Source organism: Moschus berezovskii, chromosome X (genome assembly GCF_049115385.1).
Source record: "Moschus berezovskii isolate FMDL1 chromosome X, NW_MosBer_1.0, whole genome shotgun sequence".
Classification (NCBI taxonomy): domain Eukaryota; kingdom Metazoa; phylum Chordata; class Mammalia; order Artiodactyla; family Moschidae; genus Moschus; species Moschus berezovskii.
In genome coordinates, this window is record NC_142488.1 from 126,276,003 (window position 1) to 126,397,898 (window position 121,896).

A 121,896-nucleotide genomic window follows, 5' to 3' on the forward strand; every position below is an offset into this window, starting at 1 on the left:
CAGCTAAGCATGCTCTCCTTTCCCTAGATTGCTGGCTTCCCTTGCTCTATGCTTATTTAGTGAACGACTTCATTAAAACATCTAGCATATTGGACAGAACTCAAGCACACAGCGAATATTAATGTATCTCACTTGAAACAATATGATCTTAAAAAGGGCCTCTGTGCTAATTAGGGATTTTCGATGTTTACCCAGATTTTGTGTCAACTTTGGAAAAGAAATTTCATAAACTGGAGGCATTTGAGAAGTTGGAAAGAAACTTAGAAAGCCAGGGCAGGGGTCCGTGAGCCAAGTTCAGCCTGTAGACATGTTTTACTTGGCCCTTGTGAATATTTTAAAACTATGTAGATTAGTTGCCAACATTGACAAATTAGACAATTTCACATAAAAATCTGGATTTCTGGTTTTTCTTGAAAGAACGGGTAAAGCTGGCCATGTCAGGCCCACCTGCAGCATATGGGGGCAAGCATGCTCCTGGATGTCAAGGTCTTCCCTACCTGACCTGTCTGACTCCAGGTGGCCTTTGAATCTGTGACTCCTGAGCTAATTCAACCCCCTCCTGAGGTTTGGAGACAGGCTTGGAGAAATCATTACTGCTCAAAACTAGTCATTAGCTAATTATCAATTCCTCAATTTATTTTGACTTAAAATGCCAAGAGTATTATTTATACTGCTACTGCTAAGTCACTTCAGTCATGTCTGACTCTTAGCGACCCCATGGACTGCAGCCCACCAGGCTCCTCCATCCATGGGATTTTCCAGCCAAGAGTACTGGAGTGGGGTGCCATTGCCTTCTCCGTATTATTTATAAACAGATACAATTAGGGAAGGGCTCGTTCTTCTAAGTGTTCAAAGGATTTTTTTTTTTTTGCTTGAATGGCATCTCCGTTGATGTGTTTAGGCTTTTGAAATGTAATTAACTGACAGAGGAGCCTAAAGAAGCCACAGCTAAACAAAGATCGGTCATATCTAAAAACAATAAAATGTGCTTGGAATCATTTATTTTTAATTTTATACTATAAATTTTTTATTTTAATTGGAGGCTAATTACTTTACAATGTTGTATTGGTTTTGTCATATACTGACATGAATCTGCCCTGGGTGTACATGTGTTCCCCATCCTGAACTCTCCTCCCCATACCATTCCTCTGGGTCATCCCAGTGCACCAGTCCCGAGCATCCTGTATCATGTATTGAACCTGGACTGGGGATTCGCTTCACATATGATAATATACATATTTCAATGCCATTCTCCCAAATCATCCCACCCTCTCCCTCTCCCACAGAGTCCAAAAGACTGTTCTATACATCTGTGTCTCTTTTGCTGTCTCGCATACAGGGTTATCATTACCATCTTTCTAAATTCCATATATATGTGTTAGTATACTGTATTGGTATCTTCCTTTCTGGCTTCCTTCATTCTGTATAATAGGCTCCAGTTTCATCCACATCATTAGAACTGATTCAAATGTATTCCTTTTTATGGCTGAGTAATACTCCATTGTGTATATGTACCACAGCTTTCTTATTCATTCATCTGCTGATGGCCATCTAGGTTGTTTCCATGTCCTGGCTATTATAAACAATGCTGCAATGAATATTGGGGGACATGTGTCTCTTTCAATTCTGGTGTGTATGCCTAGAAGTGGGATTGTTGGGTCATATGGCAGTTCTATTTCCAGTTTTTAAAGAAATCTCCACACTGTTCTCCATAGTGACTGTACTAGTTTGCATTCCCACCAACAGTGTAAGAGGGTTCCCTTTTCTCCACATCCTCTCCAGCATTTATTGCTTGTAGACTTTTGGATAGCAGCCATTCTGACTGGCATGAAATGGTACCTTGGAATTATTATTTTTTAAAGCTATCCCACCATTTAACTCTGACCTCCTCTTTACAATTTTCTTTCTTTCCTCCCCTTTTCCTCTGAACCCCTAGGCTTTACTTATAGACCTGCATAACAAGTAACTTAGTACTTAAGCATTCCTTCATTTAATAAATGTTTATTTGAACACTTGTGAGGTGCCAGGGGCTGTTCTAGATACTTAGGATGGAACAGAGGAAAAGAGGCAAAAGTTCCCTGTGCAGCTTACACTCTAGTAGGAGAAAGAGACGATAAGAAAATAACAAGACCAGTTCTGAGAGTTATAGCACTGTGAGGATAGAAAAACAGTGACAACACTACAGTGGGACAGTGATTGGAGGTGATTAAATTTACATATTTACATACAGTGGTTAAAGAAGACTTGATAACAAGGAACCAGCCATGTGAGGAGGTAGGGGAAGATTGTTCTAAGTGGAGAGAAAAGCAAGTACAAAGGCCCTGAAGTGGAGATAAGTTTTGTGCAGTCAATGAAGGGAAAGGCCAGTGGTACTGGAGCACAGAGAAAAAGGGGGAAAGTGAGGGGAACTGAAATGGGGGAAGGAGCCAAGGGCCAGGCATATGGGGCCCTGCAGGTGGTCATGGCAAGAGGTTTAGTCTTCTGCATTAGAAGCCATTGGAAGGGTTTCCATTGTGGACTTAAAATGTATTCATAACCTAAAACTTGATAGGTATGTTTTATTTGGTGGGAATTTTTTAGGACTTAAGCCTGGGAGGCAGCAGCTTAAGTAACCCTGAGAGAACTGCTCCGAGGAAGCAGGGTTGGGGGCGGGCGGGAACCAGATTATATAGAAGTTTTGCAACAAAGGACAGGTAGTCTGGACATCAGAAGATGATTGTTACAGAAAACCAGATATCCCAAGTTAAGGAATCTAGCGCTTTTCTACATGTGGGAAGATGGCAGAGTCTGGGCTCACTGAAAGCATTCCTTTGATATGCACCTCAGCTGTGTGGGGCCGGTATCCTGTGTTTTTCACACCTGGAGCTTCCTTGGGGCTCACTGTGGGGTGTGGCTGCAGTTTGATGGCTGCTGGATGGCAGGTATTCGTTCCTTCCTGAGTTTCCTCAGGCTCACATTGGAGGGCTGCAATCTCTTGCTGACTGTGACATCATTGTTTACTGATATGACAGGAAATATTCCACTTCTCATCCTCACGATGGCCATGCCTGATATCTCTTGGGAGTCTTCCACAGCAGACTGCACAGTGCTAGGCTTCCCATGTGCCGCTAGTGGTAAAAAATCCATCTGCCAATGCAGGAGAAGTAGGAGAAGCAGGTTCGATCCCTGGGTTAGAAGATCCCCTGGAGGAGGGTGTGGCAACCCACTCTAGTATTCTTACCTGGAAAATTCCATGGACAGAGGAGCCTGGCGGGCTACAGTCCATAAGGTCGCAACTGAGCACACTCACACAAGCACTTAGTAATATGTGAAGAAATACTAATCAGTTCATTAGTATTTGACTCAACCAGTTGAGTCAGGGACCTTGTACAGTCATCTAGAAGCAGGCTGTCAGTAGGAGAACCTGAGGTGGCAGGGCTGAAGAACACCCTATTCATAAGAGACAATGTTCCTGGGAGAAAACAAGGGAAATAAAGCAAACATGAGGAGTTCTTTACTCTTTACATCTCACATGGGTCATGAGACCTCTGTAATACTTCTATAGAGAAGTGAGCAAACCTGCACCTTGGCCCCTCAAATGAAGAAGAAGTTGTAATTGAATGTCATCAGTGTCCTTCATCTTGGGTATAAAAGATAGAAATAGGCCTCTTCCAAGAGGAGAAGCAGTGACCACGTGGGGCTGCAGTGTTTGGCTGCGGACAAGCCTCTTGTTGTCTGGCCCTTGGGGGACTGTGGGTGGCATTTGGTGTGTGTATTGGTAGGGGGAGGTTGACTTCTTGAATCTGCTCAGATCTATGACATAGTTCAGAAATTAAGACAGAAAATTCCTGGACTTCCCTGGTGATCCAATGGTTAAGAATCTGCCTTTAAATGCATGGGACACAAAATCGATTCCTGGTCTGAGAAGATCCCACATGCCACAGGGCAACTACGACCCCGAGCTGCAACTACTGAACCCCATGCACCTAGAGCCCATGCTCTGTAACAAAAGAAGCCATGGTAATGAGAAGCCCATGCACCACAACCAGAGAGTAGCCCCCAATCATCACAACTAGAGAAAGCTGCATGAAGCAATGAAGACCCACCGCAGCCAAAAATAAATAAACTTTTTAAAAAAGACAGAAAACTCCCAATAGAGATCAGTGGAACCAGAACTGGTCCTATCTGTTGAGTACTAAATTATATCTTGAGTTAAAAACTGAAAGGGTTCCACTGAGGACTCCTTCTGGCTGCAGTCTCAGAGTTCTGAATTCTTGCATTCATTGGTTTATTAAAAAAGACAGGGAAAAGAGAATCTTGCTGATCTATGACCAAAAATTCCCCCCAAACAATTATCTAAGTCGATGGTAAATCATGATCCAATATCTCTTTTAAAAATTATATGCAATGGTGAGGAGCACATATATGAAAAGAAGTCAGTGTATGCAAGCATGGTGGAGTCAGAGTGCCTGGGGTTGAATACCGGACACCCTCTCGACTATGCAACACTTGATGAGTTTCTTAACCTCTTTGAAGCTTCAGGTTTCTCATCTATTAAATAGGATAATATAGTACCTCTTTTGTATGGTTTCTAGGTTGGTATATAAGCCCCAATAGCCCAACTAGCCTTTGAGTCTCATATTTTTATGGGGTTCCTGGATGTCAGTAATTAAATTTGTTTTTCTCCTCTTGTGGAAAAAAGATCCAATGAGACTGTACAAGTAAAGCTCTTTTTTAAATGTCAGGCACAGAATAGTCAACAAGTATGAACTATTTTTCTTTCTTTATTCCTGCCTTGTTTTAAAAAAATCACATAGAACTAAGGGAGTTTACATTTGTATTGAATTGGCAGCAACTAACAATGTGGTATCCAAGCTAAGAAATTGGGGGATGGAACAGATAAGAAAAAGTAACTCCTTAAAATGATGGTAATTTCAGCCACTGTCTTCTACTTCATGGCTGACTTCATTGTGAGCTTTGTAGAGAAGTACCTCTTACCAAATTCCCAAATATAGACCTAACTCCACTGAGAATGGCTCTCACTCCTAAATCATTCCAGTCTAGAAAACAAGTCAAGAATTCACTTGCTTCCATTTTTGTTCAATTTTGCCAAACCCATTAATCAATAAACAACATAAATCATGTATCTCTTCAGAATTCAACTGCCGTTAAGTTAGCCAACTCTAAGCTCAATTTAAACCCAGGCTAAGAAAGCGATGTGTATTTGTACCATAAGCATATATGGTAGAAGTCTGCATGTGGTGATCCGGACTAATAAAATAATTATGCTGACATGATTTAACCCCAAATAGAACAAATCTCCCAAGCCTAAGCTGACTCTTCCTCACCGGTTCTCTCTAGCCTTCCTCAGCTCATAATGCTAAAAAGAGAATGCTAGGCTGTGATGTGTGTGACCATATTTTGGGGGAAAAAAAAAGGTGTTACAGTTATCAGTGGCTTTCAGTTCTCAAGTAACAGAAAAATGGTTGACAATTACATGTAAATATTCTGAATATGTATGTGCTTTTGTTTTGAATTATTTTTTCTCCAGTGATACTGTTTGCTCTTAAACAGTGAACAACTGAAAAATTAATGGATGAAAGTAATGTTTAATTAACTTGTTCTATCAGATACCAACCATGTCCACTGCTATATTTAGCAACTGAACTAATAGAGAAAGCTGCTGCAGAATTAGTCAGCACATCAGCCTGTTAAATATCAAAGAGCAGAGGAGGCTTTTTGTCTCAGCATTGAACCAGAGACTGAAAATGCATCTAATTTTAGCATTTCCAGGGGAGGATAGAAAGATGTGAAACACAGTAATCAGGAAAAATGTCATGCACAGGTTAAGTACACATTCATCAGAAGAGAAATGCTGGAGAGTGGCAGCATAAATAAGAGCTCTGCCTGGAAGCCAGAATTCCTCATCACAAGTAAATTCTTTAAAATAATTTACCATTAAGCTAAGACTCCCATCTATACAAAAAGTCCTGGGATATAGGCTGCCCCAGGAAGCGTGTGCATATAGCTGAAGTGGTTTTGCAGCTGAGGCAGACTATGAAGGAGCCAACAGCAGGAAGTGGCCCAATGATGGCAGTTCCCACAGCAGGGCATTAAGTCCTTTCTTATAGGGTGATCTGGATGGTACATCTCCATGTCTACCATGCCGTTCACCACTAAAAGGAACTAGATCTCCTTGGAGAAGGGGCTCATTCCACATCCAGGGCAAAGAAAGAACAAAGTGCACCTGGAACATCTTGTTATGTGAGAAGCTGAGGGAATGCACCAAATCTGATAGACTTTTGTAAAAATAAATAAATAAATAAAGACACAAGTGCCAGCTAGAAGAGGCTCCCATTAACCAAATTTGCGATAATGTGAGCAGCAAAATGAATAAAAGCAGGAGTGAATTATCACACACTGAATAATAATAAATAAAGAGCCTAAGAGTCCATTTGTTCAATGGTTGTTCAGTTGCTAAGTTGTGTCCGACTCTCTGTGACCCCATGGACTGCAGAACACCAGGCTTCCCTGTCCTTCACTATCTCCCAGAGTTTGCTCAGACTCATGTTCATTGACTTGGTGATGCCATCCAACCATCTCATCCTCTGTCACCACCTTCACCTCCTGCCTTCAATCTTTCGAAACCAGTCTTTTTCAAAGAGTTGGCTCTTTTCATGAGGTGGCCAAAGTATTGGAACTGCCGCTTCAGCATCAGTCCTTCCAGTGAATACTTAGGGTTGATTTCCTTTAGGATTGACTGATTTGATCTCTTTGCTGTCCAAGGGACTCTCAAGAGTCTTCTCCAGCACAATTCAAAAGCATCAATTCTTCACCACTCAGCCTTCTTTATGGTCCAACTCTCACATCTGTACATGACTACTGGAAAAACCATAGCTTTGACTAGATGAACATTTTTTGGCAAAGTAATACCTCTGTTTTGTAATATGTTGCCTAAGTTTGTCATAGCTTTTCTTCCAAGGAGCAAGTTTTTTATTTCATGGCTGCAGTCACCATCCACAGTGATTTTGGAGTTCAAGAAAATAAAGTCTGTCACTGTTCCCATTTTTTCCTCATCTATTTGCCATGAAGTGATGGGACCAGATGCCATGATCTTAGTTTTTTGAATGTTGAGTTTTAAGCCAGCTTTTTCACTCTCCTCTTTCACCTTCACCAAGAAGCTCTTTAGTTCCTCTTTGCAATGGATGCTAAAATTATCATCCAGATTGAAAAGAAAGAAAAAAGGCCATCACTACTCACAGATAACACAATGTTATATTGATATATAAAAGAATGAGCCTACAGAGCCCACAAACAGACCTATCAGAACTAATAAATGAGTTCAAGAAAGTTGCAAGTTAGTCTATCAATATGTAAAAATCATGTGTGCCTGAATCAGTTGTTAGTGTGGTGGTTATATAAATGACTTTCTGTCATTTCTTCTACATTTATTGGTTGGAATTCTCATATAAATAAAAAGTTTCCCTTATCCTCCCACTTTTTTGGAACTTTTTTCAGTATCAATGAACTGGTTTAAAATTGGGAAAGGAGTATGTCAAGGCTGTATTTTGTCACCCTGCTTATTTAACTTATATGCAGAGTACAGCATGCAAAATGCCAGGCTGGCTGAAGCACAAGCTGGCATCAAGATTGCCAGGAGAAATATCAACAACCTCAGATATGCAGATGACACCACTTTAATGGCAGAAAGCAAAGCAGGGAAGGGAAAGGAAATCCAAAATATCACTTTACAGATTTCTTACTAATTACAAAGGGGGAAAAGGAACCTTTACAATGGGAAAGTCTGGTAGAAACCACTGGAACCTAGTGTAAAAATTGTACTGTGGTTATGTAGGAGGATGAGTGTGTGTGCTCATTGATGTCTGACTCTTTGAGATTCCATGGACTATAGTCCATCAGGTTCCTCCGTCCACAGGATGTGCCAGGCAAGAATAATGGAGTGGGTTGCCATTTTCTTCTCCAGGGGCTCTTCCTGGCCCAGGGATCAAACCTGCATCTCCTCCATCTCTTGCATTGGTAGGCAGATTCTTTACCACTGAGCCACGTAGGAAGCCCATATGGTTATGTAGGCACACGCTCTAATTTTTAGAAAATGCATGTTGAAGTATTTATGAGTGAAATGTCATGTCACATGTAGTCACAGCTACCAAATAATACAAATAAATACATACCTACCTATCTACACACACACAAACAGAGATAGACACATAGTTAGGTGGATATAGATGTCCACACACACATAAAGCAAATGCGGAAAATTATTAACAGTTGGTGAATCTAGGTGAAGTATACATGGATTTTCATTATAGTTTTCTTGCAATTTTTCTAAAGGTTTGAAATATTTTAAAATAAAAAGATGAGAAAAAATAGTACAAACAAAAACCGCACAAACTCTCCAGTGATAAAAAGAGAAATTAGCATACATAAAATTGTAATAATAGATTTTGAAATCAGACTATATAATAAATCAGTTAAAAAAAGAAGAAATCAATTGAATAGAGAATAGAAAAACAATAGAACAAAACAAAGATATTTCTTTTAAAGTATCAACAAAATTGAAACCCTTTAGGACTTTCCTGCTGATGCAGTGGATTAGAATCTGCCTCCCAATGCAGGGGACACGGGTTCTATCCCTGGTTTGGGAAGATTCCACATACCCCAGGGCAACTAAGCCCCTGTGCCACAACTACTGAGCCTACCCTCTAGAGTCCATAAGCCACAACTACTGAGCACTCGTGCTGCAACTGCTGAAGCCTGGGTGCCTAGACCCTGTGCTCGGCAACAAGAGAAGCACCACAATGCAATGAAAGGTCCACACACTGTAACGAAGAGTAGCCCCTGCTTGCCACAACTAGAGAAAGCCCATGCACAGCAATGAAGACCTAGTGCAACCAAAAATAAATAAATTTTTTAAAGTCAAAGCTATTTTTTTAAAAAATTGAAAGCCTTTAACTAGAATGTCCAAGGGAAAAAATACTCAAATTATGAAAATGAGAAATGAAAGAAGTTACATTACTACTGACCTTACAGAAATTAAAAGGATTGTAAGTGAACACCATGAACAAATATTTGCCAACAAATTAACCTAGATGAAAGAAAAATTCCTAGAAAGACACAAACCACTGAAATTGACTTAAAAAATTGGAAATCTGAATAGAGCTTTAATAAGTAAAGAGACTGAATTAGTAATTTCAAAATTTCACACAAAGAAAAGCCCAGGACCAGATGTATTCACTGGTGAATTTTAGCAAATATTCAAAAAAGAATTAATACCAATTCTTCACAAACTCTTCTAAAAAGTAGAAGAGGAGGAAACCCTCCCTGATTTATTTCATGAGGCGAGTATCATCCAGATACCAAAGCCAAATGAAGACAACATAAGAAGGAAAACTATACACCAATATCTCTGATGAATATAGATGCAAAAATCCTCAACAAAATATTAGCAAACTAAAGTCAGAAGCACATGAATGTATTATACACCTGACCAAGTGGGATTTATCCTAGGAACGCAAGGTTGATTTAACATCAGAAAGACAATCCAAAAAGACATGTGATAATCTCAGTACACTCAGAAAAAGCACTTGGCAAAATCCAACATCCCTTCACAATAAAAACACTCAACAAACTAGCAAGACAGAGGAAGTTCCTCTACAAAAAAATCCACCACTAATGTAATATTTAATGGTGAAAACCTGAAAGCTTTCTCTCTAAGATCATGTACAGGACAAGAATGTCTTTTTTTTTTAAGTGTTTTTCTTTCTTTGAAAAAAAATATTTACTTATTTGGTGGTGCCAGGCGTTAGTTGCAGCATGTGGGATCTAGTTCCCATGGGAAGTCTTAGTTCCCACCAGGGATGGAACCCAGGGTCCCTGCATTGGGAGCATGGAGTCTTATCCACAGGATCACCCGGGAAGTCCCAAGAATGTCCATTCTTATCAATTCAACTCTATGTTGTACCAGAGATTCTAGTCAGTGTGATCATGCTTAGAAAAAGAAAAAGATATCCAAATTGGAAAGAAAGAAAAAAATCTATCACTACTCACAGATAGCATGATCTTATATTAATATATGAAAGAGCGAGCCTACAGAGCCCACAAACAGACTTCTTAGAACTAATAAACCAGTTCATCAATAGGTAAAAATCAATCGCAATTTGATACAGTAGCAATTTAACAGCCCAATAGTGAATTTAAGAAAACAATTCTGTATATAACATCAAAAGGATTAAATACTCAGTGATAAATTTAATGAAAAAGTATGTAAAATCTGTATTCTGAAAACTATAAAATGCTATTTAAAGTAGGCCTAAATAAATGGAAAGACATCCCATGTTGATGGATTAGAAGACAATTTGTGAAGGCGACAATACTTATCAAAATGATCTACAAATGCAATACAATCTCTATGAAAATCCCACCTGTCTTTTTTTTGCAGAGATTGACAAACATCCTTAGTCATCAGAGAAAGCAAATCAAAACAACAATGAGATACCACATCACACACACCAGCATGGCTATACTAAAAAAAAGACAGGAAACAAGAAGTGCTGGTGAGAATGTGGAAGAATTCGAACCTTCACATATTACTGGTGGAACTGTAAAATGGTGCAGCCACTTTGAAAACCAGTTTGACAGTTCCCCAAGAATTTAAATATAGTCACCACTTGACCCAGTAATTCCACTCCTAGGTCTATATGCAAGAGAATTGAAAACATACCTGATACAAAAACTTGTACACAAATATTTGTAGCAGTTTTATTCGTAATAGCTAAAAAGTGGAAACAACTCAAATGTCCTTCAGTTGAATGGATAAACAAAATGGAATGGACAAACAAAATACCAATGCAATAGCCTGTTATTCAACCCTACAAAGGCTGAACCTTGAAAACACTGTGCTAAGTGAAAGAGGCCAGACAGAAAAGACCACATGTTGTATAATTTTCTCTATAATGCAACATCCAGAATAGGCAAATGCATGGAGTTTCAAGGAAATGGGAGGGGGGATGGGAAATGACTAGGGGAGTGACTGCTAATGAAGTTTATTTTGGGGTCATGAAAATGTGCTGGCATTAGATAGTGGTGATGGTTGCAACTGTGAATGTGCTAAAAACCTATGAATTATGCACTTTAAAGGGGTGAGTTTTATGGTAGGTGTACCACAATTAAAAACACAAACAGGTGTTAGTTAAGGCTATACTGGCAGTCATATTATATAAATGTATCAAATTAACATACTACAATATATAAATGTATGAAGTCAAGATGTTCTACAAAAACATAACAAAACAAAGCTTGGAACTAAAACCATAAACAACAAAAACACAAGAGTTGGGGATGGGGTGGGAGAACTTGTTTGGGAGAAGAATCAGTTCAGTTCAGTCGCTCAGTCGTGTCCGACTCTTTGCGACCCCATGAACCGCAGCACGCCAGGCTTCCCTGTCCATCACCAACTCCCGGAGTACACCCAAACCCATGTCCATCGAGTTGGTGACGCCATCCAACCATCTCATCCTCTGTCGTCCCCTTCTCCTCCTGCCTTCAATCTTTCCCAGCATCAGGGTCTTTTCAAATGAGTCAGCTCTTCGCATCAGGTGGCCAAAGTATTGGAGTTTCAGCTTTAGCATCAGTCCTTCCAATGTACACCCAGGACTGATCTCCTTTAGAATGGACTGGTTGGATCTCCTTGCAGTCCAAGGAACTCTCAAGAGTCTTCTCCAACACCACAGTTCAAAAGCATCAATTCGTCAGCGTTCAGCCTTCTTCACAGTCCAACTCTCACATCCATACATGACCATGGGAAAAACCATAGCCTTGACTAGCCAGACCTTTGTTGGCAAAGTAATGTCTCTGTTTTTTAATAAGCTGTCTAGGTTGGTCATAACTTTCCTTCCAAGGAGTAAGAGTCTTTTAATTTCATGGCTGCAATCACCATCTGCAGTGATTTTGGAGCCCAGAATAGGCATACTCATTCCATTGGGTTAAATCATCTAAATAGAACATACAACTTCTTTTTTTATTTTTACTTTTATTTTTAAATTTTATTTATTTATTTTTTTACTTTACAATATTGTATTGGTTTTGCCATACATTGACATGAATCCACCATGGGTGTACATGTGTTCCCCATCCTGAACCCCCCTCCCACCTCCCTCCCCATCCCATCCCTCTGGGTCATCCCAGTGCACCAGCCCTTAGCACCCTGTATCATGCATCGAACCTGGACTGGCTATTCGTTTCACATGTGATAATTTACATATTTCAATGCTATTCTCCCATATCATCCCACCCTCACTCTCTCCCACAGAGTCCAAAAAACTGTTCTATAGTTCTGTGTCTCTTTTGCTGTCTTGCGTACAAGGTTATCATTATCATCTTTCTAAATTCCATATATATGCATTAGTATACTGTATTGGTGTTTCTCTTTCTGGCTTACTTCTCTCTGTATAATAGGCTCCAGTTTCATCCATCTCATTAGAACTGATTCAAATGTATTCTTTTTAATGGCTGAGTAATATTCCATTGTGTATATGTACCACAGCTTTCTTATCCATTCGTCTGCAGATGGACATCTAGGTTGCTTCCATGTCCTGGCTATTGTAAACCGTGCTGTGATGAACATTGGGGTACACGTGTCTCTTTCAATTCTGGCTTCCTCAGTGTGTATGTCCAGAAGTGGGATTGTTGGGTCATATGGCAGTTCTATTTCCAGTTTTGAAAGGAATCTCCACACTGTTCTCCATAGTGGCTGTACTAGTTTGCATTCCCACCAACAGTATAAGAGGGTTCCCTTTTCTCCACACCCTCTCCAGCATTTATTGCTCGTAGACTTTTGGATAGCAGCCATTCTGACTGGCATGAAATGGTACCTCATTGTGGTTTTGATTTGCATTTCTCTGATTATGAGTGATGTTGAGCATCTTTTCATGTGTTTGTTAGCCATCTGTATGTCTTCTTTGGAGAAATGTCTGTTCAGTTCTTTGGCCCATTTTTTGATTGGGTCATTTATTTTTCTGGAATTGAGCTGCAGGAGTTTCTTGTATATTTTTGAGATTAATTCTTGGTCCGTTGCTTTGTTTGCTATTATTTTCTCCCATTCTGAAACCATTCTGAAGGCTGTCTTTTTGCCTTGCTTATAGTTTCCTTTGTTGTGCAGAAGCTTTTAATTTTATTTAGGTCCCATTTGTTTATTTTTGCTTTTATTTCCAATATTCTGGGAGGTGGGTCATAGAGGATCCTGTTGTGGTATATGTTGGAGAGTGTTTTGCCTATGTTCTCCTCTAGGAATTTTATAGTTTTTGGTCTTACATTTAGATCTTTAATCCATTTTGAGTTTATTTTTGTGTATGGTGTTAGGGAGTGATCTAGTTTCATTCTTTAACAAGTGGTTGACCAGTTTTCCCAGTACCACTTGTTAAAGAGAGTATCTTTTCTCCATTGTATATTCTTGCCTCCTTTATCAAAGATAAGGTGTTCATAGGTGCATGGATTTATCTCTGGGAAAAACAATAGGACAAAGGAGTATGTCAAGGCTGTATTTTGTCACCCTGCTTATTTAACTTATATGCAGAGTACATCATGCAAAATGCCATGCTGGATGAAGCACAAGCTTGCATCAAGATTGCCAGGAGAAATATCAACAACCTCAGATATGCAGATGACACCACTTTAATGGCAGAAAGCAAAGCATGGAAGGGAAAGTCTTGATGACATGGCTTTGAAGTAGATATTGAAGTCCAGCAGATTGATTCCCCTAGTTCCATTTTTCTTTCTCAAGATTGCTTTGGCTATTCGAGGTTTTTTGTATTTCCATTCAAATTGTGAAATTATTTGTTCTAGCTCTGTGAAAAATACTGTTGGTAGCTTGATAGGGATTGCATTGAATCTGTAGATTGCTTTGGGTAGTATACTCATTTTCACCATATTGATTCTCCCGATCCATGAACATGGTATATTTCTCCATCTTTTTGAGTCCTCTTTGATTTCTTTCACCAGTGTTTTATAGTCTTATATATATAGGTCTTTTGTTTCTTTAGGTAGATATATTCCTAAGTATCTTATTCTTTTTGTTGCAATGGTGAAAGGAATTGTTTCCTTAATTTCTTTTTCTGTTTTCTCATTGTTAGTATATAAGAATGCAAGGGATTTCTGTGTGTTGATTTTATATCCTGCAACTTTACTACATTCATTGATTAGCTCTAGTAATTTTCTGGTGGAATCTTTAGGGTTTTCTATGTAGAGGATCGTGTCCTCTGCAAACAGTGAGAGTTTTGCTTCTTCTTTTCCAATCTGGATTCCTTTTATTTCTTTTTCTGCTCTGATTGCTGTGCCCCAAACTTCCAAAACTATGTTGAATAGTAGTGGTGAGAGTAGGTACCCTTGTCTTATTCCTGACTTTAGGGGAAATGCTTTCAGCTTTTCACCATTGAGGAAAATGTTTGCTGTGGGTTTGCCATATAAAGCTTTTATTAGAACACATGACTTCTAAAATGATGGTGGCAGGGAGAGACAGAGAGGATGAGTCAAACAGATAAACAAAAATAAGCTGTAAAATGATATACACTGTTGAGTCAAACAGATAAACAAAAATAAGTAGTAAAATGATATATACTAATGGTACCAGTTCTGTACATCAAACTTAAAATCATAAAACAAAACCAACTCATAAGTGTGGTTGACTTGGGAGAGAGAAGAGGATAGAACTGAAGGCACTGGCCAATATTAAATATTAATCTGCACCATTTAATTATCCTTTTTCCCAAAAGAGAGACTTAAAGTAAATATAAAGTGTTAACAGCTGTTAATTCTGAGTGGCAGGATCATTGTTTAGTCCTTTGTACTTTTCTTATATAAAATGTCTGAAAGTTTAACAAAAATACACAGGGAAATGTCCTGAATTAAATTTTCAGCTCACTTTTATTGATTTCATGTGTGATCTTGAGCAAGTCTATAACTTTTTCCTAACATGATTTTTAGACTGTAAAGAAAGAGAGATTTATCAATTGTACTTGTAAAAATGGGCATGTCAAAGTGGAAAGGTGGAGAAGGAATCTAATATTTTCTGAATATTTGCCATCTGTATATCTGACTTTATGCTCTACTTTACATGTGGTATGTAATTTAATTTTATCCTCATAATAAGCCTGTGTTTTAGATAATGTCAGTCCAATTTTGCATATGTGGAAACCAGAAGGAAAGTAAGTGAGATTAGGTTATGAATGTCATTGGGGATATGTGAAGAGATGTCAGGAGTTATCATGAGATGTCAGAGATGTCATGATTGGCATGCTAAGGGAAGGGAACCCACCTGCAGGAGATTCAGAGTTCTCCAGGGAATCATTTTAGGAAGTTGAAAATGGGAAGGGGAGGGGAGAGAGGAGAGCAAGAGGAGAGGGGAGAGAGGAGAGAGGGGAGAGGGGAGACAGAAGAGAGGAGTTCTCCAGAGATTCATGTTAGAAGGTTGAAAATGGGAAGGGAAGGGAGAGAGGAGAGGGGAGAAAGGAGAGAGGATTGGGGTGAAAGGAGAGTGAGAGGAGAGAGGAGAGAGTGGAGCAGAGAAGGGGGAGAGGGGAAATGGGCAGAGGGGAGTGGGGAGAGAGGAGAGAGGCATTCTCCAGAGATTCAAAAGGGAAGGGAAGAGAAGGAAAGGGATGAGAAGGATAGGGGAAGATGGGAAGGGCTGGGAAGGATAGGGAAAGGTAGGGAAGGATAGGGAATGGTAGGGAAGGGCCGGGAAGGATAGGGAACAGTAGGGAAGGGTCAGGAAGGATGGGGAACAGTAGGGAAGGGTCAGGAAGGCTACGAAACAATAGGGAAGGGCCGGGAAGGATAGGGAATGGTAGGGAAGGATAGGGAAAGGTAAGGAAGGATAGGGAACAGTAGGGAAGGAAGGATAGGGAATGGTAGGGAAGGGCCGGGAAGAATAGGAAATAGTAGGGAAGGACCAGGAAGGATAGAGAAAGGTAAGAAAGGAAGAGGTTATTTTAGCTGGGATGTTCAGAGGAGCTTGAACAGATTCTTGCATCAGACAGATGAGTCTTTGTAAAATGGATGCAATCTGGACTAGGGGAGACATGGGTGAGAGAAGGTATGAAGGATCCATCCATTCATCCAAGAACCATTAACTAGAAACATATTACCCAAATATAATAAAGGAGACTTGAAAATATCCTGATTGGAATAAACTGTGAAAAACATTTGGGAAACATCTGGGGGAATTCTGAAAGCTGACTGAGTACTTGTTGATATTAAGGGATTTTAGTTAATTGCTTTGAGGTGTAACAGTGATACTGCATTTATGTTTTTCCCCCTTATGTATTTATGTTTTAAAAAGGAAAATCTTTATCTTTTAACAATATATACTGAAACATTTCTAGGTGGAATATGATATGTTGCATGTACTTTAAAAAAGGCCAGTGTGTGTGTGTGCATGTTGGAGGAAATGGATAGGACAATGTAAATGAAATAAAATTGGTGTTGTTCATTGATGAAGGTGGATGTTGGGTATATGTAAATTCATTATACTGTCTTCTCTATTTTGTATGTTTATTTTTATAATGAAATATTTAAGAAATTAGCCTCCAATTAAAATAAATAAATTAAAAAAATTTTAAAAAGAAATGTTCATTGAACGCCTACCATGTTCCAAGTAATTAGAGGTATAATCAGGAAAGACACATTGCCTGCCTTCAAGAAGCCTATGATCTGGTGGGGGAGAAAAAGATCCCTGAAATCAGCAAGTGTGTAATCAATTACCTGCTGTACTTACAGTATAAACCAATTGCCATAGGAAAAACTAATTCTGACTGACTTGGTCAGGGCTTAATTGCAAGAGGAGGTAATTTGACTATTTCACTAGTAGAATTTATAGGACTTGGTGACCTAGTGTATGTGAAAAAAGGAGTAGAAGGATATGGAAGTTTACCTTGGGCACCTGGGCAGTGGTGGCAGTCCATTAACAAAGACAAGGGATACAGGAAGAGAAATAGGTCAGGGTGGGGGCAGGCATCAGTGGGATACCTGTGAAATGTAGAGATGTGCAGGAAGTTACCAAAACTGTGTTCTAGGCAGAAATAACAAAGGTTTCCAAAAGGGATGAACAAGGTATGTTTCAAAACCTCCTAGGCCCCAGGTTGATGGCCCCTAGGGTCTGAGAGGAGAGAAATTGGAGGTAAGGCTGGCTGGAGAGGTAGCTGTGCTCAGTGGGAGTTAGGCTGGGCTCTGTCATTGCCACTACATGTGATGAGCAACAGTCAGTAGGTTTGAGTCCCCTTGTGGAAGGAGACACTTGAACTATGTGGGTTCCATTGCTAAGAGAAGTCATGAAGATGAAGGACTCAGCATCACTTTGTAAAAAGAATCATTTACCAGAAAGAAGCAGCCACTTCGGATGACCATAGTAAAAAGTGATTAACTTTCTTCTTTCATCGTTTTGGAAGTACAGTATACTAGTTTGGATTGTGGGCTCTGGAGCCATGCTGCTGCTGCTAAGTCACATCAGTCGTGTCCAATTCTGTGCAACCCCATAGACAGCAGCCCACCAGGCTCTCACCCCTGGGATTCTCCAGGCAAGAACACTGGAGTGGGTTGTCATTTCCTTCTCCAGTGCATGAAAGTGAAAAGTGAAAGTGAAGTCGCTCAGTTGTGTCCGACTCTTCATGACCCCAAGGACTGCAGCCCACCAGGCTCCTCTGTCCATGGCATTTCCCAGGCAAGAGTACCGGAGTGGGTTGCCATTGCCTTCTCCACTGGAACCATGCTACTTGGTTTTAAATCCTGGCTACAAAGTTGCTTGACCTCTGTGAGACTCCATTTTCTCACCTGTACAGTGGAGATAATATCTAACATGAAGAGCGGGGTTACTGCTCCTTTCTCTGGGTCCTGGTGCACACAAAGTTTTGTTTGTGCCCTCCAAGAGTCTGTTTCCCCAGTCCTGTGGAAGCTCTGTAATCAAATTACACTGGCCTCCAAAGTCAAATTCTCTGGGGATTCTCAGTCCCTTTGCTACATCCCCAGGTTGGAAACTCTGTTGTGGGTCCTAGAAGTTTCTTAAGAGTCCAAGAATTTCTTTGGTATAATTGTTCTGCACTCTGTGGATTGTCTGCTTGGTGGCTCTATGGTGGGGTTAATGGCAACCTCCTCCAAGAGGGTTTAAGCCAGAGGGTGTGTGACCTAGATAGCTTCACCCAGAACCCCTGCCCCTGCGACAGGCCACTGCTGACCCATACCTCTGCAGGAGACTCAAACACAGGTCTAGCTCAGTCTTGCCTGTGAGCGTCCAGGAGTCTCCAGTGGAGGTGTGGGTCGGCAGTGGCCTGCTACAGGGTTGTGTGCATTGAGTGTGGCAGTGTGGGCACAGGACCTTTTGAGGAGGTCGTCATTATCTTCATTACTTCCACAGTTTGGTCTCAGGGCTTCCCTGGTGGCTCAGAGGTTAAAGCGTCTGCCTGCAATGGGGGAGACCTGTGTTCGACCCCTGGGTCAGGAATATCCTCTGGAGAAGGAAATGGCAACCCACTCCAGTATTCTTGCCTGGGAAATCCCATGGACGGAGGAGCCTGGTGGGCTACAGTCCATGGGGTCACAAAGAATCGGACATGACTGAGTGACTTTCACTTTTTTTAAACACAGGAAGGGAACACAGTCCTGCCCTTCAACAGAAAATTGGATTAAAGATTTACAGAGCATGGCTCCACCCATCAGAACAAGATCCAGTTTCCTCCCTCAGTCAGTCTCGCCCAACAGGAAGCTTCCATAAGCCTTTTATCCTTCTCCATCAGAGGGCAGACAGAATAAAAACCACAATCACAGAAAACTGATCAAACTGATCACATGGATCACAGCCTAGTCTAACTCAATGAAACTATTAGCCATGCCATGTAGGGCCACCCAAGACGGACGGGTCATTGTAGAGAGTTCTGATGAAACATGGTCTGCTGGAGAAGGGAATGGCAAGCCACTTCAGTATTCTTGCCTTAAGAACCCCATGAACAGTATGAAAAAGCAAAAAGATAAGATACTGAAAGATGAAGTCCCCAGGTCGGTAGGTGCCCAATATGCTACTGGAGAAAAGTGGAGAAATAAATCCAGAAAGAATGAAGAGGCTGAGTCAAAGTGAAAACAACACCCAGTTGTGGATATGACTGGTGACAGAAGTAAAGTCCAATGCTGTAATGAGCAATATTGCATAGGAACCTGGAATGTTAGGTCCATGAATTAAGGTAAATTAGAAGTGGTCACCAGAGATCAAATTGCCAACATCTGCTGGATCATGGAGAAAGCAAGAGAGTTTCAGAAAAACATCTATTTCTGCTTCATTGACTATGCCAAAGCCTTTGACTGTGTCAATCACAATAAACTGTGGAACATTCTGAAAGAGATGGGAATCCCAGATCACCTGACCTGCCTCTTGAGAAACCTGTATGCAGGTCAGGAAGCAACAGTCAGAACTGGACATGGAACAACAGACTGGTTCCAAATAGGAAAAGGAGTATGTCAAGGTTGTATATTGTCACCCTGCTTATTTAACTTTTATGCAGAGTACATCATGAGGAACGCTGGGCTGGAAGAAGCGCAAGCTGGAATCAAGATTGCTGGGAGAAATATCAATAACCTCAGATATGCAGATGACACTACCCTTATGGCAGAAAGTGAAGAGGAACTCAAAAGCCTCTTGATGAAAGTGAAAGAGGAGAGTGAAAAGGTTGGCTTGAAGCTCAACATTCAGAAAACAAAGATCATGGCATCTGGTCCCATCACTTCATGGGAAATAGATGGAAAAACAGTGGAAACAGTGTCAGACTTTATTTTTTTGAGCTCCAAAATCACTGCAGATGCTGATTGCAGCCATGAAATTAAAAGACGCTTGCTCCTTGGAAGGAAAGTTATGACCAACCTTGATAGTATATTGAAAAGCAGAGACATTACTTTGTCAACCAAGGTCCGTCTAGTCAAGGCAATGGTTTTTCCCGTGGTCATGTATGGATGTGAGAGTTGGACTGTGAAGAAAGCTGATCGCCGAAGAATCGATGCTTTTGAACTGTGGTGTTGGAGAAGACTCTTGAGAGTCCCTTGGACTGCAAGGAGATCCAACCAGTCCATTCTAAAGGAGATCAATCCTGGATGTTCATTGGAGGGACTGATGCTAAAGCTGAAACTGCAATACTTTGGCCACCTCATGCGACGAGTTGACTCACTGGAAAAGACTCTGATGCTAGGAAAGGTTGGGGGCAGGAGGAGAAGGGGACGACGGAGAATGAGATGGCTGGATGGCATCACCGACTCTGTGGACATGAGTTTGAGTCTACTCTGGGAGTTGGTGATGGCCAAGGAGGCCTGGCGTGCTGTGATTCATGGGGTCGCAGAGAGTCGGACACGACTGAGCGACTGAACTAAACTGAACTGAGAAGTGCTCAAACAGGAGATGGCAAGAGTGAACATCGACATTTTAGGAATCAGTGAACCAAAATGGACTGGAATGGGTGCATTTAATCCAGATGACCATTATATCTACTACTGTGGGCAAGAATCCCTTAGAAAAAATGGAGTAGCTCTCATAGTCAACAAAAGAGTCCAAAATGCAGTACTTGGTGCAGTCTCAAAACGGACAGAATGATCTCCGTTCATTTCCAAGGCAAACCATTCAATATCACAGTAATCCAAGTTATACCCCAACCAGTAATGCTGAAGAAGCTGAAATTGAATGGTTCTATGAAGACCTATAAGACCTTCTAGAACTAATGCCCCAAAATATGTCCTTTTCATCATAGGGGACTGGAATGTAAAAGTAGGAAGTCAAGAGATACCTGGAATAATAGGCAAATTTGGCTTTGGAGTACAAAATGAACCAGGGCAAAGGCTAACAGAGTTTTGCCAAGAGAATGCACCGGTCATAGCAAACACACTCTTCCAACAACACAAGAGAAGACTCTACACATGGACACCACCAGATGGTCCATACTGAAATCAGATTTTGGAGAAGCTCTATACAGTCAGCAAAAACAAGACTGACAACTGACTGTGGCTCAGATCATGAATTCCTCATTGCCAAATCAGACTTAAAATGAAGAAAGTAGAGAAAACCACTAGACATTCAGGTATGATCTAGATCAAACCCCTTATGATTATACAGTGGAAGTGACAGATATATTCAAGGCATTAGATCTGATAGACTGAGTGCCTGATGAACTATAGATGGAGGTTCGTGATATTGTACAGGAGACAGGAAGCAAGACCATCCCTGAGAAAAAGAAGTGCAAAAAGGCGAAATGGTTGTCTGAGAAGGCCTTACTAATAACTGAAAAAAGAAGAGAACAGAAAGGCAAAAGAGAAAGGAAAAGATATACCTATCTGAATGCAGAGTTCCAAAGAAAGGAAGGAGAGAAAAGAAAGCCTTCCTCAGTGATCAGTGCAAAGAAATAGAGGCAAACAATAGAATGGGAAAGACTAGAGATCTCTTCAGGAAAATTAGAGACACCAAGGGGAAATTTCATGCAAAGATGGGTACAATAAAGGACAGAAATGGTGTGGACCTAACAGAAGCAGAAGATATTAAGAAGAGGTGGCAAGAATACATAAGAAGAACTATACAAAAAAGATCTTCATGATGCAGATAACCACAATGATCACTCACCTAGAACCAGACATCCTGAAATGCGAAGTCAAGTGGGCCTTTGGAAGCATCACTACCAACAAAGCCAGTGGAGGTGATGGAATTCCAGTTGAGCTATTTCAAATCCTAAAAGATGACGCTGTGAAAGTGCTGCACTCAATATGCCAGCAAATTTGGAAAACACAGCAGTGGCCACAGGACTGAAAAGGTCAGTTTTCATTCCAATCCCAAAGAAGGGCAATGCCAAAGAATGTTCAAACTACTGCACGATTGCACTCATCTCACATGCTAGCAAAGTCATGCTCAAAATTTTCCAAGTCAGGCTTCAACAGAACATGAACCATGAACTTCCAGATGTTCAAGCTGAATGTAGAAAAGGCAAAGGACCCAGAGATCAAATTGCCAGCATCCACTGGATCAAAGCAAGAGAATTCCACAAAAACATCTACTTCTGCTTTATTGACCAAACCAAAGCCTTTGTGTAGATCACAACAAACTGTGGAAAATTCTTCAAGGATAGGAATACCATACCACCTTACCTGCCTCCTGAGAAATCTGTATGCAGGTCAAGAAGCAACAGTTAGAACTGGACATGGAACAGACTGGTTCCAAATTGGGAAAGGAGTACGTCAAGGCTGTATATTGCCACCCTGCTTATTTAACTTATTTTCAGAGTATATCAGGCAAAAATTACTGGGCTGAATGAAGCACAAGCTGGAATCAAGATTCCCGGGAGAAATATCAATAGCCTCAGATATGGAGATGATACCACCCTTATGGCAGAAGGTGAAGAGGAACTAAAGAACCTCTTGATGAAAGTGAAAAAAGAGAGTGAAAAAGTTGGCTTAAAACTCAACATTGAGAAAACTAAGATTATGGCATCTGGTTCCATCAATTCATGGCAAATAGATGGGAAAACAATGGAAACAGTGATAGACTTTATTTTTTTTGGGCTCCAAAATCACTGCACATGGTGACTGCAGCCATGAAATTAAAAGACACTTGCTCCTTGGAAAAGTTATGCCCAACCTAGACAACATATTAAAAAGCAGAGACATTACTTTGCCAACAAGGTCCATCTAGTCAAAGCTATGGTGTTTCCAGTAGTCATGTATGGATGTGAGAGTTGGACTATAAAGAAAGCTGAGTGCTAAAGAATTGATGCTTTTGAACTGTGGTGTTGGAGAACTCTTGAGAATCCCTTGGACCGCAGGAGATCAAACCAGTCAATCCTAAACAAAATCAGTCCTGAATGTTCATTGGAAGGACTGATGTTGAAGCTGAAGCTCCAATACTTGATGCGAAGAACTGACTCATTTGAAAAGACCCTGATGCTGGGTAAGATTGAAGGCAGGAGGAGAAGGGGATGACAGAGGATGAGATGATTGGATGGCATCAGCAACTCAATGGACATGAGTTTGAGTGAACTCCGGGAGTTGGTGATGGACAGGGAAGGCTGGTGTGCTGAAGTCCAGGGGGTTTCAAAGAGTTGGACATGACTGAGCAACTGAACTGAACTGAAGAGTAAATAAAATGAGGAATAAATAAAATGATGCATATAAACTTTCTGGTAGGTAATACACTTTCAATAACAGAATCATTGGTCAGACCGTACTTTTTGAAGACGAGGCAAAGGAGTTGATAACTTCATATGCTAATAAATGCTTCATATTTCCTTCCCAGGCTGCTTTAAATTCTGTCGAAATCTAAGACCCTTGTCCTCGGGCCTATTTCATTACTCAAACAGAAATGAAAAAGATCAGATCTGAGATCATACCATCTGATTTTAGTCTGCTTAATTTCTTTTTTGCTTCTTGATGCTGAAAACAGTACCAGAATGTAGCACACAAGTTCACAATTTGGGCAGCCTCTTTCCTTTTATCTGTTTTGCTTATTCTGCAACACAGTCTCCCACATATTTTAAGTGGAACAATGTGTTTCCATGACCCACAAAAGTTGAGTTCAAATCCAAGGAGACGATGTGTTAAGAGGCAGATAGGACTGGTCTAGGGTGTAGACCAAGTATGGGCAATGTGGGAGATTTGGACCTTGCACCTAGTAGGAGCAGAACACAAACATCTGCAGAAGGGAGGAAGGGAGGAAAGAGTGTGGGCAGCAGAAGGAAGGGGGGAAGGAAAGATGGAGAAAGGAAGTGGGGAAGATAAAAAGGATCTTGTGAGAAATGAACCACAAGTAATGCTTATTGAATGCCAAATGGCTAGACAGCCAGAAGCTTCTCTGGGAGAGGGCCCTTCTTAGAGCCCTCCCTCTTGGATGTCTCTGGGCTGTTTAGGAGCTGGGTTCAGTTCAGTTCAATTCAGTTGCTCAGTCATGTCTGACTCTTCGTGATCCCATGGACTACAGCATGCCAGGCTTCCCTGTCCATCAACAACTCCCGGAGCTTGCTCAAATTTATGTCCTTCGAGTTGGTGATGCCATCCAACCATCTCTTCCTCTGTCATCCCCTTCTCCTCCTGTCTTCAATCTTCCCCAGCATCAGGTTCTTTTCCAGTGAGTCAGTTCTTCGCATCTGGTCGCCAAAGTATTGGAGCTTCAACTTCAATATCAGTCTTTCGAATGAATATTCAGGACTGATTTTCTTTAGGATGGACTGGTTGGATCTCCTTGCAGTCCAAGGGACTCTCAGGAGTCTTCTCCAACACCACAGTTCAAAAGCACCAGTTCTTTGGTGCTCAGCTTTCTTTATGGTCCAACTCTCACATCCATACATGACTACTGGAAAAACCATAACTTTGATTAGATGGACTTTTGTTGGCAAAGTAATGTCTCTGCTTTTTAATATGCTGTCTAGGTCTGTCATAGCTTTTCTTCCAAGGAGCAAGCGTCTTTTAATTTCATGGCTTCATTTACCATCTGCAGTGGTTTTGGAGCCCCCAAAATAAAGCTGGGAGCTGGTACTCTATTCCCAGAGTTACCTGCAACAGAGTTCATTGTTCAGAAGTTTCTTGGGATAAGGGTGGGACAGATTGACTTCTTCTTCTAGCAAATGTGAAGCCAGTCCCTCCAACCATCCAGAAAGACCAAACTTTAGGGCTTAGAATGGGAAAGGGGAAGAGCTACACACCAGAGGGAGAAAAGGGAACCTTGCAAGGATGTATGCTCCTTGCTATGGGAGGCCAGTGCCCAGTTTGTGCACTAGGGGGGAAATAGGAGTTATAACTGCCCTTCCCCCACTCCCCCCCCTCCCCGGGCCCCTAATCAGCATATACCTCCGCTGTCTTTACAGTGGAGAACTTCTTTCAGCAGGTGGAGGGCCCCAGCTCTCTTTTCCTCTGGGCTAGGCAGGGACTGACTCCACTAGTAAGCCATCAGCAATCCCTCCATACTGATTATCCCTCCACATGCTCTCATCTCTCAAATGAAAAAGAGAGAAAGGAATCTTCTCTTGTCCCTATTTGTCCCTCCCATTCCACTCCACTTCTGTTCCCCTCTACAGTGAAACATCTCAAAACAACTGTCTCTACTATGCTGTCTCTACTTTAACTCCATTTTCCTCATCTAACCTGTTTCATCAAATCCTTCCACTTCCCTCTACAGGCACCAGCCTAATAGAAACCACCATCCGCTTTGATAGGGATTATTAGGAAGCATCCTAACTAGTTTTCCTGTTTTGAGACTGTCTCCTCTGAACCTTTCTCCACATGATAGTCAAGGTGATCTTTTAAAAATACAATGGACCTGGAATACCACTCAACAATAAAAGAGAGCAAACTTCAGACATGCACAACTTGGATGACTTGTAAGCGAATTAAGCTGGGTGAAAAAACCCATCCCCAAAGGTTACACACTGTATGACTCATTTACACAACATTCTTAACATGACCGAATTATAGAAATGGAGTACAGATGAATGGTTGCCAATGGCAAGGAACTGGTGGGGGTAGGGGGGTACTGGGGAGGTGGCTGAGGCTACAGGAGCAACAGGATGGATTCTTGCAATGATGGAAGTATTTTGTATGCCAACTGTGGTGGTGGATACATGAGTCTACAGGTGAAAAATCATGATAAAATTGGATAGAATTAAGTACGAATAAGGTTTCCCTGGTGGCTCGGTGGTAAAGAATCTGCCTGCCAATGCAGAAGATGTGGGTTTGATCCCTGGGTCAGGAAGATCCCCTGAAGGAACTGTAAACCCACTCCAGTATTCTGCCTGGAAAAATCCCACGGACAGAGGAGCCTGGTGGTCTGCAGTCTATGGGGTTGCAAAAGAGCTGGACACGACTTAGCGACTAAACAATGACAAAGTACAAATAAAACCAGGGAAATAATAAGATTGGTAGATTATACTAATGTCAATATTCTGGTTATGAGTTTGTACTTATGATCTTGCGTTATACAAGGGGAAACTGGGTAAGTACCCAGTAAAAAATACATAGGATTTCTCTGTATTATTTCTTACAATTATCCTCAAAGAAAAAAGGAACAGAAAAGAAATATAAATCAGGTCATGTCATGCTCTAGGGGTAAAGTCATTCATTCACTGACCTTCCATTGATTTTGGAATAAAACGGCTTGTCCATTGACTAGAATGCAGTCCACGATCTGGATCTGGTGCCTGCCAACCTATCCAGGCTTATGCTGCTCTCCCTCGCTCTTCTGGGGCTGATCACAACCACCACCTCTTAGTCTTCAGGAGGTAAGATTTGCCCCTCCTAGGTTTCACACGTCTGCTTCCTCTTTGTGCAAGGCTTTCTCCTGGCTCTTCCAATAGTTGCCATTTTATGAGTTTCAGGGCTCGGCTAAATGCCACCTCCTACTTTCCTAACCACACAGTTTGCACCCTCTGTTTTCCCTGCACAGGCTTAATGCCAAATTTGATTATTTTCTCACTTCTTGATCGTCTGTCTTCCCCAGTAAGATTGCAAGCTCCCAGGGCAAGTGGAGGGTGTTTTGCTTGACTTTGCCCTGTACCCTGAGCGCCTGGCAGAGTGCTTGGCACACGGTGAGGGCTCAGTAAACCGAACGTTGAGTGAATGAATGAGTAGCCACGTGCCGCTCTGCCATCGGTGCTTTTCCGAATGATATAAAACCCTGTGTATGGTGGCTTTGGGCTCATGGTTGGGGATCCTTTCCGCTCCCTCCGGCCGATTACTAAGGGGAAGGGTCGCCGGTAAGTCTTCTGGCGTCCCTCGGAGCCACGGGGCTCCTGCAGTCTGGGGCCAAATCGCGGGGCGCCCCGGACCCCGGCCGCTCTGCAGGGGGTGCGCAGGTTAGCTGGGGCCCCGGGTGACGCCACCTTCGCTCGACTCCCTTTGTTGCTCCCACCTCCCCGGCGCCGGCCGAGGCTGCCTGCAGTGACTCGTGACTCCCCGCCGGCCTCGAGGGCGGCAGTGCGAGGGAGGGGGGGCCTCGGGCGCCCCCAGCCCGCCCTCCCCTCGGCCTCCCACGCCGGAGCCGGCCGGCCGGGGAAGCGCTCGCCCCCGCCTCCTCGCAGCCACCTTCCCGCGCGCCCGCGCCTGGCGGTCGGCGGGCCGCTCCCGAGGCAGGGGCACGTGGCCGCGCGTGGTGCGTGGCGCCCCCGGCCGGGCCGGCTCGGGCGCGCGCGCCCCGCCCCGCCCCCGGCCCGCCGCGCCCGCCCCCGCCCCCGCGCGCCCCTCCTCCCGCGCCCCTCCCGCGCCCTGCGTCCCCCGCCCGGCCGAGGGGGCTCAGTCCGCAGCCGCCGCCGCCGCGCCTCGGTGTCGGTGCTGGCAGCGGCCGCCGCCGAGACAGCGGCGCGGGCGAGCATCCGCAGGCAGTAAGCCCGCTTCCTCTCCGCGCGTGAGTGCGTGCGTGTGTGCCTCCCGCCCCGTGGGCCCGCGGCCCGGGGGAGCGGCTGCCCGCGGGCTGGCCCCCGGGCCGGGTGTCTGGGGCTTCGGGCCGCGGCCGCCCGGCCTGGGGTGGGGACTGCGGGCCAGCCGGCCGCGGGGTCCCCTCCCCTGCCATCCCGCCGGCGCGTGCCTCAGCCTCCCCTCGGCTTTCGGGCTCTGGTCGCCGGGGTGGCGGGCGGAGGGGACCGGGGGCGCCTGGGGGGGGCCGCGCGAGGGAGGAGGGGGCGCTCCCCGTTTTCCTCTGCGGGATGGTGGGCGGTGGGGCCCGAGGGTGCGGGGCCCGGGGATGGAGGGCAGTGGGGGTGGGGCGAGGGGGGCCCCTCTCGAGTCCCTCAACGAGGATAGCTAGCTGGGGTTACGGGGAGCGGGCAAAGATGAATGGGGGGTCCCCTCGGTTTTCTTGAGGTTGGCGACGATGGAGAGGGGGCACCTGCCTCGGTTCGCACAGCGAGGAGGGCGGGCGGGCGGGGCAAGGGAAGGAGCAGGGGTGAGGGGCCCCGGGTTGGTCGTCGAGGGTGCTGGGGGTGGCGTGCTGAGGGAACGGGGAGGACGCGGAGGGCCCGCCTGTGTCTTCTCTGAGGGGATGGCGCGGGGTGGGCTAATGGGGGTGGGGAGAGGGGGATTTCAGCTCCAGCGCGAAACCTAGAGAAGCTGGAGGACGGTTCTGCAACACGGGTTGAGTCTTAGAAGGTGGATTTTCAAAACTGCAGGGCGTGACCTTTCTGTCTTAAAAAGCGTGAAATCCCCACAAGGTGCCGTCTGTTCTAGGCTCAGGGAGAGAGGTTTCTGCTTTCGAAGTTTCTCTTTTCTCTTCCATTCGTTGCGGCCTCTTCGCAGGCATCCAGGACTAGGTAGAGATTTGGAAATCGGCAAGGGAAGACTTGGTGTGGTTTGTGTTCGGCGCTATATGATTTTCTGCGTTTGAGACTGTACGGGTTTCTCGGGTTTGATTGCCCCTTACAATACAAACCCTGTACCAGCGAGACCCCTTAGGAAAAGAAGAGAACAAGGTTTATTACGGGGATTCCAGGTTTGGTTTTTGAATTTCCTGAAGTGCGAGAGATAGGTCGTCGTTGTATTTTGCTTGGCTTTCAGAAGACGTAGAAATAGAATTAAACGTACGTCTTTGCTGGAAGTCCCTTATATTCATTTAAATTATTCCATTGGGATTGTCTGAGCCCCCTTTGATTTGAATTTGGAGTAGATCCAGTTTTCCTAATTGGAGCCATCATTTTGTAATTGCCTGTAATTCTTCCCCGGGTTATCAGATCTATGGCAAGCTTATAGAGCAGCAGGAATAATTTCTTTTCGTTATCTTGATTAAGACAGTTTTAATGTAAATTTTGTTGTTCCTTGGAAATGTGAACATTTGCGGAATAGCATGCATTTAAATTATGAGCCCCTTGGAATTTTGCGAAGCCTTTTCCTCCCCAGCTCATCTCCAGGAACACAACAGAACCCTCCCCATTCTTTACACTGAGGAAGCAAGGGCTTCTGGGATGGTTGCTTTGCTTTTGGAAACTCATGCTCATATTTGCTTAGGAAGAATACGTATTGAAAAGGCTCAGGCCTTTAATGTGGTGAGGCTATGTGTGCTTTCCCATTTTGGTTACATAAGGTTCCAATCTAGTCTTTACCTTTAGTCTTTAAAAATGCTTATTTAACATTTTTAAGAGCAAATATAATCTTTATATTTCCAGCAACAGGAAACTGGTCAGATATACCATGATTTGTGCAAGCCATCTACCAATAAGTATATAGTCTTAAGACTACCATACAGATTCTGCAACTATATCTGGTTTTTGAAATTCTGAGCTACCATTCCCATATTGAATTTTGGGAAAACGAAAACATTTTATTTTCAACCAAGTCTAGATTTTTGAGTGAAAGTTTAAAAAAATGGTGTAAAATTTAAATTGGTAAAATTAGCCTTATATGATGCCAGGAAATTGAAGCTAACTTAATGTGTCCACCTAATGGACCACTTAAACAAGATAATTTATTTGTGTACTGGAAATGATAAACTGGAAATATTTTAAGTGGAAATAGAGGTTTTGGTCTCAAAGGTGGACGAAAGTATATTTAAATGAGCACTATTGTTTGCTCCATTTCAAATGTTACTGTGATATCCAGTTCTATACACTGGCCAATGATCTAAAAATAATACATTAAAGGTGCAATTTAAATCTGATATTTTCTCATGTGAATAAAATGCTGGGAGTGGTGAAATTTTTAACAGAGAGAAGCATGTGATGGTGGTGGGCCCTAGATTTTCTCTAAACAAAAGGAGTAAGTGAAGTGTCTTTTACCCAGCTTTTTGAGAATGTGTTGTTTGCCCTGCAGGACTGGAGGAGGAGAGAAAAAAATAAACTTCAAAAATTAGCAAAAATATGGTCATATATCTTTCCAAATATTTTTTTACACTAACTTGGCTTAGTTGCGATATGCAGGCTCTTTCATTGCTGCAATCAGGCTTAGTTCTTCTGTGGCATGTGGGATCTTAGTTCCTGACTAGAGATCTAACCGTGTCCCCTGCATTGCAAGGCGGATTCCTAACTACTGGATGACCAGGGAAGTTTCGCTAAATATTCTTAAAATTTTTGTTTATATCCATTTGAAAAATAATTTGTAAATGAAGCCTACAAATTAATTTAAGACCTTGACTTTCACCTCTATAAAGTTTTGACATTAAAAAAAAAAAAAGCTGTTCACTGAAGGATGGCCGTTAACCTCCTGAGGCTGATCCAGCTCTGTTTTCCTGCTTCCCACCTCCGGCTTCCCCTCTTTCCCTCTTGTGCCAACTTTTATGACCTTGTGGGAGTTGGACAAATGTTCATGCTTGCTTGAACTCTAGGCCTTATCTATTTGGCTGCTATCCCCAACTTTTACCTACAAAATTTTTTTGGTTAGTTGAACTTTCCAGTTGTTTGGGTTTGGAGTAAAAGGGAGTAGACTATAATTATTTTCTCTTAAAAGATCTTTTCTTTCAGCTCCTGTTGGACAAGAGCAAAGAAAGGTTCTTTTTTTTTTTTTTAGTCAACAGAATACTTAATTAAGCAGACTATATGACCATTTATTTATTCAACCAACATTTGCTGAGTTACCGCCTCTGTTGGAGGCTCTGTGCTAGGTTCTCTGTGCTAGATGCACAGTGGATAAGAAATGGCTCCTGCTTTCTGGTGCAGTTATTAAAATGAAAAATAGACAGTGAATTCATTATGAATAATCGAGAGTTGTCCAGAGTCTTTTGGACTGGACAGTAAACGAGCTACAGCCGTGCAAACAGGGGAGCCATTTTTTCTGGGGTCGTCACTGCATAAATTCCATCTCACTTTTCCAATGAAGACATAGTCTGTCAGTTTGGGTAATATGATTTGTAAGTCATCTTAAGGTCAGTGGCCTTTTAAATTTTTTCTGTAATTAGGACATAGCCGATGTCTTGATTTTTAAAGTTAAACATTTTGTATGACTGTATAGAGTAGTGGGGCTTCCCAGGTGGTGCTAGTGGTAAAGAACCCACCTGCCAGGGCAGGAGACATATAATAGACATGGGTTTGATCACTGGATTGGGAAGATCTCCTGGAGGAGGGTCTGGCAACCCACTCCAGTATTCTTGCCTGGAGAATGCCATGGACAGAGGAGCCTGGTGGGCTGCAGTCCCTGCAGTCACAAAGAGTCGGACATGACAAAAGTGACTTGGCACGCACGTACAGAGTAGTGAAAACACAAACAGGCCAGCATTCTTTCTTGTGACTTAAAGCAGCTTCTGACAGCAAATTGGGCCAAGAAATGTATTTTTCTGTGGTCAGCTTTGAACTATGGGCACCAATGAGTGATGGCGGTGGAGGAGTAGATGAAACTGAATCAGAGTGTGAGTAGAACTTTGTCCTCCTGTGGGTCTGCCTCCCAAGTTTTTGAGAGTTCCCATCTGCGGGTAGTTCTAGACCAGTGATTTTGAACTGGGGCCCTTTTGCCCCCTAGGGGACATTGAACAATGTCTGGAAAGAGTTTTGGTGGCCACAGCTTTGGGTATGTCTAGTGGGTAGAGGTCAGGCAAGAGGCCTAAACATTCTATGATGTTGTGGGCAGCCCCTACAACAGAGAATCACCTGACCCCAACTGTGAATAATGCTGAGGTTGACGTAATTTCCTGTATGAAACGCAGTGAAACGTAATTTTAGGAGAGAACACTAACAGTGTCTTGATGTGAATAAGGAGTTGGTTGAGCTTACTTTACTAGTCTTAAGAGTGACTAGTTCCTGAACATCAACCCAAGTAATTAAGACCAATAAAAGCTATCATTTATGGTCCTTAACCATGTGCCAGGCCCCTGTATACACTGTAAAGTCACTTCAGTTTTTAAATGAAGAACCAGGCTCAGAGAGGTAATTTGCCCTCATTCTCACAGCTGGTCACGGTTAGACAGACACACCAAAATTCAGATTGTCTGCTACTCCTCAGAAGTTCATGGTTTTGAGCACAACATCATACTGTCTTCCTTGTGGTGTGCTGCATTCAAAATCTTACTTAAAATCAAAATTTCAATATGCCCTATATAACATTGAGTTTGCTGAAGAGTGATTAGAACTATGAATGTTAAATTTGATCATATAGAAGTAGGGGGAGAAAGAGAACTGACATTACTTGAAGGCCTACTATAACTCTAGAAAATATGTGAGGGACATCCTTGGTGGTCCAGCAGTTGAGAATCTGCCTTGTAGTGCAGGGGATGCAGGTTCAATCCCTGGTTGGGGAACTAAGATCCCATATGCCGCGAGGCAATAAGCCCTCATGCCACAGTGAATATCCCGTGTGATGCAACTAAGACCTGAGGTAGCCAAATAATTAAAGTTTTTTAAAAGAAAATATGAATTGAGTTTATACCCATTATGTAATTTGATCCTGACAGCAACCGTGCAAAGTGACTATGATGCACGGATGAAGTTGGTTAAGTACCTTGTCTAAGATTACACAACTACTAAGCGGCAGAGTTGGGATTTGAACTTCAGTCCTATGACTAAGCCATTGTCCCTTGCTGCGTTCTCTGAAGCTTGGGTTGCTGAAGGGGGTGAGGCAGGGAGCCTACTGCAGAGAGGTGAGTGAGTAGTCCTAGGTAAAAAGTCCTTTCAGAGGTAACGTGTTGTAGAAATGGATTACATCCAGGTGGAGAGTGGAGAGGTGAACTACTGTGCCGTCCTCAACTGAGAAGAATGCAGTTCAATATGAAGTTTGTTCTAGAGTTCTACCCAAACCGAAACTGCAGTTGTCATTTTGGAGAACTTGGTAGTCTGTCTACCGTGAAATTCTTAAGCACTGTTTTTATAATGGTGAAACTAGAAGTTACCTAATTGCATGTATATCCTTTCCACGGCTTACCTTCTGCCTTTTTTGCACTGTTGTTTGGAACTTAACAATGACAGCATTTAGTTTTGTAGTCTTTGTACACAATTCAAACATTTGTTTTTGCTGTGGACATTGTTTTTACAATAAATGTCATCAAATTCATACTTGTGTTTTCCATATGGGGGTGTGTGTTTTGTTTTGACAGCTAAATATTTATTTTAACTTTAGATGTGTTTTAGAGCATAAAAAGAGGCAAAATAAAAACCAGCCCAATAGCAACCATATTTTGTCCGGCAAGCTTTTTTGTGTGTGTGGGTAGAAGTACCTCATGTTTCATTTCGTTTACTTTAAAGGAATTTTAACCATGATTCTCAAAGGCCAGGATGCTGGGTCAAAAAGAGACAAAGATTATCTAGATAAAATGTACGTTTTGATTTCCACGTAAAACTGTGACCCATAGATTCTGATTATAATAATAATGTCCTGATTCTGACTATAGCAGTCAGCCACTTGAGTAATCAACCACTGTATGTAGACATGCTTTGTGATGCTGCCTGATTTTGTTACACCTTCCCCCAGGATTTTAGAGTGGACTTGAGAAATTTGGTAAAACTTGCAAGAACACATTAATCATTTTGGAAATCTATTTTTAAAGTAAGAACGGCACTTTTTCATTGTGGGGAAACTCAGAAAATACAGACAAGCCTAAAGAAAAAACTCACAGTTATAATCCACCACCCCAAAATTAGTGATAGTGTTTTGAATTTCTTTTTTAAATGCAGTGATTTTTTTTAATGGTGGGCCCAAGTCTGTTGCAGAATCTCCTGTTTATAAGTGTAGTCTTAGGTTTTTTAAAAATTTTACCAAAAAATCTGAAATACTGTTGCATCTCTAGATAGAAGTCGTGGTCATGAAGAGTGAAATGGGAAAGATCATGTGGCCTCCTCCTGTAAGCTCCTTAAAATACCTCCTCCTCCAACTTGAGTAGGAGAATTTCAGCTAAAGGGCTGTCAGGATCCACCTCCCTTTGTTTTACAGATGAGAAAACTGAGGCTCAAAGAGGCCAAGCGCAGGATCCAAGGTTGTATGATGTGTTAATGTCAGAGTTCCAATTTGAAGTTTTAGGTCCTCCATATGTAGGTAAGTTTTAATTTCCTAATTAATAACTCTTCAAAGCCAGAACCTTCTGTTGACCTGTCTCGCAAAAGAACAAGTTATTATGGTGAAAGTATGTTATAGTATAGTATAGTACTGTAAAGGATACCAAAAAGGCCATGATTTTCTAATTTCAGAAAATGATCAAAACAGTTGTTTACAGGAGTTTATCATGTTATTGCTTTATTGAAATTGAACATTAGTGGTGGGAAACCTCTTTTGAGCAGCTAGCCTTTAATTTCTTTTGGCCTTGGAGGTAAGGACAGGTCCCAAAGCTTATGGAATATGCCTAGAATCACAGAAATGCAGCAGCAACTTTATAAGAGTCTTTACACATACTAGCCTGGAAGGCACCAATTGGTGCCATCGCTGCGTGAAAGTTTCCTTTGCCTTTATAAAATGGGATGTCTTAAAATTGTGGGAAAGAAATTTTAAAGATGTATTTGCTTCCAAACTTAGGAAGTTCAGTTGCAGCAAATGCACATGCGCGTGCGCCCACATGTGCAAACGTTGTTTTAAATCTAGCACCGTTAAAAAAAATAAATTCCTCAACTTTCCTCCGTTTCTTTCTTGGCCGTCTTTGTCCTCTCTGTAGCTGTGTGGGTCACTCTCTTCATATCTCCTTTGCCTGAATGTCTATTTTACTCTCAGGGTGACTTTTCTTCTTTTTTGGGGGGTCCAGTGGACTCTGCCCACTTGCCTGGGCTCCAGGCTCCTGGAGTCCCCATCAAGTTCCTCTGCCACTTTGTCTTCCTCTTCCCTCGTTTGCCAGTATTACAGTTAACCCACCCTGGACCAGGTCTGTTTTTCAGCCTAGGAGAGGCAGGGAAGCTGCTCTCCAGAGCAGGTGTGTGGTGAGATCCGGTGTTGCTTGATACAGAAATGTCACTGCTAGAACAGAATTCAACAAAGTACATCCGGTGATTACATAGACTGCGTACACATGTAAACCTTTAACACAAAATCATCCCTTCTCTGTGGCCAGGGGCCCAGCAAATGCTAAAGCTCCGTGGAATAATGATTATGGATACTCCCTGCCAAGGGCTTACTATTTGAACAAATGAGAAAATTGTACCCTTGCCTCGGGGTGTGTTCTGAAGTAGTTTTTGCTCCTGTTCCTCATTATTGCCTGCTAATGAGTATGTATATTGTCAGTGAGCTGTATTTCTTCTCTGAAAATGGGTTTTCCTCTGTATTTAAACCAAGGAGATTTGCTTGCATTTTATTTTGGGAGTACTCTAGATGTAAAATGCACAGATAAAAGATACATGTCTACTGGCTTTGTAAGTGCAATGAAACCTAGAAAAAGAAAAGAGCTATCAAAATAAGTTGTGGTTGCCAGCATTCTACTTTCTGTAGGTTTTATTTACCCACCTAAAAACTGGTTCTCACATATGTTCAGGACATATTCTGTAGTAGACATTCTAATCACAAGAACTCTCAAAATCCACAAAATTCCAAATATGCTTTTCAGTACTAAAGACATGATAGCTGTCAATGTAGACATTTTATTGTCCAGGTTGTTTTGATAAGGATGGTACAAAAGTTAATTTCTATACTCAACAAGTTTTGTTATTCATTTTCAGTTTTAGAGTACGGATAAGGTTGCTTGGCATCTGTCAGATTAAAAATGTGTGATTTATTAGGAAGACATTTCACTTCTTTTTTTGCAGCACATTCTTCCCTTGCCCCAGTCTCCAGGCCACTGCTGATCTGCTTTTGTGTAAAAGCTGCTTTCTAACTTAGATTTGAAAAGTTTGTGGATCTTTCTTGATCCAAAGACCAGATATAAATCTAAAACACTGTTTTCTTCTCTGTATTTGGGAGAAAATAATATTACAGGGAGATTCCAGGTTTGACCTTCTAGAATCTTTTCTTGATTGCTTAAAGATGTGTGCTTAAGAATTTTGTCTGTGAATAAACTACAGCCTCCTTATTAAATAGTCTCACTGCATACTTGGATTGAAGGGAGATAGAAACCAAGAGAGAAACAATTCTAATAAAATGGAAAAGTGGTCTATGTTCTGAAATAGGCAGTGACATGTCAGATCCCTCAAGGATAGGACACATAATGTGATTTGAATCTTGCTTCATACTTATTCATAGATTAAGACTGGAAGCAATGAGAACAAATGTTTTACATCTGTAGAGCTATACCTCCAGCTAGTGTGTGTATCAATATATAATCATTATTCAGGAATAACCCTATCCCCTGAGCCTTCTGCAAGATTTGACATGGTTTCAGAGGGAATTTAAAGTGGATGGAAGGTATACCATCTTTACACACTAGTGCAAAGCCAGCTTTTCACATGCTGACTGTTGCTCTCCCATTGATATATTCAGTTGAACGAACGATTAGGCAGTTGAAGAGCTATAGTAGAGATAGGGGCTTCTCAGGTGGCGCTAGTGGTAAAGAAACTGCCTGCCAATGTGGGAGACATAAGAGACGCTGGTTCAATCCCTGGGTCGGAAAGATCTGGAGGAGGAAATGGCAACCCATTCCAGTATTCTTGCCTGGAGAATCCCCACGGACAGAGGAACTTGGTGGGCTACAGTCCGTGGGGTGCAAAGAGTCAGACACGACTGAAGCAACTGAACACACACACACACACAGTATTGAGATGCAGTTTCTCCCTTCCTCACTCCCTCCCTCAAAATAATCCATGTCACCGTAATTTGTGCCTAACAAGCTTTCCTTTCCATTGCTGTTGCTCTGTCCTGCATCTAGTCTCTATCTGACGCTCCTGATTTCAACTGTTTCTGCCCTTCTTTGCTTTTCTTTCCCAGGTTTCTTCTTTCTCCTCTTTTCTGTCTGCTGATACTACTTCTGTTACGCTGCTCTGCTTTCTCATGACAAAACTGTTTTTATAAACATCTCCAGACCAAGTCATCAGCAGACTAATTCCAACATGTCAGATGTCATCTTGGAGATTATTTTTCTTTTTGTTTCATGGTCCAATAATTCAAACTCCTTTTAAGTTTGGGTCCATGCTGGTGGTTTGAGAGTTGTGAAGGGTTGGTTTTCAGATAAAGTTGAATGTGTGGGTCTGTTATAGACAGTTGTTGAAACCATGATTCGCTGAAAAGGAATGAGTGATGTACATTACAGTGTTCCTACAAAACTTGCTTTCACAAAGCTAAAGCAATTAAAATGCTCTTGTGGTAAGGAGATTTATTGTTCCTCAAAAGGTACTGGAAAGATCTTGCTTTTTTTACTGGGCATGACTTGCAGCTTGTTGCATCTTAGTTCCCTGTCCTGGGATCAAACCTGGGCCCTCGGCAGTTAAAGTGTGGGAGTCTTAACCACTGGACTGCCAGGGCATTCCTGGAAAGGGTTGTTGTTTTTTTTTAATCCTTCAACATTAGTCAAAATCAATAGAATGCACAGCACACAGCGAGTGAACCCTAATGTGAACTATTAAGGTTATTTAATAGTTATCAATGGTGGTTCAACAACTATAAAAAATATATTACAGTAATACAGGGCATCTAAAATAGAGGAAAGTGGGAAGGGGTCTTATGAAGGTATGTGGGAACCACCTTCTGTTCAATTCTGTAACTCTAAAACTGCTTTTAAAATGTATATAGGTGTATAACACTGTCACTTTGCTGTATAGCAGAAATTGGCACTACATTGTAAATCAACTATACTACAATTTTCAAAATTATTGCCAAAAAATAAAGCTGCTTTAATAAATCTATTATTTTCACTTGAGATTCAGAAATATAATGAATATATCAGGCGCTTTTTATTATTAACTTGTTGATAAAAGCACAGTGTTTGTTTTTGAGTATAGTAAGGTAAAAGTTGGACATGACTGAGTCTGAGCATAGTATAACATAAGAGAAGTGCTTTTCATGAGTGCTGTAAGTTGAGCCATGCTGTGCTGTGCACAGTCCCTCAGTCGCATCCGAGTCTTTATGACCCCCAGAAGGTTCCTCTGTCCATGGATTTCCCAGGCAAGTATACTGGAGTGGGTTGCCATTTCCTTCTCCAGGGGATTTTCCTGACTCATGGGTCGAACCCAGGCCTCCTGCAGGCGGATTCTTTACCACAGAGCCATGTGGAAAGCCCTTAACTTACCCCATGGGCTCCCTGAATAGTGATAGTGTGAGCTCCTGGGAGAGCTGCCCAGTGCTGCTCACCACTGTCAGGTTGTACAAGAGTTACTGGGCAGGTCAGTGTGAGCACTGGGTTGGAACTTTCTCTATCTGTGGTCACTGAGGCTTCGTGTCATCTCTGTTGTGGAGTGGAGCCCCAGGCTTGACAAATTGCCTGCCCTACAACTCAAAGAGCCCCTTTTTGACCCTTGCACTTGTGATGTCACCAGCAACAGTGACAATCGGTGAGCCCATGTCAACTCTTGGAGCCAATATCCAGGGCAGAGTTTGATTGCTTTGGACCAAAGGTTATTGCTTGGTTCGTAGTAGCATAAATTTGACACCAGAACCTCCAGGCAGTTACTCAGCTTGGCCAACACGATAGTAAACCTATGTGAAAAGATGAGGTCTTTTAAGGTCTTATTGTCAATGATTTCTATATTACTGGAACTGAGTGAATATTATGAGCGTCTTCAAGTATGTTGTGCTTTCTTGAGTTGGCTGTGTAAACAGACCATTCTGTGTAGGCATGGGTGGGTGAGGATCAGGCCTGAGAGGGACATTGAGGCTGAGGGAGATAAGGAAACATTGCGATGGTATTAAAGTCATTGGAAGAGAAAAAATTGGCAAAGCATTAGGAATTAACATCAGTCAGTTCAGTTCAGTTCTGTCGCTCAGTCGTGTCCGACTCTCTGCGACCCCATGAATCACAGCACGCCAGGCCTCCCTGTCCATCACCAACTCCCGGAGTTCACCCAAACTTATGTCCACAGAGTCGGTGATGCCATCCAGCCATCTCATTCTCGGTCGTCCCCTTCTCCTCCCGCCCCCAACCTTTCCCAGCATCAGAGTCTTTTCCAGTGAGTCAATTCGTCGCATGAGATGGCCAAAGTATTGGAGTTTCAGCTTTAGCATCAGTCCTTCCAGTGAACACCCAGGATGGATCTCCCTTAGAATGGACTGGTTGGATCTCCTTGCGGTCCAAGGGAATTAACATAAATGAGGGCAATCACTCAAGGAATCAAGGAATGGCTATCTTGGGGATGTGATCGTTCATGGAATGTGTCCATCAGCTCTGTGATTAGACCCAGGGTCAAAAACTTCATACGGTTTTTACTAATGAAGAGGGAGTTGGTTATCAAGTTCACCTGTTTAATGTATTAAATTTCATTGTATATTGGAAGAATTTTTTAATGTATGGATCTGTTATATATACTTATTATTATGCCTGTTATTAGGAAAGCTTTCACATCTTTTTTCTTGATTTCAACGCTTGACTGGTTGACTGTACATGTGGTCCTACCTCTGTTGGAAGCAGCAGATTTTAATGGGAAGGGGAAAGAAGGGACAGAGAGAATCTCTCAATGGAGTCACAATCCTTGATGGAGGCTGGGGATTCCAGTTTGGCTGCCAAGATCACGGGTTACTGTGGGCCAGTGGTGACCCGAATGGTGGCACAATCACCCTCACGAGTGACACCAACTTCTGCAAGCTGACTGGATTGTACGTGCAATTCCTGTCCATTGTAGAGGCAGTTGTAGAGGCAGCATAAGTAGCGGTCTGACCAGTGCATCCTATGTTCACCCCACAGGGGTACACAGGCTTGGTCAGTCAAGAGGCCTGGCACAGTCTCGCTCCCCCAGCCAGGCTGCTGGGATAGCTGGAAGGCCTGTGGAGATGCTGTGATGGTGGCAGGCAGGGCGGGTGCGGCAGGGTCTGCCCTGCTTACCCCTCTGCTGCTGCTGCCCTTTGTCTCCTCTTGGTCTCCCTCCCCTCTGTCTCCTGCTTACCCTGGATTTTTCTGTTAAGGTGCAAGGAAAATTCAAAACAAGTTGGGGCCCCTTGGCAGAGGCTGTCAAGCCCCCAGAGCGGTGTACTTTAGACTTCCCCCACTGCTGGGCTGTTACAGCTGCATGGGTCTGGTATGTATCAGATGGAACTTGGGTTACTTGTGAAAGTTTCTGATGTACAACCTGAAAGCTGGTTTGTGTCACCTCATAAGCTTATTGTTCCTTCCTCTTTTAAAACCCCTACAGTTTTCCTTTTGTTGCTGTTGTTTAGTTATGTCTGACTCTTTACCATCCCATGGACTGTAGCCTGCCAGGCTCCTCTGTTCATAGGGTGTTCCAGGCAAGAATACTGGAGTGGGTTGCCATTTCCTTCTGCGGGGGATCTTCCCGACCAGGGATCACACCCGCTTCGCCTGTGTCTCCTGCATGGGCAGGCAGATTCTTTACTGCTGAACCATCTGGGAAGCCGAGATTTTCCTTTCTGTGTGTGTTACTGTCCCTATAGCACTCCCTGGCTGTGTGCATGCCAACGTGAAGGATTTACTGTGCAGCTAATTGATTGGAGCAGGGCTGCCCAGTTGTCAGAGCTTCAGGAAACAGTTCATAGGGTACAAAAGCCAGCTTCTAGAGTAAGAGTCTGAACACTTCCTCAAATGAAATCATCAGCTGTTTATTGACTGTTTATTCTGTATGCAAGGCACTTTGCTAGATGCAGTGGAGACTATTAAAAACAAAAGGGATCTCTTCAAGCAAGGAATACCCATCCTAATTGGAGAAGCTGTTAGAGACACATTAAGGATGTGGTGGAAAGACCACTGAACTGAGGGGGAAGAGGAAGGAGTCGGGAGTATTGAGTGCTAGCCCAAGTTCTACCAGTAACCATCTGATCCCTTGGGCAAAGTACTTCCCTCTCGGGGTCTCAGTTTATAAAAGGAATTGGACTGGATAATCTCTGCTGCTGCTGCTGCTAAGTCACTTCAGTCGTGTCCGACTCTGTGCGACCCCATAGACGGCAGCCCACCAGGCTCCCCCATCCCTGGGATTCTCCAGGCAAGAACACTGACATTCTATATAGATTGGTTCAAAAGCAAAAGGGTTAAAAAGTTAAACAACAGTACAGGGTGGTAATAGAAGGATTCCAGGAGATAGTACCTTCTCTTTTGCCAAATGAAATATGCATATGAGTTACTATTATGTGTATTTGGTACATATATTTATACTATATAATTGTACTGATTACACAACTATTTTCCCTAGTGGCTCAGATGGTCAAGCATCTGCCTACAATGCGGGAGACCCAGGTTCAATCCCTGGGTCGGGAAGATCTCCTGGAGAAGGAAATGGCAACCCACTCCAGTACTCTTGCCTGGAAAATCCCATGGATGGAGAAGCCTGGTAGGCTACGGTCCATGGGGTTGCAAAGAGTCAGACACGACTGAGCTACTTCACTTTCACTTTCAGACAACTATAGACTAGCATTTAGCAAAGTGGTGTCCTTGGACCAGCAGCATCAGCATTACCCGGGAGCTTGTTGAAAATGCAGATTCATGGGCCCCATTTCAGACCCACTGAAGAAGCACTGGGGATGCAGCTCAACACTTTGTGTTTCAGTAACCCCTCCCCCAGGAGACTGGGACGGTTGTTCTTAAACTTGGCTGCACATTAGATTCATCTGGGGGAACAAGGGGGCCACTCAGACGTTACTAGTTGCTTTGGCTTCCCAGGCGCAGCCAATTTGAGAATCTCACTGATTTAGGGAAGGTGACATGAATGAAAGCACCTCTTACTCTGCAGTGGTAGCAAAGCTCAGAGGCATGGAGTCAGCCAAAGCCGAAGTTGAGTGTGGTGAGATGGGGAAAATAGATTTGAATATGACTGGGAGGCCTTAGGTTTCATGCTAGAAATTTGGCGTTTAGATTGAAGGACAGGGAAGTTTGGAGGAACAGGAGTGATCCATTCAAGGTGGTACATTTGAATGGTTATTCTAGCAGCTCTATGAAGACAGGAGTGCATCCATATTAGGAAGCCTGGTGAAGTAAGCAGTCTAGGTCTGAAGTAATCATGAACCAAATTCGGATTGTAGAGATGTGATTATAAGGAAGAAAAGGTATGAAAGCTCTTTGTAGGACAAATGGCTAGGATTCAGTGATGGCTCTGTGGGGAGAAGGCTGCATTAGAACTAAGCCTTTGACTCAGGAATTTCTCTCGTGTTCTGGGATAACCCGGACCCTGCAGAGGCAGCTATCAGAATTGTCACGTTTTATGCATCTGTACTCATCCTTTGTCCCTCATTGCTTTGATTTTGGAGTTCTAATTGGGTAGGTATCCCCCAGTGAGTTATAGAAAAACACAAATTATAGTCACCCAGAAAGCTTCCCATGGTTATCATGGCGGGGCAGGAGGGGGGAATCCTGTTTCTCTTGACAAAAGAATGCTTGGAGTTGTGGGAATGTCGTAAACTTGGCAGTGACTACTTGAAGTCTGTCAGTCAGTTAAGTGAATTTTTATTCTATCATTTGTTTTATTTGGGAACTGTTGTATAGGCATTGAAAGGACATCAATCTTCATATTTTTAAAACAAAAATACCGTTGAACATTAGGGCAAAGGACAGGATCTCAAGATTTTACCTTTTAACTTTAGCAAATATTTGCTGCTCCATTTTTCTTGCTGGATTTCACCATTTGTTGTTGTTCTTTTTTGGTGGTGGTGGTGGTGCTGATGGGTTTTTTTGCATTGTTCCTACTTGTTCCTCATGCCTCGTAATTTTAGTTTATTCTGTTATCGATGACTTTTGTGTTTCTAAGTATTCTCAATGTTTTATTTGTTTTTCTACTTTTCTTTAGTCTTATAAAGCTCATTAGCCAGCAGTTATGTAAAAGCATATGAGGAAAATAGTGTGTTTTTTTAACCTTTGACCCCCTCTTCACCCATTTCCCCAACCCCTGCCTCTGGCAACCACTAATCTGTTCTTTGTATGTATGAGCTTTTTTTCTTTCTTTCTATTTTTTAGTTTATTTAATTGGAGGCTAATTACTTTATTGTATTGGATTCATGTCAATGTATATATGAGCTTTTAAAAAATTATTTTTTAGATTGTGTATATGATAAATCATACAATATTTGTCTTTCTCTGTCTAATGTCACTTACATTATGCCCCAGAGGCCCATCCGTGTTGTTGGAAGTGGCGAGATTTCCTTCTTCCTCCGTCTCAGTAGCCTTCCATTGTATATACATGTACTACCTCTTCTTTATCCATTAATCTGTTGATGGGTAAGAGGGTTGTTTCCATATCCTGGCTATTGTAAGTAGTGCTGCAATGAGTGGGGGTGCAGATGATCTTTGGGCTTTTCTTTGGATAAATACCAAGAAATAGAATTGCTAGATTATAGGGTAGTTCTATTTTTAATTTTTAGAGGAACCTTCATACTGTTTTCTGTAGTGGCTGCACCAATTTACATTCCCACCAACAGTGTAAGAATGTTCCTTGTTTTCTACATCCTTGCCAACACTTGTTATTTGTAGTGTTTAGATAATAGCCATTCTGTGGGTGTGAGGTGATTTTGTGGTTTTGGTTCACATTTCCCTGATGTTGAACCAGGGAGATTCGTAATGTTGAAGCATCGTTTCATGTACCTGTTGGCCATGTGTTTGTGTTCTTTGGGAAAATGTCTGTTCACTTCCACTGCCCATTTGTTAATTGGATTATTTATTTTGCCATTGAGTTGTATGAGTTCTTTGTATATTTTGGATACTAGTTCCTTATCAGATATATGATTTGCAAATATTTTTCTCTCATTCCATAGGTTGCCTTTTCACTTTGTTGATCATTTTCTTTGCTGCACAGACGCTTTTTTATTTTATGTAGTCCCACTTGATTATTTTTGCTTTTGTTGCAAATTTTAGTATGCCAATTAAAAAGGAATGAATATATGTTTATTTCTTATCCACCCTTTGTGACCAAAAATTCTGTAAATTTGCATCCAGGAATGGCCTGTCAAAAGAGCTCCTTAGTGCCTATTTGAGGCCTGGTGGACACACTGCTTACCTTTCCTCCTTTTATTAGTATACAGGTTGTGCCATGTCTGGAAGGAAAGACCTTTTATTACTAGTTGGAAATCAGTACAAGCAAATTGGGTATTTAAAAAGGTTCCATATATTCCAATGCAATATTTTTAAGTGGCGTACTACTCTAACTTTGGAAAAGTTGTGCATAAAAGTCTAAGGATGAATCTAGAGGGATCACAACTTAAAATGGGTAGCATATCTAATAGATCTCTTTTAAGAATAGAACCTCTCTTTTGCCAGGTTGAATAAAGAAAAACCTTTCTCTTTCCAATTTCTGAAGAATATTATATCATATAAAGTAAATGTAGAGACTTGTGTGGAACAGATAATCTTCCAGACATAGAGTATATTATACTCAATCTAAGGACACAAAATTGGATTTTATTTTATTTCTATAACATAATATCCTTTTGGTTTTTGTTTCTGTATTAAGTTAATGTGTTAGTAAAGATTTGATTATGATGTTGTAGATCTTGATTATGTTGAAATTACTAAAATGAGGCATCTTTTATCTTAACTGTTTATTTATACCAATAAATAATTTTACTGGGTAAGAGCCGCTTTATCAGTTCTTCTGCTAAAGGAAAGAAGCCAGTAGCCATCTCATTTGTATTTCTTATTGCATATAATGGTAACATTTCAAATGTGTTTTAGATGTGCATATGCTGATGTCTTGACAACCATAACAGTGTAATTAAGCATTTGAATCAAAGCAGGATAAATAAGTCTAAGCTGCTGCCTGGTACCATCACAAGCGTACCTAATTAAGGTATTTGGGGCTCACTGCTCTTTGGTTTCTAAGGTAGGAGAGAATATTCGGAAGTATATGATTAAGGAATAGTTACCATGACAATTGCATTCTGAGAATTTAGAGGAGACAATGATTCTGTGGCGCTCATCCATTTTGACTGATTCAACTGGTCTTTAGGTTCATTCAGACAGCTGCTGTTTCTGGATCTTATGTTTCCATATAATTCACTCAGTTGATTGGTGATCTGGGGATCATTTAGGCTTGGCTGTCCATAGTGATAGGATCGTCAGTGTCTGTGACCAAAATACCCTTGTTAAACCTGAAGGAGAATGATTGTGTATGTTGAATGTCACTAGAATGTAGCTTCTGGCTTCTGGAATAACATAAATAGTTTGTCTAACTTCACTTATTAATTCTGTCAGGGTGGGATAAGATTAACGTGATTTATTTGAAAGCATGACTGACCCTAAAGTGTTTGGGTTTTATTTTGGATTACTTTGCTGTCATCACATTTTACCCAGTGTGTTTGGCCGCTGTCCTGTTTTTACTCTTTGACTTGCACAATATCATCAACACAATTTGTGTTATGTCTGGTCACGGCCACAGTGGCACACTGCAGATTGGAAAGTATACACAACACTATCGCCATGAGTGCCTTTATCCCCCCAACCCCAACTAAATGTTCAGTGGGACGCACTCGCCCTGACAATAAAGTGAAATGGAGATACAGACGCTGTTAAAATCTTGCTGTATGTTTTTATCTTTCTTTGTGGGGTAGTTCTTGATGGTGAAACCATGAACTCTGCAAGCCAAGACTCCTCTGGCAGGGGACCAAGTTGGACCCCGGTGCGGAGAGTTCTGTCTGCTCAGCCTTTGGGCGTTTCTTTCTACTGCCCTCTGGAGGGTGTCAGGGAACATAACACTCAAGGACTCAAGGAGAGCTGGTGACTTGGTGTGGTTACTAGAAAACAAGTTCTCTGGCCTCCCCTGGCCCCACAAGGCTCCTCGAGCTTGTAGAGGTAGGGAGCAGACAGAGAGAAGGCAGGGAAAGTACTGGCAATGTTGGGATCTTAGGGAGGAAGCTATTCTGGTTGTTTAGAGAATGGGATTCCTTCCAATAGAGCCCACTACATATCGAATCTATCTCGAGGAAAAATTGGTTCCAACAAGGTGAGTAAAATGGACTAGTATCATAAGGCTAGACTGTGATGGATTCAGATTCAAAGTTTAGGTTGGGTTGGATCTAAGTAGGGGTATACTTGGGGCCAACTGTCTGTGGCAGCATATGAAATTATTATCTGAGTTTGATAACATTTCACTCTCTGCCTGCTGTAATCATCGTGATAATTATATATCTGATGTTCACTGAGTGCCTTGTATGAGTGAGGCCCTGGTTAAGTGCTTTACATGCCCTGCCATCTTGCCAGCGCTCAGTCTCTCTGTGAGGTCACTTACCATTATGAGTTCCCAGAGGTTGCACAGCTGATATGAGGCGGGGCCAGCACATGAACCCAGGCAGTCTGACTCCGGCGCCCTTGCTGTGAACAGCTGTGCCATGCTGCATTCTTCCCGCAGCTGCATACAAGGGTGTGGCACCTTTTAGAAACAGTGAGTTCCATACGATTGGGGTGCGGGTGGTGGGAGATGAGGCTGAGCCAAGCCTTTTGTACATACATACCATGCTAAGTCCTGGGAGGTAGAAAAGAAATCAGGGATTCCTGTCCCTGTCACCAAGAAACTTAAAGTCCTGTAAGACAAATGAGATAGAAAATGGAACCAATGAGACATTGTTCATATGATAAGTAAGTAAGTAAGCGAAGTCGCTCAGTTGTGTCCAGCTCTTAGAACAAGAAAATATTGTCACTCCTTAAGTGTAGGTGGGAAGGGGACTAGAAGGCATTTCTTTGGAGTCAGTCAATTTAAGCATTCACTTTTGAAAGTTAACAAATTTCCCTTTAGATCTGGGGCTTTAGATCTGTCAGACAAGACCCCTGTCCCTATCGTCAGCAGACTTGTCCATACTGAATTTGAAAAAGTTGTCTTCAACAGTTGTCATTAAGGTCTCTAAATAGATGAACCCATTAGCCTATTGAAGTAACTGGATTTATTTTCCCATTCATTAACATTGAGAAGAAAATCTCTAACCACTGCTTGTTTGATGATCGGCTTGGAACAGGTTGGTTGTGGCGGGGGAAGTTTTGAGCCTGGTTATAATCCTTGGTTTTTGTTTGCCTTATTTCATTCAATGGATGCTTCATGAGTGCCTCCTGTGTGCCAGGTACTGTTCTAGGTGTGGGAATGGAGGAGTGAACAGAACAGGTGGGCCTGGGTTTGGGGGGGGAAGGGCCTTCTCTCAGAGAGCTGTTTTTTCCTTCAAATTCTTTCCCTCATGTACATTTCACAGTTGATTAAAAGAGCCTTTGGTGTGAGTTTCAGGATTTCACATGTTGGGGAAGATACAGTGATCGCATTTAGCCCCAGCTAGTCCTTTCTGAATAATGGGGTGCGGGTAAGGTGGTGATGTCAGCACTGCCTGTGGGGAGGCCTGGAGAGTGCGGAGAGGGCAGCGTGTCAGAGTGTACCATCTTTGTGTCAATGGAAAAGCACAGGGCACACCTGTTTCCTAGTCAGGCAGAACCATCCATGCGGGGATGAGCCTGCCCATCAGCCTGCTGCCTAATCCTGTTGTTGATTGGAGATAACTTCAGTGGTCACAAAGCACCTCATCTCCATGGCAACACCTCTAACTATTCCTCTGGTGCCTTGTGCTGGATCTGAGCTCTCCTGTGGCAAAATATGCTAGAGATGTTAAAAGGGGGAGGGGGACTCAACTAATAAATCTAATCTAAATGACTGAGTCATTTGTTTTGATTACCCGGGTGATTGCCAAATGTTAATTTAAAACTGAAATAGGCCATGAGCTCACTCTGCTAACAATGCTGAGTGTTTGAGCTAATACAGCTTGATAATGAGGGGGCCAGATCCATTGCCGGTGCGAATGTTATATGATAAACAGACATTTGGGGAAATATGCAGAATATCTTGGCAGTTTTCCTTAACTTTAAGAGTTGTAAATACAGAGAAGAAAGTGTTACCATGAGCCATTTCAAAGGAAGTTGGCTTTTGGATCTTGAGGATTTTTTTTTTTTTAAGAAACTTCTAGTTTTTCTCCTGAAAAGTTAACTTGACCTCTTGCTTCTCATTTTTTCCTAACTTAGGCACATCAGAGGTGATTGTTAGCAGTGTCCCGCCCTCGCCAAATACATCCCGTTCTGCACACATCCACTGTGAGGTAAGTTTTCCCAATTGCCACACATTATTACACCAGTCTCCACCTTCTGGTGTGTGGCGTTCGCGTCAACACTGTCCAGAGATCTTTATCTGTGTGGTAGATTTTAAGTGCGTTTGTTTTAATTGAGCTGACCAATGTCACTGCTTACCCTAGATGCGAGGTCTCTGGGGATTGCCTTTTCAAGGGTGAAAACATCTCATTTGCTTTTAATTTGGGGGCATGAGAAGTGAATGTGCCAAGCACAGCAGAGTGGTTAGAAGTTCGGCCTGAGGCTACAGATCTGCCTCTGGCACCCTTTGGACGGTAGGGAACAGGAAAGCTGCGTGGAGCAGCTCCTGGGCTGCCCAGTCAGCTGTCAGGACTCTTCAGGCCTGGGGTGAGCCAAGCCGAGGTGTGGGGCAGCCGCTCGCAGTCTGCCAATTTGGAGCATTTCCGTGGGGTCACCTTAATGTGGGCTGGCAGATCATCTTCTGATTAGGGCTAAAGTTCTGAGTGTAGCCGCGTGGTTGTGAGCAGCCGGGCAAGGCCAGTCCTTCCATTTCGCATACCCTGGAGAGGCATCCTCCATCCGACCTAATCCTGGTAGCTTCTGCAGGTTCTGGAGACTCTGTGATGATGCCAGGTTACTCTTTTCTGTCTTTTTTGAGAGATCAGGGATGTTCACCTTTGCAGAAACTAGAAGAAGGGACTCTGCAAGACGGTTCCTCTAGGCACAGTGTAAGGAGCCGCAGTCTTGCTGCTCTCTGGGCCCCAGTCTCCTTGTGTTTATAAGAGCGGTAGTAACATTTACTGGCACCAGACCACTCAGGATTTCTAGTTTCATCCATCAAAAAGGTTGCTGCATTTCTGCCTTCCCCTCCACCCTGCCCCCTTCCGTGCTCTGTCCCACATGCAGTGTAGGGCCTGTCATTTCAGTTAGGGTAGTAGCCTTTGTTACATCTACTTGATACAGAATTCTCCAGAGATTTATATATATATATATGTTCAAATATATTAAAACCTAGATAGAAAATATAAACCCTAAAGAGTAAACAAGTAGGACAGCTTTTTAGAAATGTTTAATCTGGATTTTATCAATTTCATCAGTTATAGTGGTAGTCAGAGATCCTTCCCAGTTTCTTTCAGCTGCCAGCCATGATCAACTCTTCCATCTTCAGGTTTAAGTCCTGGCATTACTATCAGCCCCAGCCTTTATCCAGAAGGGTTGTTTTCAAACTTTTTTTTAAATGATAAAAGCCTCTCCTCAAATAAAGCTTTAGGTCTAACCACAGTAGAGAACACCAAACCAGAACTGCCTTGGCCTGCAACTCTTCTCCTCCTCCGAGCCCTAGGGCAGTTGAAAAGCTCTGTTTAAGGAGCCAAGGTTTTTGCTCTGTGCCCTTTCACAGGTCTTACTTTTATTTTTCCACAGAAACAAACACTAGATTGTTTAAGGACATACACAGAAAAGCTAAAAACATCCTCCCATCAACTGAATTGGAAATGCTGGCCAGGTGAAACTTGGCCAATCACAAACATTGTTTGCCCTTACCACTTCCACTGTAGTTTGCAGCCTTGACAAACTCTGTCAGTAAGAAAACTTCAGTAGAAACTGTGTACAAGACTGTATTCTTAAAATGGAACTTTTTTTTTCAATTTGTTTCAATTGTTTATTAATTGACCAGATTACAAAAATAATCCTGGTAGATACCTTAGTTCATCCTTCTAATAAGCCTGTTGATCTGGTCTTCCCTGTTGCCAGCGTCTTCACCTTCTACAAAATTGGTGGTCTTTTTCTTCATTCCACCTTGTGGAGAAGACAATTTAAAGGGCCACAGGAAGTTGTTTGCTTCTTTGAAACATTTTCCAACAGTATAGATCTCATGAATCAGATCCTTTATGCAGATGATTCCGTATTTCCCAAGAGATCAAGCAATCAATGCGTTGTCTGTCAGGGCAATTCGCTTTTTGTTGATTTTGCCATAACCACGCTTGTAGATCAATTGATTTACAGACTTCAGATTTGGGTACCCCCATGCAATGTATGGCTCCACAATTCTCAGTATGTTAATAGATGCCTTGTTGAGCTTCACAAAGGTGCCATTGAAGATCTGCCGGAGGCGAAGGAGCTGCAGCACCTTTCGAACGTTTGGGCTCACACCGTTGATACCTCTGATCCTGAGGACAAATGCCAGTTTGGGTTCCGCGGGTCCATAGAAGTTGCCGGCTTTTCATGCCATCCTAGCCATTTGAATTTCAGTTCTGTACATCTGTCTGTATTCCTTGTGGTAATGCTTAGCTTTTTCATAGATAAGCTTCCTCCTTGCTTTCAAAGCATCTTTTGGGCAAACTTCTTTCTCAGGCGCTTGATCTTAAGCTCTGCGAAATTCTTTCGCTTTTTCTTAAGGGTTTCTGGCACAGCAAGAACCTTCTTTTTCTTCTCTTCTGCACCCTCCATGGTTCCAGCCGGAAAAGAGGCAAAATGGAACATTTTAGTTGAAGTCCTTTGAAGGCATATTTGAAGTGGTTTTCTGACATTAACAATTACCCCAATGACATCTTTGACTAAAACTTAACATCTTTGGGTTTTCTTTGAGAGCAGTGAGCTTCTCAAGTGATTTAATGAAATAGAATCCATTAAGTTCTGCTCCACTGTGACAGAAATCTGTGGCATTGATTTTAAAGTAATAACTCAACAGTCACGATGCTGTGGTGTCTTGTGATGTGTTTTCCTTTCTTTTATTCATTCATTCAGCCCTTCTATGGACTAGGTCAGGAGTATAAGAGTGAGCAAAACAAAAAGAATGATGCATTTTGGTTTAATAGTCTTCAAGGGTAGGACATCCCTAGATTATTTTCACTTAGGAAGCTAAACCTTGATTTTCCTTTTTAAAATAAATTGCCCAGTATTGAGTAGACCAGTATGGGTTCAGAGGTGCAAACCAAAGTCCCTATCTCCAGTTTGCTCCTTGAGCCTGTGAATTATGCCACCTCCATATGAGCATGTGCAGCTGTGTCTGGGACCCAAATGCCCCCAAAATGAAAACAAATGTAACTGTGTATTTCACACTCTTGTTTTTAAAAGTTTATTTGAAAAAATTGGACAGTTAAGGAAAATGGACTTTGCAGTTTCCACATGAGGATATATTTTGGGTTTCTTTAATGATAATATATCCTGTTTTATGTTTAGCACAGCAGTTTTCACAGGTAAGTTTTATAATTCAAGAACTTGAAATTGTTCCCTTTGGCTGCCCAATAGGTATGGAATTACTTGGAACAAAAACTTGAATACAATGTAATTCTTAATGCATACTTGAGCTGGGTATTCTATGTATTAGTTTTTGTAGTAGAGATATTGTCAATTAAGGGAACATTAATTTCACTTCTAGGAAATATTTGTATCATTGACATATAGTCACTTTCATTATCGATTTGGCAGTTTTTAATATTCACAAAACAAAATTTTTAAGAGTAATAGTCATGGTGATTTGATTCATACCATGTAAATTCATGTGACTGCTCTTCTTGGTGCACTTGTAGTAAGCAGGAAAAGCAGCCCAGATGGGTCACACAGGCTTAAAGACTTTGGAAATCTTCTGTCTAGAGCCAAGGTCTAAAGCTGGTGGGCTGGATCTGGCACACAGAGGTGTTCTTTTAAAGTTTTAAGTGAATTGCCAATCATTTAGAAATTGAGAGATTTCACATTTTTTTTAAAAAATTCAGATTTTCATCTTCTCTTGAAAGATCAGAAGATCTGGCAGCATCGAGCCTGCATTCCTGTTGAGCAATGCTAGGCTGGAGCCAAATAGCTGCTGTATCTTTAGATAGAACATGAGCTCTGAAACTTGCCACAGTGTCCACCACTCTGTTATCTCCTTGACACTAAGGACAAGGGTCGGGTGCCATTATCTGAATGTCTTACTCTTTTGTAAGACCTGCTTGGCTCTTACACACAAGTGACTTTTCATCCCCAGGTCTATTGCGCTATTGCGACTACAAAGTTAGAGCCATCTTTCCTCTCAAAATAGCAGTGTGTGAATTTTCAAGTGCATACTAGGTGATGTTCATTTGAAGGGAATACCTTAAAAGGGTTGAGGGTAAACATGTGATAGGAGGGATAGCTTCTGATGGGACCTGATTCAGAGCAGGAGCATCAGTACCATGTCTTTGTTTCGGCATGTGAACTTTTAGTTGCAGATCTTGCTCTGTGAGATCTGGGAATTGAACCCAGGCCCCCCTGCACTGGGCAGGTGAAGTCCTAGCCACTGGACCACGAGGAAGCCCCAGCTTTTATTTTATATCTCGTTTTTTAAAATTAAGTGCTTCCGTTGAAAGAGCGAGATATGGTAAAGGTCACAAATCATGAAGTAGAAATTGAAGCTTTGAATTTTATAATTAGAGAAGGATATATTTATGAGACTCTTACAGAAACTTATAAAGAAGACCACAGAAAATAGTGTAATTATCAAATCCCTGGAAATATGATAACCTTGTAAACTATACAGTGATCAAACTCTGGGGACTGCCCTGGTGGTCCAGTGGTTGGGATTCCAGGCTTACACTGCTATGGTCCCAGGTTCAATCCCTGGTTGGGGAATTAAGATCCTTCAAACTGTGCCACATGGCCACAAAAAAAAAAAAAAATTGCTAGATCTCAGAAAGGAAGAGATCAATGGAATCAAATATATAAAAATGGGCTGACAGAGTAGATCTTAAGTATTCTCACCATACAGAGACAGAGTGGTAACTGTGAGGTGGTGGCTATGTTAAGTTGATAATAATAGTCTTTTCACAGGGTATACATGTCAAGCCATCACGTTGTATTGCATACCTTAAATATGTACAGTTTTTGTAATTATGCTTCAGTAGAGCTGGGGCAAAATATTGAAAAGGAAAACAGGCCAGGAAAAGTTTGTAATGAATATGACAGGATAATTGGTTTCCATATTGTGCACGGAGTTCATATAGATTGTAAGGCCTGGCGTATCAGAGAGTCTCCATCTCTGTTGGCTAAATGAATTCTCCAGTAGGGACATGGGTAAAAGATATTCACGTTCTGTCACAAAGTAAATGAAAACATGGAAGCATGTTCAGCATCACAGATGTGCAAAGATGAGTGTATTCAAATAGTAATGAGGTACATTTCTAATCTGTTAAGTCAACAAAAACAAAAAGAAAACCTGATGCTAATACAGTTACCTTGGAAGCAGTAAACACTTACTCATTGCTGGTAATATTTTAAGTTGGTAAAAAGCTTTTTTGGAACGTTATTTGGCAATATATGGCAAAAGTCACAAAGATTGGTACCCCTTGATCCAGTAATCCTATCTGGGGGAAATGTGTCCTAAGAAACAAGCTGTTCTAAGAAAAGAAAAAAGCTGTATGTTATGGATATTCATCACAGTGTTGTTTATAAGGACAAAAATTAGAATTTAAACATCCAACATTAAAGAAATGGTTCATTTATTCAACAAATAGTTTTAGATAAATAATTATGATATTTCTATGTAGTGGAATTCCATGTATCTATTCAAAATTAAAATTTTGAAACTTGCAAAGCAGTATGATAGAATTTGTATAATACAACCTGATTAAAAAATGTAGGATGCAAAATGGTGTATGTGCTGTGGTTATAACCTTGTCAAGTGACGTGTACATATGGAGAAGAACTAGAAGGCACCTGGACAAATGTAAGTAGCACTCTGAGGTTTTCTTTGTGTTGTTATCCTGTTTGTACACGTTAGACGTTGAGAGTCTTGAGCTTTTACCTCTTAAGTCAACGCCACATCACAAGCAGTGATGTTCCCATTGATCACAACAGTAGGTGTTTAGTACATAATTGTGAAACACAGTGAAGACTCCTGCCCAGGGCCTGAATGCCAAGCTCTGATAGTCTAGTTCCTTTTTGCTTGCTTCATTCCATCATCCCAAGCCTCCCCCTTTTCTTCCTGTGGTCTGTGGCAAGGCATGTATTGCATACCTTAAATATGTGACAAGGTGTCCCATGTGACAAGGTGTAACTGTCTGTCTCAGAGCTTCTCATTGGCGTGCAGCAGGGCCATGTGACAAGGTGTAACTGTCTGTCTCAGAGTTTCTCATTGGCGTGCAGCAGGGCCATGTGACAAGGTGTAACTGTCTGTCTCAGAGCTTCTCATTGGCGTGCAGCAGGGCCATGTGACAAGGTGTAACTGTCTGTCTCAGAGCTTCTCATTGGCGTGCAGCAGGGCCATGTGACAAGGTGTAACTGTCTGTCTCAGAGCTTCTCATTGGCGTGCAGCAGGGCCGGGGGTGGACCTTCACATGTCCGGATTCTGTGTTCACTGTAGTGGAGCCATGATGAAGGGCAGCACCCGTTTCAGCTCCTGGTTTCCATCAAAGAAGCAGCAAAACCCCACCTCAGTGTCCTGAGTTTCTCGCGGCGCCCCCTCCCCTCCAGCTGTGTTCCCGTCTTCCTGCTCTCAGTATACTTTTCTCCTTTAATTAGGTCAGTTACTTCATGTCTGTTTTTCTTTTTTGACATGGTTTCCTCTGGCTGTAGGGCCACATATTTTCCCCATATGTCATTGCCTCTGGAGCTTCGTGTTGCAATCGTTTTTCAAGGGGAACAGAGAGCACACTGCTGAGGGGGGCTGCTCTTGACTCTTTGCCTGCCCTTTGCCGGCATGAGCATTCCTATTTCTTTTGGGCCTCAATCTGTTTGGTTTCGTAGTCTTCATCGTCAGTTATGTTTGGACTGAAAGATACTTAAGTAAAAATAACGGTAAAGTCAGAGAGATGTCTGGCAAAGGTGCAGCACATTTGTTAAGGTTGCTGGTTTATTTATCTTCCCTGTCTCCATGGTGACTAAATCCAGGGCTGGGATTTAATGGACTTAATTTTGACCTCTTGTACATCTCTTGACTTTCCCAGCCTCTGATATAGAGAGAATTCATTTTTACCGTAAGAGAGAAACTGCCTCACTTAGAGAAAGTGTCCGAATTGGACTCTGGAAAAGTGGTATCTCCAGAGTCTTCAATTCTTCTGCTGTCTTCGATTCTTCTTCTGTCTTCGATCAGAATTCATGGGGCACTTGTAGAGAAAGTGAAGTTTTTTTAGATAAGTATGAGCATACACCGGAGAAGGCAATGGCAAGCCACTCCAGTACTATTGCCTAGAAAATCACAGGGACAGGGGAGCCTGGTGGGCTGCAGTCCATGGGGTCGCTACTAGTCGGACACGACTGAGCAACTTCACTTTCACTTTTCACTTTCACACATTGGAGAAGGAAATGGCAACCCACTCCAGTGTTCTTGCCTGGAGAATCCCAGGGACGGGGGAGCCTGGTTGGCTGCCGTCTATGGGGTCACACAGAGTCGGACACGACTGAAGTGACTTAGCAGCAGCAGCAGCAGCAGCATTAGCATACACATACATACAGAAACATGTGCAACATTACCATTGGCCCCAGGAAATACTTTTTTTCAATTAAAATAAAGTATTGTTAATGTGAATTAACTTTCAGTGAGAACTTTTTAAAAGTGCTTTTCTAAGTTTTCTAAGTTTCTAAGTTTTCTAAGTTAGCTTTTCTAAGAATATTAAATCAATTGGAACATTGATTGGATATTACAATTTTTTATTTTAAAAAAAAGTATCTCCTTTATCTATTACACCATTCTAAGTCTCCATGCATAGAAATGTTGAAACCATATTTCAGAGTTCAAATGTATTAAACTAGAAAGGTTAGATTTGACTAGGATTCCCACAGATGAAGTCAGGTTTGGACATTGGAATTCAAATCTAGTGCTCTGTCCATACCCAAATGATGTGACATGAAAACATGGATCTCTGAGCAGTAAGGTAGGTAGAGTCAAACCATCTTGAACTTGAAATTGGTTCAAATCATTTTGTAAAACTTTTTAGCCTCTTCCGTATGATACTTTGAGACTTACAAGATACTTCAGTTTTAGGAAATTTAATAATATATCACAAATCGAGTCAGTGCCATATTTAATGCTAGTGTATAGTGTGTTAGTTTACTCGTGGATAATTTATCTATTTGCAAGACCTTTCATCTTCTCTAGGATCAAACTCACACATGTTAATTTTCTTTAAAACCAAGCAAAGGAATTAGTAAATGATTCATGAGGACTGTACAAAGACTGAGACAAGAGAAGCGACTTAAGTGCCCTTACATCCCTATTCCTCAATAAAATATTAGTGTTAAAGTCTGTCATCAAGTTCAGTTCAAGTCTGATAGGAACTCGTGAATACTTAATGTTTTTATTACAGTTTTGTAACATCATAAAACTCAACGGATATGGAAGTTGTTTTAAGGTTTTCTCCATCATCAACTCTTCTATTAATAGTACAGAGACTTGAGAAGCCAACAACAGATGCTCACTGGTGAAAGAAATCCATACTTGTGAGACGAATGTTGGATACTCATTTAAGTTCTGGGGTTGAAACCTTGCTCAAGTGTCTTACAACTGTGAACTTAGAAAATTTATGAGATTAAGGTCATAGTCATATACATTTTATTATGGTCAGTACAATAAGCATAGGTGAGGTCAAAGCTTTTACAGAAGTTAAAACATCAAGGCCCAAAGCTGTTAACAGTGCTTGTGGAAGAATAGCAAGCACTTTTATCCTCATCACTATCCACATCAACATCATTAGCATCATATCATCCTTGTGTGTTGAAAGCCTACTGTGGAGAACTGTGCTTATTTCCTCATGTCTTTAATTCTTAATTTTTACTTTTGTTTTAATGGTTCTAAGGATGAAATCAATTTAAATTTCAAAAGGATGAAGTATATTAAAATGTGTTTAGAAAAGTAGCCTCATTCTGCTATCCTATCAGCCAGATAATTCCTTCTTTGTGTAGCATGTCTCACTGAAGGATCTCCATCTGATGGGTGAACATTTAGTTTCTGTGCCAGTTCTTCACCTCAGTAGGAAAGCAGTGGTCCTTAGGTAGTTTGGTGAGAATTTGTGGTCTTTCCAAGACTTTGGAAACCTCTTAAGCCATGTGATATGTATGTGTTATGACCATTTTTATACCTGCTTTGTGCATGCCTCCTAAGTCGCTTCAGTCGTGTCCAACTCTTTGCGACCCTGTGGACTGTAGCCCGCCAGGCTTCTCTGTCCATGGGATTCTCTAGGCAGGAATACTGGAGTGGGTTGCCATTTCCTCCTCCAGGGGATCTTCCCAACTCAGGGATGGAGCCTGCATCTCTTATGTCTCCTGCACTGGCAGGTGGATTCTTTACCACTAGCGCCACCTGGGAAGCCCATACCTGATTCAGGGCTATGAATTAATAATTTCCCTAAGATATTCCAAGTGTTTCTTTCCCAGAACCAGTGGAGTTTTCCTGTGGATTCTGGTGAGGAGTTTGTGTATGTAGTATCAGTGTGTGTGGCTAGGGGATTCATAATCCATAGTGTGTTATTCACTAAAGTAGGTTCAGGTGCTCACTCAGAGCAGCCCGCAGGTGTCCATATAATATACTTCACCCTCAAACGCTGCAGCATGCATATCATTATGTGGTTGCAATTTTGAAATTCTTAGACCTGCTATCAGATTTGCTAAGATTCTGACACTTACTTTGGTGGTGGCTAGGAAAAGATGTAAGTTGAATGTGAAATAAGCTCCATTTTCAGACTCGGGGGACTTTTTGCTTATTTTTAACTACCAGCAAGTGAAAAGCACTTCATATCGCAGGCCCTTTATCTCCCACATTACATGGTCACATTATTTGTAGTGTTGAAACTTGAAAGGCCCGTGTAGGAAATGAGAATTGAGGGTTTTGTTTATAGGTGTAAAACTGGAGAATTGGTGTTGAGGATAGTGGGGCAGGAGGTTTGAGTTAAATACTGTAAGTGATGAGGAAAGGGATTCCAAAACAGGAAGTTACCAGCATGATAGCATTATATAAAATCTTGAGAGGTTTCTGTGGCTGTTTATATTACCTAAGGATGGTAGATTTTATAAACACTAACTACAAATAGCATATTAAAAAGCAGTGACATTGCTTTGCCAACCAAGGTCCGTCTGGTCAAGGCTATGGTTTTTCCCGTGGTCATGTATGGATGTGAGAGTTGGACTGTGAAGAAGGCTGATCGCCGAAGAGTTGATACTTTTGAACTGTGGTGTTGGAGAAGATTCTTGAGAGTCCCTTGGACTGCAAGGAGATCCAGCCAGTCCATTCTAGGGGAGATCGGTCCTGGGTGTTCATTGGACGGACTGATGCTAGGGCTGAGACTCCAGTGCTTTGGCCACCTCATGCGACGAGTTGACTCACTGGAAAAGAGTTTGATGCTGGGAGGGATTGGGGGTGGGAGGAGACGGGGATGACAGAGAATGAGATGGCTGGATGGTATCACCGACTCAATGGACATGAGTTTGAGTGAACTCCGGGAGTTGGTGATGGACAGGGAGGCCTGGTGTGCTGTGATTCATGGGGTCGCAAAGAGTCGGACACGACTAAGCGACTGAACTGAACTAAAAATAGAGGGCCCTTCTAAACTATTGGTTTTCACATTATATTCCATGGAACCCTATAACTCATAGAAATGTTCCAGAGGTTTCACCAACATTTGAATTAGATTTTTTAAAGTGCATCGAACTATTTCAAAGACAATAAAAAAGCAACAGACACCCTCAACTGTGTTTCATAGTAAATTTTGACATACACGAGAACACTTACTGAATGATTTTAAAATAAGTAAGGGTTATTAATGTCAGCTTAAAATAAAATTTTAAATAACAACTTATCTGTCATCCATCAAAATCAGGATAATATTTCTGTTGTGGGAATAAAGACAAAAGGTCTTCAGTGAGACCATTACACTAAAGCCATGTGTTAGGGCATCGGCCTGCAAAAGCTGAAGTTACATTTTGGTTTCCAGTTACTGTGAGCACTTATCCATCTGTTATATTTAGATTTTTTTTTTCTAGTACCTTTAGGAATCTGGAAACAGATGAGTATTGCTTTCAACTTGAAACGACCATAAAAGGGGAGAGGTAGTCAAGAGGCTGGAGGCAGGCTCCAGAGTCATCCCTCAGATGGGGCCGTGTGAATGGATTAGGGAACCTTTTGAAAGGTCTCTCTCGGCCCGTAGCTCAAAGTGCTCAACACAAGTCTGAAAATGTATGGGTGCAATAGTACAGTTCGTTAGGAGATTTTCAGGGCTTCTTTGATGATGCTTGAAAAGCCTTACAATGGCGCTGGCTTCTTTCTTTCACTTGGAGGACGCCATACTCACTTTGGTCCTTTGGTTCTGGGTTGGGCCACATTCTCTGCCTGTAGTCTAAGCCAGTACCTGCCTTGTTTATCACTGAAGTTGATTTTTTTTAAGTTTTTGCTTATCTATTTTTATTTTCTGCTAACATTTTATTATGAAGATTTCCAAGTTGCAGTGATAGTGTGAAGAACACCTGTATCCCCAGCCTCTGGAGTGTACCGTTAGCATTTTACTCTACTTGTCTGATGACATATCTAGTCATCCCTCTGTATCTATCAATCCAAATAACTTCGGGATGAATTTCCAAGAATATGTGGTAGATTTCACCAGTCAAGTAAGTTCATGTATTTTACATACTTTGAGTCTGGCTTTTCGAACAATATACAAATATGCCTGAAGTGGCATAGAGTCCCATGAAAGAAGATGTCAAATAGATGCCCCACTTTTACTGGGCAAAAAAATTAGGGGCCTTATTTTAAAAGTCGCACATTTTCTGGAATTCTGGCATGGAGTTGGAAAAGAATACTGGCTTATTTTTAAATCTGGACTTTTATGTGACTCAGACATTGCTGACCCCTGATAGAGAAGCGGGGGTATGCTTGTAAATTTTGTTTTCATCGTTGAGACAGGAGCCAAATAACTTCCAGTTCTTACAGAGAGGCAGGATATCATCTTTAAAAGTGTTTTAAAAAATACATCAGTGTTGATCAGTCCAACAAAATCTGTTGCATTTGGACAACAGGGAAACAATTAACTAAGGACTAAATTTGCTCTCTGCTAGATCCTGTCCCAAACCCTGGTGTCAAGGTGTTAAGTGCAAATTATTAAAAAACACTCTTGTTACAATTGGGAACACTGAGACTGGGATGGAGATGAGAGGTTTTCAGTGTGGCTTTTGCCCCCTTGATGTGGAAAGCACGCCCTCTGTCCTTGCAAAGCTGCATTGTTGTTCTTTTTATTCTCAATCCCCAGAATCCCATCCAAACACTCTCCCTTGGCCCCAGGGTTGGCTGGGTATATTTCCTTCTGGAAGTCTTCCCCTGCACTCCTGAGTTAGCTGTCTGAAGAGCCCTTAAAAGCATTTCCAAGGAGTTGGGCCCCCTCCCTATAGGGGCTAATCCCACAGTTTCCACTTCAGTTCCAGCTGCTGTTGCCTGGGTAGAAGCAGATCTCTTCGATGCTTCCAAGCTGTGAAACTTCCAAGAAAAATTTAATGTTTAAGAATAAAAAGTTAGGTTTGGGGATGTGAGTGAAGAACTGAGTGGTTAGATATATCTTAAATGTGTCAGAAGAACATGGATTTTAAAAATTACCTATAGGGAGTTGTAAAAATTTAAGCAATGCCCTGAGACAGACACACTACTTCTTTAAAACCTATTATAAGTCCTTAGCGCCATGAAAGGATAATGCCCTTTGGTCTTGGAAGAGACTGATTAGGTTGCAAAGGTTTTGATTCCTCTACTACTTACTTGCTCTTTGATCTGAGATTTTCATAAGCTCCGATAATAAAACGGATTTACTGTATATGGTGTAGAAAACAGGTTTAAAACTGCATCTAGTTTCTGTTATAATTCTTTTTTGAATGATTGCTATTAATCTGGTTTAATTTTGTTTGAAAACTGTTGTTTTGTATATGAATACTTTATATTCTGTCATTAATATGTACAGGGCCACCCTGGAGTAAATGACATGTCCACAAAACAGTTTAGAAACTTCAGTTCCTGACTGCAAAACAGATGTTCAAACCACATAGAAATTGATTAGACTGTGTACCTAGTAGGAAGGTGGAAAGCTTCTAGATTTATGGGGACAGGTGACAGTATGAGCTTCTATTCTTAGTTTGTCCTTGCTCCCCTCTCTTAAGGCAAGACAGTTAATCTTCTTAACATCTCAGTTTATCCATCTGTAACACCTGTACTCTTCTTTCATGAAAACAGTACCTGGTTTATATTTGATCGCATTTGAGGACTTGATATAGAAAGTGGCATCAAAGCACAATTACTCTGTAGAAATTATTCGTATGTTGAATGATAATCTTGACAAATTACTAAATACTACATTTAGAAAGTTACAACTCTGCAGGGAATTGATATTTGATATTGTTGTCCTGTGTGTTCTAAGTTACCATCATAACAGTAGGAAAATAAACCCTGTTTTGGCTGTGTTACAAAGGGATTAACTCACTTCTTCAAGTGGTTACTAAATCTCCAGTCCTCTGACAACAAACAAAAAGTGCTCCTTGTTTTATTTAATTTTTCTGGGGGAAAAAGTCTTCTGACCAACCTTGGCTTAATTTTTTCTTATGTGGAGAGCTTTCCAGTTCGTTCTCTTTGTAAAGAATGAGGGATAAACCATGTCAGTTACTTAAAGCAACTTAAAATTACCCTCTATGAATAGGCAGAGGAGTATGCTTTTGATTTGTAGATCAAAGGAAAGAACCAAGATTATGTGGAACTTGCTTATTATGTATTTGTTTCCTGCTACTTGTGCCTTTGCAAAGAATCAAATATTAACTAAATAGCAAGAGGATTAATTAATTAGACCCTAAGGAAAACTAGAATATGCGTATGCCTATTTTCTAAGTTGTGTGTCCTTGTAAGTTTTGGGCTAACATGACAGAGAATCCTTGCCAGTCCTTTTGCCATGTTCTGCTACTGGATTTTAGTGGTGTATAAATGTGTGTGTGTTTACCATGAAATTTTGTAAGTCATGTGAAAAATGAAATGCACTTGAAAAATCTAAAAGACACTATCTACTTAGGTCCAAAGCCTGATTTTTATATATATTTTTCTTTTCCAGATTTTTTTATACTACTTTTCAGTTCATATAGTACTTGGACACACAGGATTTAATTTGGTTCCTAAAACAGTCTTATAGGGAAGGCAGGTCAGGTATTTATATCCCCATTTTATTGATGAGGAAGAAAAATTAAATTGGCTTGTGATCAGGTAAATGGGGTTTTTGATTCCATGTCTATTGCTCATTCATTGAGTTACAAAACAATGAACCCAACCAGATGTTCACTGTTTTGTGCATTAAATGCAAGCTTAAAATGAATTTAACTTTTATAATGTTGTCTTCATTTATCTTGACAAACATAGCTTGTAATTGATTTTGCACTTGCTAAAAACTTTGAAAAGTAAACGTCCTTTTTCAGTTCTCTGTACACTCCCTTGTCCAGTGTAGTCTTTTATATAGCATTTTTTCGCATTTATTTATGACTTTAAATGAGTAGACAGCTTGAAGAGAATTAAAATTAGTTTGTTTTTGTGATTTTTAGTATACTCCTGGCCCTCCACACTGACCTGCCACAACACTGTGAGTGAGGATCCCTGTTTTAACATCTAACACAAATCACTGGTAGAAGTATGTTTTAACCAGTTGCATATATTATGCTAATTTGTAAGCATTAACCCCTTTTCCTGAAACCCAAAGAGTTAATTTTGTGAATGTTCACTGTGAGATTGGAGTGGGAGTGGGAGTGATATTTCTTTTTCCTGTTTGTCGAAGAAACAGGGAGGAACAATCTAAGTTGGTAAGTCAGTGACAGAGCACGAGTCACCTGGCTTCTGTTAGTTATGTGAACTTTAAAAAAGCCAGTGCCCACTTTTGAGATGATAGACATCAAGTTGCTCTTCTGCTTTACAGAAGGCACACTCACAGGGTCCATTTAAAGCTCTGATGCAGAACTGGAAAATCCCTGACAGGTTTCCATATGGAAGGTGTGTGGTGTTGCCTTCCGGGCGGGCAAGGTGAAGGTCGGCTGTGTGACTCAGCCACGCGGGCTCTGGCTCAGTGCTGAGCATGGGCTCCTGTGCCCGCCCGCTGGCCTCGGAGGCCCTGTGCCCCGCTCAGCTGGCTCCAGTCCAGCTTCTCCCCAACTGAGAAGTCACCTTTTATTTTGTTCAGTAGATAAAGAAGAGAACGTGAACCTGTGAAAGGCAAATACCGCATATACTTTATGCCTTTTCTGCCTAAAGAGTTGATGAGCACTAAGCGCCTTCTCAGTCTTGAGGGCTCACATCTCGGCTGTCACCGGTGCCTCACAGTGCGGCACTGCACCGTGATGAGCACGTGTATGTGTTGTCAGGATAAGTGTTTGACTCAGTTTATTGTCTTGTAACTCGTTGGCCAAGCATCGTGCTTTGGTACAAAGAGCACTCAACTTGGAATCAAAAGCCACTTCCTGTCTGGGTGGCTTATTAGCTGAGGGTAACCTTTACGAAGTTGGCATGGGATTTCTAAGTGGCATCTTCTTTGGCTGAACAAAAATAATCTGCCGTTTCAGTAAGCTTTGGTGGGTGCTGCCTAATCCACTTGAGATCTCTTCAGCCTTTTCCTTTCTGTCTCTTTCCTTGTAAATCACAACGCTGCTTCTTTTAGTGCAAATTGACCCTTGGTATTAGGGAAAGGCAATCTGATCAAACTCACCAAATTTTTTAGTTGATTCGTCCCATCATTTTAAACTTTGCATATCTCTTACATCAGTGTTTGTAATAATAGACTTGAAATAACTTACATGTCTATCCGTCAAGAACTATAAACTGTGGTCCATCTTCACAGTTGAATACCATATACATGTTACAAAAGTCGAGGCTCTTGAAGTACTAACTTGAAAACTCTAAGATATATTGAATAGGAAAGGTAAGGTATAGAAGAATATGTGTAGTGTATCATTGTTATGTTTTTTAAAAAGAAAAAATGTACATGGCTGTCTATGTTTCATATGCCCAGTATCTCAGGAAACATAAGACACCAGTATCATTGGTTCCTGATGGAGAAAGGGGAATAGGTGTCTGGAACAGGCAGGGAAAAAGAATTTTCACTATATACTCTCTTCTACCTTTTTGTTTCAATATGTATTTAAAGAGGAAAACAAGTCCAAGTGCGAAAACAACGTTCATAGCAGCATTATTCATAATAGCTAAAAAGTAGAAGCAGCTCATGTCCATCAACTGGTGAAAGAATGAATAAACGGGCTGTACGATATCCAGACAATGGGGTATCATTCAGCAATAAAAAGGAATGAAATACTTACACATCTATAGCATGCATGAGCCTCGAAAACATGCTAAGTGAAAGAAAGCAGCCACAAAATGTTTGGTCACACATCGTATGATTCCATTTATATGAAAATACCCAAATAGCCAAATCCCCAGAAACAGAAAGTAGATTAGTGGTTGCCAGGGGCTGGGAAGAGAGGGCATAGAGGGTGATAAAAATGTTCTGGAGTTAGATAAGGGTAATGGTTGCACCACTTTATGAATATACTAAAACCCACTGAAGTGTACACTTCTAAAATGATTACTTTTATGCTGCCTAAATAGTATCTCAGTAAATAAAAACAACTTGGTGAAGTCATGAACGTGGAAACTTTGAGTCACTGTGAACCTATAAAACAAGAAACTTAAGTTTCCACTAGAGAAATCTTTCTGTTTTGAAATATTTTATGTAGCATTGCTGATAACATTGAAAAACTTCATATCCTTAGCCACTCTCACTAATACCCACCAGTGATCTTTCTGTTTTCTAGTGGAACATTGTTAACCCCGATGAAGTCCTGGTTGATAGAATTGTAAGCAGAATTACCAAAGAAAGGATTTTCAGTTATATGGGATTGAGAAATGGTGGCTACGGGCATTCCCCACTCCCCGCCACTAAGAGAGAAAGTGATGGGAGGTTTCAAAGAAGCTTCAGAATCTTTGGAGAAGTCTGCCCTTCCTCTCCGCACAGCTGACCTCAGAGCAACCCTTGCCCCTAGCCTGCCTCCCCAGTGAGCCACTGAGCCACCACTTCCTTGGGTTCTCCAGGTCATGTTGAGTCACAGGGTTTGAGGAGCCCTTTCTAATAGGAGGGGCTTAGTTCTGGGCCTCTGGGTTGAGATTGGTGGACCTGACAATGTGACCTCTCTTCCCCTAGTCACCAAGTGTTCATAGGTGCTGGGCCATTGCCATCGCAGCATCAGCCTCTCCATGGGTTGGTCAGAGAACAGTCTCCTGTCAGTCTTCCCTACTCCAGGTGCTTACACCTGAGCTCATCTTGGGTTGAGCACAGCGGGGTGACCCAACATATCCTGGCTCAGGGATGGGTTAGAAAATGCACAATCTCAGCTCTGCCACTTCTGAGACCTTCGGCCTGAGTGTGCTCACTCAAGCAAAGTCTCATCTTGTAGTGGCTTAAGAAGACCACGTCTTCAAATGTGTGTCCTTGGCATTCATTCTGAATGCTCACATGATCCAAGACTAAGCTGTGGTTCCTGGAGTACAGGCAGCCTCTTGTTCATCTTCATAGGCAAACTGAAGATCAGAGGTGTGAGCCACAGGGTGCATACCTCATTAATTTGCCTCATCAAAGCAAGACCTTTTGGATCATGTAGGAGGGTCTGATCAACCACTGGGCTCACTAGGCCCTTACATGTAGGAGGGACATGGGGAAGACTCTTCCCCAGCCCAAGACTGAGCAGGGGACCTAAATCTAGTGGGTCCTGTCTTTTCACTAGAGGATTGAAAGAGTAGAGTTTCAATCTCCGTAGGTCTCTGTCATCTGTAAACCTCCTTGAAAATATGGGAGGGACAGTTCTCCCCCTGGATGGTCCTGCTGCCAGAGACTGATTCCTCTGAATTCCTAGGACTTTCAGAATTGCTCTTGGTGGCCCCAGTCATTCTCAGGCCCAGAATCCTTGCAGCTGGGCTCTTGACCAAGATCCTGAGCTCTTATCTTTTTTTCCACATGTCCCCTGTGAATTGAAGATACATTCCTCTTCTGCAGGAATCTGCTTCTTGGAACATCCATATTTTTAGAGTGAAATTGAATAAATAAAAATAGGTCATACTTGCTGTGTGCTAACCAGTGTTCTAAATGTTGCCAGTATTTACTGTTTCATTTTTCATGACAGCCCTGTTAAGGTCAGGTTATTCCCGTTTTAAAGATGAGCAGTCACAGAGAAGTTAAGTAACACGTGCTTGCACACAACCGCTAAGTGGTGGAGGAGGCAAGAGTCAATTCTAGACATTCTGGCTCCACAGCCCATGCTCTTAGCTACTATGTGTATTCCTTTGAAATTTTATAAAACATAACCCCATATTAAACTCAGGGAAAATTCTATGTTATTTGTCTTAGAACAATGTTATTTGCTCAAACAATCTCATATAAAATTAAGACTTGATTTTCTTTTGTGGAAACTTTCCAAAATAGTGATGATGCGGTCTGAACCATTTCATCTGAGTCCTTGAGTACAGTGATACCCATCACCATTCGTTTGGGTTTTCCTGCCTCTGACACCCTGGTCTTGTTTACATTCAGTCTGTATTCATATGCTTGTTCTCTTTGATTAACATACCACTGGAAAACTAACAAGAAGGTTTGGGGTTTGAGGTAAACGTGATGGAGGCTCCCCAAGCATGTGACCTGCGGTGGCTTCTGCCACTCCAGCTGTGGCCTCCTTCTCGGGCTGCGTTGGCTGGATCTCGTGTCACCATCATCCTACTTGTGTGCTGGCCGCCAAGTGAGGCTTTCAGTCTTCTAGAACCCTGTTTGGCCTTATTGCCTGACAAACTCTAAACTTCCGGAGTGATGCCCCTGTGCTCTCACACTCACTTCTGGGCACCATGACCAACTCCGGAGAACCACTCGTGTTTGCAACTTCTACCCTGGATTGTGGGGCTTCCCCATTTGGGAGTTGAAAGCACCAATGCATAATGAAGGGATGTAGTTATTCCAGTCCTTTGATGCCTGAAGACAGGTTGTATGTTACTAGTGAAGATACCACACCCTGAAGCAGGGCTCATAAGGTATTATGATCACACCTCTGGTCCCAAGTAGCAGAGTTGAGAGTAAGGAGATGGAAGCTTATTTGATTCACTGTTCTTTCCTGTTACATATATTAATCAGCTGGCTAAATTATAGGCTAGGTTCATGGAATGTTTAGCTCTCAAGCATCTATCAGAGGCTTGAAATGTCCATAACAGGTGGGGGCTTGGTAAATGCCAGGACTTAGCATGATTGAAAGGGTGTTTTGAGTCATGGCACATGGCAACATGGAACTAAAACAGATACATCACAAGTGGCTGGTAGAAATAGACTGGAAGAGAATTTTAACACCTAAAATATGACAAAGATTTGTCCTCATGAGCTTCTCAGTTTCATGAAGTGTTCATTTTCCTCTGATCAAAATTCTGTTTGTATTCTATATTTCCTTCTAAAACTCTTTCTGATTTTTCTCACTTCCTCTTTATTTCCTCTTTTAAGTGACACTTCAAATATATGTATTTAAATCTGAGATCATCATAGTGGCTCACTTTGAAAGTCATTTCTTCACTGTTGTCCTGATGGTGATTTCTGGCTATAAAGCCACAGAAACATCTCTGGGATGTGGTTAGGATAGTTCCTACATCTTGGTGAGAGTGTAGGAGCAGTATGGGAAGGGGCAGACTTTGGGGACAGGAGATATTTAAAACTGTTACTAATCATGGAGTGACATTTTCAAAAATCAGGTGGCAGAGGCAATGGCACGTGTTGAAATGCTTGATCTGTGAGTCTTACACGGAAATTTTCTGAGCCCTGGTGAATTGTGAAATGAACAGGCCTTTACAGGAGTGAATGAACATTTTCAAGGTGCTCTGCTAGGGCCAGGGTCTTCTGTTCCATGTATTTTATCTCACTTGTAACAGATCTTCCCCTTTGATAGCCACCCTTTCTTGAGCGAAAGCTTCCCCTTTGGGGAGGAAAAATTCCAGGTTTGCTTTCATTTGGATCTTACCTGATGTAATTCTCCCTTGTATGGTTCTGGGGGTCTCTTTGTTTTATTCTTTAACCGGTTGTGACGCTTAAGCAGTGACTTTGCAAAATTTGGCTTGTTGGTAAGAGAAAGTACTCTTCTCACCCTAAAGATTGACAGGAACATGAGATGGCAGAAGTTGTCCTGGCCTTTTTCTGGCAAGAGCACATAGGACAGGAGATACTCTGGAGAGCGCAGCACTGAATCACACCACATCTCTGCACGACTGGGCGCCTCAGTCTCGCCATTGGAGTCGCTCGGGAAAATTGTTGGCAGGAGGGACTAGGGAGCTTGACAAAGTTAAAACTTGCAGTGTATTAACGTATTAGCAGCAGGCATGGAGAGAAGAAGAATGGAAGAGAAAAGTTAAGGTGAAAGTAGTGATAGGTTCACAAATGCTCCATTTCAGGTTGTTATCAGCCTGTTGTCTCTGGCTAGACTCACAGCCAAGTAACTAAACCTGAGTAAGTTTTCCAATTTCTTCAGTAAAAGAAAACTACGGTAAAGGGAGAAGGGTCACCACAAGCCAAGCCGTGAGTGAGGAACTCTCCCAAGGTGTGGGCCAACTGGGTCACTGAATTCGCCATGTTTGACCCTTAGGTTGCACCCCTTTGAACCTTGGAAGCTTGATCCTCCCAGAGTTGTTTGTGAGGTAGAGAGGTTTTATTGCAGGGTGAGAATCGCCATGAATGTGATTCCACCCGACCTTACCCTCATCCCTATTTCTCTCTCAGCTTGACACTTGGGATCCCATTAAAGGGGCTTAGTTGTTGACATCTCAGAAGAACCTTGATATAAAGCCCAGATAAAGCTCCACTCTTCCCCACACTGGCTCTGCCTCCCAAGTGCCCCATCGATTCCCTGATCACCCAGAATCACAAACGACCTCAGAAGGGCGGTGGCCTCTCCCCATCCAGTGCGCCTAAGCTATCTTCAGTCCTGTGCCACTGTGTCCCTTTCAGCTCTCCTCTCCAGGCCCACTGCCCAGGGTGCTTTCATGCAAATTGTCTGCCTGACATCTCAGGGGAGAACCACTGTTCCCTGTCCGAGCCCTCCCTGCTTCTGGAGTGAGTGAGGAAGGAAGGGAGGCGGTGTGTGCTATGGCTCCCTTGTCTATACACTCCCGCCCGCTCTGGGCTGCGTCCTGCTCTGGAGCGGGCCTTGCTCTGCTCATACCTTTGCTCACACTGTCCCCTTTCTTGGAATGCCCCCTCCCCTAATCTGTGCGCTGCAGTCTCCCCCATTCTTCAGGACCAGGGCACATATCATCACAGCCATCTAGTCTTGTCCAGTCCTCCAAACCCGATGTGATCTCTGACTGTGATAAATCTTGATACCACTTTTCCATCTGTCTTGTCGTACTCATCGTGCCATGCCTTGCCTGCTAGTCATCTATTTGTTGATCTTGGTACACTGCAAAGGAAGGGCTGTCTCTCATTCTTTGACCAGCAAAATAGTTTGCACTGCCCAGTGAGACATATGTTCAGGAAGTGTTGTAAAAGCAACGAATGGATGGGGTGGTGTTATCTACAGCTGGATCCAAAGGTAGGTTAAATGTAAATGCAGACTGGTTGGATGACAGGAGTGTGTAGCTAACCTCTGAAATGGTTCTTAGGTTCTCCTGTGAGAGGAGACTTAGACGTTGTGATGCCCAACACTCACCAATAAATCATCCTGATGTTTGCTGGAGCAGGAGAGGCTGAAAGGCCTGAAACATGGCCTTCGGATGCTAAAGAGATTTGTTCATCAAACACCAACCAGCTCCACCAACATGAAGGTGTTTGTAAACAGTGCAGAGATTGTTAAGGATGTTGGCACACATCATGCTGTTAATATGTAACAAAGGTGGCTCAGACTCTGAGTAACTGTCAAGGTTTCTGAACCGCCTGCTATTCTTACTGAGAAATTGATTTTCACCCAGCAAAGGCCTTCTCTGTTTTGGTTTTGTGAAAGTTGTAGCTTTGTGACTTGAGAACATGGGCAGTGGGGACAGATGTCAAAGCAGATGGTGGTCATACCTCATGAATTTTTTAAGAAGGCAGAGTTCTCCTCCTTGGTGTAAACTGCAACATAAATGCTGTTGTCATTGCCCAAGTTCCCAGCTCACTCTGGCTTGTTGGAGTTGACTAATTAATGAATGGTCAGAAAGCAGTTCTCTTGCTTCTGTGATTTTTCTTGTGTTTCACGCAAAAGAGATTTAGGTGTATTTGCTTATTTTATATGGCTCTTGGCCTGTCTGTATTGTGTTGCCACCTTTGATGAGGATCAGGTGGATAAAGGAATTACTCTTGCTCAAGGTCCTGGGGGCCCAGTGCCTTGGCCACTGAGATTATTGTTCAGAGCAGGCCAGACACACATTTAAAAATACCTTAGCTCTACCTAAAAATACACCTCACTAAAATTGAAAATTTAGGGTTCGTAAAGGTTAATCATCTGATAAAATAAGAGCATTTCCTCTGAGTGAAAAGTTTGAGTTTGTATTAGGGGTGTGACATAGTTCAGCCTGGCCAGTCTCCCTGCCAGAATGCAATCAGCTGAGATAAGAAGGAGGCTGTGGAGGCATGGCGGGAGGGCAATGTCACTTCCCCTCTTTCCCCAGGCTTTTTTTTTTTTTTTTTGACACTAATGTGTAATAAATCTGCTTGTACCGTCTGGGATTTTTGTTGTTATGTCATTTGACAGCCAACTAGGAATTATTGATAGTTTTTGCTAATTTTTAGAAAAACTTCTCTTTAAATATTTGAAGAGCATAAGAACCACGAAACCCATTGGTTCATTCATCATGAAGCATGTATTGCTTACCTGTGGGATCTGGGAACAGGAAGCCAAGTTGACCAAGCCAACATGACCCTGGCCCTCGGCCTGCGGGGAGGAAGGGGGGCATGCGTGAATAGGGTGAAACCAGTGACAAGCACTAGATGAAACATGGCATGACTCAGAGTGAAGGTTGTCTCCTTTTCTTAAACTTCAGTAGCCAAGGCCACTTTTTAGGAATCCAGGTGGGACTACATCTCCGTTTCATATGTGCCTTGATTAATGCTTCTCGTCTTTAAATTCACTTTTTCAACACACAGCTTTCATGGGGAGCAAATTGGGGAAGAGAGTAGGGAGAGTGGGGTGGGGAGCATGGTTGGTCTTTTAAATAGGGTGGCCAAAGAAGATGGCACTGCAAACGTGTCTTGGAGCAAAGCCTTGAAAGAAGCAGAGGAGCAGCCATGAGAGGCTCTGTGCTGAGGGAATGGCTGTAGGGACCTGAGGTGGGGTGTGTCTGGAGGGTGTGAGGCTGAGAGGGGCAGGGATGAGGCCAGAGAAGGGTCAGGACAGAGGTGGGGGATGGACTCACAGACCATCCCAATGACCAGCCTCCAGCCAGCGGATGGCCTGTGAAGCCATTAGAGCATGTTAGGACGTCATGTTTTTTTCCCTATTTCTACTTATACTGTCCTTGACAGTGAAAAGCAAGAGATTTTGTTAATGGGACAGTGTCTCTTCCTTGGCGTACATAGTAGGTATATATGCGTGTATGCTGCTCCCTCCTGCCCGCGCTGACACTCAAGAGATACACGGCTAGAATTGCCCTCTTCAGTATTCTGCGAATCTCTGGTATAGACCAATGAGGACAGAGATAATGCCCTTAATCTGTATGTTCTTCATGTCTCAGTTCAGTTCAGTCGCTCAGTCGTGTCCGACTCTTTGCCACCCCATGAGTCACAGCACGCCAGGCTTCCCTGCTGCTGCTGCTGCTGCTAAGTCGCTTCAGTCGTGTCCGACTCTGTGCGACCCCATAGATGGCAGCCGGCCAGGCTCCGCTGTCCCTGGGATTCTCCAGGCAAGAACACTGGAGTGGGTTGCCATTTCCTTCTTCATGTCTAATCCCTTTTAATTACACTGGTAACATAAGTTTATCTCTTATAGTTACTTTTATCATTAACAGCACAAAAACTCTCCAGAAGACTGAATGCAAGCTCTTTAGGCATATAAAGTGGATTAATGAGGGTGGCTCAGCGTTAAGGTATGCCAGGGCTGAGTCTAAATTTTATTCCGGTACAGGGATCACTTTCTATGTGGCCTCTCTGGCTCTGGAGCTAATTTGGATGCTGAGTAGCCCCACAGGTATTTATATGTAGTGTTTGGTATTTTTACTGGGTCCTATTCTTCTCCCTTGGATCACCTAAAATGGTTAAGAATTTTCTAGTGGGATTAAGGTTGTGATCTCTGGGGAGGGGTGGGCCATCTGCTCTTGGTTATTTTTGTGTTAGCCACTTCCCCTTAAATGTATGTTCACAACTGAGCCGCAGCCTTATCAACTGGGCTCAAGGGAAGACTGGTGTAGGTGCTGCTCCTGAACTTGGTCTCTGAGCCATGGCTTCCCATAGACACTCAGGTAAAAGCTTCATATTCTTTATTTTCTAGCAAGCACAGTTTTATTCAGGCACTGAATCCATCATTGACCTAAAAGATACTTTTCGATGAAATTATTTTAGTCTTGTCTAAATAGTAAATAAGTGTAACTCATCTCTATTCTGTCCTTGCCTTCTTCAACTGCTGTTTCCAAGACAAAGGTTATTCTTACTCAAGTGAAATCATCAGTTTGAGTAGTTTATTTTTTAATATATAAATATACTACTATATCATACATTTTCCAGGACATCTTATGAAGCTGGAGGAGACTGTGTGAGGAAAGAGGTTTTCTTTGTTATTAGGATTTTTTTGTTGTTATTTATAAGATACAAATCTTCATCTTGACAGTGCTATAAATCGAATTTAAAGTATTTGGAAAAGGTCAATCAGATACAGAGCTGGAAGCAGGAAGATTTATAACTAAGAAAGTCCATACTGACTTAACCATGCCTTCTCCTTTTCTGAGCTGTGTTTTGAGTCTTCCTGAAGAAACAGCTATGATACCGGATATGACACGTAGATTATTAACTGTTCTCATCAGAAAAGGGGTCAAAGCTTCAGAACCTCTAGAGCATCATTATCATTACAATGAGAGTTTTCCTGACATTGAGAAAGCCCTTTGGCCATGGACAAGACTCCCGAGATAGAGCCAAAGACCTGAAGGATGGCCAGTTTCCTCAGAAAGCCCAGTTTTCTGGAGTTAGCCTGCTGCCTCTCTCTCCTGCAGAGCCAGAAATGTCACTGTGGTTCTGTTGCCTTCTGCCTAAGAAACAGTTCCCTTTCTTAGCAACCAGGCACTTTGTGCCATCTCCCAGCCTTCAGATTAAGTGACAAAGTAATTATCAGTGGCAGTCTTTTGCAAAAAACATTCTTGAAATCTTGTAATTGACTGTCAATATTTAAACAATGGCAGTACTTTTTAAACTTCTCTCTTGGTATTTTAAAACAAATATACTATAATGGAATGCACTGCTTTAGCGACTCAGTATGCAATGTCTTCCTTGTGCCCAAGTGTTCAAGAGCAGTCTGTTTTTCTCCCCGCCCCCAGGAGCCACTTTACAAACATGGCACCACACGCCTGAGATTGTGGTAATCGGCCAGCATACACTTTCTTTGGGTGTAGACAAACTAGTCAGCTGTAGCAGTTGTTCCAGTGAACCTTGAACGTGTGTTAACTGGTAGAGTAACTCCCTGTTTTATTTACTAATTAAATGACAGAATAGGAAAATATATTTCAAAGGTGACACGTTTATAACACACCCAACCTTCGGTTTTTAAATGGCACCAAGTCCTGACATTACTTTTATGTAAATCTAAAGGCTCTAACTCTGACTAGACAAACTACTGACACCGTCTAGATGATTTTTAAAATCAGGAACTGTTTTAATATTTTCATCAGAACTCATCTTCTGTTGCATTAGGTTCATAGGTCCATGAAAGCAGTTGAGAAAGAAGTGCTCACAGAAAGAAGCCCCACAGTGCCCTGAAAAGGACTGTGTGTGGACAGAGTAGAGGCTCTGATGCTTGGATGGATCATAATCCATTTTTAGGGACCATCCACATACTGAGAAGACCTTTCAAGGACAAGAACTGATGCTTTTGTATTGAATACTTACTGTTTGCAAAGTTCTGCAGATTTCATTCCTTACCCTCTGGTCTTTAAAGTTGAGGATGGGGCAGATGGGAGGACAGTGAAATCATGTAGCTCCCTCTCCAGGCCAGAATGTAAAGGGAACAGTGGGCAAGGGGATAAGACCCAGTGAACTGGCTTCCAGAAATCACAGAAAAGTGGTAGTCAGAAACCTTGTTCAAGGGTGAAACTGAACGTTTTATACTTTCAATGACTACCGAACGACCACCTGCTGCTTTGCCACAAGTAGAGAAACAGAAAACACACGTTCTGTTGGCTGCCAGGTCAGCGGGCCTTTCTCTCCAGTGTGAAAGGCAGAACGTGCTGCACGTATTGTGTGCGACGTTCAGAAAAGCTCTGTGTCAGAACAGAGCAGTTCTGGAAGAGGATCTGCCCAGGGGAAGCTCAGGGCCACGGAATGTTTCATTGGATCATCTCTACACAGCCCCTCCTGATCCTAGGTGTCATCTAATCTGGGTTACCTGTGACCAATGAGGCGAAAGAGAATTGTAGGCATTTTGGAAGCCTCCTGAACATGGTCTATTTGTAGGGATAAAATGACTTTCTAATTTTCTGTGAAATTCTCTGAAAGCCCACTTTTCAGTGGTGACTCATGAGCCTGTCCCACGTGGGGTGGCACCTCCAGGTGTGCAGGTGTGGCTGCCACATAAGCCTCCCTTTCATCAGCTGAGGCTTCGCTCTGTTGAATGTTCTCAGGAAAGCAGTATACGCTTTCTTCAGAAGCTAGCATTTATACATGGAGTGACTAATGTCCTCGTATGTTGGACTTAACAATTAGCAGACCAGAAATAACCTACATTTTTTTCCCATTGGAGTTGCTGTTCATTGTTTATACTGTATATTATGCCACTCATGGAAAGCACATAGTTAGAAAAATGCTACCTAGTCATAATATTCACTTTTTTCTTAGATATTCTTATTGTGAGCCACTTGGGCAGGAGGGGGAGAATGAAGATTAGCAAGAAATCCCTGAGAAAATATGTATAAAACAGAAAAAAGATTATTAAATACAAATTCTATCTTCTCTAATGAGAGGTTTATGGTAAACAAATGTTGTGTAATGTTGTATTTCTTGTACATATACATGATTAAATTGAAAGCCCAAACTTTTTATTGAGATACTCAGGTTTATATAGGGCCCTCTTAGCATGTTGGATATAGTTCAGGAATTTTCTGAAAGAGGAAGCTTGTTTATTAAGTGAAAAATGATGTGGCTTTTGAAGCAGGCATAGCGAGAAACTCAGGCTACCATCTTGGAATAAATACTAAAATTTGATCACCCAGTCACATTTCCAGCTGCATTCCAAGTGGCTAAGTCTATAAAGGACTGTCACCTAGACATCAGCACCTTAGAGTCCCATGAGCAGTCCCCTGATTTTCTAAAATAGAAATATTTGTTATTAAATATTTTTTAATAAAAGAGGTTTTAAAAGCTTAACAGTGATAACTCACCTCCACCTGTCAATCCATAGGCACGAACTGTGGGACCCACGTCACTCAGGCCCTGGATCGGGTCTCCAGGGCTGCTAGTGTACTTGCGAACTTTCCTGTGATAGAGGAACCTCACGAGTACACAGGGGTGATGGCCGCACTGTGAAGTAAGATTAGTCAGAGATCTCCCCTGGGGCACACATGTTGTGGACAGGGACAGGCAACCTTGAAGGGAAGGATCGTTCTGATGTTATGTATCCAGTGTTTCATCTTTTGATTGATGACCTGCCCTTTCATGATAACAGCAACAGGCCAAGGCAGAGAGATCTGGAAATTTTGGAAGGTTAAAAGGTTTTCTATTTTATGTACTTAGAAATTGCTAAGGAGGTAGAAAATTGTTCCCTAAGAGCTAACCGCCTAAGTTGGTGTCATTCAGTAAGATTAAAGAGGAGATAAAAATGCCATCTTCACCATTTTTTGCCTCTATTCTCTTATTTCTAGCAAAGGGGAAAAAAGGAAAGTGTAGAGATTTTCTCTCGTGAAGTCAGATCTTCACGATGGATCATTTTGGTGGAGCCCACAGATCAGAGTGTTTGCTGTCTTTTAGGAACTTCTGTCTGTCTCAGCATTGTCATTTATAAACCATTTTCTTAGAGTTGTTAATCTATTGATGACAAGTAGTAACAATATTTTGCTCTTGTGCACATTATCCCTATTTTATGCAGAGTTCTGTTGTGGTAACTATTTCTGCAGCAGGAATGTATTACCCCAACTTCTACCTAAGTATTCTGCATGAAGGTTTGAAATAGTTTTTGACCAAATAATCATAAAGTTAGAAAAACACGAGGTAATCTCATTCAGGTTGCCCAAGTTCCACTTACTTGGATTTATTGCAGAAAAGTACTAAATTTCATGAATTTGACATCGACATTGTTAACATGCTTCAAGTATTTCCAGCCTGTTTACTTATTAGGCAATAAAGCCTGCATTCCTAGAAGTGCCTATTTTATCTTGACAAATAAGTGTTTCCACAGACATGAAAAAGGCTCAAGTTAGCTGTGGAAATTGTTCTGAAAGGGTATGCCCTTTGAAATCTGTCACTCCATCTAGATACAAACTCTCTGGGTTTAAGTATACTGTGGCGGGACATATGAAATAACCCTGGACTTTTCATCCTACAAAAAGAAAAACTAATGCCTACAGCGGGGATTCAAAAATACCCAAGTGGTCGGACTTTCCTTAGTGGTACCATTAACCAAAGGTTGATTCACTGAATTTTCCTTCTGCTTGGTTTACAACCGTGTAGTGCAGGTGTGAACAGTTTCACTGGCCGAGTCTGTTTTCAACATACTCTTGTTCTGCCGTGTTCATTGCTGAGCCATTATTATGGATTAGTTCATTGGGTGCCTAGAAACTCTGAGCAAGTCATGTTCCAGAACTATGAAAATTAACCAGTGAAGAACTTGGCATTGGTATAATAGTTATTTGAAAGTTTGTGGTTTTAAACTGGGAAGGGCTTGGCAGGTAAGATCTTATGGCACTGTGGACCATAGTGGTTTTCCTTCTCTCGAAAACCTCTGCATAGACTTCACTGTATTTTCTGTTAGTCTTTTTTTGTATGACATGAATATTTGTATTTCTACTGTAAAGCAAGGACTCAGAAATACCACGAGATAGACCCAGCCCTTGGGTGGGTCTGTGTATGGTACTCTGGGATAGAAATATTAGAAACCATTTCTATTTTGGACGATATCAAAAGAGACTGATATATATTAAAATGAGTTGGATTCAGACTTCTGTAGACTTTGGTAAGAGAGAAGGAGGGATCTTCAAATACAGTCCAAGAAGATAGTCTGTGAAGGACTAAATCCGCCATGGTTACTCGCCACACAGGAAGCCAGCGCTGTGTAATCTTACAAATTCTGATTTCCTGCCAAATGGCATTTAGGAGCCACTGATAATTTAATTTCCTGGCACTTACTGGAGATTTATTTGGTTTCTCCATGAAGCTCTTAACAAGAAAGTAAATCTTTATTGAGTGTACAATTTCAATATGGAAAAGCTAATAAGACAAGGATTTTATGTGGCATGTGAAAGGCCAACAAGAACAAATTAAGGAGAGTGATTGTCAACATTGTGTCCCTGTGACAGGCACTCGGTCCCATGCACACAGGGGCTGAAGACACTTTGAAAGCTCCCTAAGCACACAGTGTGCAGTTCAAGGAGACAGACCTGGCTTCATCGTGGCTCTGCTTTTCCTTTCTAACCCAGTTATGTAGGGGGTACCCCAGTTTTCTTTTGGGGGGAAAGTACCAGTAAGAACTTTTCTCGGGTCTCAAATCTCTGAACTGTGACACAACTGTCCCAAGCCCCTGTCTTCATAGAAGAATGTCACTCCTTGTCTTCAGTCGCCAGGTGTCTGGAGAGGAGGGTCTGTCTGCGGGAGCTGGAACTGCTGGGGTCGGGGTGGGTGGGGGGAGGTGAGCCCGCACTTGTCTGGAGGCTGCTGGTTCTGAGTGAGAGTTCACCGCCTTCCCTGGCGGCTTAGACACAGGGTGTGGTTTCCTTAGCTCACTCTGCTGTTTGGTTGCCTGCGGCAACAGGATCCAAACAACATGGACATGTGTTTGTATAAAAAAAAAAACACTGGGAATGGGACCCAAAGTGGGAGTCCAGGGCTGTTCAGTTAGCAGAAGAGCTACGGTAAGTACCAGGCGAGTGCTCGTTCCTCTTCCCTCCTTTCTCTCTAAATTACTCCTGGGATGTTCGCTCACACAATAACCATGTTTGTGGGTAGCTGGAGAAAATAGTGTCTGTTTTCCTGTTTCCTGGGCCAATTAAATAATCATTGTCTATTTACCAGTGTAAATTTATTTTTCACGGAGAGAGGAAGAAATTAGCATATGCTTACAAAAGTTGGGAGCTAATAGAAACTCACATTTGTTGCCTTTTAACTAGTAGAATTCAGAGTGCTTTTTATGGGCTGTGACTTTGGGGTGGGGAGGGGGCAAGGGGAGTTGTTCATAGGAACAAAGTGGAAGGGTTTCTTGGAATAATCAACTTAAAACCTTTTAAAAGTCTTTTTTACCCAGATTATACTTTACAGTTGTGATTTTTTTTAAATGCAAATGTCCTAAATCATATACTTTATTAACCATATTGATCTTCAGATGCTCTAACGAAGAGGAATTTTATTTTGGCTCATCTCAAAACCAAACGTCACTGTGACAAATAGTTTTCAATTGCAAAACTGGCTGGTACCTATGGAGAGTGCCATTTTAATAAGTCTTCTTTTGCCTGAATGCTTGGGCTTCAAAAGTTAGTAAAGTATCTTGTAATAATTCTTTAGGATCTTTGTAGGGATTAAAAAGTGCTCTGGAAGGTTTAAAATTAATGCAGACTTTTAAAATAAATGACTAAGTATTACTTCCATGCCTAGCATGGTCCAGAGTCAGCAGTAAGTTTTTGTTCAGATGAACCGAACTTTGCAGCTAGGAGGAGAGCGGGGCCTCCAGAGGATACTCTCTGTGCTGAGAAAGTTGGGGAGGGTGACGGGGCTCCTGGTTGGGTCTCTAGCGAGGGTCTGGGCACCTCCTTCCTGTGAAGGGGGAGCCCACGAGCTGCCACCTGCAGACTCGACCCAGAGCAGCATGTCCTTTGGTGTAGACCAGCCTCCCCTCTCCAGCCTGCCCCATCCCAGCCCTGCCCTCGCTCACCAACCGCCCCCCCTTCAGGGTGCCAGGGACTCATGGCAGGATGCTTTTGTCGCAGGTGTCTTGGTGAGGTACCTGTTGCCTGGGTCCCGGGGTGGCCTCCCTGGAGCCCCTCAGGCACACTCCAACCTAACCCTTGGCTCTTTGTCCCTCCTGTTCACCCCCCACAGGTCCTTCCAGCTATAAAGTAGGCACCATGGCTGAGAAATTCGACTGCCACTACTGCAGGGAAAACCTGCAGGGGAAGAAGTACGTGCAGAAGGACGGCCACCACTGCTGTCTCAAGTGCTTCGACAAGTTCTGCGCCAACACGTGTGTGGAGTGCCGCAAGCCCATCGGCGCCGACTCCAAGGTAGTGGAGGCTGTGGGGGGCGGGCGGGGCCCTGGCCCTTCTGCTTGGGCTCTGGGCAGGGGGGCCGGGGGACCGTGTGGTCTCGTGGGGAGCTCTTGCTCACCGTTCCCGGCCACCGCTCGGTTCCCAGGAGGTGCACTACAAGAACCGCTACTGGCACGACACCTGCTTCCGCTGCTCCAAGTGCCTCCAGCCCTTGGCCAGTGAGACCTTCGTGGCCAAGGACAACAAGATCCTGTGCAACAAGTGCACCACTCGGGAGGACAACCCCAAGTGCAAGGGCTGCTTCAAGCCCATCGTGGCAGGTACCAGCCACACTCAGCCCCGGGGCAGCCAGGGAGGAGGCCCTGAGGGCAGACGTGGCGAGGGGTTGCTTGCGGGGATGGGGCTGGAGCCGCGGGGAGTCGCTGCTGGCGTTCAGCGTATATATGCACGCATATATATACCTGAATATATGTGTGCACATATATGCTTGCACACACGCACACACCTGGCAGCTAAAGGAACACTGGAGACAACTGTCTGTGGCAAGAGAAGGCAGTGAACAGTGTGTAGCGCTTCTCATTCGGGATAGTAAGTGGTCGAAGCATGCTTCCTCCTCAGGGTGTCATCCGGGCCACATTGCATCTCTGGATCCGCAAAGGCCATGGGGGTGGGAGTGGGGACTCAGGCATATGACCCTAAAGCACTGCGGCTGGGGTTCCCTTCCTGACAGAGTCTGGGTGGGCATGCCCACATGGAGGACGTGGTGGAGAACTCCCCGCGGGTAGGCGAATGGAAGCATGGGGCCAAGCACTGCAGGGCCTGCACTCCATCCACTCTGGAGGGCCCCGGCGGCACCCCGAGTGGACGCAGCCCCCTGCAGGGCACTGCCAGTGGGGCTACCCCTTTGCTCCCCCCCCCCGCAGGAGATCAGAACGTGGAATACAAGGGCACTGTCTGGCACAAAGACTGCTTCACCTGCAGCAACTGCAAGCAAGTCATTGGGACAGGAAGCTTCTTCCCTAAAGGGGAGGACTTCTACTGCGTGACTTGCCATGAGGCCAAGTTTGCCAAGCACTGCGTGAAGTGCAACAAGGTACGTGTCAAGGGAGTTCTAGCAGCGTTTGACAGTTTGCAGAGCACTTGCACACACACTATCCCATTCCATCCTCACGACAGCCCTGTGACGTAGGAATTATCATTCTCGTTTTACAGATGAGGAGACTGTGGTAGTAGAAAGCAGCGCCCAGGCCAAGGCAGGCTGTCCAAGGGCACGCTGGCTCTGGAGGCCGGCCTCCTGCACCCAGTTGCTATGTAGTAACCTTGCACAGGGGCTCATCTTCTCTGAGCCTCAGTGTCTTCATCTGTAACTGGCGGATAATAATAGCACCTGCCTCCCATGGCCGTTGTGGTGATTTAATGAGATACTGTAGACCAGAGCGCCCAGCACAGTGCCTGGCACGTAGTAGGCATTCAACAAAATGGTTGTTGAATCTGAATCCGGTGCTACACTCCCTGGTCTAGGCCATCACATCTGGAGGAATCACTTACCAGGATCAGCCCTGGCATGCCGAGTGCTTTGTGTGTGTTACCTGCTCTAAGAAGCTGGCTGGGCAGCGTTTCACCGCTGTGGAGGACCAGTATTACTGCGTGGATTGCTACAAGAACTTTGTGGCCAAGAAGTGTGCTGGATGCAAGAACCCAATCACTGGTAGGCTAAAGAGTCCTTGCTAAGTCTGCCAGGCTAGGTTTTGCGCATGGTAACCAATTCTCATTTTCCTACGTCGTCGGTTTCATCCACAAAGGCCCCAAAGAATGCCCTTCTCCCCCTGCCATTGTGGTCCCGAAGGCCCCCAAGTAGTTTGGATTCTTCCCCAGGCCAGGTTAGCCTTTGCAACACAGAACACTTCTGACTACTGCCGACTAACTTACGCCACTGCCGGAGATCACGAGCCTGAGACCCACGGCCACGGGCAGGCACTGCGCGGGCGGGGGCGGGTGGTGCTGGGGGGAGGGGTGGGGGAGAGGTGCACGGGGGCTTGGGGGGGAGGGGGAGGGGGGGAGGCCGGAGAGTGAGAAGCTGGGATGAGAACACCCCGTAGCGGAAGGCTAGTTCAGAGGTGCCGGTGGGCAGTTCTTTTGCGATCAGGAGCCGAGCTAATCACTTCATTCCTCATCTCGCGGCCGCGGTCCACGTGCCCTGGGCCCTCTCCCCCACCCCTCCCGCCTCCAATTTTCCCATCTCCCGGGGAGCCTTGAAATGTACATTTGAGAAGACTTTTGCCATCCTCAGGGAAAAGGACTGTGTCAAGAGTGAGCCACCCAGTCTCTAAAGCTAGGAAGCCCCCAGTGTGCCACGGGAAACGCTTGCCTCTCACCCTGTTTCCCAGCGCCAACCTCCGGGGCAGGCATCCGGGTGGAGAGAGGACTTGTCCCTCGTGGGTGGTGGTTCTTTATAGAAAAAATCGAAGCTTAGCAGCTCCTCGAGGCCCGGTAAGTGCACACCCCACAAACAGCCCACGTTTGCCTCCTGGTGGCCACTTTGATGCTGTGGCCCTGACCTAAATCAAAGAAACTGGTTGTGCTGGGAGGTCGGTGCGCGTCAGTCACAGGGCGATGGCGGTGGCTGGGGATGTGGGTTCTGGAGAGCAGGGGGGCCCTCGGCGGGGCTCTGGCATCTTCTCAGGTACCGGCGGCGTGGGGGACAGTGTGCGGTGGAGCAGGGGGCCGGGCGCTGGGCGGATGCAGCCCGCGTGCTTGTTGGCTTCATGAATGGGCAAGGCGGCAGCCTGGCTGCCACCTGTGTCCACTCAGCTGTCGCTCTTGTCTGTTTCTGTTTCCTCCACAGGGTTTGGTAAAGGCTCCAGTGTGGTGGCCTATGAAGGACAATCCTGGCACGACTACTGCTTCCACTGCAAAAAATGCTCCGTGAATCTGGCCAACAAGCGCTTTGTTTTCCATCAGGAGCAAGTGTATTGCCCCGACTGTGCCAAAAAGCTGTAAAGTGACAGGGGCTCCTGTCCTGTAAAATGGAATTTGAGTCTTGTTCCTTGTGTCCTTGCCCTCTGCCCGGCACCACCCATAGGGCAAGAGTGGCCTTTCACCTCTTCACAGTTGCTCCTTCTGTCTTTTCTCCCATTTTACAGTTATTACTTGAGTTAAGGGCACACAGTGATCATATTAGGATTTAGCAAAAAGCAAGCCTGCAGCGAAGTTTATTTCTCCATAGCTGCAATTAGGAAACAAACACTTAGGTAGATTGATTCTTCTGCATGTTTATCATAGAGCAGAAAAGCGCTGACCATGTAGCTGCTTAGTGATGTAAGCAAGAAGCCTAAGAGATAAAGCCCCACTGAGATACCTCTTGTGGCTCAGCTGGGACCCAGATTGTCATCACACAAGAGTTGCAGCGGCTGCTCCAACTCAGCTGCTCACCCTGTTCTGTGAGCAGAAAGAACTTAGTGAAATGCATGGTTTAAATAACTTCCTCATCAAAACCTTCCTTCTGTTTTTTGTGCTTTCAAATAACTAATCCGAATTTCCAAAAAATTAACATTTGAATTTAGCTGTAATTCTCAACTGACCTTTTTCCCTGTACTAACGTTTGATTTCCCTGTGTGGCGTGTTTTCTGAGTGTTCCTACTTTCAAGCATGGAACGTGCAGGTGATTTGGAAAGTGTAGGCAGATCTGAGAAAACGAGCCTGTTTCAGAAGAACGTCATCACAGCAAATACTTTTGGAAGCTTAACAAAACTAACCCAGCTGTCCTTTTATCTTTTTTTTAATTAATAATTCCTTTAATTAATAGCAACATAGTTTATGGGTTTGGAGACTTGCATGAGAATATTTTAGCCCCCTTATACGTTCCTACAGTTTTGAATTCATCCTAAAAACTCACGAGGGGTAGGTGAGCAGGCACCAGAACTGTCATTGACACGGATATGACATTTCCCAGCAGTGACGAGTGGAATCCCTTGTAACATAGTACTTGTCTGCTCTGTGTCCGTGTGTTAAACAGGCCAGCCAATTCCCTTCTCTTGTGATTCTGAGGACTGTTCCTCCAGAGCTTAGCTGGCTCTAGGGGAGCGTGGAGGCCACTGTGCCCACAGGCAGAACCAGAGTTCCACGTAGTGCTTACCTGAGTCGCAGGATCCCCTATTTACTGTATTTTAGCTACAATGTTATATTACATAGTGCAATGAGACGGTATCAAGAGTACACGTGTAATGGCAGTGCATACTAACATTCTCATAGGAGCGGTTAGAGAAGCCGATGCCTCATTTCTACATTTTGTCATTAGCAATGATCATCTAACGGTTCCGTGTATCCTTACAGAAATAAAGCAGCATATAAATAACTTGCCTCCTTACTTCTAATTCTGCTCGGTGGAATTGTTCTAAGGTGATACCGCAGATCCAGAAACTTGAATGACTTTTCCTTCCTTCAAGGACATACTCAGTTCAGTTCAATTACATGAATTATAAACAGATAAACCCATGACAGCACTTGGATACAGTGAAGAACAATAACGAAAAACCCCACTCTGACCCAAAATAACATTTCCCAGATGTTGATCACCCTTAAAAAGAGCACATTGCTTTCCATTGGCCAGGGGGTCAGCCAGGAAGGGAACTGCAGCTGAAGTGTGTTGAGAAGTCATCCCTTCTGTGTTCTGACTGCCCTTCCCTGTGCCATGTGGAGCCCTGCTGTGCCTCAGCGGCCACTCCTCCTCTGCCAGGCTTTCAGAAGGTGATCTTGCTCAAGGACCCTGGTCATTTTGGAGGCTGCTCATTGGGGCCCCTCTATCTCAGGGGTGGGGGATGTGGAGATGGTATGGACAGAGGTAGAGGTAGCTTCTAGATCGTGGTTCATGGCCACACCCCTGAGGCTGAGGTTCTTGGAGCATCCAACCTGCCCACACCACGTAGTTGTTTCAGGATGGTGCCAGAGGCCCAGTGACACAGGTGTCTGCTGCAGGCTCCTCAGGTGGAAGGACATTTCAGCTAAAGGCTGAGACAGGAGCAGAGGTCTTCAAGGAACTCACATGCGGGTAATGAAAGGACAGAACGTGTTTGAAGCTAGCATTTGCCATGTTACGAATCAAGACCTGTTTGTAGCAAGTTATTTCTATGAATGGAGAACAGCCTCTTGTGTGTTTCCCTAGAGAAATTAGCAGTTAAAATCATTAAAACTCTGTTTATAAGAGCCTATCAGGCCATCTCCTGGGGCCCCAAGAAGTAGGGGTGAGGTGGGGAGTTGAGATGGTGGCCCTCTGCTTCCCAAAGGAGCTGGGTGATGGGCAGTGGCATGGGCTGGAGCCCAAGGGGGCCCCAGGGGGAGACTGTGACACGAGTGCCCCCACCTCTGCTGCTTTGGCACAGGGAAATCCTAGGCCTTCGTGGCACTGGGACCTGCATCTCTGACGGCATCCCCTCCCTTCCTGTTCCCACTCTTCACCTCACTGAACTAGTTCTTAGCCCTCCGGTCCACTGACAGCTCAGTTACCGCTCTCAGCCCTTCTCCATCTTCACCTCCCCGAGATGCTACACCCTATCACTGACCCCATCTTGTTCTCAATCCCGTCACCCTCTGCTTCCCATCCCACCTGGCATGCAAAACCCTGGCCTATGCCAGGGCTAAAGAGCTCTGCGGAGAAAAAGCTGTATGACTAGACTGCACAACCCTGCCTGTGATCACCTGTAGCCCCCTCCACCCTCCCCGCCATTCCCAGGCTCCACCTTTGTCCCTAGCAACAGGCCTGCCAGCATTGGGCCCCTAGATATTGCTTAACACTTGAAAAGCACCTTATACAATTATACCAAGTCTTCACAGCCAACACTGGCACTAGTGCCCCAATTTTCCAAATGAGAAAACTGAAGGTCACACACACCCCTGGGCACACCTCTAGCTCAGGCTATAAGGCTTATGACACTGCCTTGTCATAGGGGAGAACACTGTCTGTCTACTACATCACAATGAGGGAAGCACCGTGCTCAGAGATCAGTCGTCAATTTTAACAATGACAACCTAAGACTCAGGAGGAAGGAGGGGAAATTCTAGCTACAGAATTTTCAGCAGAGAACCCTTTTCTCCCTCATACTGAAGGGGATCAGAGTATCAAGAACATAATCTACTTTTCGGTAACAAGGTAAATTCTGCAGCCGTACTGCCTGGATTCCAATCCTGGCTGCACTGCCACTTCCTAAGCATGAGACCCTGGGCAGGTCACCTAACCTCTCTGAGCTGGCTTCCTCGCCTGTAAAACAAGACAGAATTCCTACCTTGCAGAATCACATGCACATTACATGATTATACAAATGCTTATTTATTAAGCATGGCAACCAACTGGCATGCAAGAAAAGCAATATCCAAGAAAACCATTCGACAAACATTAGCAATTATTTCTAGCACCAAAGATAGTATATTTACCCACCACAAAAGCCAAAAGACTTTAGAATCAGACTTGAATTTGAGCACCAGATCTTCCTCTTTCTAGTTGTATAACCTTAAACAAATACCCACCTCCATCAATCTGTGTCCTAGGTAAAAATGAATACCCACACTTCACAGGGTTGTTGTGAGGGTTTCAAATGATGCCTCTAAAGTACCTGGCATATAGAACACTTAACTATGGCTATTACAACAGTCTGAGAAATTATGAGACAAGCCTATCCAGGAACACTCAAAAGTAGACTGGCAGGAAGGGAGACCGAGGTCAAGGGGGTCTGCAACCAACCAGGCCTGTGGGACAGTGGGGGTGCTATTGGATGATCCCCGATAAGACATGCTGGACAGTCTGCCTTCAGGCTTGTGCCTCTTGGCACCAGCTGCTGCTACAGTTCTATGCCCACTTCTCAACCTTCTAGCTCCTGCCACAGTGAGTCAGTGACTCCTGAGAACTGAAGGCCCTCAGTGATTGGAGCCCAGCCTCCAACTCGCCGCACCAGAGGGCTCAGAGAGGTCCATGTCGTGCACAAAGTCACCTTGCAGCCACCTCAGCTGGGATTCAGGTCTTCAGACTTGTCCAGCATCCTTTCCAGTGTTTTTACTGCATTTTTGTGGTTGTTGGGGATTGAAACTTGAAAGGCTTCACTGCACACTAGGGAGGGGAGAGGGGTGACACTGGGAGAGGCCAGGGGCCTATTCCTCAGGGGAGTGGGCACCAAGAGGTTCTCCAGAGAGCAAGGGAAACGTTAGGTGACCGGTGTGTCCCCAGAGGACACCAGCCTGTGGCAAGTGTGGAGGCCGGTCAGTGTCCAACACCTCAGAGCTGTCAGGAGGGTGCTTAATTGGTGTTTTAGGTTGTGTGCATACCAAGGAATGCCCTGGTTCAACAATCCTAGTGCATGGCCCGGCACAGAATGCCAAGTGGGGAACGGCTGCCACAGATCAGGGATAAACAAGGACCGCACCTTTATCCAACACAAAACCCAGTGGAGTGGAACATGTTTCCGGAGTAGAAGCTAAACATTTCCGGGCAGATCCAAACAGTGGTTTGGCCATACACCGTGATCGTGGTGTCCTGAAGTGATGCCATGTACGTGGAACAGAGCACGGTGACTGCGAGCACACACATAGACTGTCAAAAGCAACTGTGTTTTCCTTGTGTGGCCAGCACCAGATGTGAGCTTTAAAAGGGATGCACAGGAGAGAATGGAGAATCACTGCTTAAGGGTCCTGGGTTTCTTCTCTGGGTAATGAAAACATTCTGGAACTAGATAGCAGTGACAGTTACACGTTTTAAATGTACTAAATGCCACTTATGTAAATTTTACCACAGTAAAAAGAAAGATACTTTAATTACTGGCCTCAGATAGAAGTCAGAGCCATCACAGGCAGGAGCAACGAGCACTGAAACAGGTGCAGGGAGAAAACCAGAGTTCGAGATCCCCGTCTTAGTGTTGCACACGGTGGCACACGGCCAAACCCCCAAGTGGCTGCAGAGGGGCATCAGAGGATGGGGTTACTATTTATCAAACAGACTGCCCACCTGTGTTCATAGCTTGGTTACAAGCTGGTGTCACCTTTATACCACCTTCAGTACATTTTTTGCTATTAAAATATGAAGAAAACTTGCTTTACCTGCAAAGTTTATTGCATAGAGCACACATATGAAGGTTTAACTGTTTCAACGTGTGAAATTTGTGCAGAAAAATATCAGAAACAATTTTGTTACAATGATTGTCTCTGCCTTTTATATAAAAGAGATTGTGTATATAAAGTTTTAAAATCTAAGGCACCAAGGTCTGATCTATAACAAAGATGCAGTACTCTGAATAGCAAAGAACTAGGGAATCAGAAAGAATAACTACTTCCTTTTACTAATTCAAGACTGGTGGCTACAAAGGAAGATGGGCCTGCTTCAAGCTATTTGTGATCCACCAGAAAACTCATTAGCATTAGGACAACTAACCTGAATTCAAGTTTTAGTCAGTCATTTAAGCATGGTTCAGTGGATTTCAGGAAACATATATCCTGTGCAAACGTGTATGTATGCGTGTGTGCATGTCCACTGTGCGTGTGCTGTGCCTAGCGACAGCAGGGACCAAAGAAAAACGCTGCTCCTTTGCTCACTTGCAGCCAGTGGCCAGAGAAAGGCAAACAAAGTTTGGTTCCAAATCTCAAGCCTGAGTGTATACTGAATGGCAGGTCTGGAGAACATAAGCAGCAAAAGATTACACATGGTAAACATGTAGAGGAATTGAACATACCCCATCAGACAAGAGCCAAATACTGCCTTATGTACACAATAAAAATAACATGTTTTTATAAACCTCAATATGCACTTCCAAAATGAAATGCTGACAAAAGCAGCAAAGATGAAAAAAAAAATTACACCTTCTAGGACCGCCAGCATTTGAAGGTACCAGTGTCTGTGCCCAGGACTGGCAGACTATGGCAGAGTTAGAAATAAACATACATAATAAAATGTGATTCATTCTATCTTGCAACTTCCTGTATCTGTGTATTAAGAACAATCCAACAGAACTTGTGTGAGGAATCCTGAGACCCTGAAGACCCATTTTGTCCTCTACCAGACTGAATGTGAGTTTTCATTGCTAAATTAAAGCAATTGTTGGGGCTTCCCTAGTGGCTCAGTGGTAAAGAATCTGCCTGCCAATGCAGGAGACATGGGTTCAATTGCTGGGCTGGGAGATCCCCTGGAGAAGGGAATGGTAACCCACTCCAGTATTCTTGCCTGGGAAATCCCATGGATAGAGGAGCCTGGTGGGCTACAGTCCATAGGGTTGGAAAGAGTCAGAAACGACTCAGCGACTAAACTACAAAACCAAATATTATTGTTAAATGCCGTAAACATGGTTTTAAGATTTCAAATAGGTACTGACAAAAAACTTTTCTTTTGGTGTAAGATTCTCTTAGCATTTTATATATGCTTAAGAGTGAACATTTTATGAAGACACACTTGATACACAAATGTGTTGGCAGGAAAATATAAGAATGACAGACAATGGAGATTTTTACAGCAAAATAAAATGACTCTTTACTCAGAACCCTTGCTTATAGGCAAAACTCAAGATGATATGAGCATCTTCTGAGATGTTAAGATGTTTCTTTTGAGAGTCATTTTCTTTGCTGGGTTCATGTAGGAAGCAGAGAAATTTTGAAAGGGGGCCCGGAGGTCAAAATCCAGAGTGGAGAATGGATTGTCTTCTAGGTTGGACGAGGTTTACATATCTGACCACAGAGAAAAAGAAAAGAAAGGTTTGTTAGTGAATATGCTAGTTCCATACCAAGTGGATTCTCGCCCCACACTGAGGCTGGCCTGGGACCCTCAGCAGCAGGCCCCCCACCTCAAGTTGCTGCCATACTGGTGCTCTTACAAATGCTCCCCAACCTCCAAACGGGTCGAAGTTGCCTCTCAATTTCAAACAGAGCTTCTCAAGGAAAGTTTTAAAAACCAAGGCCTTTTGGTTTTGGAAGCACAAGTTGAGGGACTAATACCAAAAAATTCACCAACCCTCTGTCCTAAATTGGAGAAGGCAATGGCAATGCACTCCAGCATTCTCGCCTGGAGAATTCCATGTACAGAGGAGCCTCGCGGGGTATAGTTCATGGGGTTGGAAAAGTTGAACATGACTGAGCGACTATACCACCACCACCGCCCTAAATGATCTGTGTGCTGCAGAGCAGCCAGGGGATCAGGAGTGCAGAGGAGTCTGCTGTTTGAAATGAACCTACTCTGTACGTCTGGCATGAAATGCAGGACTTAGCAATTGGTTATGTCATGAATGTTCTCAAAACTAACTTAATGGGGGCTCTTCACCTTAGTTTGAGACCCACCACTGTCTTCTCCCTCACTTCCAAAGTTACATGGTGCCGAGCCCCGCAGAGCTGGAAACAGAGAAGGGGTGAAGGTCAACTACCTTTCAAACAAAGTGGAAATGGGAGAAGGCCTTACCTGATGGAGCAGGCACAGATTTGCTTCTGTTTCTGTCGTCCATAGGTGGCTGGTGACTCAGGCGGGATGTCACGGAGTCTCTCGGCTCGTGTTCTGGGCTCTCAGGAGGGAAACTGGACACAGGTGGTTCTGTCTCTCTTGAGAAGTCGCTAATTTGGTCACACACCCACTTCTGTACCTCTGAACGTGAACTCCTGGAAGGTCCCATGGTGCTGCTAGCTTCCATCTTTCCAGTTTTTGCTGCTCGGTTGGTTGGTCTTTTGGTGGAGGATCTGGAAAGAGATATTTGGTTATAATCCTGATTGTCCCCAAACCAAGGCTTTGCCTGACAGAAGCTTTAGTATTTTCTTAATACACTAAAACTCAAATTCAGAGGATAACTGTGGTCCACAAAATTGATGACAGAAATAACTGAAGAAGTTTAGAAGAGTTTAACCTTCAAGTCAAATAGCTAGATCGTGAATTATCTGAGCTGTTTGGTCTCTGGGATTTAAAAAATAATCAGTTTCCCCTTCTGAAATGGTGGTATTTATGGCAGAAATTGTGATGTCACTTTCAAGGTTACGCTATAAAATAGCTTCCAGATATCTTTCCTCAGTGGCAAGTAACACTCTTTTTTCAGGCAATCACCCAACAAGCCTTCCTAAGAATTTGGTCCTGTTCTTCTGACCTTACCTCTGACCCTCAGTTTCCCAAATGTACAATGAGGACTTTAATATCATGCTCAGAGTTGCAGTGGGAATTTAGATAGATAAATTGTCTGTTACACTGCAGTCACTCAACATCCCCTTCCCTGATTGTATGAGACAACACTAACCAGTGTGAATAAAAACCCAGAATGGAATCAGGTATATCTGGGTTGAATTTACATTCTGCCCTTGAACTGTGGGATGCTGGGTTGAATAAGGTTCATAATCTCTCCATTTCTCAGTTTTCTTTCATTAAAAAATAATTTTATTTTTTAGATGTGCTTGATCTCTGTTGCTACACGGGCTTTTCTCTAGCTGCAGTGAGCAAGGGCCACCCCCTAGTAGTTGTGGCAAGTGGGGCTCATTAGTTGTGGCTTCCAGGCTCTAGAGCACAGGCTCAATAATGGTGATGCATGGGCTTAGTTGTTCCATGGTAGGTGGGATATTGCCAGATCAAGGATCAAACCCATGTCTCCTGCACTGGCAGGTGGATTCTTCACCACTGAACCACCAGGGAAGCCCACGCCTCAGTCTTCGAGTCTTAAGAATGGGGATGCTCATCCTTACTGAGTTTGTTCCTATAAGTAAAGTGCTTGACGTAGTGTTTGGGACAAACTAAGAGTTCAGTCAGTAATTTTGTGCATCATTCTAAGGATGCCAATCATAACCCCTTCCAGGTGTATTCTGATGAACTCACTGAGTGACTCACCTGGTACTTTTTGTCTGATTCAAAGGGTCTTTCACTCTTTTTTGTCTGAAGGTTTTCATATCTGTATTTAAAAATGCTTTTGTCTCTTTATGGATGTGGCTAGAAGTCACATCTAAAAACTTGCTAGTGTTCTTCACATTTTTAAAATGTGTTTTTGGTTTTGGGGATGAATCCATGCCATTTATAGCAGCTAGAGGGAAAAAAAAAACAGCAGCAAGATTAAAATTGGAGTTTCAACAATTAAGACAAGCAAAGTGAAGGCTGTGAGCCAACCAGTCTGGGCAAGGGACGTCTACCTGAAGACAGGAGTTGTCTGAAGGCAGGACTCTGGGGAGGCAGGGTCAGGGCAAAAGCCCATTGTGCCCTGAAAGCACCAAGGGCCACCTTGAAGGAACGTGCCCTCTCCCCTCGGCCAGCAAGTAATGATGGTGAGAGGGCAGGACAGCTCCATGCTCCTTGGCCCTCTTTCTGATGACCCTCTCATTTCAGTCTCACCTCTGATCTTAACCTTTCTCAATGGCCTAAGGCCCAGCCTACCCTTCTGCTGCTCCTGCTGCTCTGTTCTAGTGACATTCTGGCCTAACTTCTTTTAGTGCAACCAGCATGTGGCAGCACCACCATCTATCTGCTCATGTCTGGCTCCCCACTGGCTGAGGTTCCTCGAGGCCCCAGTAGCTAGCAGGGTTCCCATGTACCAGATACCCGCTAAGGCATAAAGGGTGGACAAATTGTGTTTTCTCAAATGCCATTACTGTGGTTCATACTCGCCAGGGAATGAGACTCAACAATGTACCTTAGGGGCACTCATAGAACGATCCTCATAGGATCCTCATTTTCTCTCTGTGAGGCAGGGAGTGGCATTCTACCTGTGGTCACATGAATGCCACACGGGGTCCTGAACTGTGAGATGCTAGTAAGCCTCACATGGAGCTGAGAAAGAGCTGCCATCTACAGTCTCTCAGCACAAAACAAAAGAACAGCTGTCATAGCAGCTAACATTTATTGAGAGTTTACTATGTGTCAAGCACCGTTCTTAGTACTATGGGATCTCACTGCAACTCATGCCCACCCCAGGAGAACAATATTAGCTTCCCGTTTTTCAGACAGGAAAACTAAACACAGAGAGGTTAAGTAACTTGCTCAAAGTCAAACAGCTCACAAGCAGAGAAAGCCTGGGTGAACCTAGACAGTCTAGCTCCTAAATGGTGATGAATAGAACTCAAAAGGCAAGCAAACCTGATGGATGCATGTCATCAAAGGAATCACTGTCACTTTCTGAATCGTCCTCATCATCTGCCTCATCCTCCTCATACGCATCACCGCTCAATGTTTCTGCAGCCTACAATGAGAAGAAAGTCATGATTGCATCTAACATTCAATCATCCTGACAGTTATTTCAGAGAAGACAGATTTCATGCCTGGAATGATTGCTAACTTTTGTCATTTCAATTAAAAGGTAAAAAAGAAATCTAACCTCTTTGGCCCCAAAAATCTACAGAAGACAGGACAGGTGACCCAAGTTGTGTCTTTCAGCTACGGAAAGACAGCCAAAAATGGTAGACTTCCCTGAATGGGAGCCAAGGGACAACAGCTCTGGGATGGTGTAAAGGCTCTGCCTCCTTGGAGCCCTAAGCCCAGGTGGTGCCATGGCCAAAATGTTCTTGGCTGCTGCTTGAGGCAGGACTTGAGTGCTACCTGCTCTCTGAGAGGGTGACTGCCATCACTTTTCAGAAATGACATTTCTATTCTAAATTTTCATAATGATGTGAATGACCACAACTAGGCAATTTTAAATAGGCAAAATAAGGAGAAGGAAATGGCACCCCACTCCAGTATTCTTGCCTGGAAAATCCCATGGATGGAAGAGCCTGGTAGGCTACAGTCCATGGGATCACAAAGAGTTGGACACGACTGAGTGACTTCACTTTAAGGATCAGGAACACAGATTCCTCTGCTTTTTCCATCAATGTTCTATACATAGAAGGTCTTGATATTTGTTGAATGCCTTTTTTAGGACATAATGTTTTTGTAAAGAATTCTATGAAGAACATTTTAATAAAGCAATCAAAATTAAAAAAAAATAAATAGGCAAAATATCAGTTTTGTAGCTCAGATGGTAAAGAACACAGAATCTGGGGATAAAAAGACCTGTTGTTTAGTTGCTAAGTTGTGTCCGACTCTTTCACAAGCCCAGGACTGTAGCCTGCCAGGCTCCTCTGTCCTTGGGATTCTCCAGGCAAGAATACTGGAGTGGGTTGCCATTTCCTGTGGGAGATCTTCCTCACCCAGGGGTTGAACCCATCTCCTGCACTGGCAGGCAGATTCTTTACCAGTGAGCCACCAGGGAAGCCCCCCAAAAGATCTGAGAAGCATGCAAACCATCAAAAGACAAGACGTTGGGGGGAGGGATAAACAAATACTTAGAAGAGATGCTGAAAGCACTAACCGTAAGAGAAAAAACAATGCTAGATTTGAGTTCATTAAAATAAGCCTCAGTTCATCAAAGGACATCATGGGAGTGTGAGGCAAACTACAGCCTGGGGGCTGATAGCTGCAATACAGATATCCAAGGGGCTCAGAAGCAGAACTTATAAATTCTCCACAGATCAGTAGAAAAATGTGAGTGACTGAATAGAAACAGGGGCAAAGGATTTGAAAAGACACTTCACCAAAGTGAATCTCCAAATGGCCAATAAGGGACTCAACTCCATTAGTCATCCAAAAATATTGATAAATTCTACGATGTGAAAAATCAAGAACATCTATGTAGCAGCAAACAGCAATAAGAAAAGATAAGCCACAAACTGAGAGAAGGTATCTGCAACACATACAAGCAAGAAAGGAGAAGTATCTAGAACGTTTAAAGAACTACCAATGAGTAAGAAAAAGATAAGTCAGCCAGAAAGTTTTGGGCAAAAGACTAAACAAAGCATTCTACACAAGAAAAAACATGAAAGTTAACTAAAGATGGGAAAACATGATCAACCTTTTTAATAATCAGGGAAATGTGAAATGTTATTTCATTAGCACCAAAGACTGGCAAAAGTTAAAAAGTTGGCAAGAATGTAAAACAATAGGCATTCTTATACACTGCTGGGAGGAACACACAGGCTACCTTTGAGGCATTCGAATCTGGCTTTCTTGTCCGCTTCATAATTTCCTCAATTCTCTATTTTTAAAAAAAATAAAATTCAAACATGAAAACATTAAAAACAAAACACTGGTCCTGAAGAAGTTGATTATTTCTGTGTTCCAGAAGCAGACAATACTGCTGTCTGTGCCAAAGTCAATGCAAGATGTTGGGCCAGCAGCTGGGTGGGCACTTTCCTCCAAGCCCAGTTTCATGGTCGGTCATCTAGAAAACACTCTGAATGGTGACAGGTGTACTTGTTACCCTAACGCAGAAATCCAAATGACTTCTCACTCCTGATTTTGCCAACATGGAAATTTATTACTAGACTAAGCACATATTATTGCAAATCAATAAGAAGTTGTGAACATGATTTTTGTCTAAACAGACCGTGAGTGAAGCTGATGTTAATGAAAAGAATGTATCTCAACAATGCAAAGCTGTCACGGGTTTTGTTACTAGAAGGAACACATGCAGGAAGGCTAAGAGTTCCCTTCTTTCCTGAAGGTAAGGAGAGTTCTAGCTCTCCGGCCTCCTCAAAGTGACTGGTCTCCTGACAGAGAGGCCGGGAAGTCCCTCAGCCTGGTCTGGGGTCTTCCTTGCTCCCAGATGAGACACATGGGTTGCACAAATTGCAATCCAACCTTACAAAGAGCCTGCAGCTTGGTCTCTCCGAGAAGCCTCCACCTTCAGCTTCTTCAAGCTCAGTTGCTGCAATTTCCAGTCCAGTTTAGAAAAAACTCATACTTCTACCAACCCCTACCATGACCCAAGGGATTCTGTTCAAAGGAGCTTTGTTCCCAGCGGTCTGCTGTAGAGAGACATCCCTATGATGGTCATCAGTGGTCCACAAGGAAGAGCTATGGTTATTAAGAGGAGCCCATTCTACGAAGAAGGGGTCAGATCCTAAGATGAGAGAGTACAGAGGAAAAACAACCCCAGATAGCATATTACTTGTCATTTTTAAAAATAAAGTTTGGAATCATGTGGCCAACATTATTTTAAACAAAGAATCAAATTCCCTCAACAGAGAGGAGGCATACCTTTTTTCTTTCTAATCTCTCTTGCAGATTCTGTAACATAATCCTCTCATGCTCCCTCTTGCGTTTGTCAGCCTCCTCCTGAGCTTTTATTTTGGCATCACTCTTCTAGGAAATGTGTACAAAAATATCATTGACTCTCAATATATCTGAATGACAACAGTGCAACAGTAAGATGTTATCCAAAATAAAGTGTAACCTTTGGATTGAGAGTACTCATTTATATAACATTCATGGATCATCAGTTTTCAAAGTGTTAGCAAAAATGTACAGAACTAGGCTAACTATTATGGCTAGGGATTTAGAAGGCATGTTAATCTCCTTCAGGACCTCAAGGTTGTCACACCACTATCATTTTGAAATATGTGACTGTGTAGTCTTCCACTGACACAGGTACCAGGAGCCAAGTCTTACACTTCAAAAGCACCAAGAGGATTCTTAAAGATACTTTCTTAAGGAATGCAAATGCATGGTCATTTATGAAACATATAGCTGATTTTGATAAATGATACACTAAAAGTGTTATATAAATTAGGCCATAATAATAATTTAAGCTGAATATTGTCTGAGCTCAGTTTCGGGATTTATTTACTAGGTGATTTAAACTTACACTAGTGAGACATTCTAATTGGTGAATTTGCTGAGGCATTCATAATTTTCAACTGATCTGTTAGGGGGATGGTGCAGGTATGTCACCACAGAATGCAAGATTGGGAAAATTCACACAGGATATTTAATCTCTGTGAGCAATTTGGATTTCTTGAAGCCAACCTGTAATGTTATTTATGCAGATAAACTAGAGGACTGCTAATCTGTAATCTGCTGCTTTCTGCCTTTGTTTCGCTTGGAAAGCATTCTGGGACTCTGCTAACAGCAATGGAGGACTGACGGCAACAGAGGGAAAAGCTGGATCGCAATGTCAAACGCAGCCAGAGCATGCCGCGTCTGGCCATTTTCTTTCCTGGATAAACAGACTTTTGCTTTGGGTTTCTACTGAATTTTACAGTCTGGTTCTCAAGGAGATGCTTTGGGTTTCTACTGAATTTTACAGTCTGGTTCTCAAGGAGAGCTGGCAAACCTGGAGTTCTACTGTTTGGTCTTCTTGTTGCTGACTTTCTCTCTTCTTCATCTCCTTTGGTTGTTGCCCATCTCCAAATTTTGAGACGTCATCTTCTTGACTTTCATCCACTTTCTTTGCTACATCTTTCATTTTCCTGATAAAAATGAAATTAAAAAATATTTCTTTTTATGTGCAATTTTATAGTGAAGCTGCTTGTGTATAGTAATACAATTTATATTTACACCAGATTCACTACATTTTCTGTGTTGTAATGCCACAGGATGTACATAATTTCACCTATTTAAATAGGGGGAACTAGCCCCTGGGAGAAGAAAGAGATTTTTATCAAGTAGCGGGCTACTTTGCATCTTAAAACACAAATGCGCACATACACATACACATATAATCACTCCTTCTTAACTGCGCTAGATGTAAGCTCACACCTGATCTCACATGGGGGTGTGAGCGAGGGAACTTACAGAAGGGTCTGGTAGTGCTCAGAGGAGGAAAGTCCAATCAAAATGACTGGTATTCAGGGCTTTTAAAATGTGAAACTAGCTCTGTTTACATGAACTAATAATGTTCTTCAAGTTATATGGTTTTTTGCTATTCAAAATGTCTCTTCCTTTCTCCCAAACCCATATAAGGTACATGGAAAGGATATGATTGTGACTCAAAAATAATAGTTAAAAACAACATCAGTTATTATTCTTTGCAGGTTGTGGACAGAGGTTTACATCACAGGGACCCAAATCAAATGGGTCTTGAGATCAAAGATCAAGAAACCTTTAGATTGAAGTATCCCACAACTGTATATGACATTTGCAGCCCACAGGTCATTGGAAACCCAGTAAAACATAAGGAAGTATCCTTTCCAGGTTTACAAATTTTGGGGGGTAACTTTTTCATTTTAAACTTACAAAAAAAGTTTCAAGCAAAGTTGCTTTACCAGTTATTATCTCTATGTGTGTGTACATATTATTTTTTATGACCTGTTTAAGGACTGAATTCTGAACTGAAAAAATTATATAAAGAATGTCACTGGTAGAAGGACACATCAAAAGGTAAACTGCTTTGTGATTATGGATGACTTTGTTTTTTGCTTCTTGTGTTTTTAGTTTCCTATTACACACACATGTTAACTTTTAAGAAAGAACTGTCATTTTAAAAACCTTTGCAAAGAAGACTGTCACTGGGACAAATGGCAAACTGAATTGTATGTTTACCCTGGATTAGAAAATAAAATAATAAATTTTCTGATTTTAGTTATTAATACCCTGGTTACATCAGAGAATGCTTTTCTTCTTAGGAAGTACACAGGGAAGTATTTAGGAGGAAAGGGTCATGATGTATGCAACTTATTCATAAAGAGGTTTATAAATTCTAAAGTTATAAAGGACTTTTGAAATAAAGAAAGGGGCTGACACCAGTGAATGCCAACACAGTCTTGTGTGATCACTCAGGTGCTACTGCTGAGAGCTAGGCCCTTGGCGTGAGTGCAGATCTCTTTATGCATCTTTACAGCGCATCTCAAGAGCACATGACACATGGAGACTAAGGAGGAATATACACTCATCTACACTGGCGTCCTGCCTGCTTGAAATGTTCCCCATGTTGATTCACATTGAAGAAAAAGTCAGTTACTCTTTGAGAATTTATATACATCTAACTTAAAGTACAACTTTCAGAATTTGGGTCCCAACCAAGATTTACTGTATAGAAAGGATGATTCTGTGCCAACCTTTGTTCCATCTCTTTTTGTATTCTTTCTTTTTCTTTTTGCTCACGAGCAAGGCGTCGTTTTTCTGCCAAAATTTTTGTTGCCTCCTCAGCATTCTTAGGTCCTGGTGTGCCTTTATTACCAGACTCTAGTTTAAATTAACATGCAAAACAGTTAAGTTCAGGGAACTTACTGCTTCTATGTCCAACAAAAAGGTGCAAGACAACGTGCAATGTTAAAAAAAAACAACAGTATATCCATGATATAAAATGTATAAATAAACTATAAGTGATTTATGTAACAGCTTTTGTTCAAAAGCCCAATTCCTATGCCCTCATGGCCACCCCAAGCCACCAACAACAGAAGTACCATTTTGTTAACTTTTAACAACTACTTGTCCCCAAAAGAAATAATGTGTTCCTGCTTTGGTTTAGCTGTTTTGAGATACCTGACTAAATTACCTCTATGGAAAAAAAGATTAAGATATACTGAATATGGAGGAAGATAAGCTTATACTCAGTCCAAATGAGGTATAAATCTTTTTTTTTTCTCTTTTGGCCATGGCGCACAGCTTGGGGGATCTTAGTTCCCCAACCAGGAAATGAACCCAGCAGCGAAAGTGCAGAGTCTTTAACCACTGGACTGCCAGGGAATTCCCTGAAGTGTACAAATCTTAAGTCAATTAAACAAAAATATATCCAGCATACATTCTGAAAATTGTGTATCATTTTTATTAAATAAATATTATTTCAGTGAGCGTTGATAACAGTATGTTAATATATTTGGTTAATCATAAAGTGGCTAACTGGATAACCAAAGAAACCAAGACCATCAGTAAAATAGGGCGACCACGTGGAGGCATTTAGTTCATTTGACAAATTCGTTTTAAATAAACTACATATGAAAATAAGGATTTTAAGAAATCAGGAATAAATAATTCATAATAAAAAGGCTGTTTCTGTTACAAATAATTCCTTCAAAAAGCAAAATTCATGAGTGTATTTAAAATTAAGTAATGCAGGTGGATCATAGAAAAAGCAAGGCAATTCCTGAAAAACACCTACTTCTGCTTCATTGACCATGCTAAAGTCTTTGATTATCTGGATCACAGCAAACTGTGGGAAATTCTTGTAAATCAATTATATTTCAATTTTAAAGAAACCAGAAACAGACTCCCAGACATAGAAAACAAACTTATGGTTACCAAAGGGGAAGGCAGGGGGCAAGGGATAAATTAGGAGTTTGGGATTAGCAGATACACCCTACTATATACAAAATAAACAGTAAGGTCCTACTTCACTGTTTGCTTTCACTGCTGGGTTCACTCCCTGGTTGGGGAACTAAGATCCCCCAAGCTGTGCAGCATGGCCAAAAAAGAAAAATAAAAGATTTATACCTCATTAGGACTGAGCATAAGCACAGGGAATTATATTTAGTATCTTATAATAACCTATAATGAAAAAGAATATCTATATATGTGTATCTGAATCACTTTGCTGTTCACCATAAAGTAACACAAAATTTTAAATCAACTACATTTCAATTAAAAAAAAAAAGAATGCACGTGATAGTCAAAAAGCCAGTATGATATTTTTTGGAACCCACATACTGACCTGACACATGTTATGTTCTACGTATGAAAACTACCCTACAGCTCCTGATGGAAACCTGCTCAGCCACAAATGGCTGGATGTGCTCTCTCCAAGGATAGAAAACACCTAAGGGCCATCCACTATCAGAGCTGGAAGGAACTACAGGGACTACCTCGACCATGGCATTCATCCAACCCATCTGTACACACTAAACATCAGTTCCAAAAATGGGGCTAAGTAAGAAGTTGTGGCAAGAAAAAACAAGCATTGTGCCAGTGTGACTGGTGCAATGCTCTTTATTTTAAAGAAAGTTTGCTTCCTATAGTTCTCTGAACTGGGGAATAAAATGACAATGACAGTTCCCAAACTACCTTGAGATTTTCTAGTTGTTGAAATGAACCTGTTAGTGAAGGAACTCACCTTCACAGATCATATCCTTTTGGCCTGCAGCCTCAGAGTTGTTAATGGTGTTAGAAACGGCTTTGCTTTTCATTCCCATAGTATCTAATACATTTTGTGCAAATACGGTATGCTGCATAGGAATTACTTTATAGGAAAAACAAAACTGTGTCGATTGTTTTGACGTGCTGGGTGTAGGTGATGGGGGGCAATTCTTTTGAATTTGCCTGCTGGGAAAAAGTAACAGTTAATGGAGGAAGTCCAATATGATTTTATAATATATATGTGCTGATTTTTACTGTACCATTTCACACATTACAATGTCTTAACATTATGATATGATATAATAGAGAAAGGTAAATCCATTTTTAAAGGCTTTTCCCTTTATATTTTCGTTACCATGCATACTACATTATTTATCAAACAGTGATGTGAGGTTTAATCTGGTAAAACATATATCAGGAACAGTTGCAAATAAGCTACTTACCTAGCACTGATGGGAGATGGTGGACGCCACCTTCTTGTAGGAGATGATGACCATCTATAACACGGTATCTGCGATGGTGGTATGCGCTTCTTGGTAATAGGGTTTGAGGGCTGTTCATCCATTTCTGATTTCTGAACAGATCAATACAATCATATCAAAAAATTACTAGTATTACCTTTTGTGGCTGACTTTTCAAAAGAAAAAATTTCTGAATAAAATGCTCCTAAAATCCCAATTCTCCTTTCATGCATGAGACTTAGGTACAGACATTCACTCTTCCAGACTAACATTTTATATTATACAATTCAAACAGGTCACAGAAATAATTTAAAACAATTCTTTTACTTCAAAACTTAATTTTATTTTTTAAATCCTAATTGAGTTCTGCGATAGTTCTCAAAAACATTCCTTCAGAGTTTAGAAATATAATTCATATAAACCACTGTATTTTGTCCCTTCTATTAAAAATTATCTATTATTCCAGCTTTGGGGGGAAACTCTGGGACAGTGAGTATCAGATAATTTTAAATCATTAAAGTGAATATATTTTATCATAGAATGCTGTATGTTGTGAAATCTGACCCATCATCATCTATACAACAAAAAACACAGATTTTAATATAAAATCTGTCAATGAAAAACACTTGTCGAACCTGTGGAGAATCTTTCACTTTACCTTGGAAGATATTTCCACGGTCACCTCAGGGGAGGTCTCCAGGGGCGCCTCCACACTTGCCTCAGAAGGTCCTTGCATGCTCTCCTTGGGGAGCACCTCCACACTCTCCTCTGGGAGTGCATCCATGCTTGCCTCTGAGAATGCTTCTACACTCTCCTCGGGGAGTGTTTCCATGCTCGCCTCGGGAGATAGGTCCACACTAGCCTCAGATGATGCTTCTGTGCTCAACTCCTGGGACGAGTCCGTGCTCACTTCAGGAGACGGGTTCACACTCACATCTGGGGATGAGTCCATGCTCACTTCCGGGGATGCATCCACATGCACTTCAAGGGATAGGTCCTCACTTGTCTCAGGTGATGTTTCCACATTCACAGAGGGTCCTTCCATGTTCACTTCTGGTAGTGCTTCCACACTCACCTTGGGGTGTTCTTCTGTGCTTACCTCTGGGAGTGCATCCACACTCACCTTGGGGTGGTGTTCTTTCATGCTCTCCTCCGGGAATGCTTCCACACTCACTTCAGGGGGGGCTTCCACATTCACCTCAGGGTGTTCTTTCATGCTCTCCTCCGGGAGTGCTTCCACACGAACCTTGGGATGTTCTTTCATGCTCTCCTCCGGGAGTGCTTCCACATTCACTGCAGGGTGTTCTTTCATGCTCTCCTCCGGGAACGCTTCCACACTCACTTCAGGGGGTGCTTCCACGTTCACCTCAGGGTGTTCCTTCATGCTCTCCTCCGGGAGTGCTTCCACATTCACCTCAGGGTGTTCTTTCACGCTTGCCTCCAGGAGTGTTTCCACACTCACCTTGGGGTGTTCTTTCATGCTCTCCTCCGGGAACACTTCCACACTCACTTCAGGGGGTGCTTCCACATTCACCTGGGGGGATTCATCCATGCTTGCCTTGGTGAGTGCTTCAACGCTCACCTCAGGGGGCACTTCCACACTCGCCTTGGGGGCCACTCCCACACTAGCCTTGGAAGATGTTTCTACTTTCTCCTGGAAAGGCATCACCACTGTTGACCTGCGAGGCACTATGGTGCTCTTCAATTCATCACTGCTAGGCCTAAGCAGGGGCGTGTTTACATACTGGATTACACTGTGAATGCCTGTGGATAAGCGAGAACAGAGAGTGAAATTCCACACAAGAGAAATTTTGACAAGATGGAAATGTACCATTAGCAGTATAAAAACAAAAACAGAGTCATTTATTAGGAAATCACAGGGATTACACACCATCCAGTAATGCTTAGTGAAATGGATCAGACACAAGACAGAAACATCTCAAAGTTGGTGCTTCAGAGGCGCCACCACTAAGAGAGAGGCGCTGAGAAGGCAACAGGGCTCTCTAGATGAAAGTGAGATGTTTCTCCAAAGCTGATCTCTGCAATAAGCACCTCTATTTTCCTCACACTATAGTTCAGAACGATTTTCATAGACAATTACAAAACCTTGGACACTTATAAAAAGTAATCTAAACAAAGTCACCAGGGCCATGGAATTTTCCAGGCAAGAATACTGGATGGAGGAAAGCGATAATACCAATGTTGGGAACTAGGCTGGTGGAAGTATGGATTGGCACATGCTCCATGGGAAGCATTTTGGCAATAGGGTATCAAAAGCCACTCTGAAAAGTATATACTCTTTGTTCCAGCAATTTCACTTTGAGGTTATCCTTAAGAGAAAATTAAATTAAAAAATGAGTATGTATGTGGTTACTTAATACAGCATTGTTTATAATACTGAAATAACTGAAAATATAATCTAAATAGTCAACACAAAATCTGGACTATACTAAGGCAGTCATTAAGAGTGATAATAGGCAATTTTTGGACACAGAAAATGGTATATTTTGAGTCTAAACAAAAGCAAGTTATGATTGCACTTTATTAAAAATATGTAAACACAAATATTCAGTTATCAGTGAGTATTGGGATAATAGGAAATTACATTAAATTTTTTACACTAAATATTTATTGGTTTAAATATTTATTACTTTAAAATAAACTTTTCTTGTGTGGGCCTCACCATGCAGCTTGTGGGATCTTGCTTCCCTGACCATGGATCGAACCCAGAGCCTGGGCAGTCAAGAGTGCAGTATCCTAACCACTGGACTGCCAGGGAAGTCCCTAGACATTTTTAAAAAGGTATTTGATGGTGGCTTTTTTAAGACTTGGTAAAAATACCAAAAAGACTCAGCTATTTTTCAGTTCCTCACTTTTGGCAGAGAAAGCATTTTACTTACATACCTGTATGTGCCTAATCACTTATCTAACACTGACAGTTTGTGCTACAGAAAATAAAAGTATAATAACTAGATTTCTAATAGCTAAAGAAATTTAAGACAAACCATTGAGATTTTTTATGGGAGTAACATATTTTAAAAAGTAATTAGAATTCTAATTAGAAAAGGCAGAGGAACCAGAGATCAAATTGCCAACACTCACTGGATCACAGAAAAAGTAAGAGAATTCCAGAAAAAACATCTGCTTCAGTGACTACACTAAAACCTTTGACTATGTGGATCACAACAAACTATGGAAAACTCTCAAAGAGATGGGAATACCAGACCACCTTACCTGCCTCCTGAGAAAACTGTATGCAGATCAAGAATCAACAGTTAGAACCAGACATGGAACAATGGACTGGTTCCAAATTGGGAAAAGAGTACATCAAGCCTGTATACTGTCATCCTGCTTATTTAACTTCTATGCAGAGTACATCAGGCTAAAATGCCGGGCTGAATGAAGCACAAAATGGAATCAAGACTGCAGGGAGAAATATCAATAACCTCAGATATGCAGATGATACCACCCTTATGGCAGAAAGTGAAGAACTAAAGAGCTTCTGGATGAAACTGAAAGAGGAGAGTGAAAATGCTGGCTTAAAACATTCAAAACACGAAGACCATGGCATCTGGTCCCATCACTTCATGGCAAATAGATGGGGGAAACAATGCAAATGGTGACAGACTTTATTTTCTTGGGCTCCAAAATCACTGCAGATGGTGACTGCAGCCACGAAATTAAAAGACACTTGCTCTTTGGAAGAAAAGCTATGACAAACCTAGACAGCATATTAAAAAGCAGAAACATTTACTTTGCTGACAAAGGTCCATCTAGTCAAAGTTATAGTCCTTCCGGTAGTCATGTATGGATGTGAGAGTTGAACCATAAAGAAAGCATCAGTCTGACTGATGTCCTAAAAGGACACTTTTGTTGGGATAAGCACACAACCGATTAAATAAATAAAATTGATGTTTTTGAACTGTGGTGTCGGAGAAGACTCTTGAGAGACCCTTGGACTGCAAGGAGATCAAATCAGTCAATCCTAAAGGAAATCAATCCTGAATATTCACTGGAAGGACAGATGCTGAAACTGAAGTTTCAATACTTTGGCCACCTCATTCGAAGAACTGACTCATTAGAAAAGACCCTGATGCTGGGGAAGACTAAAGGCAGGAGGAGAAGGGGATGACAGAGGATGAGACAGTTGGATGGCATCACTGACTCGATGAACATGAGTTTGAGCAAGCTCTGGGAGTTGGTGATGGACAGGGAAGCCTAATGTGCTGCAGTCCATGGGGTTGCAAAGAGTCAGACATGACTAAGCAACTGAATGGAACTGAACTGAATTAGAATACCTCACAATACACTGGGGAGAGATGGGCAGAAAATAATTTGACACACATACAACTACGCAGAAACAAAGTCAGGAATTCAAATCAAGAGAAATAAAGCTGCACTACAACAAAGTCTATGATAGCACTTTGGTTCACTAATCATATGGATATTGACCGAAAAACAAGCAAAGGGGGCAGGATATATTCTGGAAAGGAAAAAGTGGAGGGAAAAAAAGAGAAAAAGGATGGGAACAATGCATTAGAGCTCTCTATGATTGAGGACTTACTCCCCAGAGGCATATTTAACATGATATGTGACTCATAACCCTGAAAATCTGTTTTTACCAATAATCATCTTTTAAACATTTTTTTTTAACATGGACCATGTTTGAAGTCTTTACTGCATTTGTTACAATATTCCTTTTGTTTTATGCTTCGGGTTTTTTTAGCCACAAGGCATGTGGGATTTTTAGCTCCCCGAACAGAGATCAAACCTGGACCCCTGCATTGGAAGGCAAAGTCTTAAACACTGGACTGCCAGGGAAGTCCCTATTTTACTAACAATCTTTATGTTCTTAATTAAAAGCTAAAGAGCCACTCAATGTGATTCCACATTTTAAGAAAAAAAGAAGGTTGGCTTTCTCTCTTGGTATTATTTAAGTTTCCCTATGTACCTAAAATCCAGCCCTTTTTATAATACTGTGATATATTTAAGGACAGGTCAAGAAACCCATGCTTTTAAAATTTAACAACCACCAAAACTCCTTATCTCATCCTATAAATTACCCTGATAACTACTCCACCATGCTTGCCATCGTAAAATAAATATGCATCATAAAATGTTCCGCAGACTCACTCATTTGCAAAGTATTGATTCAAATTATTTTTATGCCTTTCTGCAAAAAATTAACTGATACAACCTACTTTTTAGGCACAAATGCTAACATTTTCAGGCACTCTATCCTATGCTTATTTCCTGGATTATTGCTATTAAACTACTAATGAAGCAGCACTTTTGTTCCTGGCTACTGACACTTCTGTTGGGATGAGCATGCAACCGATTAAAGGATTCTCCCAAAGAGAGGTATATAGCTAACAAACTAAATGATGAGAACAAACAGAAAGGACTCAGTTTGAGGTCTCACAAATAAATGGAAAAAGCAAGAAAGAGCAATGTGAACTGCTCTGAATGATAAGTATCCCAGCCTAAAAGCAGAGGCAATTGAGAACCACACATACATAATAGGACCAAACACTGCCACCTGATGGGACTGCACTGTTAGGGAAGATAAGACCTGAGTAGACAGGCAAAGGCCCCAGCATACCACAATAATCCCAATGCGGGGATCCAGGTAATGTATCTATTCTATTACCATACCCAATGTATGGAGTCTCTACGGAGAAACTCACATGTGGAGAATAAAGCTGTAAATGACAAAAGCACTCTGACATGGATTCCTCCAGATATGTCACTGAAAGTCACATTTGTCAAGTTCATTGCCACTAGCTCCCAGGGAACTGAGTGAATTAAATAAACCTTGCTGGAAATAGCTTGCTCCAATAAACTTTTAAGTTCATGAAGATCCCTGCCACAATGACATTTGTTTTAACAGGATGTGACCTGAATCCTCTGTAAGTGAACAGTTATGAAACAAAAAGGAACAATCATGTTTAATAGGGAAAACTTAAGGGAAAGGTGTCAGAAACAACTTTAAATAAACAAGTACTTCAGTAATAATTTGGAAATCTTGTATGTAATGATCAGCAGTGAAAACACACCCGAAGGATAGATGTGGATTATGCTGTGAAGCAGCATAGCTTTGAAGTTCAAAATGTGGCCAGTAATTTAGAACTTCTATATACTAACTAATGAAATGTTCCAAGGAATGAAGTGCTTCAGGACAAATCTATCTATACCAACATTCTATGGTCTAGTTCTCTGCTTCACTGCAGAATTATATATTTTATTGTTGTATGACATTTAATGAGAACTAGACCTTCCAATAAAATTCAGTTTTGGGAAAAAGAAAAAAAATAATAAAGAGATTCTTCTGGCTTCAGCCAAATAAGCATATCACCAAAGTACATTTTTAGTTAAAGAAGGGATATTTTGGCTTCTAATGTTTTGGATTGGCTTCTCAAGCAGCTGAATGTTGACATAAATATAACATATTTAAACCACCAGTTAAGATTGGCACTTAGAAATAACTAACCAGGTTGTTTTTCTTCCACTTGTTCTGTTTCTGTAGATGAATGCAGTCTGCTACATCTTCTATTCAAAGATGAACTTCGCCTCTTTTCTGGTGTTTCTGGAGATCAAAGGCAAAAAAGTAATACTTTTTAAGAAAATTAAGAAAAATTTTTGGCCATGCCACATAGTATGTGGGATCTTAGTTCACCAACCAGAGATCGAACCCGTACCCCATGCATTAGGAGCATGAAGTCTTAACCAGTGGACTGCCAGAGAAGTCCAGGAACATTACTATTTACATGCCGTTTAAACAGATTCCTTCAGGAGTGAGCCACTCCTTTTTTCCAAACTTTTTTTATCTTCTCTACTCTTCCTTGTAAGAATTTTTTTTAATTTCAAGTATTATGAAGAGATTCTACGTGCCCAAAGCTAAAACCAGATTACTCTTTAAGTAAGTTATCCAAAGAGAAATAAAATTATCTAGGAAATAATAAAAAGAGAGAAAATGTCTCATACTGACTGACAATATCAAAGTTCCCAAATTTGGAATACACAATGTATAATTTTAGACACAGTCCATGACATCTATTACTAAACTAATGTATACACTTTAGTTTTAATAAGTTGTTTTTTGTTTTGGCTGTGCTGCATGGCTTGCAGGATCTTAGTTCACCAAAGATTGAACCCCAGGCCAAAGAGATGAAAGCACCAAGTCCTAACCACCAGACTGCCAAGGAATTCTCTCAACTAGTATTTTTAAAATAAAAATGATAATTAATATTTGGCACAGATGTCACAATGTTAGCAACCCAAACTAGTCATATGGGAAAATAATCCCTTTTGCGTAGACACTTTCATTTCACTTTAAATATTCCGGTTCAGAATACTGATGGAAGTCTGTTTAAAGAAGAACCCTTTGGGGAATTCCCTGGCAGTTCATGAGTTAGGACGCTGTGCTGTCATTGCCAAGAGTTCAATCCCTGGTCAGGGAACAAAGATCCCACAAGCCGAGTGGCCAAAAGAAGAAAACAAGAATTCTTTTGGGGAGCTATAGATTAAAGTAAATGTTGATAATGTAGCATCATTTGAAAATTTTAGAACTGATAATGTCCTACGATCTAAAGAGTAAGTAGTACTGTAAAAATACATATAAAGACTTGATTTCACTGATTTGAAACTCAGTAAAATACATGAAATAAATACTTACTCTTGGCAACAGAATTTTGAAGACCAGTAGATGACATTTGTCTATGTAATCCAGAAGTCCCCTGCTCAAGCTTTTCAGTAGATGTGGAATGTTTATTGACTGAGAAAAGATACAAGATTTACCGTACTCATATTTAAAAAAGCATCATTAGCTGAAACAAGATGAGCTCATGATGTACTTATGCAGAGCATAAACATGTATTAATTAGGTACACAATGCTCACTGTCAATCATTCCTTATAAATTATGGAAATTTAACTTACATTTTATGCAATTGCTTAGAATTACATCCACACATAGGAAAAATTATAGTACATCATTAGTAAACAGAGCAATTTATTTTTAAAATATGCACTGGATAAAGGTGTGTAAAGCTTATCAATTATTATTCATTTTTACACAGATTACAAGTTTAAATGGTAAGATTTTGGATATACTGTATAAAATAAAGTTATTATAAAATTTCACCTGTTTCTTTGGCAATCTCACATGACACAAATTTAAATGCATGCCAAAGAATACATGGCAGTGTTTTCACTTAGGATACAAAGCTGAACACCCGCTGTAAATTCAACCTTATACTAACAGCTAATATTTACATATGAAAATGAATAAACTTAAAAGTTTAGCAGTTTTATTAATTACCGGTCTTATTTTGGGAATTTACGGCTGTACAGCCCTCCCATGACCATCTTTTTCGACGGTCAACATGGCTGCTCTTTTCCAGTGTACGATGAAGGACGGCTTTGAATTTCTCCTATTTAAAAATAAAAGCCCAATAAATGTTTACGTATGTATTATATTCACTAGCATAATTCTGATCTATCGTTATAAAATACCCTACCACCAAATTTTTTAATCAGGCAAAATTTTGTTTATAAAAGACAAAAGTTAAAATTGGAAACATTTCAGGTATGAATCCACACTTTCCCAACTAAGTAGGTTTTAATCTTATGGATATGAATCAAGAAACTGACCATGCTTCCCTCTTTGCTTGTATCATTAGGAAATTTAGAAATAAAGGTGTAGCCTATTCCAGCAACTATACAAGGACTGAGTAGTACGCTTTGATGTATGCTAATCATACCTTGTTTTATTATTTTCTTACTTTAATTCCCCCCTCTGCTTGATTCCCTCAAACATTTATTTTCTCATCTGGTTGTGGTATACAGTTTTTAAAATATACCTTAAATTCTTTGTAGAATGAAGCAGGATAAAAAATCAATACATTCAAGTGAAACTATGCCAGATCCTCTATTATATCCACATTTCTAACTTCTTAAATTCTCGTGTTAACTAATCAAGTTTTTAAAAAGAGATGTGTTTGTCTTGACCTCAGTTTCAGTCTAAACTGCGCAGGATAACAGGTCTACAAATGCAGATGCCACACAGCGGCAAACAGCGCCACTGTCAGAAATGACACACAGCTTTCTATTCCTCATCCCTGTGCTGCAACATACCATGGGCTACACTCACGCAAGCAAATCAACCTCAGGGCCAGAAAGCTTTCTATTCTTCCCTGACAACTGTTTCATAGCAACATCATCCTTACAATGTTCCCACAGTTTAGAGGGTGAACATATTAGGAAAATGGAGTCATCCACATCCACTGAGGATAAAAGCAACTGCGATTTCAAAATGAAACTTATCTACTGACAATATTTTCAATTATATTTCTAACAGAAAGGAAGCTGTTCTAAATTACTTAGGCACCCCAGAAGTATAATAAAGATTAAAACCAGAATATTCTTGTATTATTAAAACCTCTCTCCTAAGCACTCTATTGCTGTTTCCAGATGTGCTGAGCCTCCATGCTCTTGCAGGTTCCTTCTGGCATCTGTGGCTCACGTGGAAGCTCCTGTCCTCTTTCCCATGTGCCCCCGTCCACGACTCGCCCCGCCTCACCACCACTGAGTTTGGGGTTTTTTCCTGCTCTGCTGGATCATTCTCTCTTTGTGCAGCCTCCTCAGTGGTGAACGCTCCCTGCTCTGTCTAGGTCTCTCCCACGTTAGCTCTCTGGGGCCGGTTTTCTTTGGACCTTTCTCCTTGTCTTCTGGCCTCTTGTCTGGCTCTCTCGCTCACTCCCACTCTGTCTACAGTGCCATTTTGTTGCTTCTTCCTTCCCTGTGTTCTCTCTCAGGTTCCTCTTTTCCTAAGAGGGTCTTTTCTACTCGCAGTCCTTTGGACTCTCCCACTGTCCTCCAGGGACCTTTCCTGACCCAGCAGTTTCCTATTTTACTCTCTTTGGTTCTGTCTTTGTCAAGTTCAGTCTCTCTGGCCTTCATTCTTTACCACAGAGAAGTAATTTTAAGGAGACATTTCACAGAGGAAGATAGAGTGATACAAGTTCTGAATGACAGTTCATTAAATCTGGAATTTGCAGAAAAAGAGAAGGTGCTGGTGAACCATGGATAGGGAAGAAACACCACAGGAGCAGTCCGAAAATAAAGAAGATTCACCGATGGGGATAAGCAGCAGGGGGAGTGGGTGAGGCATTTTCAAGCGCCAACTGTGTGTAAAAGTTAGGAAGAAGAGTGAGCACCATAGAGAAAGACACAGAGAAGAGGGCTCTTGGGAGAGAAATGGAAACAAAGGGGAAAGGAAAGAAAAAACATTTTAAAATTAGAGCAACAGAAAAAAAAGACAGGGAGAGGATCAAAACCCACACGCGGAGAGAACAATAGCAGAAACTCCAAAGATGGGGAGCAAAAAGGAGGGAGAAGCTAAGACAAAGAAAGATGAAAGCAAAAGGGGGTTCCATTGGCAGAAAAGGGCCAGAGTCAGACCAAGAGCCAGAGACAGGCCAAGGCTCATGCAGGGACACTTGAGGGGCACGGGAAGACAGAGAGAGAGAATGGCAGTGAAGAACAGCACGGAACACGCCAATTCCAAAGGAGCCCAGGACACTCACAGTAAAGATGTGGAACAACCCACGGCAGAAAAACTTGGTGTCAGAGAGAAGCCTACAAATTGAGACAGGTGGCCACAGAGACACAGCCAAAGGCAAGCTGACTGAAGAGGGACAGGGAGGGACAGAGAGGGCAGGACAAAGGCAGTGACTCGTGTGAGGAGGGCGCCGAAGACACCCAGAGTCCAGACAGGAAGACAGCAAGGCCACAACACAGAGAAAGAAAGCGACAGCAAGGGAGAGGGAGAGAGAGCAAACCAAAGGGAGCCGGGGAACCATGGGTGGAAGGCTCTGCTCCGCTGCGCTCTGCCACTCACACAACGACCGCAGTGGTGAGAAGCAGACGGTCAGGGTCAGAGGGGGCCCTATCAGAGGGCCTGATAGAGGGTGGGTGAATGCTAGGCAGTGGGACAACACCTTCGGTAGGAGAGAAAGCGCCTCAGAACAAAGCCCAGGCTGCAGGCAGCCTGCAGGTGCACAGGGCTCTCTCCCTGGATGTGCAAGGCTCCTCTTCACCTCAGCTGCTAGCCCAAACTCAGGCCTCAGATCAGGATGGGGCAAGAGCCTCTAATGTTCAAGGAAAGACCAAAGAAGAACTGGTTTTAGTTCAGAAGAATAGGGATCGGTTCCAATAAAAGCAGAGAAGGGCTAAGAAAAAAGTACTGCAGAACCAGGCAACACAGCGTATCATCTGCTTAACAGAGAAGAAAAACACGTACCCTTTCTTCCTCTAACATTTCATTTCTCCTTTTTTCTGCAGATATTCTCCGTTGTTCATCTTTTTCTTTCTGTTCCCTCAGCTTTCGCAGTTTTTCTTCCATCTGTTTTTCATATATGATCTTAGACTTTCTTTCTTTCTCAAGTAGCTGTATCTCTTTATTAGCTGAAATATTCCAAATGCAAGGTAAGAGCCAAGAAAATGTTTAAGTTTTCCACATTACAGAAGAGAAAGAAAGTTAATGTATTTTATTCTCTTTCTTAAAAATAACATAACCTGTGCTAATAACTAAAGATTTATTATATAAATGACCAGAGATGGCCACGAAAGAATCATTTCCACTGGGTGTTCATTTAACTCCTGAGAACTAAATTGGCTTAAATGACTCTCCTCCTGTCTGAACTAAAATTCCAAATTCAAAACAAATATTTTCTTTCATGTGATGATTCTGTTGACTTGAGCTGAAGTCAAACCCCATCAGATTAATATGCTGTACACTAAAAGAAGAATTAAAAAACACATGGCCAGAATATATGGCTTTTTCCCTTCTAATATGAAATTTCTTTTTACAGGTCTCATCTAAACAGACCGTATTAAGCATGCCAATTTGACCTTCATGGGCACATACCACATTACTGACCAGCATGATGTTTTCCGACATTCAAATTTCCTCTCACTAAAGCCTGGAGAGCATCCATGCAGTTGTAAAAATACTCTTCTAAAGAGCTACAGGAAGAAACTGCTCCTCACCAAAACAGACAACTGCTATTCCATTTGAATGAAGGTGAGCACTAGTTTTGCAGTGGATTTACAGGGCCAGATGAGGAAAATACATAGCTGAAAAAGCATTCTCTCAAGATTATGGTTCTTTTAGAAAAGAATATTAGATTATTTTAGATCTTAATTGATACAAAGTCACACTTGAGAAAGCATAGCAATCAGTGAAAGATACCATATCTATGCTAAGATTATTAACAAATTCATTTCTGTTTTTGGCCATGCCATGGCTTGTGGGATCTTGGTTCCCCAATCTGGGATTGAACCCCAGGCCTCCGGCAGTAAAAGCACAGGATTAACCACTGGACCTCCAGGGAATTCCTTCATTTTTGTTTTCAGAGTCATTTTTACTGAAATCCCATTTTGCTTGTTTCTACAAATGCTGAATAAATTTTCATACTTTAGTTTTCAGAAAATTAAAGCTAACAGAAACTACTATTTCAAAAATAAAACTTGGCCAAATATTTTTTTTTCACGGATCTTATTTCATTTAGAATATGTTTTTAATCCAATATAACACATAAAGTAAAAAGACATTAACACATACTGTATAACACATACTAGTAAAAAAAAGATTAAAAAGTAAAACCACTTTGAAAATATGTAACCTTAATGTAAAATTTATTCATTTTGATTTTTTAAAAAGTCTAAAATATACCGTCATCTTGATTCATTTTGCTCTACAGTATAAACTGATGCAACATTATAAAGTAACTATACTCCAATAAAAATTAATTTTAAAAATACCATCATCTTGTCTTTTTTTCTCTTCTCTTCGCTCCTTCGCTAATCTTTGTTTTATGTCATTTTTAAGCACAGAGCCATCTATTACTAAAAAAGAAAGAATATAATTAGATATCGATAGGATATCAAACTTAAAGGATATAATACTTTGACATCTATCAAAGTCCTCTAGAAATTATACCTGGCTTAAATGGTGATTTTATATTTGAAGGCTGGGATGGAAGAGAACTAAAGCTACCTTGACTGCGTCTTTCTTCAGCAATGGCATTAGCAGCAGCAACTAAAATGCAGGGAGATAAAGGAAAGGGATTAAATATTAAGAAGACAAACAGCTAATCCAGGGGTGGCAAACTGTATCTTCAAGGATAAAGGATAACATCTCTTCTAGAAGGCATGACAGATGACTGGGTCAGCAAAGACATACTGAATACCTATGATGTTCAACAATATTCAACAAAGAATTAACACTGTTTACTGTAGACACGCCAGCCTATCTGTGCACACAGAGTTGTCAGTGGAAGCAGAAGCATGAGCTGGTGGATGAATAAGAGCTAATGAGTAACAGATCTCAAAAATGCCTCAGACAAGACATTATACCAAGTAATAGAAAAACTGAGCTGGCAAGGATTCGGAAAAAATGTTTCGCCATAAACTGGGGGAATTTAAAAAAGATCTGGAGTTTATGGATTTGAATTTGGAAGCAAAAGAGTCAACAGTGAGAGCCTCAGAGATTGGGCCCAATATTAAGGAGAACATTTATAAATTACCTTGATCAGGGGCTATCTACCCTGGCTCCCCAGTAGAGTCACCCAAATTGTTTTAAAAAAAATTAGCAATGCTTTCCCCTCCCCACTTCCACTCTCTGAGAATGGGGCCCAGGCCTTTGCAGTTGCTAAAAGCTCTATTCTGATGCACAGTAAAGGTGGAGAAACAATCAAGGAAGTTCCAGAGGGATGGTATTTTTCGAGGTAGGAAAATATCAAGTTAATAAATATTAATTAACACATCTTGTGTAAACAGGTAGAAAAAGGTAAATAAACTTCAATAAGGGTGGAGTATAAGAGCGTGGAAGCACAATTTGAGGGAAAGTAAGAAAAACTAAAATTGTGGATGATACCAAAACAAGTTATTGGGGAATTCCCTGAACTCTTTCCATATATGACTGTATCTAAAATGCCTCACAGTAGCAGGCATCTTCAGGAAGGAGCTGGAGAATAACACTGAAAACTCTTCTACCCTAGTATAAAAACACACGAAACATGCCCCTGTGATACTGCATACAATTCTGGTCTCTACACATCAAGAAAAAGGTAGAACAGTTGAAGATGGGCAGTTAAGAGACTAGAGGGTCTGTGGTTGTACTCAAAATAAATAGACTTGGAGATGTTACTTGCCACTGATGAAAGATATCTGGGAGCCATTTTACAGAGTAACCCTGAAAGTGACACAATTGCTGCCATAGAGACCACCATTTGAAAAGGGGAAATGATTTTTTTTTAATCCCAGAGACCAAACAGCTCAGATAATCCATGATCTAGATAAATTTGAATTGAAGATTGGACTCTGCTAAACTTCTTCAGTTATAAACTTCTTCAGTAATTTATTAATTTTGTGGACCACAATTATTCTCTGAATTTCAGTCCTGGTGTACTAAGAAAATTCTTATGTAGTCGAAAGTTAAATAAACCGTCCTACACACCCCCCTTCCACTCACATTTCTATGTGAGTATAGAGAAAACCACCATTGCTTTTGCATATTCAGTTTTCCTGCTTTAAAGTCCTAAGGAAAATCCATATTTTGGCACAATTTAGTTGGCCATAAGGACAATTTCCCTCAAACTGTACAATTTTACTAGATTTAAAGATCTTATTAATCACAAGTAAACTTAAAAGTAGTTGTGGTGGCAATAATGAACCACACCATATACAAGTTATATAAAATCTAATTTTTTTTTTTTTTTGGCTGCACAGGGTGGTTTGCGGGATCTCAGTTCTCTGACCAGGGGTTGATCCCAGGCCATGGCAGTGAAAATGCCAAGTCCTAACCATTAAACAATCAGGGAACGTCCCTCAAATCTGGTTTTTAGACCCTTACTTCCATATTCCCACCGACAAGAAATACATTCACCAAAAGGACAGGTTCTAAAAATGTCCAGACACTAGGGGAAAGCCTCCATGTCTGGAGTTAACAAAATGAACATTTTATTCAACTCCATTCAATGAGGAATTTAATTCACTTTAAAGTAACAGGTGCAATAGAGTATTTCTATAGTTCTTATACTAACTCTAAACCCCAAATTAAAGTTAAAAGTTACTTTCTGGCTGGAGATTAAATGAGAAAACATGTAGATCTTATTACTAAAACTGAGTTACGAATCTTAATCTGTATTTCCAAAAAATTGCCATAACGAATAATGTATATCACTTCACCATTTATGAAGTTGTTTTCATTGATTACCTCATTTAATTCTCATAATAATCCTATAAAGTGGATATTATTTTCTTCACTATTTTCTTTACAGATGAGCAAACTGAAGCTAAATATAACTTTCCCAAATCACAGATAGGAACTGGCAAAGCCAGAACTTACTTGAATTGTAACTTTACTTTGAAATATTATATAATTATGAAGGACCAGACTGTACAAAACCGACATGAACCTTTATATGACTTAGTTTAATACTCCTACTTCAGATACTTTTAAGGTCACTTCTTTTTAAAATACCACAATAAAGGAATTAAGATCTAAATGTATACAACGTATTCAACAATAAGTAAATGAAATATATGGGTTTTGGTATAAAACATACTTTGGAAATACAGCAATGAAAATTATTTTAAAATAAAACATTTACTTTTATTTTAAAAAGAAATCACTATTATGCTGTGGCTAAGGAAAGCCTAAGTTTTAAAAAAAATGTGTAAAAAACAATACAAAAAGAAAATGATTCTCTTTTTTTTTTTTGGTGGCACCTCAAGGCTTATGGCAATTTAGTTCCCCAGCCAGGGATTGAACCCTCAGCAGTAACAGCAGAGTCCTAAGCCCTGGACCACCAGGGAACTCTGCCATTCTCCTTCTACGAGGAGAAAATAAAAATCATTCCAGCTATCTAACCCAATAAAAGCCTCAGAAAAAAATGAACCAAAAATAGGTGCCACTAGAATGCCAAAGTTAAAGAATGTTTTACACTTGATAGATTTTTAAAAGATATCATTGAAATTTTGAGGCCCCTTCTGGACATAAAGCATTTTAGGTCATTACTGACTTCAACATAGTAGAAAATTTCTGCTTCTATCCTAAACCTCCTTCCTCAACACACACAAAATCTGTGTCATAAGGGCTCTGCTCTACTAGGGCAAGCAAAATGCAAGAAAAGAAGAACATTTTTCTAAGACAGTTATTTCAAGAATGGTAATAATCTTCCTTGGAGAAGGAAATGGCAACCCACTCCAGTATTCTTGCCTGGAGAACCCCATGGACGGAGGAGCCTGGTAGGCAACAGCATGATCACCCCAAAATGTTTAACCTTATATTAATGATAAATATTCATCCCAATACTTACTAGCAATTCAACACTGTCTGCCACAGTTGTTGCTCTTGACACCACAGAGTTCCACATAAAATCTATAGCCCCACCTCTCCATGACCCTTCTTTGGTACTAACTGGAAACATTTAATGTTTAACATTTAATTTATGTGATTTAATCACATAAACTAGTGAAACAGTATTTCTTATTACTTAGCAAAGGGCATAGATTGCAAAAAAAATGATTGAAAGGTTTTTTAAAAATTATTTTAAGAAGGGCTATGACTGTGGCAAGAAACAAGCATACCATGAAACCAAATTGCTACAGATTAACGAATACAGTGCTATTCACTGTTGTTTGGGTAACAGAATAAAAAGAGTTGGTACAAGTCTTGAGCTCCTGCTGGATGCAGCCTTCAAAGCGTAGGCTGCAAGTGGTGTCTAGCAGCAGACTGTCTTCCAGCAACCCAGTTCCTGAGCCTTCCCACACAGCTGCTGGCCCAGTCCCGGATCCACCCTTCTTCAAAGCTGAGTAGTTTGGAGTGGTGTGGTCCCCTGCAGATGCATTCCACCCACACCAAGGCTCTCTGTTCATGGCCTTATTACTTAAAGTTTGCATGTCATTAGACCAGGGAGAGGGTGAGAAAATATTAAGAAAAAAAAAAAAGAAACCAAAGAAATTTGCAATCAGGGAACAACAAAAATAAGGGGGATTCAGGGAATTTTGCCTAAAACAGCAACAAAGTTTACTTACTGTTATTTGTATAAGAAAAAACTAACAATTGTCACAAAGTGGCAGCATATTTCATTGACCCTTTGTCCCCTTCAGGAAAATGCTGTGACCATGAAGTAAGGTCTTTCTAATCAAAGTGATCCTCCGAAAACTTTAATATATGATGTTTTCATTCCTAATATGAAATGGGCAGCAAAGATGTCAACTCGGGTTCTGGGTTAAGCCTTTTTTATTTTGCTTTCAAGTTTTTGGTTTGAAATACTGTGAATTCAAGCAACTGTCCCATGTAAAATTTTAAAAATACTTCGCAACGTTCAATATAAAACTACGTTGGGGGGGTGGTTATCCAGAACGCTGGTTCTGGATAAATCAGTGAAATAAGTCAATGTCAGAGAACCTTAGGTGCCAATAAGCAATAAAACAATCTGAATGTATCGCAAACTCTCCCTGTAGGTGAACCATAATAAGCTAAAGACAGAACAATTTTTCTCCCTGTGCAATAACGAAAGTGTATTTGCTGCTGATATAGTCTCTGGGGAGTTAATTCAAAGCGTTCTGAAGTCACATAAACCCTTCCAATTGCAGCCAGTCTAAATTAATTTCTTAACTGCAAATGGAAAATTTCCGAAGGACTTCAATAAAATCAATAAGACTGTTTTACTCAAGCTCATATAGGAGGAAACTAGCTCGAGAACTAGAAGCAACCTCCTACAAGCAACATACACTAGCTCAAGCACTGGAGCAGTCTTCTGGGCTAAGTCATGCGCTGCCCAATTTTATAAAATAAACGATTTGGGAGCAAAATTTCTTTGGTGATGGGCCCAGTTTAGAAGAAAGCACCCAGAAGCGCTGAGTTTCGTTCAGTTCAGCCTAGGGTCTGCCAGACGCCCACGGACGGTGACATCCTCGCGATCACGTGCGACAGGAGGCAAGCCAAGAGGAGCGGGGGATGGGGGCAAGTCTCCTCCCCAATTTCAAATCAAGACCCTCACGGGCCCCTCCTCACAGGACCTTAACCAGATCCTGACCAGGAGGGCGCGGGAGGTCAAGCCTCGGGAGAGCCCGGGGTTCCGACTGTGGAAGACGAAGAAAACTGGAGCGTCGAGGGCACACGGGAATCTCCAGGGCTGCCCGGAGCCGGGAGGGCCGTCGCGGCGCCCGGCGCCCCCCAGGGGCAGGCGGGGCTCGGGGCCGGCCTCGGCTCCCGGGTGCCGGGCGCCCGCCCTCGCCCGTTAGTTTTCTCGCGGCCCGCCCGCCAGAGGGGGTGCGGCCGTCGGCGGCGGCAGCTGGACCGCGGGCTGAAGCGCGCGGGCGGGTCTCCCCTCCCGCCCGCGTCCCCTCTCGGCGCCCCGGCCCGTCCCAGGGCGCCCCGACGGGGGTGAGGGGGGACCCGACGGCGCGCGAGGCGACTCCGGAGAAAAGTTCCCCGGCGCCGGCAGCGCCGCTCTGACGGTCCCCGAAGCCGGGGACCCCCGCGCCCCGCACGGGCCCGAGCACCCCCGGGAGCCGCCGGCCCGCTCACCCATCCGCTCGCGCAGTCCCCTCAAGGATGTGCCGCGGCCGGCGCGCTCCGCCATCTTCGGAGCCGCCGAGCCGGGAGGCGCCACCGGCGCGGGGGCCCCAGTGCGCAGGCTCTCGCGCGGCCGCGCCGGGGCCGGGGCCGCGGCGGCGTCGGGGGGCGGGAAGGGGCGGGGCCCGGAGCGCCGCCGCGCCCACCTCGGACCCGCGACCCATCAGCGCTGCCTTCTGCGCACCGAGTTGGGAGCCGCTGGGCGGCGACGCCCGGGTGTAAAGAAAGACACCCTCTTCTGCGTCCCCTGCTCTCCCCGCACCGTGTGTCCTGGAGGCCGGCCGATCATCAGCCGGTGTGGCCATCCAACATTCCTTTTTTCCTCACTTTACCAACAACGCAGTAACATGCTTTCCTTCATTCGTTTGTTCACTTATGGGGCTCTTCTTGAATGCCTCCTTGGTGCGCTTGCATCATGAGTTTGCTAGTCTTTGAAACACGACGGAAAGGCCCAGATTGGGGGAAGAGAGAGGTTCCTGTGAGACTCTAGGGGGCTTGATCACAAGGAAAGATTTCCTTAAAACTGTGTAGGATAACTCGTGACACTGCTAGGTCTCAAAGTTGTGTGAATTATCTTTAGAGTGTCTTTAGGTCTTTAAAGTGAAGGAGAGGACTTATCGATGTTAATCACTCCAGACACATAATTATATATTACATATATAATATTCATAAACGATTCCCATCCGGAATGCATAAACATCTAAAAAATATTTCAGAAAAAGGCAATTCCCCCCAAAGTGAGCAAAAGGCATAAGCAAGCCTTTCACAGGAGAGAAAACACAAATGGCAATAAGCATAAAAAAAAGATTCTCAAACTCTTAAGCACTCAAGAGGACACAAATGAAAACCGCAAGATACCATGTTACACCTACAGATTTGGCAAAAATTTAAGAGTGGAAAATAAGTGTTGGTGAAGAAACAGTTTAATATTGGTGGAAAAAAATAATACTATAAATCTCAATTTGAAAAAATACTAGTGTGTGTTTTGGCGGGGGGGGGGCGGAGAACGTTTGGCATTATAGTAGCTGAAGCCCTGCTCCTACTTGTATAGAGACACCAGTGTTCTGCATGACATACACAATGGTAGCCATGATTATTAAGACACACATGATTAGGGCACAAGCAAAGCACATAAACCTACACAGAAATTCAGCTTTGATGAATTTATCTGGAACTTCACAAACAGGTCTCTTTTAATCTATAGATAAACCCTTCTTTTTCTCCAACATCTTTGACAGATCACCGTGAAACATTCAGTAGGTGGGTCATTCAATTAAAGCTTTTATGACCAGCTACCCTGTGCCTGACTGGTTGGCTAGAAAGAGACAGGGAAGATCCCCTTAGATGTGTCTTTGGGGCTACAGCAGCTCTGTAAGGAGCCCCCGCAGGACTGTACGTTTCTCAGAAAAATTTTGGAACTGAAGACTGCCATCTTGGGGAGATTGAGTGTGTTCTGGAGCCAACTCACTCAGAGCTGGGAAACAACCCAGGCCACTTAACTTCTCTCCACCCCTGTTTGGAAAGCCTGTGTTCCCCAGTGAGCAAAAAACCCCAAATTCCTGCTATTTCTTTCCTACTCGGCTATTTTTTCCCTTAAACCTGACACCAGCAGGAAAAATATTCAGAAACCACACTCATACTAGGTCTAGGAATTGTCACTTTTTTTCTACTAATGCATTGAATTCACATGTAATAAACACTCAGTGCACTTATCAAGTCTAACAAATTTGCATTGAAACTGCTACCATCACAGCCCTGTGGGAAGAATTCTAAGCTTCACAGCCATGAGACAACTGCCCCTCCGCATCCTAGACTACCTGTCAGATTCATCCGTCATATACACAGCAGAGTCAGGGCTCTGGTTTTTCGTTCTCTCATTTCTGACTCTTGTCTCACATCTATTGCCGCTTGGCTGTGATGCAGGGGGAAGAGTGATGCTTCATTCTGGGACTCATCTCTTCCAATTCTACTCACACATTTTCCTCCCTTTCCCCAAATCTGCACTTTTCCTCTCTCTAAGTTACAGGCTAACCTCAGGCTCTGGTCATTTCTTGCTTGGTTGATGGCATCTTTCCCAGCTCCGAAATTCCTACTGCAGCACATTGCCCTGACCTCCCCCCATGATCCTTCAGTCCCCCTTTCCCACTCCCCCCTTTCCCCTTCCCTTTGCACTGAGGACCAGGGTAACCTTGCTCTTTCCTGGGATGTGGTGGGGGGCTGATTCTCATGTCCTGAGATCACCAGGGTGGGGGTCATGAGCTTCTGAGGAGAGGAAGAAGAGGCCAGCACTGTCAGCTGGATCAGACAAACCTCAGATGGGAAGGGCATCGTGGTGGTGGTGCAATCTGCTAGGAGCAGTAGCTGCATATTCGAGTCTTAGATACTTACAGGTAAGTAGTAACAGATGTCATTTGTCCAATACTTATACATTGGCAGGCACAGTGCTTAAGGTTCTACTTGGATTATTTCATCTAATTCTTACACCACTTCATGATGTAGCTTCTGTTATCGCCTCATTTTACAGACAAGGAAAGAG

General features: G+C 42.4%; 2 protein-coding genes and 1 pseudogene across 8 annotated transcripts; 1 reads left to right on the top strand and 2 right to left on the bottom strand.

The window, feature by feature from the left end:
- Positions 1-27,239: 27,239 nt before the first annotated feature.
- FHL1 (four and a half LIM domains 1) lies at positions 27,240-83,802 on the top strand. Of its 4 annotated transcripts, none has more exons than XM_055438158.2 (7): positions 27,240-27,365; positions 47,864-47,937; positions 79,282-79,463; positions 79,594-79,768; positions 80,372-80,541; positions 80,970-81,156; positions 82,294-83,802. In XM_055438158.2, exons 3-7 carry the CDS (start codon positions 79,308-79,310, stop codon positions 82,446-82,448), a joined length of 843 nt encoding a protein of 280 aa, XP_055294133.1. In that variant the 5' UTR covers positions 27,240-27,365; positions 47,864-47,937; positions 79,282-79,307; the 3' UTR covers positions 82,449-83,802. The 4 variants fall into 4 exon arrangements, with proteins under 4 accessions (XP_055294133.1, XP_088690277.1, XP_088690278.1 ...); XM_088834151.1 differs by having other exon boundaries at positions 27,275-27,388; XM_088834152.1 differs by lacking the exons at positions 27,240-27,365; positions 47,864-47,937 and adding exons at positions 72,144-72,299; positions 81,739-81,938.
- On the bottom strand, positions 49,629-50,407 carry LOC129564302 (large ribosomal subunit protein uL30 pseudogene; annotated as a pseudogene).
- Positions 83,803-87,520: 3,718 nt separating the features above from the next.
- Positions 87,521-119,436, bottom strand: MAP7D3 (MAP7 domain containing 3). 4 transcript variants are annotated; one of them, XM_055438769.2, is made up of 18 exons: positions 119,313-119,436; positions 113,712-113,810; positions 113,534-113,617; positions 112,011-112,174; positions 109,029-109,140; positions 108,385-108,483; positions 107,200-107,295; positions 101,368-102,473; positions 100,692-100,822; positions 100,226-100,431; positions 98,235-98,361; positions 96,512-96,647; positions 95,437-95,541; positions 94,379-94,432; positions 92,500-92,602; positions 91,264-91,453; positions 89,866-90,137; positions 87,532-89,141 (listed from the first exon to the last, which is right to left on the bottom strand). In XM_055438769.2, exons 1-18 carry the CDS (start codon positions 119,365-119,367, stop codon positions 89,134-89,136), a joined length of 3,147 nt encoding a protein of 1,048 aa, XP_055294744.2. In that variant the 5' UTR covers positions 119,368-119,436; the 3' UTR covers positions 87,532-89,133. The 4 variants fall into 4 exon arrangements, with proteins under 4 accessions (XP_055294745.2, XP_055294744.2, XP_055294743.2 ...); XM_055438768.2 differs by having other exon boundaries at positions 87,534-89,141; positions 100,226-100,434; XM_055438770.2 differs by lacking the exons at positions 98,235-98,361; positions 100,226-100,431 and having other exon boundaries at positions 87,521-89,141.
- Positions 119,437-121,896: the final 2,460 nt, after the last annotated feature.

Coding starts and splice junctions, on each gene's coding strand:
- FHL1 (XM_088834152.1), top strand. CDS start 72,278: ATGGCTTCCCATAGACACTCAG. Junction 79,769..80,371: donor CTTCAAGCCCATCGTGGCAG/GTACCAGCCACA, acceptor CCCCCCCCGCAG/GAGATCAGAACGTGGAATAC. Junction 81,157..81,738: donor ATGCAAGAACCCAATCACTG/GTAGGCTAAAGA, acceptor TGCCATCCTCAG/GGAAAAGGACTGTGTCAAGA.
- MAP7D3 (XM_055438768.2), bottom strand. CDS start 119,367: ATGGCGGAGCGCGCCGGCCGCGGCACATCCTTGAGGGGACTGCGCGAG. Junction 113,811..119,312: donor GGGACTGCGCGAGCGGATGG/GTGAGCGGGCCG, acceptor CCTGCATTTTAG/TTGCTGCTGCTAATGCCATT. Junction 107,296..108,384: donor TCAAAATTCTGTTGCCAAGA/GTAAGTATTTAT, acceptor TTTGATCTCCAG/AAACACCAGAAAAGAGGCGA.